The sequence below is a fragment of the Zootoca vivipara genome, chromosome 4 (genome assembly GCF_965207765.1).
Source record: "Zootoca vivipara chromosome 4, rZooViv2.hap1.1, whole genome shotgun sequence".
In the NCBI taxonomy this organism is placed as follows: domain Eukaryota; kingdom Metazoa; phylum Chordata; class Lepidosauria; order Squamata; family Lacertidae; genus Zootoca; species Zootoca vivipara.
Window position 1 is genome coordinate 79541735 of NC_142587.1, and position 144179 is coordinate 79685913.

General features: G+C 43.2%; 3 protein-coding genes and 1 long non-coding RNA gene across 8 annotated transcripts in view; 2 read left to right on the forward strand and 2 right to left on the reverse strand.

Moving 5' to 3' along the window:
* The first annotated feature begins 11546 nt into the window (after window positions 1-11546).
* Window positions 11547-19485, forward strand: LOC148686014 (uncharacterized). Its single transcript, XR_015949682.1, has 2 exons — window positions 11547-11666; window positions 18277-19485. It is a non-coding gene; the product is annotated as an uncharacterized LOC148686014 (long non-coding RNA).
* Window positions 19486-60666: 41181 nt separating this feature from the next.
* On the forward strand, window positions 60667-70040 carry GPR12 (G protein-coupled receptor 12). Its single transcript, XM_088668259.1, has one exon. The coding sequence runs from the start codon at window positions 61875-61877 to the stop codon at window positions 62877-62879; it is 1005 nt and encodes a 334-aa protein (XP_088524385.1). The 5' UTR covers window positions 60667-61874; the 3' UTR covers window positions 62880-70040.
* A 15606-nt stretch (window positions 70041-85646) lies between these two features.
* WASF3 (WASP family member 3) lies at window positions 85647-114909 on the reverse strand. 4 transcript variants are annotated; one of them, XM_088668262.1, is made up of 10 exons: window positions 114726-114894; window positions 101741-101839; window positions 99989-100131; window positions 98952-99086; window positions 96006-96159; window positions 94281-94398; window positions 89921-90087; window positions 89032-89295; window positions 88070-88440; window positions 85647-86970 (listed from the first exon to the last, which is right to left on the reverse strand). In XM_088668262.1, exons 3-10 carry the CDS (start codon window positions 100119-100121, stop codon window positions 86813-86815), a joined length of 1500 nt encoding a protein of 499 aa, XP_088524388.1. In that variant the 5' UTR covers window positions 100122-100131; window positions 101741-101839; window positions 114726-114894; the 3' UTR covers window positions 85647-86812. The 4 variants fall into 4 exon arrangements, with proteins under 4 accessions (XP_088524388.1, XP_088524387.1, XP_034972570.2 ...); XM_088668261.1 differs by lacking the exon at window positions 89921-90087 and adding an exon at window positions 91431-91606; XM_035116679.3 differs by lacking the exons at window positions 89921-90087; window positions 101741-101839 and adding an exon at window positions 91431-91606 and having other exon boundaries at window positions 114726-114909.
* A 22255-nt stretch (window positions 114910-137164) lies between these two features.
* Window positions 137165-144179, reverse strand: part of CDK8 (cyclin dependent kinase 8) — a 43790-nt gene continuing 36775 nt past the window's right edge. The window contains exons 10-13 of one of the 2 annotated variants that reach the window (XM_035115223.3): window positions 143632-143729; window positions 139915-139993; window positions 138952-139104; window positions 137165-138448 (exon numbers count right to left, since the gene is read on the reverse strand). In XM_035115223.3, the coding sequence (XP_034971114.1) occupies window positions 138323-138448; window positions 138952-139104; window positions 139915-139993; window positions 143632-143729 (456 nt within the window). In that variant the 3' untranslated portion in view covers window positions 137165-138322. The remainder of the gene's footprint in view (window positions 138449-138951; window positions 139105-139914; window positions 139994-143631; window positions 143730-144179) is intronic. The other variant, XM_035115224.3, reaches the window with a different exon arrangement.

Here is a 144179-nt window from a genome sequence, read left to right on the forward strand (position 1 = left end):
CAGTTCCTGCCTGTCAGCCGAACCTACCTCGCAGGGTTGTTGTGAGGATTAAGTGTGGAGAGGGAGAATCGTGTACTCTATCTACATTGAGCTCCTTGGCGATATGGTGGGATAGAAATGCAATAAATACAATGCAGCGCCCATCCCCGTTCAGACTCTGAAACAAGCCCTGGAGATTTTAGAAAGTGTTTCTCTATATTATCTCCTGTGAAATGGTCCGCAGGTGTTGCCAAAGCACCTATGAGGCTGGAAAACGAATTGAGGCTGCTAATATTTACCTCTTTCTGCTGACAGTGGAAACCGAAGTCCCAGCGTCTTCGGCTGAGGTCATGTGAACTGAAAGTGGGAGGCACCCCAGAGTACGTGCCACTAAACTCTTGACTAATGTAAACTCCCCTTCATCTGCATGCACAATATAAATATATAAATATGCCATTTTTAAAATTATGGCCTTTTTATTGGCACTTGAAGGCGAGATAGGGAGCCTTTGAGCGCTTACTCATCCCTGTTTATCTCGCCACTGTAATGTTTTCAAACTGCCAAGTGAAGGTACGAGATAAACTTATAGTAAAACTCAGACTGAAAGGCGCCGGGGGTGGAGTTCAAGTTCGCCCTCCCTCTCTCTTTTTTTGAAAATCCCCATTTTAAGAGGAAACATGGTTTGTTGACACCTCCCCCCTTCCCTGCCTTGCCTAAAAAGCACCCTTGGACCATTCAGGATCACTGGGAAATGGTTCAAAGGGAAGCTTGCATGTTTGGGCCACCTGGCTGTGTGGTAAGAAGCTAAGAAGAGCCTGCAGGATCAGGCCAGTGGCCGATCTAGCCAGGCATCCTACTCTCACACACAGTGGCCAGCTAGATGCCTGTGGGAAACCCTCAAGCAGGGCCTGAGCACAAGAGACCTCTCCCTTCATCCCCATGGTCTCCAGAAACTGGCATTCAGAAGCATTATTGTGAAGGCAGAGCACAGCCATCACGGCTAGTAGTAGCCATTGATAGCTTTATCCTCCATGAATTTGGCCAAGCAGATGTCATGAGGGTGCTCACATACAGGGCAGAAGTGCAATACTTCTCTCCCATTCATAATAGTATCAATCGTGTCTCGAATCCAGGAGGCAGCCAATGGTCTTCACGACTCGTAGCCATTGTGAGCCTGATCCTGTGAGAACTTGTCTCATCCTGAAAAGACCTACATTCTGAAAGACCCACATTGGCTCCCAGTACGTTTCTGAGTGTTGGTGCTGACCTTTAAAGGCCTAAACGGCCTCGGCCCAGTATACCTGAAGGAGCGTCTCCACCCCATCATTCTGCCCGGACTCCGAGGTCCAGCGCCAAGGGCCTTCTGGCGGTTCCCTCGTTGCGAGAAGCAAAGCTACAGGGAACCAGGCAAAGGGCCTTCTCGGTAGTGGCACCCGCCCTGTGGAACGCATTCCCAACAGACGTCAAAGAGATAAACAACTACCTGACATTTAGAAAACATCTGAAGGCAGCTCTGTTTAGGGAAGTTTTTAATGTGTGACATTTAAATGTATTTTAATCTTTGTTGGAAGCCGCCCAGAGTGGCTGGGGAAACCCAGCCGGATAGGCAGGGTACAAATAATAAATTATCATCACCATCACCATCCCCTTCACAGCTGGGAGTCTGCAGCACTGAGGTTCCTTCTTGGGCTGTAAAGATCGCATGATAAATCCCATCCCCTATGGAGACTGTGCTGCCGCTCATCCCTCTCCAATACAGGGTACCTTATCATTTCAGTGAGGGAGGGGTTTAAATATAATCAGGGCAGAGGCCTGGGATACAACATGCGTCTCAGGTGTCACGAACCTTTCGCCCTCCAGATGTTGCCATACTGCAACTCCCACCAGCCCTAGCAAGCATGGCTAATGTCCAGGGGTGGTGGGAGTTGTAGTTCAGAGAATCATAGAATTGTAGAATTGGAAGGGACCATGAGGGTCATCTAGTCCAACCCCCTGCAATGCAGGCATATTTTGCCCAATGCGGGGCTCGAACCCACAACCACATGAATATGAGATTCATTTTTTCATCATGGCTCCTTCCTTCCGCCTTTCAGCCTTTCCTCTTCATAACAAGGGCGCTCACAGTATTATATAGATCAACACTTAATCTCCTCTTGAAAGTATTTGTGTTTGTCGCCTGCAACACACACTTTATTTTATGACTTCTTATTATTGTCTAAAGTAGTTTATTATGGATGAAGATACATAATGCAGTACTTTATTGCCCAAATAGCAGCTCCTGAAGCGCTTCAGAGAAGAGCAGTCCAATTAGCCCAATTATTACACTTTATTACTATTTGCATTGTGTGATTAAAACATAATGAAACTAGAAAGAAAGAAAATTATGGATAGGATGGTTCGGATTTTTTGTGAGTATGACCCACGGTGGAATAATAATTTGTATTTCAAGCAGAATACTAGCAAAGGCAAGACTAAGGAGGGAGATAACATGAGTGGCTAAAACTGATTCTGTAGAACTGATAGCTGACTATATATTATATTAAAGAGATGTGTTGACATACTGCAATGTACAAAACAACAGTGGCTTGGGATCCTAGCTTGTGAAGAAACAACGGTTTGCTCCCAAACAACACTAGGAGCTTCTAGTGAACAGTGAATAATAATAATAATAATAATAATAATAATAATAATAATAATAATAATAAATTTTAATTTATACCCCGCCCTCCCCAGTGAGAGCCGGGCTCAGGGCGGCTGACATCAATAAAATTACAATAAAATGTAAAAGAAAGAAAAACAATTGATTAAAATGCAGATTAAAATACAATTTAGATTTAAAAATTGTTTTAAAATGCAGTCTCGTTTTAAAATGGCCCAAATCAAAACCCAAAGGCGAGGCGGAACAGCTCTGTCTTGCAGGCCTTGCGGAAAGATGTCAAATCCCGCAGGGTCCTGGTCTCCTGTGAGAGAGCGTTCCACCAAGTCGGGGCCAATACTGAAAAGGCCCTGGCCCTAGTTGAGGCCAATCTAGCCACCTTATGGCTCAGGATCTCCAAAATATTGTTATTTGTGGACCTTAAGGTCCTCCGCGGGGTATACCAGGACAGGCAGTCCCATAGGTACGAGGCTTCCAAGCCGCATAGGGCTTTAAAGGTCAAAACCAGCACCTTAAATCTGATCCTGTACTCCACCGGGAGCCAGTGCAGCTGGTAAAGCACTGGATGAATGTGATTCCGCGGCCAGGACCCCGTAAGGAGCCTCGCCGCGGCATTCTGCACCCGCTGGAGTTTCTGGGTCAGCTTCAAGGGCAGCCCCGCATAGAGCGAGTTACAATAATCAAGCCTGGAGGTGACAGTCACATGGATCACTGTGGGCAGATCAGGGCGAGAGAGGTAAGTGGTGCTGTTTGGGTAAGACTTTGAGGCAAGCGTTCATGGTCCCACTCAACAGAAAGAGCAGGAAGCCCCCCCCCCAGCGGTGGAGGAAGCTGCTCAGGCACCTGGGGCAGCACGCCCAGGGGCGGGGCAAGCCGCCCATAGGGAAGGGGCGCACGGCGGGGCCTCTGGAGTCTGCCTGCCTCCTCCCACTCAGCCGCCCTACAGCTGGGGGGTTGGGCAGCGCAGAGCCTCTCCCAGGAGAGATGTGTGGCTCAGGCACACTGCAGGCCCCACGGTGAGTGCCGCCCGGCATTTTGTCACCCCCCCTCAGTGGTGACACCCAGGGCATACCGCACCCACCCTTCCTCTGCCCTGCCCTGCCCCCCCAGCAGACTCAGAACCAGAAATGGTTTTCTGCACCCCTCACCAACACTCCAAGACAGGCTTACCATATTTTGAAGTAAGTCAAGTTCTATGTATCATCATCTCAAGGGGGAGGGTTGCAGAAAACCATTTCTGGTTCTGAGTCTGCTGTCCCCGAAACTGCACCACGGTAAATATCCTACCATTGCATGCAGGGGGAAAGACAGTTGAAACAGCTGTTAACTCCGCAGTGAGTTAAGACCTTTCTCTACTGCCTGGTGGACGGTGCCCATAGTAAATACTGGGAGGGTGCAGGGATTATCTCAGACTAGGGGTGGATCTACACACAGGGGGAGGGAGGAAACGCTATAAATATGTCAGAAATCAAATCATTATAACAAAAGAAAAAAAACACTTTGTAAAAATCGCATCGAAAATTATTTGCTCTCCAGTGCCTTCTGGTGTTGCTTGTTCAGAATGCATTCAAAACGTCATTTTTTTCACTAATGTATGGCTTAGACAAGCAAGCTGCTTCTGCAAACCCTCAAAGCATTTAACAGCTCACTCTCCTTCTGTCTTTCTGTGATGGAGAGATATTTGCAGGGGATGGAGGTGGCGGGGAAACTCTCCTTACTATTGATAAAGGTTGGGGGGGGGGTCCAGAGACTTCCTCCACCACTGAGCTGAATAAAGAGCATGAAATTCACTCTCGACTCCGAGTACATTTCACTGGTGACGAAGGTGGGATCCTGCTGAGCTGACCGCCACCACGCACTGCACCGCAGCACCGCCACCTGCTGCACCGCTGCATCGCACCGTGCATCCAGGCTTCAGCTCCAGGACCCAAGGAACCCAGAATGGCAACCGACAGCAGCTTCTCGCCATTCAAACCAGCATCAGGAGACTGGGAAGGGTACGCTGCCCGTTTCAACTTCCTCCTGCAAGCGAAAGAAGTCACCAACGATGCCATGAAGAGGGCGACATTCTTCAGCGTCTGTGGAGAGGAGACGTTTGAAATCGCCCGGGCTCTCCTTGCACCTAGAGATGTCGCTACCGTCTCGTACAAAACAATAATGGAACGGCTGAAGGAGCACTTCTCACCACAGCCCTCGGTGGTAGCTTGCCGAAATGCCTTCTACGCAAAGCGGCAAGCCCCGGGGGAAACCATAACTGGGTTTGTGACCTCCCTCCGCCAAGCCGCCCGGCTATGCAACTTCTCAGAGTTGGAGAACATGCTTCGTGACCGCCTCGTCGGTGGCCTGAGGGACGAGATGTTGCAACGACGCCTCTACGCCAAAAAAGACCTCACGTTCCAGATTGCTCTGGAGGAAGCCCTGGCAACCGAAGCCGCCGAGAGGTCAACGCAAGAGGCACGACCGGCCCCACCATCCCAACCGAGGGTCTACCACGAAGACCTCACCGACGAATCCGAATCTGACAGGGAGGAAGTACACCGAGTACAGCGGCGCACTCAAGCAGCACACACACCAGAGCAGCCTCGACGAGAAGGAGGGAACTGTGCAAGCTGCGGGGAGAACCACGAGAGGAGGACCTGTCGTTTCCGCAACGCAGAGTGCAGGCAGTGCAGAAAATTGGGACACATCGCCCGGGTGTGTCGGGCTCGACTCACCCGTCGACAAGCATCAGATGACCGACCCAGGAGCCCCAGGTCACACGGCACCATGCACCAAGGCAACTCGACGGAGATCACGGACTACCAGGTATTCCAGTTGCCCCATCCCAGCACAGAGAAAATTTATATAGAGGTACAGATAGAGGGAGCCCCATGCCGCATGGAGCTGGACACGGGTTCAACTCTATCCATAATCTCGGCCCGAACATTAAGGGAACTGTGCCCTAATGGGGGTCCCAAACTAAGGCCGGCCCCATTCACCCTCCGGGACTTCCAGAAACGTAAGGTCCCTACAATGGGGGTGGGGACCTTCAGGGTGCAATATCGAGGGCGAAAGCAACAATTGGACTTGCTGGTAGTTAAGGGCCCCTACGTTAGCTTACTGGGACTGGCATGGTTTGGACCTCTGGGGCTAGCCGTTACCGGGGTGAACCACACTAGCTTACAAGTGGACGTGGACGCCATATGCAAAGAGTTTCCAGGGGTTTTCGATGGGGCATTGGGACGATATACAGGACCCCCCATTGCCCTACAGCTAGACCCCGCTGTACGACCCATCAGGCACAAGGCCCGCCGGGTCCCGTTCGCCCTGAAACCCCGCATAGACGAGGAATTGGACCGACTTGTGGAGCAAGGAGTGCTGGAGCCGGTGCCCAACGCCCCCTGGGAAACTCCAATTGTCACACCTGTCAAGCCTAACGGTTCGGTCCGCATCTGTGCAGACTACAAATGCACCATAAACAAGGCTCTCACGGCCCATGCATACCCAGTGCCAGTGGTCAGCCATGTCCTCGCCACCCTGGCTGGGTCAAAAATCTTTGGCAAACTGGACTTGGCCCAAGCGTATCAACAGTTGCCTGTGGACGAAGCCACAGCAGAGGCTCAGACGATTGTGACGCACAGAGGGGCATTCAGAGTAAAGCGGCTGCAATTTGGCGTTAGCGTGGCACCAGGCATATTCCAGAATCTAATGGACTCTCTCCTTAAAGGGATTCCTGGCGTCACCCCCTTCTTCGATGATGTACTGATCGCCGGGCCCACACCAGAGGAATTTGAGGACCGCCTCCGCTCCGTCCTGCACCGTTTCCAGACGGCGGGCCTCAAGGTGAAGCGGGAAAAGTGTTTACTGGGAGTGCCGCAGGTGGACTTTCTGGGATTTAAGGTGGACGCAGAAGGGGTCCATCCAACCGGTGACAAGGTACGGGCCATTTGTGAGGCCCCAGCGCCCAAGAGCAAGCCCGAACTTCAGTCATTCTTGGGACTATTGAACTTTTACCATGCCTTTCTTCCGCATAAGGCAGCGGTAGCGGAGCCCCTACACAGACTCCTAGATAAAAGGGCCCCTTGGGTGTGGGGCCAGCGACAAAGGGCCGCATTCCAGGCAGTCAAGGACTTGCTCGTCTCGAACTCGGTCTTGGCACACTTCGACGAGAGGCTGCCAGTGGTGCTGGCATGCGATGCCTCTCCCTATGGCATCGGCGCTGTCCTGGGACACCAACTCCCGGATGGAAGAGAGGTGCCGGTGGCATACTTCTCCCAGACGCTTGCTGCAGCCGAACGAAACTACTCACAGATTGACAAGGAGGGTCTGGCAATCGTGAAGGGCGTAAAAAAATTCCATGATTTCTTGTACGGGCGGCCCTTTACCATAGTGACTGACCACAAGCCGTTGCTTGGCCTGTTTGCCCCCGAGAAGCAGACCCCCCAAGTGTTGTCTCCACGTGTCCTCAGGTGGTCAATTTTCCTTGCCGGCTACCAGTATGCACTAATCCACCGCCCTGGGAAGGCGATGGGCCACGCAGACGCCCTCAGCAGGCTACCACTACCAGAAACAGGCCCCGACCCAGCGCCTGCGCAAGAGGTTATGACCCTGGAGCTGCTTCCCGACCGACCCATTCAGGCACAAGAAGTTGCGCACCATTCCACAAAAGATAGGGTCATCTCCCGGGTCCTGGACTGGGTGTGGCGAGGATGGCCCAGCAGCAGCCCCGGGCCAGAATTCGCTGGCTACACAAACCGCAAACATGAACTGTCGGCCCACAAGGGGTGCCTGTTATGGGGAAGCAGGGTTGTTGTTCCCCAGCCCCTCCGCAAAAGGGTCCTCACAGCCCTACACGAGACACACCCAGGGGTAGTGAGGATGAAGGCCCTTGCCAGGAGTTATGTGTGGTGGCCGGGGATTGACAGAGAGATAGAGGCCTGGGTCCAACACTGCCAGACCTGCCAAGAATCCCGCCCGGATCCCCCAAGGGCCCCAGTCCAGCCCTGGGAGTCCGCCCGACATCCATGGTCACGCTTGCACGTGGACTTCGCTGGACCCTTCCAGGGAAAAACATTCTTCATAGTGGTGGATTCCTACACCAAATGGCTGGAGGTCGCACTGGTACCGTCCACTTCTACGGCGGCAGCCATCCGGGTACTACGTAAGCTTTTTGCAACCCACGGGCTCCCTGACACCCTCGTCTCGGACAATGGAACCGCATTCACGTCAGAGGAGTTCCAGACCTTCACAGCGCAGAACGCCATCCGCCACATCCGCTCAGCACCATTCCACCCTGCCACCAATGGCCAAGCGGAGCGCATGGTGCGGACCACCAAGGACAGCCTCCGCCGCATGACACAAGGGGACTGGGAATACCGCCTTGCCGCATTTCTTCTAGCACAGCACAGCACCCCAAGCACAACGACGGGCCGGAGCCCAGCTGAACTACTAATGGGCCGGCGCCTTGCAACTAGACTGGACCGACTTCACCCCGACAGAGCTCAGGATGAGGTAGTGGTGGGGAAAGGCAGGAACCCCCGGACATTTGTGGCCCAGGACGCAGTGTACGCAAAGAATTTTGGGGCAGGCCCAGCATGGGTACCCGCCACAGTCACCAAGGTGACCGGTCCCGTGTCGTACGAGGTACTAACGGAAGGGGGGCAATGTTGGCGCCGCCACTGCGACCAGCTACGGCGACGATTCCCAGGAGGAACCCGGGAGGAGAGCGGGACAGAGGGGTCCCAAGGGGACAGCAGGGCAGTGAGGCCTGTAGAACGAGAGGGGTGGGCAGGGGAAGCAGAAGCAGAAGCAGTAGACACAGAGGGGCGCCCCGAGGCTGGAAGGACACCGGAACCAGAGCCACAACCTAGTGGTTCAGTGGCGCCAGACCAGACAGCCCCGGCACAGCCAGCAGCCTCGGAACACGAGCCAGAACCAGAACCCCTGACCAAGGAACACCCCAGGCCACAACGCACACGGAGGCGGCCAGCAGACCTTGGGGACTACGAATGCAACTTCCCGGGCAGGACTGGAACTTAGAGGGGAGGGGTGTTATGTACTGAGCTGAATCCTAGAACAATAGGATTCAGAAACAGCGGGAGCTACCCAATCCAACTCCAGGTGGAAGTGAATCCGCAACCTGATTGGCCTGCTGGAGCAGCCAATCAGGCGGCGGGCAGAAGTGAATCTGCTACCTGATTGGCCTGTAGGAGCAGCCAATCAGGCTGCAGGCAGAAGTCAATCCACAATATAATTGGCCCACAGGTGTAGCCCTGAAGTAGCCAATCACGCAAGGCCCATTGTGTAAATAATGTATATAAGCAGATGGTTTTGGGAAAAGAGCCATTTTCTTCTTCTCCTCTTCTCCTTGATGACTATGAGCTGAATAAAGAGCATGAAATTCACTCTCGACTCCGAGTACATTTCAACCACCCTGTTAATGATTACTGCAGCAGAGCTGAACACGTTGAGCTCTCTGACCTGTGTCTGCAGCCCTTGGAGGGTTTATTGCAGTCAGCACAGCCTTGGGCGGTGTCTGGATTGTGTGCTGAAAGGCAGTCAAATGGGCTGTTGTCCAGAAGTTCTGCGATATGCTCAACCTGCTTCCTTGAAGCTCTTAGGAAGAAGCCCTAGCACAAGCCAAGCTTTTATCTACACCAGGAAGTTGGAAAGGTTGGCAGGGGACAAGGAGGAACCTTGTGAGTTATCCTGTTGTAAAATGATGCCGGGGGTGCTCTGGGGACAGAGGTGGGCTAACAAGCCTAAAGAATAGGGCAAAGGGTTTCCGGTTCACTCACTGGCATCTCTAAGCTAGGGCAAGAGGGGGGCAGAACCCTGGAGAGCTATTGCCATTCAATGTATGCAGTATATAGCTATGTGGACTATACAGTCCTTGTAATAATAATAAAAAATGGTAATGTATAGAGGTCCTGGGCTGCCCATATGACAAGACCGCCATATTAGCCTTGCTAATGTGGTGCAAAGGAAAGCAGAGCAATATGTTTGGCACCATCTTGGCTGCAGGAGTTGCCAGAAGGGAGCACAAGGCACCATCCAATCGTCTTTGGGATTCCACTCCGGATTGGTGTAGGGCTTACTCCATAGCCTTTTCTTCTCCCAAAGCTGTCCTGCAACGCAGTGGAACATTAGGACCAGAGTTTTCCATCTCCTACATGTGCTACCTTCCCAAGTTGATTAGCCCCACCTGCTTCTCATTTTCCTCTACGGCATGTGCAGAAACCACCTTCTTGACCATTGGACCCACAATCGGTCTCATCCACTCAATCCGCTAGAGCCTGTCTTTGCATGCAGAGGAAGTCCCTAAATGAGGGTTTGAGACCCATTGGCTACCTTCACCTGGTTTAGCCGGCCAGTCAAAGCTATTCCCTAGGCATAGCTGCCAAGTACCCCGTTTCCCCCGGGAAACCCCCCATTTTTACTTACCTTTTCCCGGTGGTCCCCCGTATCACTTTGTCTCCCGTTTTCCTCCGTTATTTTCTTCTGCCGGCGGCCATTTTTTTCTTTCCGATTTGCCCTTCTATGGGCACCAAAAATGGCCGCTGCCGGCTTCAAAAGTCGCATCTACGCATGTCCAGAAGTGCATAGCCGCGACTTCTGGTGCTGGCGGCGGCCATTTTGGTGCCCATAGATGGGCGGAGCGACACCGGAAGTTGAGTCGATGCACTTCCTGACATGCGTACAAGCGACTTTTGAAGCCGGCGGCGGCCATTTTTGGTGCCCATGGAAGGGCAAAGCGACACCGGAAGTTACGTCGGCGCAACTTCCGGTGTCACACGGCTGCCGGTCCCGGATTCTGCAGTCCGGGACTTGGAAGGTTAGTCCCCAAGTATGGCCACTGTCATGTGCAGACAGCTTCTAGGAGCCACAGGTGAGAGCTCAGTGCAGGGTGGGGACCAAGGGTGGACAAAATACCCCAGGAGGAGCACAATGTGTTCCCCACCAGAAGTACTACCCCTCCCCATTCACTCCAGTCCATGTCTATTCCTACATTTAATATAGGCAGGCAAAAGACAGGAGAGGAAGGAAGGGCAAGAGTGGCATTATTTTGCTGAGGATGAAAGTATGCAGAGGAAGACACACTGGGATTAAAAATACAGAATTCATAGGAACATAAGAGTATAAGATGAGCCTGGCTGATCAGGACAATGGTCCATCTAGTCCAACATTCTTGATCTCACAATGGCTAACAAGATGCCTGTTGGAAACCTGCAAACAGGACATGAGCACAACAGCACTCTGCCCACCTGGAGATGCCAGTAATTCATATTCAGAGGCATGATGTGCCTGACAGTGGAGGTAGAACTGCACAATTGCAGCTAGGTGACATTGCCAAAGGGACGGCCCCACCCAAAATATAGGATAAGGAGGAAGATGGCAACCTTGAAGGAGACAACAAGAGCCTTGGAATGGAGCCTTGCAATGGATTGGCCTGCTAATGGGGTCTAGGCAATATTGAAAGAAGGGCTGGTTTCTGCCCAGGGTTCCTTCCCAATAATGGATACTCTCTCGGGTATGTCTCACATATTAAAAGAGGGGGCCAATGCATTTCAGCAGTGACCATATTGCCTTTAAAGTCTGTGGCAGAATGCGCCCCCTGCCCATTATTCTGGGTTAGAGCTACAGGGCATCGCTTTGACTTCTGCATCGGTCAAAATCTGCTGATTGTTCATTTATATCCACAGATGCATAGCTGCCAAGTTTTCCCTTTTCTCGCGAGGAAGCCTATTCAGCATAAGGGAAAATCCCTTTTAAAAAGGGATAACTTGGCAGCTATGCAGATGTGAATTCAGTGGGGAAATCACTATAGCTTAAACAGAAATACAAGGCATCTCCCCATAGCGGGGACAACTGTGAGCCAATAGCAGGCACTGTGTACCTGCTTATGGGGTCACTACTGATGGGCAACGTCAAGGCCCCTATTCTCCTTCAAACCAGCCTTGGACTGGACTGCATTTCCCAGAGAGGGCTGTTCTCTCTTCTCTGCAAAGTAAGGATGAATGCTGACCAGGTGGATGCATTCCAAACCAAGCAGGTAATCACAGAGGCTGCTGAAAACACTACGCTCAAAGATTTTATGGCGAGGTGAAGTTGGTGGGGTTATGTTTGCAGTTTAAATAGAGGAACCTTGGAGTGATAGGAAGGTCCTTTTCTGAGAAGCTGCTGACTCCAGAGTCTTGCTTCCTTATCAGCCCTGTTTATGACGGGTTTTGTAAATGTTTTATGAGCTGCCCATGACCGCATGGGGAGAGGGGGTGCTGGGGAAAGGGCGGTGGCTGCTCTTTTTGACTTTCTTTGCACTGTTGACAAAGGATCAAAGGGCAGGTGATCCCCTTGATAGGATGGAGGGGAATGGGGCAGAAGACTCCCAATGTGCCTTTTTGCCCATTTGCAGTGCTGGGGGGTGGGGGTGGAATATCTGCTACAGATCATGTCATAAAGGCAAAGCTTTGAGACTTTAATCTAGTTGTATTGAAGATATTTCTTAAGGTTGGTGTCACTGTTCAACGCAATAATTCTAATGGTTGCAAACTGCTTTGAGGTTGTTGGGGGGGGGGTTACAATCAAGAAGTTAAGTACATTTTATGAAATAAATCATTATTTTTAAGAATTGCCTTGTTTTATTTATTGATCTTGTTGTCAACCTCCCTGTGGTTTGCGCAAAAAGCTGCATATAAAGCAAAGAAAGAAAGAAAGAAAGAAAGAAAGAAAGAAAGAAAGAAAGAAAGAAAGAAAGAAAGAAAGACGTGATTGATTAATACTGAGTATTTAAGCAGCACGGTTTCAAAAGGCTTCGACCACATTATCTCTTTGTAATCTGCACAACAACCTAAGGCAATCTTATTATAGGATTGGAGCACAGGCAGAGAGAGATCGCAGTTTGGCTAGAAGCCAAATCGTGGTTTGAATGGAGGTCATCCCAGCGTGGGGAATGAAGGGGGCACAGTTCCCACCTGTGCAGGAGGGATTCCAGCTAGCTGATTTGCAATTGGCAGGTGTGAACACCTGGACAGGAGAGCCAGGCTGGGTCATGCTGGGGGTGCCAGCATGGGGGGCTCTGCTTCGTGTCCCCTCAAAAAACCCTGCCTGGGGCAACAGCCCCTCTAACACCCCCCATGCTATGCCCCAGCTCCAAATAGAGGATTACTCTAAGGCAACTGACTTTTATTCATATCTACTCAGAAGTAATCCCACTTAGACCAATGGAGTTTACTGTCAGGTGGATATACAGGATGTCAGTCGCAGCAGCCAAGTGGAGCCAATCCAGGCCCTATTCAGTCAGGGGTTGGGTGCTCAGCACACCAGCCCAGCCCTCGTTTCCTTTAGATTCAGTTTCTAAGCATGTGCCATTCAAACTGCACCATTCCGTTCTCGGTCGTCCACGGGAGGATAAGATTTTTATAGGGCAGTAAAGATGCTATGAAATGGTCGTAAGAATGCACAGGCTTCCACTTAAACCTCTCAGTTATCAGTGCTGCTGTTATTTGAGGCTTGAGACTGGGAAGTCAACGATAAAACTCAAGGAGATGCTGTAAAAAGTTATATGCAACCAGTGAATATATCGGAGGCTTCCAGATGGGGACTTGATATCACAAGCAAATCGTTCAGCGAGTGCAAATTGGTTGTTGGCAACAGGCTCTATTTCAGTGGAGGCTGCTCCACTTGGGCAAACTGAGCCTGCCCCCACCTGTCTTAAAACTGCAGTAGCTGTGAATCAGCCTGTCTGGCTCCACCTAGTGTTGACCTCCTGACCTTCTGTCCTACTGGTCACCACTGGTTTATTAACTTACTGTATTTTCTATGAAAAAAATAAACAGAGCAACACAGAACGCTCTCTTATACCAGGTGAGACCAGCTCTCCAGAGTCTCCAAAGACTCAGGCAAAATGAGTCCTTTCCCAGCCCTACCTGCAGATGCTAAAGACTGGACATGGAACCCTTTGCATACAAAGCACATTCTCTGCCATGGAGTCAACACTGTACTGAACAGGCTTCTGTTAATGTGGGGTATGTGTAAGTGTACCCTGATGTAGGGATGGGTGAATCTGTCCATTTCAGTTTCTCTCCACCACCACCCCCAATTTTCCCTCACTTAAGTTCACTTTTTTACATTTTCACATCAGTTTGCCATCATAGCTGCCAAGTCTCCCATTTTTCGCGGGAAACCCCCGTATTTTAAATCGTTTCCCGCTGGCAGCCTGGATTGGGAAAAATCCCGTAAATCCCCCGGATTTCCTACCTGCCAGGGAGGCTCCATTTTGGGTCCTGGCGCCGCCCGATTTCCAGTGCCCATACATGGGTAGCGCGGCACCGGAAGTCGCTTCTACACATCTCCGGACATGCGTAGAAGTGACTTCCAGTGCCGCTCCGCCCATGCCTGGGCACCGGAAATCAGGCAGAGCGGCACCGGAAGTTGCTTCTACCTTCCGGTGCTGCACTACCCATGTATGGGCACTGGAAATCAGGCGGCACCGGAAGTTGCTTCTACGCATGTCCAGACATGAGTAGAAGCGACTTCCGGTGCCCCACCGCTGCTGATCCCGCATTTTTCAGCAGGAGACTTGGCAGCTATGTTTGCCATCCCCCCCCCCAAGAATATTTCCTCATGTAAATCAATAAGCATTTTAGTGTGAATATCTCATATACCTGATCATATGCAGTCTTGCCAAATATTTTTGCAGACAAATTCTCCCTAATATAATGATGCATTTCCGCATGTCATTTTCAGTAACATTTGTTTTTGTGGGCAATTTCCCCCCAGTATATGCCTTTTCGTACCCATTACTTGGCTGAGCAGGTGCACTGTAGAATTAGGAGAAATGCAAATTTCGGAGGATGGTCTGTGCTTTGGTCCACATGTTGTTTTGGAATGCGCAAAATGTGTAGGTTTGCGTTTGAATGCAAACTGAATCAGTTTCTCCCCCATCTGTACCCAGAGCCTGAATTCAGTCACTTGGAAGCAAAGGCTTTGCCTGACATCTTTCCCTGACTCATGAGAACTCTCACTCTCAGCCAAAGGTCTCCCTGCTTAAGGTGCAAGAGTCACCTGCTGAAAGACAGCTGAGTGCACTTAAGAGGGAAAGACATATCTCACAGCATGCAGTTATACCACAGCTTTCCTGTTATATCTGAAGGTGTGGCACATTTTATGCAAACAAGAAGCATGCACCTTAGCAAATTGCAGCTCCCCGAGTGTTTCTCATGTGATCATCTCCATGCACCTCCGCATTAAATGTTATATGGGCTGCCTGGCATTGTTTCTCCTCCCTCTCAAATCCACCCACCCCAGTGTACCTTCTGTTCTGCCTGATAACAGAATGGAGAAACTAAGACAGAGACTGGGTGAGGAAGCCATCTGGCTGCTACAGCAACTCTTTCCAAGGTCACGGTCATTTCCTGTAAAACCTGCTGTGGCCCAGAGACTTAGGCGCAGCAGGAACATCCATTTCTCTCCACATTCCTTATATTTGCATCCAAAGATAGACTCATGATAAAAAGGCACAGAAACACACTTTTTTAAAAAATCAAACTGAAGACACAAGTAAGGATGCTGTTCTGCATCGCTCTAGCAGTGTAGCTAAAAAAAGGCTGCAGTCCTAACCCCATTTACCTAGGAGTAAGTCCCACTTGAATTTAATAGGGCTTACTTCTGAGTAGACCATGGTTAGGATTGCATTGGAAGGTAACTGAATCATAATGCACCAGTCCTGTCTCTTCCCACACCACCCCCTGGGAAAATGTAGGAGGATGGTCCGATATAAAGCTCTCTGACCTCTAGAAGCATCTAGGGGTCATGGGCCCCCAAATTGAGTGACATGCCTAGGCTATCATTATGGTCACACATGTTAGATGTGCCAGAGGACATAGGTTGTGTCCTCTACATGTAAGGTGATACTATAATCCTCTGCTTTGTTGACAAGAGGGATTTTTTAAAGTAGATGGCTTTCAGATAACCAAGTTGACTAACTCACTCAAGGTCATCTGTCGTATCACAGCTTTGGTCACACAGCTTTGCTTGGAATATATTAACTAAACCCAAGTCTGCTAGGTCTGTGTTCTTTCTACAGCATGTTTCAAGATATATCCAGATTTTAAACGATCCTGCAAACAATTCAAGTGTGATGGTACCATCCTCTCACAGGGCTGTTTCACTCTATTCTAAATGGCCACCTAGCAGGGGTGTTGTCAGAGTGAAGGGGCAGGGGGTTGGGCTAGATCAGGCACCCCCAGACTCGGCCCTCCAGATGTTTTGGGACTACAACTCCCATCATCCCTAGCTAGCAGGACCAGTGGTCAGGGATGATGGGAATTGTAGTCCCAAAACATCTGGAGGGCCGAGTTTGGGGATGCCTGATCTAGATGATCCTTGAGGTCCCTTCCAATCTGGCATTTCTACCATAGAAAGCATATAGGGCAGCCTTTGTCAACCTTCCAAGTCCCATCAGCCCCAGCTAGCACAATGGATGGCACCAAGCTGGCAAAGGCTGATACAGAATCTTGCATCTCCCTGCCTCCAGAAGGCTAACAGCAGTCTTCAGGGATGGGGTGGTCATGGTTAACCAAACCTGATCTTGTTAGCTCTCATTCCATGGTCCCCCCATGTATATTCTGCAGTGATTCTTGTCACTTTTGACTTGAATTTCATTTTTAAAACCAATTAGTTTCTGGTTTTGATCTATACAGCCTTACATGGTTCAGGACTCCAGTATCTCAAGGACCACCTCTCCTCACATCAACCAACCAACATGGACATGGCATTCATCATCTGAGGGCCTCCTTCATGTGTCCTCTTTGAGGCAACATAAGAACAGGCCTTTTCAGTGGTGGCTCCATTTGTGGAATGCAGCTCCCAGGGAAGCATGCCTGGCACCATCACTGTCTGTTTTTAGGGTCCAGGTAGAAACATTCTTATTTACCCAGGCTTGTGGTTTAACTTCATATTAGTGGCCTTTGTTGTGCTCATTTTTTCAGAGGGATGGGTAGGTCCAGACCCTCCAAGTGTCCCTATTTTCCAGGGACAGTCTTGGATTTACAGAAGCCACCCCAGTTACTGATTTGTTCCTGGAATTTCCTGATTTTCCTTAGGATGTCCCTATTTTAATAAGAGAAATGTTGGAGGGCATGGTAGGACGTCCCTAATGTCATCGTAGAAATGTTGGAGGATGTGTAGATCTTGATTCTTTTAAATATATAGTTGGGTGAGCATTTTAGTTTTTGTGCTTTGCTGTTTTTATCTGATTTTTAATGTTTGTATTATTTTAATTTACTGTATATGTCATGCTGGGAAAAAATGTGGCTAATATAGTACCAAAAAAAGTATTAGAATGCAGTAAGCCCGCAACTTACTTGGGGGTTACATTCTGGGAATCATGACTAAAGCCAAAATTGCGTATAGGTTCAAAACCCATTGGGTTCAATGGCAAGCAGGGTTGCCAAAGTCATTTTCCCCAGAACCCTGCCTCGTTTTTGCCCCCTTTTATGTTTTGTTTGTTTGTTTTTTGCCATGTGTGTGAAACTGAATGCGCGCATGCTGCAGACTTACTTTCCACAAACATCTAAAGATGAAGATTCATTTCTCTTTTTTGCTGTAACCTCTTTGTTGTTATTAAAATTAAATAAACATACTTTGAAGTGGAAGAATAAGATCAGGGTGTTTTCAGTTGCATTAAAAATGAAAGACACACAAGAACGCAATAGCAGTATCAGTAACTAGGGCCAACTAGTAGGTATTTTAAAGTTTCCAGGCTGTACATTTGTGCAAAGCAAGCCAGAGCTAGGGAAAGGCTAGCTCTCACTGCTTGCCTCTCCTGTTCTGCGAGCACATCCCATCTGCCTTATTTCTTTTCTTCCAATGAGGAACTGGAATAATTTATTCAGTGGCTTTATGCAAATGACTGAATATAGCCTTTTGCAAAAAGCCCCAGGCATCTTAAAACTAATAAGCCATATTATCTGCAAGTGTCTATACGCCAACATGCTTTTGTGACTTTATTTGTTCTTATGATGCTTCAATGAGATGTGTACAGGATTCCCTCAAATTAGGATTGGCTTTAATAGTTTCCTAAAGAGTACAATTTGATGGTGATGTCAACAGTTCTCCCCTCTTTAAATTAAGAGTAATTGGCTTTTATAGCACTGTATAAAGATATCAGCTGTGAAAGACCAGGCCATCAATGGCTCTATTTTCTTCCCCTTTATCTATTGATATAGCCCTAATTTGACACTTCTGTGTAGAACAAGCTTGTAAAGTGGGTAGTCAACCCTGTAAAGTTACTTACATTTAGATTAGCCTTACAGCTAACTTAAGAGGCCCAGTAAAATGACAAATTAACTGATGTGGCTGTAAACCTCCCAGTATATGAAATTAGTTCAACGTCTACTTGTGTCAATACAGCCTCATTAATACTTACTTCTCAGAGCAAACATTTGTGCTATGGATAAAGGCAGCGTCCTCAGCACTAGGAAGGCATGCAAGTTCCAGGCCGGGCACATCTTCAAACTCGCATAACTCAAAAATATTAAGCCCCATTCCAACAAACAATTAACATTGCCACTCTCCACCTTGCACCTGTATATATTTATTGTGGTTGCTCCATTTACAAATGTAAAATGTATTGTCTCCCTGCTTATTTAACTTATATGCAGAATTCATCATGCGAAAGGCTGGACTGGATGAATCCCAAACCGGAATTAAGATTGCCGGAAGAAATATCAACAACCGCAGATATGCTGATGACCTTGATGGCAGAAAGTGAGGAGGAATTAAAGAACCTTTTAATGAGGGTGAAAGAGGAGAGCGCAAAATATGGTCTGAAGCTCAACATCAAAAAAACTAAGATCATGGCCACTGGTCCCATCACCTCCTGGCAAATAGAAGGGGAAGAAATAGAGGCAGTGAGAGATTTTACTTTCTTGGGTTCTGTTCTAAGCAAAAATCTGCTCTTATTCCCTTATATTTTATAACTGGTTCCATGATCACTGCAAATGGTGACAGCAGTCACGAAATTAAAAGACGCCTGCTTCTTGGGAGAAAAGCAATGACAAACCTATACAGCATCTTCAAAAGCAGAGACATCACCTTGCCGACAAAGGTCTGTATAGTTAAAGCTATGGTTTTCCCAGTAGTGATGTATGGAAGTGAGAGCTGGACCATAAAGGAGGCTGATTGCCAAAGAATTGATGCTTTTGAATTATGGTGCTGGAGGAGACTCTTGAGAGTCCTATGGACTGCAAGAAGATCAAACCTATCCATTCTGAAGGAAATCAGCCCTGAGTGCTCACTGGAAGGACAGATCCTGAAGCTGAGGCTCCAATACTTTGGCCATCTCATGAGAAGAGAAGACTCCCTGGAAAAGACCCTGATGTTGGGCACAAGGAGAAGGGGACGACAGAGGACGAGATGGTTGGGCAGTGTTCTCGAAGCTACGAACATGAGTTTGACCAAACTGCGGGAGGCAGTGGAAGACAGGAGTGCCTAGCGTGCTCTGGTCCATGGGGTCACGAAGAGTCGGACACGACTAAACAACAACATTTACAAAATGGCACATGCAGTTGAAGCTGTCTCCAATGTTTTCTCTTTGTATTTTTACTAATTTGTATTGGAAACCTTTGTAAATGCTTTGGGTGGGGAAAAGAGAAATCCTTTAGCTTGTGCTGAAGGGGACACAAACAGGAAGGGGACAGTCAGAGGAGGGGGCTGTCCCTGCATAAAAGGCAGCGTACAAAGGGTCTTCAGGGTGAGAGCCTGGGAGAAGAAGTAGGCTCCCAGGTGGGAGGTGGGAGAGTCCACTTCTATGTATGTGGATAAATGACAGGATATATGTTATATAAATATGGTAAAGGAATTTACATGTATTTTTCTCTCTTTTTCTTTTTTCACTTGCTTTTTGTTTGTTTTTAAATATTCTTGTTCTGTAGATTAGCTTGATTCTCTTTGTATTTTTATCTTGAAAATTGTGTGTGTGTGTGTGTGTGTATGCTGCCTTCTATCCAATCAGGCCACTGACCCACAGTGCACCAGTAGCCTAGAACCATCCATTCTCATTGGCAGATGGCTTCATCGTTTTAGCTGGATGGAGATGCCAAGGACTGAATTTAGAACCTTCTGTATGGAACGTATACATTCTCCTTCCACAGGGCAATGGCCACTGCATCTATTCTGTATGTATACTAAAAACTATGGTGGGCAGGGCTAAAAATGCCAGATGAATTACAACAATGGCAACAGCGATGAATGGCTATGACCAAACCTAAGAAGTAGGGAGAGAGCACCATATAGATTGATAGCGTGTTGCTCAAAAGGCCAGTTGCCACTGCATTTTTCAACAAATGGATTTGAGAATTGTGCGTGCTGTACAGCGCTACGTAAATAGCACCTGGTGATATTTCTAAAAGCAGGACCTGAAGTAATCTAAACATTGCTTTATATTGGACAAATAAGTGTTTGCAATACAGACTTAGGGCTCTGCTTGCGTGGGCAATGGCTGTAGTTCAGTGGCAGACTGCATAGCTCACGCATCCCCAAACTTCGGCCCTCCAGATGTTTTGGACTACAGTTCCCATCTTCCCCGACCACTGGTCCTGTTAGCTAGGGATCATGGGAGTTGTAGGCCAAAACATCTGAAGGGCTGCAGTTTGGGGATGCCTGCCATAGCTTGTATGTGGAAGGTCCCAGGTGAAATCCTTGGCACAGCTGGTAAGAAATCCTGCCTGAAACCCGGCAGAGCCAGTGCTGACAATCCTGAAACATCACTAGGAAACGGAAAATCATCACATAGCAGGCACAAGAATAGGAGGGTAAAGGGAGCACCTCATATTCCTATCTCTATCGTCACCCAGTATAACCCCATCTCCCTTATTTTAGTAGCACTGATCCCTTAAGAATTATGTGTTTCAGATCCTGTACTTTGGACCAAAATGTACTGGGGTGGCAATTTGACATGTACCAATACTGCCATCTTTTGATCAGAGAGGGTCTATGCACTTAAAAACCAGTCACCAAAAGAGTTAGCAATGATCCAGACTGTCAGTATTTTGTGGGAGGAATCAAGCGCACAGCAGAACTGCAGGTTTTGTGCAATTGAAGTCCTTTCCCCTGCTATAAGAGCCGATGGGAGCTTCTTTTCAACTCCTCAGCCTGCACGGCCGGCATACTCCATAACACAATTTGCTACTTCCTGGGAAGTGACTTTTAATGGAGCATCGGATGCATTATCAAGAATATCATCACCACTAGATGTAGCAGCAGTTCTCTTCCTGGCAGAATAGCCTGTGCAGAATTTGGCCTGCTGTGCAGCTGTACTTCTGCTTCTCTGCCTAAAGACTTCCTGACTGCTAGTAGGTCAGGCTGGCTCTGTAATCAACAAGCCAGGGCACATCTTAGTGTATCAACAATATTCATCACACGCAAAAGAGCTGCTAATGGGAGACATTATTCAAGTGACCTATTTCTTCCACTCACCCCATGTAGCATACAGGGCAACCTAGAAAACACAGAGAATGGAAGAAGGTTAAGAAGAAAAAGAGCTGTAGAAGCCTGAACCCAGAACTGTACACTCCAGAAGCAGAAGATCCTGGGCTAGGTGGATGGAGAGTCTGACTGCGACGTACCTCCCTTTCTCTATTACTAGCAGTGTGCAGAAGGAATTCAGTTATTGTTCAAACAACCTACTATTCCTTCTTTCTCCCAGATAAACTCCCTGTTTTTATATGGGTTTGCTAGTACATAGAGTACAGTTCCAGCTTTCCAAATAACGTGGCTCTGTATCCTGAAAAACTCCAGGCAAATGTTACAGGAACAATCTTGTGCCCTCAGTAAGGTTTCCCTCTCAACTCAAGTTCACCTCAGCAGCTGTTTGCCTCAGCACTTTAGCTACTTTCTGGCACTCTTTCCCTCCACTTGCCTCCTCTGTGTGTGACTTTGAGATGCAAACTATCCACCTGCTCCTCAGGCTTAGTTTTATCTCCCCTCTTCAGTCACCACCCTTTTGAGTTTAGATACGTTGCTGGAATAAGGAGGAACATCCAATTTAACACAACATAGATGAAAGCTTTATTTAACTGGAGAACATGTATATTTCTTTATGGTTTCATTTGTTTAAACTCTTAGTTCATCATCTTCTTTTCATATAACACAGACTTGTTAATACAGCTCCTGCATCCCTCTCTAACACTCTATTCTCCACAACTGTCCACACGCTCCCGCTCCCAAAACCCTCTCAACTGAATTAACCACTACCCATCCTCTTTAAACCCGTGGCTGTCCCGCCCGTCATGGAATGGAATGCGTCAATCAACTAAGAGGCTGGGTTTAATACTTAACACCCTGGAGTTCTACTCAAGCCAGCCCAATCCGTCACACTGACCATAGTAGTTTCCTGGTTAAAACTATGGAATTATTAATGGATCTGTGACGTTGTTGTTGTTGTTGTTGTTGTTGTTGTTTTATTTACATTTATATGCCACCCTTCTCAAAAGATCCTAGGATAATGTGCAACACTAAAAACACATTACAGAACATCAATGATAAAAACATAATAAAAAGCATACTGACAGACAGTCCAGTGCTTTTTTTGGGGGGGGGGGAGAATGCAGGGGTACGCATACCCCTAAACATTTTGTGAATCTAAGTTTGGCCTCATTGAGGGGCAGTATCTCAATATGAGTAGGAAAATGAGAGCACATCTCAACATTTTTTTAAGAGAAAAAAAGCACTGAGACAGTCTAATAATAAAATAGTCATCATAATAGCAGTCCCCCCCCCAATTTTTAAAGGCTATAGATTATTTAATAGCCATAGGCCTGGGTAAAGAGGAATGTTTTTGACTAGGGCTTAAAGACATGTAATGATGGCGCCGGGCAGTGCTTTTTTCCTAGAAAAAACGGTGCTGCTGGTGGTATTCACCATGAAGTAGTTACAGTAAGTGCCACATTTTAAAGCAGTGCTTTTCTTCTATAAAAAGGTGCCAGTACCACACACCCTTGAGTACCCCCAGGGGGAAAGAAGCCTCTGGTGCCAGGGAGCATTCGGGAGCCACCACATAAAAGGCCTGTTCTCTTGTTGCCACCCTCTGAACCTCTTTGGGATGGGGGACATAGAGAAGGTGTGGGAATGTTGAGCGTGGCAGGAGAGGGTTTATTGTTTATTAATATCCTTCTTAACTTGCACTAGCAAGTTTCTTCACTTAGCAGAGTTCATTTCCCTTCTTACACAGCAGAAAACTTGTGTGAGTTTCCTAAGTCAATAAGCAATTCAATCTGGCTTGTCCAGTTTGAGATATGTTTTAATATTCCTGGGAAGACCCCTTTCGAATCCCTCCTAAAATAATAAAGACACCACAGTCTCATACCTAAGTAACAAAAAGTAGTTTTACTCATGATCAGGCAGAGCACAGTGTGATCTCTGAAGGCAGGCTTTAGGCTTAAAGTTACAAAGATGTACAAACAGGTTTACCCCATATGAGAGATAACCTGGGGAACAGCTGTGGCAGGCAGCAGTATAGTCCAGGTGATGCAGGAAGCAGGCAGCATGAACAGGAAGGTCAAAAAGAGGAAGGTAGCAGCGTGACTTGGCCTTTTACCAGGTCTGGAAAGGTCACACCCACCTACTAGTCACATGCAAGGAAGGATCCTCCAGGCCAGGAGGAAGAGGAAGTTTCGACTGGCTGGACCAAACATTCACTTGCATGTCCACTCTAGCAAAACAAGGAATGTTGTACTTGACTGCTCCCACTGGATTACATTGGATGCCTCAGATGACACGCGCAGGGTCCCGGCCAGTTCATATGGGAAGAAGCGATTCTTAAAGGATTGAGGTCCTGAGTCATGTAAGGCTTTATAAGTCTACACCAGCACTTTGAATTGGACCCAGAAACTAATTGGAACAAACTATGGAATGATTGATCTATGGAATTAATTCCCACCAGCGGCCATCACAGCCACCAACTTAGATGGCTCAGAAAGAGGAATAGATAAATTCATGGATGTTAAGGCACACAGCAGCTGGTAGCTACAATAGTTATTTTCTGCCTCCACTGGCAGAGGCAATCTGTGTTTGAATACCCGTTGATGGGAATTACTGGTGGGGACTGTGGAAATGTTGAGGATAGTAGGAGAGAATATATCGAATAATATTATCCTTCCTCACTCACACTAGTGAGCTTGTAGCAGAGCACATTCCCATGTACATAGCAGGAAGCTAGTTGATAGGATTCGTGAGAATCACTTGAGTGAAGCAATCCAGTCTGGCTTGTCCAGATTGGATTGTTCCTAGTAAATCCCGTTAGTTCCCTCCTAAAAACAACAATGACACAATAATCCTGGAAAAACTGTCTGCGGACAAATGTCGGCTCCCTCGGCCAGTAAAGCGAGAGTCGTTTGCTACTGGACTTAACTATCAGGGGTCCTTTACCTTTACCTTTTCAAGGTTTACTGACATTCAGTCCACAGTGATCCTGAAGGCAGGCTTTAGCTTGTAGTTACAGAGAAAAGTGTGGGTTCATCCGCTGTGAGGCATGAGTCCATGTGCTGCTGGCTGAGAGCCAGGACACAGCAAAAGCATCAAGATGGGTCAAAAGAAAAAGGGTCAAGAGGAAGATGGCTTCATGACTAGCCCCTTTATAGGGTCAGACAGGGTCACACCCATCTACATGGTCACATGCAGGGGGAGGATGCTCCAGACCAGGTGTGACAGGAAGTCCTCCTGGCTGGAGCATCATTCCCCTGTGTGTCCACTCTGGGCAAGCAGGAAATGTTATATTTGACTGCTATGTTGATGTCACATCTCATAGGGACAACACTGTTGTGCTCAGGTCTCCCTTGTGCCTGGTTGGCTTGAGTGGCTGGCCCCCTGGCCTGATCCACCAGGAGTCTTCCTATGATCCTAAAACCAACCTTATTAAGTTATTGGTGACTCACCAATCCCAGTCCAACATTCTGCTCACTATACTGGAGTAGCTCGTCAAAGCCACCAAGCAACGCAGGAGAGACTCGGGCAGATACGACATTAGGTAGATCTGTGAACTTGTTCCATGTTTCAAAATAAAAATGAGCATCATTATCATGCGCCCTTAAGGTAGGCAGTCACCAAGGACAGATTGCTTTAATAAGGGAAATAAGCTCTTACACCAATAAGAAGGAACATGAAATTCAACTACGTGCAGTTTTGAGTACAACCAACACATGCTTTACGAACCGTACTGCTGGAGCCAGATCTGTTCAAATGACCCATTAGCCACATTACGAAGGCATCTTCCTGGCATGGAAGTTGCCTCAATATAGAAGTCTTTTATCTGTAGTTTGTGTTCTGTGTGTCATTGCTTCCAAATGACTTCCTTGTTCAAATGGAATCAGAAGAGAAGCAGTTGCATCACTCACTCACTTATTGCTAAACAGGATACAGTTCCATGCGTAACTTGTACCAGTAGCTGGAACATAGCACAGCACATACATTTACTAAAGGTGACTACAGCAAATGTATAAGCCAGAGGTGGGCAATCTGTGGCCTGTTGATGGGCTCCCAATTCCCATTAGTCCTAGCCAGCTTGGCCAGTGGCCAGGGGTCATGGGTGGTGGAGTCCAACAACTTGGATTAAATTATATTCAACGTCCCTCCATAAATCTCTGCTCTTCTTTTTAACAGATGAAACCAGCTTAAAAGGGAAGGGCAACTCCACTTTGGGGTGCTGCTCAGGCCATGACAGATGGTGTTGGCTCCAGGCTTTGGAGCACTCTTGAGCACCATAGCTGCCAAGTTATCCCTTTTTTAAGGGATTTTCCATTATGCTGAATAGGCTTCCTCGCGAGAAAAGGGAAAACTTGGCAGCTATGTTGAGCACAGAACTTGAGCTCAGATACTGAGCCAAAAATTTGGGCAGGTTTCTTCCTACTGAGCTGCTTTTAAAGATACAGGAGCTCAGATAAAAACATAAGAAGTCCATCTAGTACAACGTCCTGCTCTCACCATGGCCAACTAGATGCTTATGGAAAGCCCCCAAGCAGTGGCATTTCCAGCAACTGGAAGCATGTTGCCTCCAACAGTGGAGATATAATATAGCCATCAAGTTTAGTAGTCATTGATAGTGTTGTGAGTTTGTGGCTGCTAGATACCCTAAATTCCTAGATTCAGTAAATGTTAGAATTTCATCAATGCTTGGAGTGTTAAAATATAAGCCAGACCAGCTTCCTGCGTCAGGAAATCACCTGCGAGATGAGCCATTGAAAAAGACAAAGAGAAGGTAATGAGCCATTACTGGACCTAACAGTCAGGAGTACCTTTATATTTACCTAACCTTCTGGGGGCCACATGCCAGTGGTGGGAATGGCTAGAAGTACAAATGAGTGGAGCAACAGGTTGCTCATTCATCCCTTTCTATCCTCCATTCAGTCCAGGAAGAAACATCACCAGTGTTCTTCCTGATTTGCTTGCTTAAAACTTATGAAGATGTGAGACTAGGTCAGGTCTTTATCAAGTATTTGTTCTGATTTGCTTGTGGGGGTGTCTACAAAGAATCACAGAATCAGAGTTGGAAGGGTTCACAAGGATCATCTAGCCCACCCCCCTGCAAGGCAGGAATCTTTTCCCCAATGTGGGGCTCGAACCCTGTCAATCATTTGTTCACCCCACACTTTTCAGTGCATTTCCCCACCACCAAAATCTGTTGTGTGGTTGTTTTAAATGAATTTGTTGTGTTAGGGTGACAGTGCTCAAACCGCAATTTCAGGTACCGTGTTTCTCCGAAAATAAGACACCGTCTTATATTTATTTTTCCTATGGCTTATTTTCGGGGTATGGCTTATATTCCCTGAATGTTTAAAAATCCTGCTACGGCTTATTTTATAGCTACGTCTTATTTTCGGAGAAACAGGGTATATGCTTGAATCTTTCCCATAAAATAGTGATAGCCTAGCCCTAGATCAGGCATAGGCAACCTTTGGCTCCCAGATGTTTTGGAACTACGACTCCCATGATCCCTAGCTAACAGGGCCAGTGGTCAGGGATCATGGGAGTTGTAGTTCCCAAACATCTGGGAGCCAAAGGTTGCCTATGCCTGCCCTAGATGCACCTTTACTCCTGTTCATAGGGTTGGAGGACAGCATCACTGATGCAATCAGGTGGATCAATAGCAAAGGAAACCAGAATATGAAATTACAGGCATCATCCCAGTTGCTGAATGAGTCTCTGGAGAACTCCCCATATATTCCATCACAATCTGAACCAGCAGACAGATGGTGTTCCCGTACTGCTTCTAGGTCATAATGAATCACTTCCCTAAGCTAAAATATTGTGCACATTTATGGCTGATTTATGTTGTGGCTTTTGCTGCTGGGTAAGAGTGGCACAAGGCTTGGCATATCAGAGCAAGGCATGGCAAAGCCAAGCAGGAGGTTTGGGCCTAATATGTATATATGAGCAGCAATTACCGTATGTTCCCAGCTGCTGGCATATAGCTGCCAACACTCCATACACTGGGGACAGATCAGAGTTATTACAGAGTGCGCACATTAACCGTATTCTCCAACATAATGTCAATAACTGGCACCAGTTCTTGAAAAGTAGGCAGGCAGATTTTAATATATCTGTTTCCCTGGGGGCTTGCCTGGCACCTGTGGAGTGATTAAGGGCTCATCCACACTTGACGCACATTTTGATCATATTGTGTGCTGTTTAATTCCACCAGGTCTGAAAGATTTACTCGATGTTCCACAGCTGTGTCTTGCAAAAAGTTCACCCACTGAACTGAAGCTCAGTTAAGCAAAATCTCTCTTTGGATTTTCCACACATCCAATAAGATCCTATTCGGAGAGTAAGATCGGATCGAATCTCCAACCATTAGATACCAGGCCCAGGCGCACAGCAAGGGGGTGGCGAAGGGGGTCGGGCCGCCCCTAGCTCCACTCTGGTGGGGGAAGCGCGGGGGCAGTGTGCGGGGGCAGTGCCCCCGGCCCCTGGCCCGCTCCTCGCCTCCTCCTCCCAAGCAGGAAGAAGCAGACCGTGCTTCGTCTGCTTCGTCAGCAGAGCAGAGCAGCAGCACCAACCCGGACAGACTGCGCATGTGCGGACATGCGCAGTCGGTCCTGGCTTGTCCTGGCGCGTGCATTGTGCGTTGTGATGTCAGGACACATGCACACTGCAGAGCAATGCCCCGCCCCCAGGGGGTGCCACCCCAGGCAGCCAAGCGGCACCGTTCGCCACTGACTAGGCCCTTAGTGTGTGTGGCATCTAACTATTGGAACTCCTTCCCATTACATATCAGGCAGGTGCTGCCTCTATCCTCTCTTGGCACCTGTCAAAAGACCTTCTTTTTCCACGATCTTCCATTTCCAACGAGCCTTTTTAATGGATATTTTTATCCCGGCTTGTATCTGCATTGGATTGGAAATTGCATTCAGATAGGTTTTTATTGCAGCCATTTTATCGTTCATCTCTTTGGGATGATTCACGGGAAGGGATTCAGAAGGGAAATAACTAAGCAGAATACATTAAGTGCACTGCAAGCAGCTTCTCCTTTTCCTCTCTAACCTTGAGGTAGGAGCAGATTCTCATGGCTATGGGTGATTAATATTAATTATGGAGATGAGAGAGCATCCAACCTTCACTTCTCCCTCCCTGGAGAGCAGAACAGCAGGCTTTCCTCAAATTCTCCCGAAACCCTGATGGACCACTGAGATCTGAGTGCAGTGGGGAGGCCACTGTTGGCTATGAGCAGTCACAAATGCACAAGTCCACAGCAGTCAGTTTAAAGAGGTCTTGTAAGGATAAGGTTTTGGGGTGTGGGGAAGAAAAGAATAGCTCACTGGAGACATTTCTGATCTATCCACCCTGTGCAGTGGAGCTGATAACACAGGTTGCAGGTTCAATCCCCATATTCAGTGCCAGATTTATGTATAAGCTAAACAAGCTATGGCTTAGGGCCCCACTCTCTTGGGAGGCCCTAAAAAAATGTAAGGAAAAAAATTGGGTGCACATTTCCAAAATATAAGAGCGGGGAAACCAGGAAGTAACCCGTTCTGGTACTTCCGGGTTGTCGTGGGACGCAACATGAAAACATGTAACCTGAAGCGGATGCAATGAGGTATGTGTCACGGTCCGGTTGGCGGGCGGTTGAAGCCCTGACTGAGGACGTCAGGACCAGAGGCAAGATGGTGGTGTAGAAGCAGGAACAGGTGCAGGGCTGAGGGTCCAGAAGCAGGCAGTTACAAGGTCAAGGAGCCAGGCGAAGGTGAAGGTCTGGGGGGGGTCGAGGAGCAAGCGAGGGTCCGAGGAGCAAGGGGCAAGGGGCAACCAGGCAGGGATAGCGTTGCTGTGGCAAAGAGCTGAAGGGAAATGCTGAGCTTTTATCCCTCCCAGCTCTTGCCACCAGGTGCAGTGAGTTATCAAGTGGCTTCACCTGAGTGGCCACTCCTTGCTTCTCCAGCACAAGCTGAGGCAGGCCCTAGTCCTGCAAAGCACTACAGGCCCCAGAGCCTGACTCCTGCCCATACTCCTGACAGTATGACTGTATACAAATTTCGAAGGGGGAAAAAACTGCTATAATTTAAATAGAGGGGGAGACTGTGAGCTGCTCTGTTGGCTGTCTACTTAGGTGCTTACTGTAGATAGGTCACTTCAAGCCCCTTCCTGCTCTCCCTTACGATGGTTGAAACCAGACTTCAGTAGGCAGATTCCACCTAATAGAAAACTATGCTCTGCAAAGGAGTAGCACCCTGGCAGCACAGGGGAAGGGACAGCTAATGTCCTACCAGACATGTAGCTCACCCTCCCCATAATTGAATAATCAGTTGGGAAATGGCGGTCTGAAGAATGAACTCCATCAAATCAATAGACTAAATGAAAGAAAATAGCTTTTTAGGATAGGAGCATTAATGTGAAACAGATTCTTTCTCTTTCAGAAATTCAACATGCCTCTACCTTGCCCAAGAAAAGTGTGCTGTTGATTGGGCAGTAATGGGCATAAAGGGTGCGATTTTTCCTCCAAGAGTGGCCACATCATTGCCTCCCTCTTAATTCTAATTAGAAATTATATGGCCTTAAAATTGGGCTGGGCTGGAGATAATATGGCAGGGAAAAAAACCTTCTGAAATGAAACCGCAGTCACCAGGCCTTGTCTCTTGCAAGGGAGTGCTAAAATATCTCTCTGACTCCAAATGAACATAATTTATGGACATGTTCAGCAGTTTCTCTCTCAGTAGCTGGGTATTTCAGCCAACTGAATGAAAAATTGGTATTGAATATCATTTATTACTTCAGTGGCCTTTGCAAAGTAGTGATTTAGTCTTAAATTGGATGGCTGACTCTGCACAGCAGAATATTTCATTCTTCCGAATGCTGGAAGGGAGCTAAAACATTGCTCTCTCCCTCCTTTCCCCCCACTTTCAGTCAGAGAGAGAGCATTACATTCAGGAATTGCCCCTGCTCCTTCCAGATGTTACATGAATTCATGTTGGGGGAGGGGGGAAGTGAATTGCAACCACCACCACCCTCCATGTGTTTGTTTCTTTATAGCCAACCTTTTCGCTCATAAAAAGTGCCTTACAACTAGGGACAGTTTTTCTTGTGGTTCCCCATTTTTCCTGTCTTCAGTTCACTTCTCCACATTTCGACATCACTTTGTGAAAAAGTTTAAGGCCTCGTGAGAATTCGTCATTTTAATGCAAATTGTGCACATTTCCCTGTGCAACATTGCCTAATATATTGTTACACGCCACCCCAGTTTCAGCAGAAAGACTCCAGAGGTTCCACTGCTTCTTGAGGGTTCAGTGTCCTTGGAATGAAGAACAGCAGAAGTCATGGTGTCTTTAGGATACATGGTTTCAGTTACACATATGTGTAACCTCTGCCTGGGAGGGGTTCCTTGCATTAACACCCCGAAAGACATTGGTTTTCCATTAGTCGAAGCTTTGTATCCAGCACAGAGCAAGCATGTCTCTGTGTCTCCAGTTTCCAGCTGAGCTCACTCCCCAAATTCAGGCTATTGTTCTCCTACCTACCAGTAGCAGCCAGAGGGGAGCACACATTTGTACTATGGCACAGAGAAACTCATTTGGTTATGCTAATGATGGGGTTTAACTGGTCAACCAAAGCCATTACCTACACAAAGGAATGGGTTTGGCAAGCTTGGCCTCAGACAGTTCTACACACCCACACCTACAGACCACTTAAACATCACCAAAAAAAGAGAGTGAAAAGAAAACCATGGACTGAATCCAATGCTGTGCAGCAGGGCATCTCCTCTCCTCTCCATCTCCCAAATCTGCTCCAGAGAGTCATCCAACTCCATGGAGAAGATTTTGAGGGTGCCTGGAGGGCTGCAGGAGATAAGAGAGGAATGGGATGTCCCATGGTGCAAGCAGAACATCTGTCATCTCAACAGAACAGCATCATTGGATACAACCCAGAGATTGGCAAGGAATTTTGCAAATGCAAATTTATAATTTGAGAGTCCCATGGACTGCAAGAAGATCAAACCTATCCATTCTGAAGGAAATCAGCTCTGAGTGCTCACTGGAAGGACAGATCCTGAAGCTGAGGTTCCAAGACTTTGGCCACCTCATGAGAAAAGAAGACTCCCTGGAAAAGACCCTGAAGCTGGGAAAGATTGAGGGCACAAGGATAAGGGGATGACAGAGGACGAGATGGTTGGACAGTGTTCTTGAAGCTACGAACATGAGTCTGACCAAACTGCGAGAGGCAGTGGAAGACAGGAGTGCCTGGCATGCTCTGGTCCATGGGGTCACGAAGAGTCAGACACAACTAAACAAATGAACAACAACAATTTATAGACATTGGTGGAAATTTAGAAAGAATGACTATAATTTAAATAGAAACACAATACCGTACTTCTCACCATATTGGGGGAGACTGTGAGCAGGTGGCTTGTGCACCTGCTCAGTCTGATGTCCAGCTTGTGGGAATGTTAGGGATGTGGATTAGGATATATTATTAGATAGATCCTATCCAAGCTTGTGTTAGCAAGCTTCCAATATCAGCAGTGACATTCCCCTTTTGTGCGCAGCAAAGCGAGTGCGTTCAGGTTTGCTAAAACCTGTACAATAATATTATACTTTATACTTCAATATTATACTTCCTGGCAAAGTCCCCTTTGTCCCTCTTAAAAGAAATACACAACACAGTGTTTATAAAATAAGATAGAGTTTACTTACAGTTTCATCCTGAGTTAACAGCATAATCTCAGAAAGGCAGGCTTACGTAGAAAAGTTACAAATTTTTACATCTGGAGACTACTTAGTAAAGTAAGGCTCCATCTGGTCTCTCTCTTGGCTGCAGACCAAGAGTGAGAACCATCCTAACTGGAGATTCTCTGGAGATGTGTTCCCATCGAAGGAAAAAAGGCTAAGAGAGAGAATGGCTGCTGGCTAGGGGCTTTTGTCCCAGCTAATCCATCTCATCTGCATATCTGGGGGAACAGGAACTTAGTCAGGTGTACCCAGGTGAGTCCTCCAAGTGACACTCTGGGAATTGTTGTGACTTGTCTGCCCCAGTGTTCCATCCCACACAGCTGTGACTCCAAAACTCCTGCTCCTCCTGCTTAGGGACCTCTGTCTTTAAACCAGATTTGGACTAGGCAGCTCCAAGCTACACAAAGCGGGTCAGGGCCTCACACAAAGCAGCTTGCGGAGAGGTGTGTGAGAAGGATACCATGCACCCTTCGATTCCAGCCTCGCCCTCAAGGGGCTGGGATCAAAGGGCACATGGCTGTTATGTCCTTCTCATGCCACCCTTCCCAAACCACTTTGTGAGGCTGGGGATTTGATCAGGAAGGGTGGTCTGAGCAGCGCATCCCCCAGGGAAATGTGCCCGGGGCAATTGCCCTGGCAGCACCCCCAACACACACACACTACGGCCCTGCACAGCACCACCCTAACCGGAAGGGCCTCTCTACACAATTTAATGTGTGGTCAGAGGTGCCATTGTTACCAACTTCCAGCATAATGATTTCTTTGCCTACCTTTTAGAAGGAAGGGTATATTAATCAGATTCCCAGACTCATTACATTTCCCCACAGGCATGCTAAAAGAATAACGGCAGAAATCCTTTCTGGTGCAGGCGAGAGGGGGGGAGGAATCATTTAGTATGCGATAGATTTCTGTGGGTTAGATTATATTAAGCGTCCTCTGTTTATCATCCCAACTGTCTTCTTAATATTGACACTCTGCAAGAGTTATGTCTGTGAAGCTATAAATTGCAGATATCCCGGTAAATTATGTATTGCTGAGCCATATAATTAATTGTCATTCTCAGGGCAGAAGACCACGCTGGCTATTTAAATCCAATTTCACATTAAGGCGAAGAGTGTTAATTGCTGCTCCATAACCCTTGGCAGGGAGTGAAGGGAATAAGATATATGTATTTTGGAAATCAGCCAGTGAGCTTGTGATCAATATAAATCTAATGGGCCTCTCCACGGCTCTGAGAAAATTAATTTTAAGACTTTATGCAGCATTCCAGGATTCCCTTCAAATCTATAGCCAACTTATAATTTATTCTGGCAATGTCACCCAAGATAGAGAACTTCTTGTTAAAAGCTTTGGAAAGGACAAGGCAAGAAAAAAAAGAGAAATTATAGTTCAATGATACAAACTGTCTGGCTCCTGATCCATTATTTATTTTATTTTTATTTAAAGGAACTTGTATACTGCTTAATAGTAAAAACCTCTGAGCAAAATTCATAAAATAAGAGACACATTAAAATTATTGATAAAAGGGAGAGTTAAAAACACACACACACACACATATACACACAAAATATAAATGAACTCATCAGTTAAAATATGCATTATAAAATAATATTACATATTAAAATACAAGTCAGCTTTACATATCAGGGCTGGCTTGTCTAAACAAAAAGGGTTTTAGCAGCCACCAAAAACAGTACAGCAAAGGTGACTGCCTAAATTATTGATTCCTTATGAGTGAATTTAAAATATGTAAAGCTAAGCATGCAAACAAAATGTTGTTTAACTTCTTGATTTTTTTTTAAATGCCATTAAAAAAGTTTTCCTGTTTTTAGGGCTGCATATCTACTCTGAAGCAGGGGCACTTCCAACCATTTAGAGCATATTTGCAGTGTTCCAGGCACTCTTTTGGGGAGGGGTGGGGACAGTGTTGGTGGAATCTGCACAGCATCATGTATGAGTTGTATGCCTTGAAAGCTTCCCAGCTTGTTAATGCAGATTTTCTCTTACCAGGAAAAAGTCTGGTTAGTATTATTAAAGACTAGATGCAACAAACAAACAAACAAACCTCTAAAGGTGTGGCTGTACAAAGTGGTACTATTCAATTTTTGGAGACTGTTTGTTTCTTACGGGTTATATGACATTTCTCGAGGCTGTGGCCAAAGTAAAGAAGGAATCATAAGGGTTGGCTTCACAGGGCTTTCAAAAGGCGAGCCTTCTTGTGTTTATATCCTGCTTGCTGGCTTCCCATAGGGATCTGGTGGGTCGCTTGCAGAGACAGGATGCTGAAGCAGGCATACCCTTGGTCTCACCCAGCAGTGCTTTCTTTATGTTCAAAACAACAAAAAGATGCAAATAGAAAACGCCTTAGTGCTAAGTAAATAATATATTTTTCCACTGTGGCTGCGTAGTGTTTTGTTTTGTTTTAATGTTGTCATAGCAGGTGCTGGTGGGCTCGTTGTCTGTGGATATCACTTACTCTTCATAAAAGGTTGCCCGCCTGTGACAATTTTGCTTGAGCAATGACTGCAAGATTGAATCCCCGGAGTTCTGCCCATCTGTCCAGTTACTATTTTGGACTCTCGTTCTTGGATCAAATGACTGAGGTGCAAATTGGATGTAAAAACATTTTATCCCCACCCCCACCCCAGTCAACCCACCCCCCAGTTAGACATGCAGCCTTGTGCAGATAGTTGTTTATTTTCACAAGAGGGTTTCATCTTACTGTTTCCTTCTTCCCCTCCTCTCTCTCCCCCAAAGAAGCATGTTGAGTCTGGAAATAGAACTTGTCAGCTATGAAAATTTGATGCAGCTTTGACAAGCTGTCTCACTTCCCGAGTGCTTGGTAAAATAGGTTGGTGACTGGAAGAGCAAAGGATGTTTGAATGTGTGCGTCTCTTGGGAGTGAGTCAGGTAACAGCATGTCAATCGAGACTGAAGAACTACTGCCTTCTCAAGATCCTAGTCCAATCTTCTAATCTAGCCCTCCCTAACCTTGGACCTTCCAGACATGTTGGATTAAAACTCCCACCATCCCTGATCACTAGCCATGTTGTCTGCAGGTGATGGGAGTTGTAGTCCGAAATGTTTGGACATCAGGCTGAGGAAGATTGCTCTAACCACAAGCGCACAAACTTATAATACTTAAAATATTATAATACTTATAATACTTATAATACTATCAGTACTAACTTTGGTAAGAAGGTGCACATGGAGCACTTTGGGCCCCTTGTTGCCTTCCTTTCTCATAACACTGGAATGCATGGACATCTGATGAAGATGCATGTTGAAAAATTCAGGACAGATAAAAGAAAATGCTTCTTGATGCAGCGCACAGTTAAACCATGGCACTCGTTCCCAGGGGAGGCAATGATAGCCACTAACTTGGATGGCTTTAAAACAGAATTAGACAAATTCACGGAGGACAAGACTATCATGGCTACTAGCTATGATGATGGTTATGTTCTACCTCCACTGCTTCTGCACACTAGTTGCTGGAATTACAGGTGGGCAAGGTGCTGTTGCACTCATGTCCTGACCATAGAAAGAGCTAAAGAAGCCCCTCCTCCTTGACCTCTTGACATAACAATCAAATACCTATCTAGACCAGCATTCTGTTCCCCACTGTGGCCAACTAACTGTTGGAGGTGAAACAAAATTTTAAAAATCCCTTCCAGTAGCACCTTAGAGACCAACTAAGTTTGTCATTGGTATGAGCTTTCGTGTGTATGCACACTTCTTCAGATACCTCATACCAATGACAAACTTAGTTGGTCTCCAAGGTGCTACTGGAATGATTTTTTAAATATTTTGTTTCACCTATGGCAGGCCAACATGGCTACCTACCTGTAACTATAACTGTGGGAGGGAAAGCCCAGATGCAAGACATGAAGACATGATGCTCTCTCCAGCTGTTGTTCCCCAGAAACTAGAGGCCTCTGATCCTGGAGGTGACATATTGTCATAATGACTAATATTCATTGATAGCCTTATCTTCCGTGAATTTGTCTAATCCCTTTAAAAAGCTTCCCAGGTGGTGACTGTCATCACTTCTTATTCCATCAAATGGCACGGTTTCACTATGGGCTGCATGAAGTAGTCTTTCCTCAGTTCCCAGCAAGTGGCATCCAGAGGATTCTGTCTCTCCTCCTGTGTCTGGGGCTCTCGGACAAGACAGGAGTGCTCACACTGCCTGTTTTCACTGCTCCCCAGTGCTCTGAGCCAAGCTCTTCACCAGAAATGTTACCTTTTAACCAGAGATACTTCTGGGGCTGGAGAAAGTGGGAGCAAATAGCACACTGGCTTCCAGTTCAGGTCTGAGGCAAATCAGGACCCTGGACAGCTCCCATCTGAGTTTGGTTCAGCTGAAGCCTTAAAAAAGGTCTGCCGTGGCTCCATCCTCAGGAGAGAGCTGTAGCCTATTTTGCAGGCTGCAAGGTTGTGGAGCAGAAGAGGTTGCAGTGGAATCAGATTCTGAAGATGAGGGAAGAGCCCCAATTTCAGCCCACAGCAATGCAAAAATGGTGGGTGCTGAGGGCTTCCCCTTGCATGGGACTGACTGGTGCATCGTCTCAATCAGAGCCCACCTCAGGCCAACAGTAGAACTCTGAGGCAGAGGCATGACAGTTCATTGCACCAGAAGCATATTCTCTAGCTGCTGAGCCATGGCCCCTCCCCTAATCATCAAAACAAAAATCAATACTGCAAACAAAAAGTCTCAATGCATAAAATAATAATGGCAGCTTTTCTGAATTAAGAGCACTCTAATTCATGAATAAACATTATTTGGAAAGCCTGTTTATCAACTCCAGTAATCATTCCAAAACCTCCATTATTTTCTTGCCTTATTGACATTTGGCAAAGGATTGCAGCTTTATTCGACCTCTTTTGCCATAATTAATAATCTGAAAAGTCACGAAAAAGCCCTGTGGATCTCCATGAACAAAGGCTACCTGGAGAATACGAGACATTTTTCTAAATGGATCTGTTAGGTTTCAAAGGGGAGGGGGGTCACAGGTCAGAGTAAAGGAATGAATGCGTCATTATAGCTGCTCCTGAATCCATTGGCAATATGCCTAGAGTCAAAGAAATGAGTGCATCTTTAACGTGTCATCCCTCACTAGGCGATAATTCTTTGACAGCTCACTTGACTTTCTAGTTCAATAGGTGGACATTAATTAATGGTCTCATACATATTCATAATTGTTGGGTAAATGCAGGTACCCAGCTGTAGGAGGCTGAAGACAATGGAGCAAATGAGTTTGTCTAAATATGCATTGAGCTGTGTGAGCATGATTGATGGCAAATGAAGAATGGAACACGACTTTATTAAATGATTAATCTGCAGTGAATGGTAAATTAGCATGAAGGCCGTAAGATCCCTACTCCAACATTCATAGCAAGGAGCAGGGAAGGGCTGCTGCTAACTTGATAATGAAGCGTGATCATAGAACACAATGCAAATGGAAGACATAGAAAAATCTCAATGGCTTGTCCTCTGCATACCTGGGAGACTGGCTCCTCCATCACAATTGTGTTAACTGAGAGCATCCTTAATCTTGTCTATATCAGCTTGTGGTGATCCCAGAAACAAGCCTTTTCACTGCTGGCATCAGTGTTACGGAATATATTCCTTACTGAAACATGAGAGATGTCTTCTGTATTGCTATTCTGCCGGCTTTTGAAGGCACACCTTGATCTCTCAACTTGAGGCATCTGTTTTAATTACTGCGTTGTCTTGATGTGAGTACATTATTGCATATTTTAATTATGGACATGCCATGTTTTAATGCTTATGGAATTTGTTATACTTGCAAATGGCTCAAAAGCCTATTTTTGCAGTAAACAGTATAGGCATTTGATGATCACTACCACCACCTCAATGGTTTCCAAAAGAAACCATATAGCTGTATTATTACGCAAGCCCCAATCCTGCAGAAATAACATTATAAGCAGTGCTTTTTTTCTGGGGGGGGGGACACAGGAGGACGCATACTCCTATTTCAATATGAGTAGGATAATGAGAGTACAGTCATACCTCGGTTTGCGACTGCCTCCATTTGCGACCGATCGGTTTGTGACCGCCGCGGACCCGGAAGTGTTTACATCTGGGTTCCGTGGCACGCAAATGTGCAGAAGCGATCTGCGCAGCGCACGCATGCGCAGAAGTGCTCTATCGGTGCTTTGTGCACGCGCAGAAGAGCCCCTCAGTTTACGACAAACTCGGGGAGCAACCGGCTCCCCGGAACGAATTGTGGTCGCAAACCGAGGCATGACTGTACCCCTAATTTTTTTTTAAGAAAAAAAGCACTGATTATAAGTATTCAAATGTAATGGAGAGAAGGAAATGGAGAAAAGCAACAGGAAGGGTGAAGTGTGCTCTGGTTCTGATGTGGGGTGGAGAAGCAGTGCATAATGTTCAAAGAGATTAATAAAACCTAAATGTTCCCAAGTGCTGGAGCACTTGTGGAAGGAGGAGCCTTGCTTCACTTCTCCACTGAAAAGAACAACAAAATGTTACAGGGGAGTTTTATGTCTATCTACTCAGACATGTGTACTATTTTCAGTGGCACTTTCTCCCAGGTAAACATGTATAAGATTGCAACCAAAACTTTCTTCTTAAAAAGGGGAGGTGGAGAAGCCAACATTTTTCCTGGACTTCCAGAAAAACAAAAACAAAAAACAAATTAAAAAACCAGAAACTTTTTTATTAGGAATTATAGGTGCTGATATTCCAAGGGAGCAGAAAATACTTTTTATGTATGCAACGACTGCCACACGGATGCTACTAGCCCAGAGATGGAAAGAGAAGAATGGCAAATTAAACTGTTGGACTATGCTGAAATGGCGAAACTGAACGGAAAGCTCAGGAACCAAGAAGACCAAAACGTCAACAAAAGAATGGGGAAAATTTGTACTTTATCTTGGAGACCACTGTGAGCAGATGAAAACATTAGCAGGATTGCAATAACACTTGTAATGTAGCAAGTACTATGGAGACAATGGAGTTATATAAAATATAGATTATTGGGAAAGATGCAGCAGAAAAGGTTTAAATATAGGACCCATGGAGGGGAGGTGGGAAGTCCAGAGATTCGGAGGAATCTGCAAATGTGGCTGTGATGTATTGTTATAAATATATACCTGTAAAACCAAATAAAAAATATTTTTTAAAAAAATTAAGAAGGTAAAGAAGGTTCATCTTGCTCTAGAATGCTATCCTTTGTATCGGAACTGTCTAAAACAAGAGAAATTTTATTAAGTTTGAATGCTTGTAAGGTAAAGGTAAAGGGGCCCCTGACCATCAGGTCCAGTTGTGTCCGACTCTGGGGTTGCGGTGCTCATCTCGCTCTATAGGCCGAGGGAGCCAGCGTTTGTCCACAGACAGCTTCCGGGTCATGTGGCCAGCATGACAAAGCTGCTTCTGGCAAACCAGAGCAGCGCACAGAAACTCCGTTTACCTTCCCGCCGGAGCGGTCCCTATTTATCTACTTGCACTTTGATGTGCTTTTGAACTGCTAGGTGGGCAGGAGCTGGGACCGAGCAACGGGAGCTCACCCCATTGCAGGGCATCGAACCGCCGACCTTCTGATCAGCAACCCCTAGACTCTGTGGTTTAACCCACAGCGCCACCTGGGTCCCTTGAATGCTTGAGTGACAGATTATTTAGCAGATTGTCTTTCTGAAGCCTGGTTCTCCCCCATCTCTTCCAGTGAATCATCTACTCTACACCATCCATTACTTATCTCTGTATCTGTAACTCTCAGGAGAAGCAGGGGGCGGAGGTGGTGGAGGGGGGATTATTTCCTCCTTTAATTGTTCAGCACTTTTGGCACCATCCCACCTCAAAGGCAAAGTTCCATTGGAGCCAACTGCTTCCATTCTAGCCTAAAACCTGCCATTGATAGAGGGAATTGTTATTTTCTTCTTCCTCAGGACACGGGCCAGCTGCTTCGCAGCAGAACTAGCAGCATACAAAGGAACAAGTTGTAAATGTTGGAGAGGCTCCTCGCCCCACAAGATAGTTTCCTGCAGAAATGCCATCTGTGGTTGTTTTCTAATCCAAAAGCTCTTTCTTGTTCATTGTCTGCATCCACCCAATAAAATAAAGAGGGAAGGGGAAGGGGGGGCGGGTTGTTATTACAACTGAGTTTCCACAGACCACTTAAATTTGCCTAAAAAGGGGAAAGGCATCACCTGAAGAAAGGAGGGTCAGGATTTGCATAAGATTTGCATGTACCAATTTATGCATATAGATGCAAGCAGAGGAATCATCACTACTATATAAATAGAAATAAAAGTCCCAAGTGGCTTCTGAGAGTAACCTGAGTCCAGGCACCCACAAACTGATAACAACATACTATGTGGAATTTTTGCAATGTGATGCTTACAAAGATCCATATTTTTAGATCTCTACAGTTTTCCAGATAAATAGATAGATAGATGATACACAACTAAGTTTTAGTTGGAGGAGACCCATTGAAATTAATAAACAAGATTAAGTTAGGTCCATTCGTATCAATGAGTTTACTCTGAGTAAAACTTAGCTAAATATCACTCATGTTTTTAAATATATATTTCTGTTGTGCACTGCTTGAAAAGCATTGGTGGGGAAGTGGTTTACAAAGCATTAAATAGATAAACAAATAAAGTTGACCCTGCAAGACATAGGAACTTCTCAAAGTTGTGTTAAGAACTAGGCCTCTCCCCCCCCCCCCCACACACACAAACTAGGGAAATAGTGGGCCCAAAATTTTACTCAACCAAGCAATAGACTGGAGCCTCCCAAACTGATGAAACATCATTCCCAGTTTACAGATTTGAGGGGTGCAAGATACTTTAATCACTTTCTCAAGTTGGTCAAAGTCAAGGCCGAGTAATGTCCACTTTGCCTTTACTGTCCCAGGATGGCTGATTTCAAGAATGTGAGGACTAGGTAAATACTGAAGAGCAGGATCAGAAACTTGGTAAGGATTGCCACCGCCTAAGATGTAGATCTGAGGTTCAGAGAGTCTGCCAAACTTCGCAAATTCAACAACCACTCCTTGGATTTACTTTCCGGATTTTGCTGCAAGAGCAAACCAGAAGCGTTAGATTGGGGTTTAATTCAGGGGCAGCGACACATTCCTGAAGGTGCAATGAGGTCAGAGTTACAATCAACAGAGTGAATTACAAATCAGTCCATCTTCACAGGGAACTCTGGGAAATGTAGCTCTGTTAGGGGGCTAGGGGTCTCCTAATGACTCTCGGGATCTTTAATGAACTACAGCTCCCAGGATTCTTTGGAGGAAGCCATGATGACTGTTTAAAGTGGTATCAGAGTGCTTTAAATGTATGGTGTGGCCAGAGAGAGATTGTTGCCTTCCCTCTTCCTACAATAGCAGCCAAGTTCTCCCCTTTTTAAAGGAAAATTCCCTTATGCTGAATAGGCTTCCTCGCGAGAAAAGGGAAAACTTGGCAGCTATGCTTCCTACTACTACTAAAATTAATAACAAATGTCTTGACGTTGAGTTTCATTGGTTTCAAAAAGGGCCTGTTCTGGAACATCTTATAAAACCTTCTCCACTTTCTGCCTGCACAGCTGTCAATGTAACCCTTGTGTCCTAAGGATTTTCCACAAAGATTTGTAAAGTTCTGTGTCTTCTGAGCTCTGGGAAAGCAATGACTGCTCCCCACATCAAATGGGGGGCTGCCTTTTGCGTGATCACACGCAGCCCCCCGGATCCTATGTGGCTCCTGGCAGTATGGGCTGGCTCCTCCCTCCCCAGGCTGGATACCTGGAGGTCTCCATCTACCTCAGCCAATCTTCCAATCCTGCCTGGGGAGGCGTTGCCAGGGGAATAGGCCAGGTAGGGGGAGGGACTGCCCTACCCACACAACAGAGGGTGGATCTTACCTGGGAATCGTCAGTTGGCTCCAGAACTTTTCCCACCCTGCCCTCCCTCAGTTAAGCCTTCTTTTGCAGGTTAACCTCTTCTCCACAGGTACGTGGGTGCTGCTACGTCATGGTGACTGTTGAAGGGCCGGAAAGGAATTTTCCTGCACTGGCATGTTTTGCCTTCCCCATAGCAAAACGTCACACCTTTGGCGGTTTCAGGCCTTGGGCGGAATCCTTTAGTCTACCTTCCCTAAATGGGGGCGTGGGGCGTGAAGTGGTGACCCACGCCCCTTTTGCGGCGGCGATCCCAGGGTTCCCCATTAAAAGGGTCTTGAGGGGAGGCATTCTCCATATGCCGAGAGGTTGTCATTGCTCTCCTCTGCGACGGCGGCGAAATGGGGAGCAGGCTCTCTGCTTGAATATAGGTTCTCCAGAGTCAACCCAATCCCCACACATTCTGGATAACCCTGATGTCCCCCAGATTCCTGGCTGGGGACTGGGAAGGATAAATGCCCAATGCCTGAGCCAAGGTCTCCCTACATCTGAAACTTAATAAAGTTGTGGCCAATTTTAATCCCATAGCACGTTGTCTTGAGTCATTATTCCACTCGGGAGTCGCCAGGGGTTGGGGGGACTCCGCCTGTCCATGCAAATGGGAAGCTCCTTCCTCAGTTTGATTCTTTCCTAAATCTTGGCTCAACAGAGGAGAAAGAGCCAAGAAACTCCCCAAGCAGTTGAACAATGTATGATGTATTGGCGCAGTCTAAACAATTTTTTTTTGGAAGCCGCCCAGAGTGGCTGGGGGAACCCGGCCAGATGGGCGGGGTATAAATAATAAATTATTATTATTATTATTAGGAGCCTTTTGTACAAAAAGTTGGAAATGGACAAGAAAGCCAATGTGGTGTTATGGTTAGAGTGTCAGACAAGGACATGGCAGACCAGGGTTCAAATCCTCACTCAGCCATGAGGCTCACTGGGTGACCTTGGGCCAGTTGCTTCCTCTTGAGCCAGTGTGGTGTAGTGGTTAAGAGCGGTAGACTCATAATCTGGTGAACCAGGTTCGCGTCTCCGCTCCTCCACATGCAGCTGCTGGGCGACCTTGGGCTAGTCACACTTCTTTGAAGTCTCTCAGCCCCACTCACCTCACAGAGTGTTTGTTGTGGGGGAGGAGGGGAAAGGAGATTGTTAGCCGCTTTGAGACTCCTTTGGGTAGTGATAAAGTGGGATATCAAATCCAAACTCCTCTTCTTCTTCTTCTTCTTCTTCTTCTTCTTCTTCTTCTTCTTCTTCTTCTTCTTCTTCTTCTTCGCCCTACCTCACAGGGTTGTTGTGGGGAGTAATTGAGATGGGAGAGAACAAGATATGCCATCCTGAGCTCCTTGGAGAAAAAGGTGTGGTATAAACGCAATAAAGAAATTCAATGAGTGAATGAATTAATGAATGAGGGGGGTTGATAGCAAGGGAAAGCATAACCCCTCAACCTGTCACAGAATGGTAACCAAGAAAAGGATAGGCTTACTGTTTGCTTCTCTGGCTTGTGGCCTTGGCTTGGCTAGAGCAAGTAGCCTCTCTGAGGCTATGGCATTCTTTGCTGCCTGAGTCACCTGAAGACAAGAGAGAAGGATGTTGTATTCCATGGATGCTCTACATCTTTGCACCACGACTGCACACAAGCAAAGAGAGGGTAGCAGGTGGCATGAAGGAGCAGCTAATCAAATTCCCCTTGCAGCAGCTTTCCAAAAATTATGCCCGAGGTTCACTATTTGTTGGCATCCATTTGTCTTAATGGAGTGTGCCTCTGGGGGTGAAGTCAAACCGCTGCATTAGCAGCACCCAAATGACCTCCCTGGGGCGCAAGCCTGGGCCATGTTTATGGAGGTCCTGAGCTGCCCAGATGACAAGACCTGCCCCCTCTCGGCCTTGCTGATGTGGTCCAAAATGAAGTGAAGCAATGGGTTTGGCACCAGCTTGGCTGCAGGAGTTGCTGGAAGGAGGCATACAAGACGTCATCCAACCATCTTAGGGACTCTACTCTGGATTTGTGTAGGGTTGTGTAGGCACATCCACACACCTCCTCCCCCCGCTCTGACTGGCAGCAGCTCGGGGTGTCCTCTTTTTTGCTCTTCAAGATATGGCAACCCTAATACCAGTACTACAGAGAATGATTGCTAAACCCGTTGAACAATCTGCTCTGAAGAAATGCTCTGTCACAGGGATAGAAAACCGATGTCACTCAAATCTTGTTAGAACACAACTCCCATCAGCTTCAGCCTGTGTGGCCAATGGCCAGGGATGATGGGAGTTGTAGTCTGATACCTTCTGTAGTTGTAGCCTGGATGCGGGTAGTGCTGTGGTCTAAACCACTGAGCCTAGGGCTTGCCGATCGGAAGGTCGGCGGTTCGAATCCCCGTGACGGGGTAAGCTCCCGTTGCTTGGTCCCAGCTCCTGCCAACCTAGGAGTTTGAAAGCACGTCAAAGTGCAAGTAGATAAATAGGTATCGCTGTGGCGGGAAGGTAAACGGTGTTTCCGTGCACTGCTCTGGTTTCGCCAGAAGTGGCTTTGTCATTCTGGCCACATGACCCGGAAAAACTGCCTGCAGACAAAGTCAGCTCCCTCGGCCAGTAAAGCGATATGAGTGCCACAACCCCAGAGTCGTTCACGACTGGAGTTTACCATCAGTTTACCTTTACCTTTTTTTTACCTTCTGGAGGGCTACAAGAACCCCATCTCTGTCATATTAGGATTCAGGAATGAAGAAGAGGCTGGATGAGGGAGAGCAGGATCATGATGGGGAGAGACAACGTAATAATATTTACGCAGCAAAGAGTACACAAGCAAGAAACAGGGGAGGCAGAGGTGGTGTGGTGGACCAATTGAATGGATGGAAGGGAAGGAAGTGGCATGACAAAATGAGGGTAGCTTAGCAGGTGGCATGGAGCTGAGAGTGGAAGGAAGGTCAGCAGAAGAGGGGCACAAGTTGGAGCATATAGAGGGCAACCAAAAAGCCAATGATCAGAAGCAAAACTTTGATAATTTCTGCACGTAAAAATGCTTCTGCTCATTGCTCTGTGGATTTCTACTGCATATGTAGCCAACCTGTGGCACAGGAAGTGGACTCATCATGGCGACATCACCTTGTCTCTCTCCCTGATGGCAACAGCTGATGTTGCGTAGTGGAGGCACTTGACCATGCTAGGTGTGGGGCAGGTGGGAGTGGTTTTTGAGGAACAGCATCATGAGCCAAATCTGGTTCACAGTCTGGAGATTACCAATCCCTGCTATAGAGAGGGAAGGGAAGCTTTATTTGAATGTTACAGCAACAGGGGATGTAAAAGGTAAAGGGACCCCTGACCATTAGGTTCAGTCATGGATGACTCTGGGGCTGCGGTGCTCATCTCGCTTTACTGGCCGAGGGAGCCGGCGTACAGCTTCTGGGTCATGTGACCAGCATGACTAAGCTGCTTCTGGCGAACCAGAGCAGCGTACGGAAACACCGTTTACCTTCCCGCCAGAGTGGTACCTATTTATCTACTTGCACTTTTGATGTGCTTTTGAACTGCTAGGTTGGCAGGAGCAGGGACTGAGCAACGGGAGCTCACCCCGTTGCAGGGATTTGAACCGCCAACCTTCTGATCGGCAAGCCCTAGGCTCTGTGGTTTAACCCACAGTGCCACCTACGTCCCAGGGCATGAGGCTGCCACAAATGTCTGAAAGCAGTGAGCCAACATGGAGCAGCTACATCATTGTGCGGAATCTCAACCGCAGTGAAGCATTAGGGGCAAACACGTCAGATGGGCCGAAAAGGAGGAAGGCTAGTGAAGGACTTACATACCACAGAATAAGGGGAACGATGGAATTCCCAGCCAGCTGGGCAAGGCCGAGGCTGTGCCAGCTCCTTCAACCTGGGTGATGCCCGAGCCCTCAGAGCTGCCTCTGTCACGAAACATTCAGCGGTGGTTCTGGGTTTGCCAACAAAAGGAAAACAACAGCAACGCATGAGACAATTTTTTTAAAAAAAAAATCTCTCAGACATCTAATAAAATTGATGGCAGGAAACATAAGGCATATTAAAGGAAATAGTTCACACACAGGCTGTGGACCAGCTTGCCACATGGTTTTGCAATGCTGCAACATAGATGCTCCCCTCCCCCCTTTTAAAAGAACTAGATCAGTGGTGCGGAATCTCCCCAACCTACAGCACAGATAAGGCCCACATCAAGATTTGACCTAGCTCTCTGGGGCTCCTCCTACACACACCAGCTATTTAGCAGGAGGTGGCCAAGGAGGAAATCGTGCAGCTGCGGCTCCTATCTCTGCAAGGAGATCAAAGTCTAGGAGGAAATGTCTCAAGAGACTTGTGTTCCTTGACAATATTCAAACGGTGTCAGTGCATTTTGCAGTTGCGTGCCTGCAATTTTCAGGATGCAATTGCATTTTTGAGGCTGGGGGCTTTGAATAGCTGTAAGGCAGAGCCTGCAGTTCAGTTGTGTACAGATGTTATTTACATGTTATTTGCTTTCTTCGGCTGCGATTACTGAATTCTTGTTGACTTTTGTACAGTCGGTACAGATAAAGGACAGATAACATGGTTTAGTTATTGCATCTTAGGGCCCAGCTCCAGACCCTCCAAGTGTAGGGTTGCAATACTCCCAAAAGTGAAAATTTGGACAAAGTTGTTGACAGAAGCCATCCTGGTTTCTGATTTGATCCCAGAATGTCCCGTTTTCCTTAGGGTGTCCCTATTTTCATTGGAGACATGTTGAAGGGTATGATAGGATGTTCCTATTTTCACTGGAGAAATATTGGAGGGTATGGAGCTATCTGACCCCTGAAGGCAATCCTGTACAGTATAGGGAAGGTGGTTTTTTTTAATGTTTAATGTTCTATTATGTTTTTATATAGGTTGGAAGCTGCCCAGAGTGGCTGAGGCAAGCCAGTAAGATGTGTGGGGTATAAATAGTAAAATGATCATTATGGAATGGGTTGTCCCTATTTTCATCAGAGAAATGTTGGAGGGTATGCATCTAGTCTGAAGCAGCCTTGAAATGATTGTTTGCATCTACTGCACATGCGTTTTATAACACAGGTAACAGGCAATAGGAGCCTCTGGAAGGGCTGATAATTGTAAGATCACTGCAGGCATGGAGGAAGGGGGGGGAATCAACGGTATTCTCCCCTGGTGCAGTCCTGACCAAAATCAATTTTCATCAGAGAAATGTTGGACGGTATGCAGCACCCATCCCTGCTCTAGCCTCCCCCAGCTCCTGCACAAGAACCCTGGACTGTAAAGCACACATTCTAGGTATGGATTTGGATACCGCCAGCTATGGCCTTACAATGGTGAGATCACAGTACTGTTTCGTATTGGGGGGTAACCACAATCACCAGACTTATTGCCCTGCCAGGCTTTGATTCTCCTGAGCTTCTTGGGTGCATTTTCCCTCCTGCTGTATTATGTTGCTTTTTTATAATTTTGTGGTTTTTAGTTTATAGTTAGTATTGCACTTACATTTCAATTCCTTCATTCCTTTTGGTAAACCATCCTGGAGAAATCGTTGAAGGGTGGCATAAAAAAACATAAAGGTCTAAAGGACAGCGAATCTTGCTCTGAAACTGTGTTGCAACATAAGAAAATTGGTTGTCCAGCTTTCCCTTTCTCGTATATGTGCACACTGAGTTAATTCAGTCATTGTAAACAAATCCCTCAATCCAGGGAGGATTTTTATTTCTCTGAAGTCTGGTCACTTTATTCCTCACCTGTCTGCTTTAAAACGTGGATGTACGGTTTTGCATTTAGCCAGCTCTTCCAGCCTAGGAGTTATGACTGAAGAGAAGTATTTAGATATATTTACATGTATTTATGTTAGTGGACCTTTTATACATAAAGTTTTTTAAAGACTTTTCACAATACAATAAAACAACAAACTAATCTAAACAAAAAATAAGAGAGAGAGAGAAAGAGATCCTATCTCACCAGTATATCCTAATTTTTATCTCATGCAGAGAAGGATGCAACCCTCCCATCTCTCGCCTTGGAGCATCTCTTTCCTCCCCCTGCCTCTCACCTTGGGAGACCCTCCCTTCCCTGCCTCTCACACAGGGTCTTTCACCCATCGTCCAACATCTTCATCTGCCTGCAATTTTGCCAAAACACAGTAAGAGAGAATAGTAAAGGCAGAGAGAATATTAAAGGAAATATCTTAGTGCTTTGTCATTCTCAGTGCCTGGGGCAACGTCACCATCTCTCTTCATTGGACAATGTACCCGTTCTTCTTCAAGAGTCAGGGCTTGCCCACATTTGTCCTGCGCCTAGAATACCTGGGTCCAAGTGATTTTCCACTTGACCTCTGCTTTTGAGGCATGGGTCTGAGTGGTTTTCCCCTGGCCCAGTTACTTTCCCAGAGGAAACCCATTCTTTAGTGATATATAGGAGCAAACGTCAATCTGGAGAAAACCGACATTGCTGTTTGGTCCAAATGAGCACTAAAGAGTGGTTTTCCATGGGAGAAAGCAGCAAGACACAAGGAAGCGTGGATAAATAGTGCCCATTTAAATAGTGCCAATCAATCCAAATTTCTATCTCTGCCTCTGCCTTTCTCCTTCTCTTAAAAAACACCCTAGGCAGCAATGGAAAATGGAAATGATGGTGGTGATGCCAACGTGACTTGCCTTAAAGTAGGCTAGGATTCAGTAAACTGAACACCAATGTTCCAAAGCAAGGATGGGGAACCTGTAGAACTCCAGATGTGGTTGGATGACTACTCCCATCTGCCCCTATCAGCATGGCCAATGGTCAGTCATGACGGGAGTTGTCGCCCAAGAACATCTGAAAAACCACAGGTTCTTGACCCCTGTTCTAAAGCATCAGAACCAGAACTAGCCTCAGAGGGTGGCAAGGCTAAGGATTTGCCAAAGCCCCAAGGCCAGCTGAGGATCTACAACACTGCTGTTTCCACTTTACACAGAGTAGCCAAAGAGATCAGGTGCTGCTTACTAGCTCTCCTGGGATAGAGGGTAGCACAGAGGTTGCCATGCCCCAACCCCCCCCCCCAATTCTGTTGTCTGCACTGATCAGAGCACAAATACTTGACAACTTGCCTGGGACTGTGAATTTACGTTCTGATGTACGCCTAGGGAGAGACAGGGGGCGGGGAGAGTGTGTTAAAAGCATTGGCAAAATCACTCCATGCTCTTCTAGGCAGATCTACACTAAAACAGGTATCTGTTTTCTACTGGTTTAAAACGACAGGCTGCTTCTGAGATGAATTGCTGCGTTTCCTCCTCTCCCTCCCCCCCCCAGCAGTGGCAGTGCTTTATGGCGGAAACTTTCATGCTGGCAGCTCTACTAAATCAAATAGTTTTCCGCAGCTTTTCCAGCATATAGAAATAAATAAGCTGGCTAACCAATGCACAGTGAAATCTGAGACCACAAATGACTTATCCACACTTTACTCCAGGCAGAGGTGTGCACTCTGTGTCTGAGCATTTTTATTCTGCCCCCAGATTTCCCTTCAAAAACCCACTCTTGAAAGCTCAATCTGAGCAAACGTCAATTCGAGTTTGATGAGGATTACCATTTGCTCCAGTTGAGCTTTAAAGAGCGGTTTTTTGTGTTTTTTTTTTGTTGTTTTTGCAAGGAAAGCTCTGGAGCAACAAACAAACAAACAAAAGTGGGGGTATGCTCAGACACAGAGCTTTAAATTGCAGACCATGGCTGGAAAGAGCAGAGGAAAGGTAAGTTGTAGATAAGCCCAATGCCATGATTTAATACAAACATGACATTTCACCCCAACACCAATGAGCACTGATACTGGAGCAAAGGACAACAGACCTAGTTCTTACCTCTTAACTTGTTGGTTATCTTGCACCCGGCCAGGCATGTTGATCCAATCCTCCGTCCTCTAATCCCATTTCAAAGGTATGTGTTGCCAGAGCAATCAGCTCTGGAAACAGTGTTCCTTCTAGGAATCACAATTATGTTTCCAGGCAGGTGGTGAATTTTGGGAACTAGATGTCTTGGGGACGTCCAGGATTTTGGCCTGAGACTTTGTTTTCAGAGGGCCATCTTCAGCCCTCAGGGCAAGCGGCCCCAAGATCTCAAGTTTCTGAGGGGCTTCCTTGGGTGAGAGCGAGGAAAGAAAGGGGAGAGTTTATATAAGAAGGGTTTGAAAAAATAATATATAAGACTACTTACTTAAAAAGTATTTCATACTCCAAAACTGTCCTGGGAAAACTGGGCCTGGGAAAACTGGATGCTGCAATCTCACACCCCAAAGTGCTTTTTTTCAAGGCCATGACCTCATACAGCACCCCCAAATGTGTGTTTTTGGGTGCTGTGCTCTCATGGAAGCACAGTCCTGGAAAAAAGCACTTTTTGGGAGGCTGCGATCTCACGCAGGTCATGTGACTTGCTCAGAAGCCATGCGGCCTGGTTTGGGGCATGTTGCAGGGTATGATATTCTGATGTGTCGCCAGGTGCTAGATAATTTTCTTTAGCATAAATTGTTGTTTTTGTTAGTAATAAGAGTCCTGTTGCATCAGACCAAAAGGCTATCTTAGTGCAGCATCCTGTTCTCAAAGTGGCCAACCATATAACAATGAGAAGCCCAAAAGCAGGAGCCGAGTGCTCTCCCCACCTGCAATTCCCATCAACTGGTTTGCAGAAGCATTACTGCCTTCAACAATGGAGGCAAAATATACCCTCCACGGACAGGTACCCACTGATAGCCTAAACCCTTTTCAAAGCCAACCAAGCTGGTGGCCATGACTACACCTTGCGGCAGCAAATTGCAGCATTTACCTGTGTTTTTGTGTGAAGAAGTAGCAGTACTGCCTTTTGTTCATCCTGAAACTCCCACCATTCAAGCTTCATTGGGTGGCCCCAAGTTCAAGTATTATGAAGAATAAAGTCTCTGTCCAATACTCCACATCATGCATAATACCATACAATTCTATCATGCCTCCCTTTGCTTGCTTTTCCCCAAAACTAAAGAGTCACAACCTTTCCTCATAAGAGATTTGTTCCAGTCCCATAATCATTTTGACTGCCCTTCCATGACCATCTTCAATATATTCATACCAAAGTTCTAGTTACAGGTAGGTAGCCATGTTGGTCTGCCGTAGTTGAAACAAAATTTAAAAAATCCTTCCAGTAGCACCTTAGAGACCAACTAAGTTTGTCATTGGTATGAGCTTTCGTGTGCATGTACACTACTTCAGATACCATCTGAAGTATCTGAATAAGTGTGCATGCACACGAAAGTTCATACCAATGACCAACTTAGTTGGTGCTACTGGAAGGAATTCTTTTATATTCATACCAAGAATGGGAAAGACCTACAAGCTTATAGCAAACATAACTGTTAATCATAACAACATATTGTCTGTATTTACAATGAGCTGCTCATCTGATTACTTTGCAAAGGCTATCGGTTGGTTGGTTGGTTGGTTGGTTGGTTGGTTGGTTGGTTGGTTGGTTTTAAAGATGGCTAGCATTGTATTGGCAGGGGGAAATGTCCAAACTTTAAACCTTCATTTTTTCATAGATTTAAAAGTCGGTATTCTCCAAAGTCAATTTGGAGAATACCGACAGGGAAAGGTTCTGGCAAGTCATCCCCACCAACATAGATTTGTGGATTTAGAGGCACATCTCTGCCCTGCTTCCCAGCCTGCAATAGGAGATGCTTTTCCACCTCTCCCTCTCTCTGCCTTTGACTCCTTTTTGCATGCTTTCTGCTGCTTATTACCCACCCCCACCGCTGATACCAACCTGTCCCAAGTCTCCACATGATTCAAGAGAACACAGCGATGCAAACAGCTGTTGCCATGGGGACTGTGACCGCATCTTCCGTTGCTGGGGGAGCTCCTGCAGACCTAATGTCTAGGCTGCACTCTAGGAATAGCCAAAGGGGCATAAGGATGTAGTAAGAGAGACTAAATTAGGGTCATTGAATCAAACACCCTGCTCTCCATAATGGCCAACCAGATGCCTTCTAGGAGAGACCCACATGGTGGACATGGGGACAGAAGCTGGTGTGCCATCAAAATACCTCTGAAAGTAAAAGTAAGAGCTTTTATTGAACTGTATCAAAGGTGAGTGGGTTATGAAGGAAAAGACCCCTCAATGAGGTTGGCCAGCTGTCCAGGTCCAGACTCTGCCTGGGAAAGCTGCATAACAGACAACAGACCAGCGGGTGTTGACACTCTTCCCCCATCCCCATGGCTTCACCTCTTAATAACTGACCTAGTTTCCACATCATGTTAAGCCAAACCATGGTTTATAGTGAACGTGCAAGTACATGGGCTCCAGAAGATGTGATTGTGGCTGCTTTGCTCCTCCCTGGTCATTCACTTGGGGCACCGTGCTGTGTTAAGCCATGGTCTTGCTTAATGTGTCATCTGAACCTGGTTTAGCTCTGCAGGACAAAACCACGAGTCATAAACCACAGGACAATTCTTGAATAAAACTCATGGTTAGTTTTGAGAGAGCAAAACCATGAACTCAGGTTCAGGTGACACCCTAAGTCAGCACTTGCAGAATTAAACATTATTACACCTTGCTTCCCCTTGCTCTCCTAATGTTAGAATGCCGTGGGGGCGGGGAGAATCTCTGAGAATATGTATATTATTGTTTGCAAGTATATTCCTGTTAGGAGAGAATATACTTGAGAACTTTCCTCCAGAATTATTCCAGCTCTGATTTATATAACCAAGGTCTGCGTAATAAAGGTTTGACTGTGATCATGCCCTTCAGGGCTTTCCTTCATGAAGAACATGTCATAAACATTCGTTTTCTTGGAGCAGTAAAACAAAAATAGTCACGGCGACTGACATGCCACGGAACACCCCGCCATGCTCAGAGCAGCACACCCACCCCCTTGCATGCTGCAAGAGCAGGAGCCCACCCTCCTGCCGCCTTCTGTACTCCCCTGAGAGACAAAGATGGAAGAGACAACTGAGGAAATTAAGGTAGACAGCTCAGAGATACACATACACTCTGACATACAATGCAGAAGAAGACAAACTCGCAAGGAAAACTCACGCAGCCCATTAAAGATGGTCTCATCAGTGTGTTTGCACTGTATACTTGTCCCCGCCCCCTCCAAACGACGATTATTCACAGCACTGTTCCTTGTCTTCAGTGTGGGCCATACCAAAGCCAGCTATAGAGCAGTCTAGGAAAGAGTCCTGACATTGTTAAATGGAAAACAAGCGAGGTCCCAAGCAAAGAAGAACAGCAACTTAAATTGACAGGATATGCGCAGCTTGCAGACTTAACAAATAAAATAAGAGAACAAGAAGAACATATGTTTAGAGAAGATTGGAAAACCTTTATTGAATATAACTGTGTACAGCTTGAGGGAGGACGCTGGCAGCATTAAGATAAATTCAACAGTATAAATAAGTTTTGATGGATGTAATAATGGAATACTGAATGGTAGTTTTTGTAAAATATGCCAAATGAAACATGGAAAGAGAATGACATGTAAAATGAACCATGGAAAGAGAAGAAAGGAAGTCATTGATATCTTAAGGATGTAAAAATGAGTATTTTAAATTGAAAAACAGAAAATTTAATTTAAAAAATTATTTAAAAAGAGTACTGACATTGTTCTCATAGCCCTTGGCCAATTGACACCTGCACTGCAACATCCAAGGAGGGAAGCTAAAAATTATTAGGGTGGATTCACAGAATTATTCACCCACCATTTGGAGAACTGTGCCCGTCACACCATATACAAAAGACACACAAATAAAATTATTAAAGAGAAGTGCATTGGAATAAAACGAATAGCAATAATACTAATAATAATCACTAAGCTAGGGTGTATGATATAGACTGGGGATACTGTAGAAGCAGGAAAGGGAAGGAAAAAGAAAGGGGAAAGAAGAGAGAAAAGAAAAAGAGAAGGAAAGAAGAAAAGGAGGGGAAGAGAGAGGGAGAGTCCCCTACACCACTGTATATTTCTTGACCCCATGAGGTGTCTGGTCATCAAATAGCAAAATGCCCAAGAATTCATGGCCAGCTACTCCATGAAGCCCTGAAGGCTGAGCACCAAACTGTAGTGTTATAGTCAGAGTCAAGGAGCACACCACTCATCTTCTCCTTGGAACAGGTGATTACTGTTCCATGCTTTCCTTCCACCTCCCCTATTCTCTAAATCTCCTTATCTTCCTGTCATCGTGTCCATACCTGTGTCCTTTGCACCTAAGCATCCCCCCAGGGCTTGTACAGCTCCATTTCAGCCTGCCAAATGGACAGCCTGCCTCCTCGTGTGACAGTAATATTATTCACCTGTCTCAGTCTCTTTCATCGTTAAGCATAAATCGGCGGTCCAGGAAATGTGGGTTAGGGCAGCTTGCATAAATTTGTACTTGAGCAGCTAACCATCTTATTCTTTGTAAACATTGCATTTGGGGTTTCAAGCCGCAAAGCTATTTTTGCTCTTTGGCCACCATTTCCACTCTGCACACAGATTAAACTTTCCAATCTGAATCTAAATTGGGGATCAATGGCTCTTGCTATAGGAATGTACACAATTATCGTACTCTTCCATGTCATTCTTAAATGCAAAATGGCTCTGGATTAAGGTTCGGCGGGGGGGTGGGGGAATCATGCCTCCAGGGTGACATGTGTAGACATACTGTACATGTGTGTGATCTTCACATGTATTGGATAATTAGGGACACAAAGAGATTTAGTGAGAAATTGTGCTATTAAACATGCTAATATTGCCCAATGTGGGTGTGCAAACTCAGTACAGTGTGCATTCCAACCTCAAATTAGAGGTGCTGGTTGAAAAAAGAGATCATAATATGAATTCTAACCAAAAGTGCTGAGTTCTTAGAATTAGTCTGAAAATAAGGAACGCAAGCATTTAGCGGTGACTTTTCTGCACAATTTTTTGGTGTCAGATTGGTGCAGCGCTCTTACCTTCAGTTTATAGAGAAAATAAAAGGCAGACTGGTGTGTGCTTATGAAACAGGTGTCACAAGCTTCATTGCACTGCGAGGCACAAAATCCATATGTCACTCCTGGGCGTGCGTGCACATTTTAAATTAATGCAGACTGCCGCTTCGCTGAAGATTTCCCATGACTGCCATTTCCGATTGCTTTTGTTCCGCTGAGAGTGGGACTCTGTAGTTCAGCCCTTGCCAGAGAAACGAGTCCTTTTTTAATACAATTTGGAGAATACCGACAGGGAAAGGTTCTGGCAAGTCATCCCCACCAACATAGATTTGTGGATTTAGAGGCACATCTCTGCCCTGCTTCCCAGCCTGCAATAGGAGATGCTTTTCCACCTCTCCCTCTCTCTGCCTTTGACTCCTTTTTGCATGCTTTCTGCTGCTTATTACCCACCCCCACCGCTGATACCAACCTGTCCCAAGTCTCCACATGATTCAAGAGAACACAGCGATGCAAACAGCTGTTGCCATGGGGACTGTGACCGCATCTTCCGTTGCTGGGGGAGCTCCTGCAGACCTAATGTCTAGGCTGCACTCTAGGAATAGCCAAAGGGGCATAAGGATGTAGTAAGAGAGACTAAATTAGGGTCATTGAATCAAACACCCTGCTCTCCATAATGGCCAACCAGATGCCTTCTAGGAGAGACCCACATGGTGGACATGGGGACAGAAGCTGGTGTGCCATCAAAATACCTCTGAAAGTAAAAGTAAGAGCTTTTATTGAACTGTATCAAAGGTGAGTGGGTTATGAAGGAAAAGACCCCTCAATGAGGTTGGCCAGCTGTCCAGGTCCAGACTCTGCCTGGGAAAGCTGCATAACAGACAACAGACCAGCGGGTGTTGACACTCTTCCCCCATCCCCATGGCTTCACCTCTTAATAACTGACCTAGTTTCCACATCATGTTAAGCCAAACCATGGTTTATAGTGAACGTGCAAGTACATGGGCTCCAGAAGATGTGATTGTGGCTGCTTTGCTCCTCCCTGGTCATTCACTTGGGGCACCGTGCTGTGTTAAGCCATGGTCTTGCTTAATGTGTCATCTGAACCTGGTTTAGCTCTGCAGGACAAAACCACGAGTCATAAACCACAGGACAATTCTTGAATAAAACTCATGGTTAGTTTTGAGAGAGCAAAACCATGAACTCAGGTTCAGGTGACACCCTAAGTCAGCACTTGCAGAATTAAACATTATTACACCTTGCTTCCCCTTGCTCTCCTAATGTTAGAATGCCGTGGGGGCGGGGAGAATCTCTGAGAATATGTATATTATTGTTTGCAAGTATATTCCTGTTAGGAGAGAATATACTTGAGAACTTTCCTCCAGAATTATTCCAGCTCTGATTTATATAACCAAGGTCTGCGTAATAAAGGTTTGACTGTGATCATGCCCTTCAGGGCTTTCCTTCATGAAGAACATGTCATAAACATTCGTTTTCTTGGAGCAGTAAAACAAAAATAGTCACGGCGACTGACATGCCACGGAACACCCCGCCATGCTCAGAGCAGCACACCCACCCCCTTGCATGCTGCAAGAGCAGGAGCCCACCCTCCTGCCGCCTTCTGTACTCCCCTGAGAGACAAAGATGGAAGAGACAACTGAGGAAATTAAGGTAGACAGCTCAGAGATACACATACACTCTGACATACAATGCAGAAGAAGACAAACTCGCAAGGAAAACTCACGCAGCCCATTAAAGATGGTCTCATCAGTGTGTTTGCACTGTATACTTGTCCCCGCCCCCTCCAAACGACGATTATTCACAGCACTGTTCCTTGTCTTCAGTGTGGGCCATACCAAAGCCAGCTATAGAGCAGTCTAGGAAAGAGTCCTGACATTGTTAAATGGAAAACAAGCGAGGTCCCAAGCAAAGAAGAACAGCAACTTAAATTGACAGGATATGCGCAGCTTGCAGACTTAACAAATAAAATAAGAGAACAAGAAGAACATATGTTTAGAGAAGATTGGAAAACCTTTATTGAATATAACTGTGTACAGCTTGAGGGAGGACGCTGGCAGCATTAAGATAAATTCAACAGTATAAATAAGTTTTGATGGATGTAATAATGGAATACTGAATGGTAGTTTTTGTAAAATATGCCAAATGAAACATGGAAAGAGAATGACATGTAAAATGAACCATGGAAAGAGAAGAAAGGAAGTCATTGATATCTTAAGGATGTAAAAATGAGTATTTTAAATTGAAAAACAGAAAATTTAATTTAAAAAATTATTTAAAAAGAGTACTGACATTGTTCTCATAGCCCTTGGCCAATTGACACCTGCACTGCAACATCCAAGGAGGGAAGCTAAAAATTATTAGGGTGGATTCACAGAATTATTCACCCACCATTTGGAGAACTGTGCCCGTCACACCATATACAAAAGACACACAAATAAAATTATTAAAGAGAAGTGCATTGGAATAAAACGAATAGCAATAATACTAATAATAATCACTAAGCTAGGGTGTATGATATAGACTGGGGATACTGTAGAAGCAGGAAAGGGAAGGAAAAAGAAAGGGGAAAGAAGAGAGAAAAGAAAAAGAGAAGGAAAGAAGAAAAGGAGGGGAAGAGAGAGGGAGAGTCCCCTACACCACTGTATATTTCTTGACCCCATGAGGTGTCTGGTCATCAAATAGCAAAATGCCCAAGAATTCATGGCCAGCTACTCCATGAAGCCCTGAAGGCTGAGCACCAAACTGTAGTGTTATAGTCAGAGTCAAGGAGCACACCACTCATCTTCTCCTTGGAACAGGTGATTACTGTTCCATGCTTTCCTTCCACCTCCCCTATTCTCTAAATCTCCTTATCTTCCTGTCATCGTGTCCATACCTGTGTCCTTTGCACCTAAGCATCCCCCCAGGGCTTGTACAGCTCCATTTCAGCCTGCCAAATGGACAGCCTGCCTCCTCGTGTGACAGTAATATTATTCACCTGTCTCAGTCTCTTTCATCGTTAAGCATAAATCGGCGGTCCAGGAAATGTGGGTTAGGGCAGCTTGCATAAATTTGTACTTGAGCAGCTAACCATCTTATTCTTTGTAAACATTGCATTTGGGGTTTCAAGCCGCAAAGCTATTTTTGCTCTTTGGCCACCATTTCCACTCTGCACACAGATTAAACTTTCCAATCTGAATCTAAATTGGGGATCAATGGCTCTTGCTATAGGAATGTACACAATTATCGTACTCTTCCATGTCATTCTTAAATGCAAAATGGCTCTGGATTAAGGTTCGGCGGGGGGGTGGGGGAATCATGCCTCCAGGGTGACATGTGTAGACATACTGTACATGTGTGTGATCTTCACATGTATTGGATAATTAGGGACACAAAGAGATTTAGTGAGAAATTGTGCTATTAAACATGCTAATATTGCCCAATGTGGGTGTGCAAACTCAGTACAGTGTGCATTCCAACCTCAAATTAGAGGTGCTGGTTGAAAAAAGAGATCATAATATGAATTCTAACCAAAAGTGCTGAGTTCTTAGAATTAGTCTGAAAATAAGGAACGCAAGCATTTAGCGGTGACTTTTCTGCACAATTTTTTGGTGTCAGATTGGTGCAGCGCTCTTACCTTCAGTTTATAGAGAAAATAAAAGGCAGACTGGTGTGTGCTTATGAAACAGGTGTCACAAGCTTCATTGCACTGCGAGGCACAAAATCCATATGTCACTCCTGGGCGTGCGTGCACATTTTAAATTAATGCAGACTGCCGCTTCGCTGAAGATTTCCCATGACTGCCATTTCCGATTGCTTTTGTTCCGCTGAGAGTGGGACTCTGTAGTTCAGCCCTTGCCAGAGAAACGAGTCCTTTTTTTCCTTCTTTTTTTCTTTACTATATTTAAAATCCTTCAGGCAAGCTTTTTATAGTTGCTTTGATTTCCCCGACGGGCGGTTTTCAGCCAACTAAACAAGTGATATACAACAGCATATAGAACAGATGCATGTAGCCACCAGAATAAAAGGCAGCGGGTTCGTTGCTATGTAATCGGATGAATTCTTGGACTCCCTACCACCACCACCAAAGCAATACATTCACCGTGTTAAAATCACAAGAACTTCACAGGGAAGTTTGATTACAATGGATAGATTTCATGGAAATGTTACCAGGATGCTTGGTTAAATAAATGCATTTGAAATGTCTGGCACAAATGGATTTTACAATAGAGGAATAATCCATTGGTGACATTGTGTATATGTGTGCGCGTAGGGCAACTCCTCTGCCCCCCATATAATATTTGGGGGGGGCTGTCCCCTCCCAAAGTTGATGGGTATTGCCATTCAAATGGTGTGCATGTGCTGCATCATGTGATCAGTTATGCAGGGTGGGCTTACTTGGGTCCCCTCAATATTTTATTCAAGTTGGCACCCCTGTGTGTACACACACACAGAGAGAGTTCCATAGCTGAACAAGAATTTGAACCTTTGAGCTTGCCATGCCTTAACCCAACAGTCTACATCCCTTTGATTGCTCCCAATAGAGCAGAAGTGCCATAGATCTAGGGGGATGTGGGTGGTGCTGTGGGTTAAACCACAGAGCCTAGGGCTTGCCGATTAGAAGGTTGGCGGTTTGAATCCCTGTGACAGGGTGAGCTCCTGTTGCTCGGTCCCAGCTCCTACCAACCTAGCAGTTTGAAAGCACGTCAAAGTGCAAGTAGATAAATAGGTGCCGCTCCAGCGGGATTGTAAACGGCGTTTCCGTGAGCTGCTCTGGTTCTCCAGAAGCGGCTTTGTCATGCTGGCCACATGACCTGGAAGCTGTACGTCGACTCCCTCGGCCAATAACACGAGATGAGCGCTGCAACCCCAGAGTCGGTCACAACTGGACCTAATGGTCAGGGCCGGGGTCCCTTTACCCTTTACCTTTAAGAGGCAAAACACCAATACAGGAGAAGCTTGTGTATCCACCAGTTAAGAGTCAAACAGGAGCATCTTTGCTTGGCACCTAAAAGCTGATAATGATGGTGCAAGGCACATCTCTCTGAAGACAGCATTCTACAGTTGGGGAGCCACCACTGAAAAGTCCTATTCTCATTTTGCCACCCTCCGGACCTCACTGCAAGAAGGAACACGTATGCACACAACGGTGCCTTGCTGCTCTTTAATTCTGCCGGTTTTTCAGAGTCACTGGTTCCAACTGATGGGCCTATGAGTCTTAAGAAACAAAGCAGATCCTGCTCCCCCCTCTGTTGCTCCTGCCTGCCCTAGGCAGGGAAGGATGAAAGGGTGCTGGAAGTGAGGCGCACCTACAAACTACTTTTCCCACGTCTCTTTTTCATTTCAGGCAGGTGGGGGGCGGCTTTAGTTATTCAAAGGGAAAGGAAGGCACTCTGCACATGCCCAAGGTCACCCTCCCAGGAATCACTGCATCACATATGACTGAAGGCGGGTCTACCAGCAGCTGCCTCCTGACCAGTTTGTGGCAGAGGCGATTTCTCCAGACAGAGGAATGAGGGTCTGAAGCAAGAGCAGCAGGGAGGGCTTTTAGAAGCAGCGGTGAGAAGGGAGGCGGCAGGGAAAGCCAGTGTGGTGTACAGTCATACCGTTTCAGTTTAAGTACTCCGCGGACCCGTCTGGAACGGATTAATCCACTTTCCATTACTTTCAATGGGAAAGTTCGCTTCAGGTTACGTACGCTTCAGGTTAAGTACAGACTTCCGGAACCAATTGTGTACTTAAACCGAGGTACCACTGTACTGGTTAGATAGAGCGCTGGACTAAGACCTGGGAGACGCGGGTTCCAATCCCCACTCGGGGACCTAACCCGTTGGAGAAAAAGCGAGATATATACAGTAAAAGCAAAACATAAAAGGTGGCCGGAGCGGACTAGGGAATCGAGGCAGGAACGTCGGCCGGGTCCAAAGCGCCCAAACTTAGGCGGCGCTTGCGCACTAAAGAGCACAGGTGTCTACCAACGCGCTGCCTCTGCGGAGCAGCCGGCTGGCCTTTTCCGCCACGCGGCTCACGTGGTGCCCCGCTCGGCGGGAGAGAAAGAGAGAAAGAGAGAGAGGCGCGCCTTCTCTTTTCCCGCGCGTGCTCGCGCCTCCTCCTCCCTTCTCTCCCTCCTCCTCCTCCGCTCCCCGCCCCTGGATGCGCTAGGCGGCCGCGTGCACGGAGAGGGGGGCGCTTCTTCCCACCTGCGCTCCTTCTCTCTGCAAAGCCCTGAGCCTGGAGCTGGCGCGGCGGCGGCTGCCTACCTTCCTTGCCTGCCTGCCTGCCTTCCACTTGCCTGCGCCGCGCAAACAATGAGCATGCATGAAGCGGCAGCGGCAGCAGCAAGTCTAGCTGCATAGAAAGGAAGCGGGGATCCTCCTCTTCCTCCAGAGGAGAAGCCAAGGTGACCACCGCGCAAGAGGGCTCGTCTCGCTCTCCTGACTGTGTTGTGATCATGTATCTTATCTCTGTGTGTGTGTCTATGTGCCATCCATCTCCTCCATGCGTCTGCCCGGGTGGGGAGGTTATGCCGATAGCCGCCCCCGTCACCCTGCATGACATTTTCCTCCCCCCCTTTTATGTTTACCTGCCCCCCCACTCCGGTTTCCCCCGCTGCCAAGGTTTTGCAGCATCAGTGCCTCCAAGATCTAGTTAAGCCCTGGATGCTGATGGGCTGCCCTCCCCACTGTATGGGGAGTTGCAATACTTCTTTTCTTCAGTTAAATCGATTATATTTCAGGGCTCGCTGGTAATAAGCTCTCATGCCTGTTTGCAAGATTAACTAATTGCTCCGAAATGGTGGATGTGGTTTTTTTTAATGCTTCGAGCACCATGCTGCTTCTCGGTCTTTAAATAAAACTTGGGTGTCGTCTACGTCCGTGTGCTTTTAAAATCCTTACCTCCAACAGTTCTAGCTGTCGTATCGCATTTTATTATCGAGGGCAGGGCCCTATAGCTCTGATACTACATGCAATTGTCCTTTTATTTTGATATGAAGGAGCAGGTGGGGGGCAAGTGTTGCTCTGATCTCGCTTGCCTTCCTTTCATTTTTCTTTGAAGTCCTGTTTCAGATCCATTGTTTCCTCTCACCACCCACATTTTGTACAGTCATGTTTATGTAATGGGTGCCTGCCCCGTAGATTTTAGGCTGTTTTACGGCAGGTGGGGGAGGGGGCTTTTTTTTTTGCATGCTCCTTTAAAAGTGCTGTTTATCTGAGCAATAAAATGAAAAAATTATCTTTTCGTTGAAGAGGACGGGTTTAAATATGAACGAAGACCCAACGGTTAATTTAACGTGGCTGCCTCCGGATCACTTAGAAGCCAGTCCGGCAGAGAATGTCACGGCTGCAATTACCTCCCTGATTCCTGCCAGTGACCCAGAGCCAGAGTTCATAGTAAACCCCTGGGATATTGTCTTGTGTACTTCAGGAACCCTTATCTCCTGCGAAAATGCCGTGGTGGTCCTTATTATCTTCCATAATCCTAGTCTCCGTGCCCCTATGTTCCTCCTGATAGGAAGCCTGGCCTTGGCAGATCTCTTGGCAGGGATCGGACTGATCTTCAATTTTATCTTTGCCTACCTCCTCCAGTCGGAATCTACCAAGCTGGTCACGGTTGGACTGATCGTTGCCTCTTTCTCTGCCTCTGTCTGCAGCTTGCTGGCTATCACGGTTGACCGTTACCTCTCCCTCTATTATGCTTTGACTTACAATTCAGAGAGGACTGTCACTTTCACCTATATCATGCTGGTTCTGCTCTGGGGAGCTTCCATTTGCATCGGGCTGCTGCCTATAATGGGCTGGAACTGCCTGAAAGACGAATCCACCTGCAGCGTGATCCGGCCGCTCACTAAAAATAACGCGGCCATCCTCTCCGTCTCTTTCTTGCTCATGTTTGCTCTCATGCTCCAGCTGTACATTCAGATCTGCAAAATCGTGATGCGCCATGCCCATCAGATTGCCGTGCAGCACCACTTCCTGGCCACTTCCCACTATGTGACGACCCGAAAAGGAGTGTCCACCTTAGCCATTATCCTGGGGACCTTTGCTGCTTGCTGGATGCCTTTCACTCTCTACTCTTTAATAGCCGACTACACCTACCCTTCAATATACACCTACGCGACTCTCCTCCCAGCCACGTACAATTCCATCATCAACCCTGTAATATATGCTTTCCGAAACCAGGAAATCCAAAAGGCACTTTGGCTCATTTGCTGTGGCTGCATTCCTTCCAACCTTTCGGCACGGGCGAGATCTCCGAGTGATGTTTGATTAAGAGAGAGGACAGACATTCATTTAGCGTTGTGTTACATGGCTTTGCTGCTTTCGTTGCATTGTACATAACAGATTCACACTCGAGCCACAGGGAGTATTGACCTTTTTTAAATAAAGGGAGGAAAGGAAAGGAAAAACCCTGTTGACCCAAATAAACCATGTTGTGCAGTTTCAGGATCATGCCTAGAAGCTAAATCAACTCTTTACCAACTTTTGAGTGTTGCTTATATTCTGCTCTTGTTGGGCCTGGGGGTGGGGTGGGGAACTAATCCCCTTAGATCCAACTATTTCTCCCAGGCTTCACTGTATCAGTTGAGAGGGGATGTTCAATGTAGATCTGATTTCTCCCTATGAGAGAAAGTTGCCCATATGCGCTACTTGCAAGAACCCACTTGCACCAAAATGTAGGACGAGGTACACATAGAGTTCCTGTTCAGGAGCAAGCAAGTCCACAACCCAACTTACTTGGGAAACAATTTCATTAACTTTAATAAGACTAATCCAGAGTAAATGGGTTTTGAATTCGTCTCTTTCTCTATCTCGATAGTTTCTGGTGTATTTTAGAAACACAGATCTACAGACTTGCATTTTAGGGCACAAGCAAATGACATTCAAGGAGAGTTACACGCGAGGTAGGCTGTGGTCAAGAGATAGTCATCCGCAACAGGAACTAGTGGCCTGAGATACCAGATTGGGGTGTACACACTGGCCTGCAGTGGTGCTGAGATTTCACCACCACACGGTTTCATGTGGATGCCTACATAGGATGACTTGCTTCCAGATCTTGGTGTTGGAGGAAGGACATGCCAATGTATATCCACATCAGATGCACATGTTTGGTTCCTGTTCTAGCAAAGGAAGCCGTGCAGAGAAGTTTGCCTAAAATGTGACCTCAGAAGTTACATCGTTTCCCATAAATCTCTAAATGAGCAAAAAAAGTAGTCTTTCCCCCAGTTGTTTACACAACTGAGACCAGTTATGTTGCTTTTTTTTTGTATTAAGGAAAACCCCATCCCATTTGATCTTCAACCCAGTTTACAAATAAGAGTAAACCAAACCATGGATTAGTGTAAGTATGCAGGTTCCCAGAAAAGAGATGGTAGCTGTTGTGCTCCTCTTCTGGTCCTCCTGCTGTACTGCCAAGAGCTAAGCCATAGTTTGGCTTAGCATGTCATCCGAACCCTGGAGTTGAGGTTTGTCCTGCTTCAGGCAAACCATTAGTTTTAACCAGTGCTTTTTTTCTAGAAAAATAGGTGCCGGTACTCACCATGAAGTTGTTACAGTAAGTGCCACACTTTTTAACAACAACAGAAGTGCCGGTACTGTGTACCCTTGAGTACCCCCTGGGGAAGCGCTGGTTTTAACTAATATTTCTTTTGGGAAGGTTTACAGCTTGTGGTTTGTCTTGGGAAAGCAAATCATGATCCGATGTGTGGATAACACACCAAGCCAAAGAATAGCTTCGCTCAAAGCAGTGCAGCAGGACGAGAACAAGGGGAAGAATGCAGAGAGTCTCTCAAGAACCTTTGCAGTTGTGCCAACCCATGGTTTGGCTTACCTTGTGTGTGAACTGAAGAGTGGGCAAGAATCATCAACTGACTTTTCCATTAATGTTAACCAGGCTGCAAATCCAACAGGAATCTTCAGTAGCTCCATTAGTGCTTGTGTTTATGATTAGGCACCCTAGACAGCTGATTTGCAATAACTAAGACTGTTATACAGCAATAAAAGACACAATGCTCTGCTTTTACAACAGATTTTTTTTTTCAGCCAGCCTTGCAGTTAGCCACTTGCCCACTCACATTTGGTGAGTAATGATTTCTTCTGATCACATAGTGACACTTAAAATACATGAGGGCAGGAACATAGGCTGGTGAAAAAAAATATTGGTGGGGCTGGTAATTTTTTTTTTAAAAAATATTCATTTTCAAAGCTGCAAGAACAATTCAATGAAACAACATGCTTTAAATTCAGCATTAATCTCAACCCAGAACAGCTTGGTAAGATTTGTCACTGACATTTGTATGTGTTTTACATGACATACTCTTTGTTCTGCTCTGGCCTCCAATTCTGAAATCTGACATTTTCATGTTTGAGTGCATGAGCTCAGACTGTCATTCCGAATAACGAAATACGCACGAAACATTTAAAAAAAAAACTTTTCTAGTGACTCCCCCTGTTTTGAAGCACAATACTGTACTGTATTCCATTTCATTTCAGGATATTAGTTCTAGTGAGAAAGATGGAGGTTATTGTAATGAATAGTTGAGTGATGGGCTGTGATGGAAGACAATGTGTTGTTGTTTTCTGCACTTGGAAACATTTATAGGGCGGGGTGTGCTCATGCCAGAAAGGGTATTGTAAGTTTTGGATTATAAAAAAAATCTATAAAATATTTTAAAAAACAAAAAACCTAAGCAGTATTTTCACATGGACGTAAGAATGCAGTGGTTTGCAGCCTGTGGTCTTCCAGATGGTGGACTTCAACATCCATCAACCCCAACCAGCATGACCAGTGGTTAGCGATGATGGGAGCTGTAGCCCAATAGCTTCTGGAGGGCCATAGGTCGCCCACTACTGCTTTACTGGCAGCTTGGCCTGTTTTAATGAAATGTAGGCATTTGTATTGCTTTCTGAGCCAAGGAGGGGACATTCTTAGGGTATGAATCCATGAGAGGCCCAGCCATAGACATCTCTGCCCTATTTCCCAAGCCATCAGAAGGGAGCAAATCTGGGTTTTCTGGCTAGGAAGGGGAATATATAAGCAGCTCTGCGGAGCTAGAATGGGAGCCTCTTTTCTCTTTTATTCTAATTGAGACTCTGTGCCTTTAATAAAGGGGCAGCCAATGTGGTTCCCTCTGGATGTCCCATCCTCCTTGACCACTGGCCATGTTGATGGTGGCTGAGGGCAGCTGGAGTTCAGAGCATCTGAAGGGCACCATGTTGGCCGCCCCTTCTTTAACAGCTGCACGCAGAAATTAGACAAAATGCAGCTGCTGCTTCCCCCCTTATTGCATCCCTCTGCCAGACAAAGCGGCTCCTGTTGAATGTCTGCCTGTTGCAGAGCAATTCGAAGCACCAAACCTCTGTCAGGGAAAAGCTGGCAAGCATTCTGAGCGGCCAAGGAGAAGAGCTGACTCAAAACCCAGGAATTGTTGGGGAATGGAACTGCTTGTGGGGTTGGGTGCAATATAATGGGGAGCAAAAACCTCTGACCTTGGACCCAGAATGTCTCCCCAAGAGCGTGGTTGCTATGCATTGACAGGAGTTTACACATCTTCTGAATGTCAAAGCGATATACAGTACCTTATTGTTTCAGTGATGTCTCTCTGTATAAATCCATTACATTTCCTTTGTGGGGGGGGGGATATTGAAAGTTATTTTATTGATGGAAGAATATTCCATATTGCTGACACTGTATCTTACTAATCAAAGGGCTGATTCAATCTTATGGGTTTGTTGTAGCACAGACTTCTTGTGCGGTAGGAACTATTGCCTTGTTTCTCGGGTGGGGAGCTTTCTAGCCTAGCCTCCTGTCTGGGGTGCTGAACTTTCTCACTTGTGGCACTGTTCTCGCAGGGAGAACTTTCAACAGAACAACTCAGTGGAAAGTCGAGATGGTACAAACACTTTGTCAGAGCTGTACCTCCTCAGTGAAACATGTTTGAATCGGTCCATGCTCCCTGTCTTATCATGTGGCTATTTTGACGGCTGTGGCTTTTGTGGCAAATTTCTGTGGTTTTTTAACAATTTGTAAGCTAAACACAGAACAGAATTTCATGTGTGTGCATAGGTCTCATTTTGTCTGAGGCCGTAGGGGTTTCAATTGCAATAACTTAGTTTTTATGCCAAATGTAAACTATCTTGTTTAAAGTTTTAATTTGTAAAACTACAGTACAAGGACTTGTCAAGACTGGTGTATTGAACACCGCTGTTTCTTCCAGGCTCATCAGATGGGTAGATCTGAGCAACAATCTACATCTCAAAATACTATAATGCGTTTCTTTGTCTACATTTGTACATTAAGGCAATTCTGATCGTTTCCAGGTTCCCATTATTAATAAGGAAGCATCTCCTAATGTGTTCTAGAATGAATGCTCTTGATTTTTATACAAAGTGTATACAATGTATGACAATTACGTGTTAGGATTGATTGCTAAAATGAAAAAGTCAATTTATTTTGATTGTATTGCCCTAGTAAAACAAAGAAAGAATCTTCTTCAAATGTTGCCAAAACCACTTCTTGTTCTCTCTGTCTTTCTCTAACATGCCCAAGAGTCTGATGTGTTCAGTGTGCAAACTTGTGTAGCTAGCTAGCTACCTGCCTCCTTGCCTATGAGAAGTAAGAATCCCTCTTAGCTGACCAGAGAGGAAAGCTTCTATAAATTGGATAATAATTTTTCTTTTCTTTTACTATCCCTTTCTTTCAAAGCATGACTCTGTTTGAATGTCACACTAAACCATGGTTTGGGTATAATGTGCTCTGATTCCCTCCAGTCCCACCAAATATAACAAACTGGAAAACTGCAGCAATTTATTATTAGTAGTTCTATTAGTATTATTTTACATATGCTACCTAGACACAATTTGTACAAAGAAAGAAAGAAAGAAAGAAAGAAAGAAAGAAAGAAAGAAAGAAAGAAAGAAAGAAAGAAAGTGATTGTCAATGAATTGGTACAACATGCTGTCCTATTAAGACAACCATGAAAGTTTTCACGCATCAGTGTATATCCGTCCATCCCTCCAAGTTACATGAAGATTATCAAGTGTATTTGTAATATATGCAAAGAAGATTGTTTGAATCCTAGAAGAGATTCTGTAAATCTGTGCATTAGGGTTTGTTTTCTGTAGGCCAGTTCTAGTGCCTGTTTGGGTTGTAAACAGCTCCTGGATGTAAGTTAGACACACGAGTACATCCAGCACCATTGCCCACTGCACATAGATCTCTAAATGCAAATCAGAAATGTGCTTCCTGTGAAAAAGAGACGGAGCAATGCCACGAGAAGGGCTTACCGGTACTCACATTCGAATTTTCGCATATCACTCCCAATTTGCATTAAAAGATGCATATGGGAGTCTTGGGGGGGGGGAGATATGAGCCCAAGGATCATGGGCTAGCACGATGTGAGCTGTGCATCCTTAACTCTGCACTGTGTATGTATAGCACTCATTTTAAATAAAAAGTCTCAGTAGGTTAGAAAGGAGAAACTCCTTTTTCTTACCAGCTGAGTCTTTCAGCCTGTTGAGAGTGACTAAGAGCCTTTGCAGCACTGTGTATCCCCAGATGTTCAAAAGCATGAGTCACATCTAGATTTTTAAAGTACTGTATTTATATATGCGAGTTTCTTTTCACTTGACCCTCTTTTCTGAGGCTGTTTTCTTCGGGCTGCTTTCTAAACCCCCTCGTGTTTTAGAGAAGTGGCCAGCAAATAGCTGCCAATGTGCTTGACTGTTGGCACAAACGGTTGACATAAGGTTGACAGAACATATCTCTGCCCTGCAGAGAAGAGAGCCCTCGCAAGGTGGCTTACTGCAAAAATGTTAAAAAGCATTCTGCAAGCGAAAGAAACGCCGTCAGGTTTACAAGAGGGATTGATTTCTTGAAATATTTATAGCTTGCTTTCTGATTAAAAGTCTCCGAGGCAGCTAATAAAACGTATCAAAAAGCAACATGGAAACGTTTCTAAAAGCATACCACTTCTTTCAAATACTCAATAAAAGCTAGTCAATGCATCAGAACTACAGGGTGAGGTAGTGGGAGGAAATTGGGGCAGTCCAAAAGCCCTCTGGAAGAGAGGAACCTTGACCATCCAGACACCTTTACTAAAAACCAATGAGAAAGGAGCGAAGCAAGCATCTCTAGGGAGGGAGTTCTGGAACTTTGGGGCCACCATAGAGAAAGCCCTGTTCAGGGCCAGATTTAGGTTTGATGAGGCTCTAAGCTACTGAAGGTAATGGGGCCCTTTATATGTCCAGCTGTCCTTTGTCAACAACAAATTGTGACTGTTTTTTGTGTGTGTTGAATATATGCTATATGGTAATTTATGGACCTAATAGGTATCTAAAGCCATAATGGGATCAAAATAAATAAATTATGTATTACATGGAATCAATCAGTAGGCATAAGACTCATACCCTTAGACTGTGCTGCCTGATCATTAGTCTACAAACACTCTTTAATATTAGATAACAGGTACAACAGCTTGACCTACATTCAACTGTGCTGCATTGCAGTCTGCAGCTGCATGCTGCCATGCAACCTGTCCATGCAGAATGTAGGCACCCTATATATAGAAATGAGCAAACCAGTGATATTTTAGGGAGCAGGCTAGCAGGCGAGGTCCATGACTTACATCATAGGAGCCTACACAACACAAAACACTGTTGCTGTATACAGGTTTTATTTTATTTGCTTTTTATCTTATATTTTGGAAATGTACATCCAGGTTTTTTCCTTTATTTTTTTTTGGGGGGGGACCCAAGAGAGTGGGGCCCTAAGCTATAGCTTGTTTAGATTATACGTAAATCTGGCACTGGCCCTGTCCTATGTCATCATCACGCAACATACATCATGTACTGGGGGCACACAAGGCAGAATGAATGCAAGTAACAGGCCAGTGTCTCAGAATTTGCATTAAATGCATATTGAATATACATGTTGAAGCATTCACATTGTACAAAGAGGTGCCATGGCCTCAGCCTGTACCTTGAGGAAAGATCGTAGCTCAGTGGTATCTATCCCTGGTATATGAGGGATAGCTGCTGCTAGTCAGTGTTGACAATACTGAGCTGGATGGACCAGTAGTCTGAAACATTTGAAAGAAAGAAAAATGGGTCTGATCGGCACTTGAATACCAAGTACTCTGACCTACAAAGGTGTGGGGGAAAATGACGGTACGTTATGAACAAGAAGTAGAGCAGTAATGGAGGAGCAAAACAACACCTCAGGCAGCCCAAGCAGGCAGTGTATGGAATTCCATTGTTTCTGCCTGCTTGTAGGAGTTGTGGGAATTCAGGGCATGAAAACAAATCCCGAATGAAACAGCTCGTATACGTTTAAGTGTTTATTACATATTTAAAGTTGTTACTTTGCATTCCACCCTTCATAAAGGGTTCACAATAAGAGTTTACAATAAAGAGCGATTATGTCATTAACTGGCCTGTGATGGTTGAAGCATTTAGTTTTGTGGGATTCACCCCTCGTGTTGACTTTATTCTGTTCTGATATGTCTGGAACTATTTTACCTGTTTTGCAGCTGTAACGGTTCGATCTTTTTTTAAATCATTGTATGTATAATATATTGCTCCAACCAGCCCTGGGAACTTCCAGTGCAAGGCAGGTAAGAAATCAAATGAATAAATAAAATATTAGCAACCAAGAGAGCGACACAGTCAAGAGGCAGTCAACACAGCCAAGCGTGTGATGTGCTATAAACAGCCCAGGTGAATTCTGATTATTAAAAGCAGCTGATGACATGAAAACTGGTCAAGGTCACAACCACAGACATGCATTCTCAGCAGTATTGAATTGCTCTTGAATCTCAATTTCTCCCCCCCTCTCCCACACACATTTTTTATGAAACTATGTTGAGATTTTTAAATGAATTTTTACAGAGGAAAAGGCAACGGTACTTAAAAAAATAAATAAGAGAAACAAGGCACTGTCCTCATTATTCTTTTCCCATAATAGATGCAGGAAGCCCCCACATATTCAGGTCTTTGGATCCTGGCCACCCCAATTCTTAGGATATTGTGCTCCAGGTCATTTTCACGCAATCTGCCACTGCCCCCAGGAGCTGGATCCTTGCATCCATTTCCTCAATTAGCACCCCACTTCCTGGTGTCTGCAAATAAAAGTGCTTGTTAAATCAATGCTGCATCCTTTAACTTGTGTTGTCTAAAATATTGCAGTGCTCCCTGACCATTCTCTCTTCTGTACTGTACTGTGCTGTGCTCTCTGTCCTGACATGAGCAGGAGTCCAGGGAGCACGATAGATCATCAGCACCTTGGACAGCTCCTAGACGTCATCTTGTACTGGCAAGAATTCCTCTTGGCCAAACCTTCCAGGTTCTGCCCACTTCCTGAAGAGTGGAGAGTCAGACCAGGGTAGTTTTTCAGCCTGGAGTTTAGCATTCAGTTGCTTCCTGGCCATCTCCTGCCATGAGCATGGTCTGTGTCAATCAGCAGCCGCTTGATAATGTGAGGTCCCTGGTGTAAAAGGGGTCAGTTTCTTAGGGTGTGCTGTTGCTGGGGATCCCAGGGGCCATGGACTTAAGAATACCAAGGCTGAGAAGCTCCTAACCAGGCTTGGTGTTGTGTCCTGGGTCTGAGTTCAACTTCTGCTCAGCTGGTACCACTGTCCCTTCTGATTCAGCTGTTTCTTCCTCTGTGTCTAGAAACTGGCTGCTCCTTGGGGTTGGCAACTCAGCTGATTTTTTGTATTAAAAAACATTTGCATCAGTCTGTTAGTTCACTATGAACACCTTACTAATCTCTTCTACTATTACTGCTTTTTTTTTTTGAGGGGGCGTTTCTGAGCTTGCACAATCTTGATTTAATGGAATCCTGTCAAGGTTGCCACCTCACTTTTCACACTAGTGTGTGCCTGAGTTCAGCAGCAGACAGAATTGCAAGCAGCCCATAATTCTGAGAAGAGGTGGTGCAGATATGTGTATAGATCAGCAGCACAAAGATTAGTATTTGGACAAGAAGGATTGAGTTGAAATGAGAGTGTGGGTGGTATTACCAAGATTGCTTGTAGCACCCCAGGGAAATCAATTATGCAGTTGCATTCCTCTACACAGCTAGAGAAAGTTCCATTGAATAGAAAATGTACAGGATCACACTTTGATGCTTTTTATTTACTGTACACATCTCTTTCATTGCACAGGGCTGCAGTGAAATTTTCATTTTAGTCTCAAGCTTACGTTTTTTCTGAGGTAGGAAGTTATTTTTATGGCTTTCAAAGAAAAAGGTATGAATAGCATTAATATGTAACTAGATGCTTACCCTTAAAAGGACTACATGTGTTTTAGAACTGTCACTGTGCTACTTCTTACAGGAGGCTTATATAAGATGTTTGTGTTTTCATAATAAAATTCATATTGGATTATATAAACAAAGCACAGTGAGGAATTTGTCTTAAGGTGTTTTGCAAAACAAGGTGAAATGCAAGCTCCAACCTTATGTACACTTATTTGGAAGTAAGACCAAATGTACCTAAGTAAATGTGCTTAGGGTTGGATTGGAAGCCTACCAGCCTATATCATTCCTCATTTTGCAACAGAAAACTGGTTTTCGCATAATTGGGAGGACAAGTTAACTTTTCAGTGCTGTGGAACTATTCATTCTACTGAGTAGAATTTACTTCTTTTTTATTATTTTTTAATATTGTTTTTATTTATTTTCATGGTACGGAAGATAAATTTTGAGAAACCAACTTTTACAACAGTAAGAGACAAATAACCTGTCCTGATAAAACACATGTGATGTGTTAAAGTTTCGTTTGAAGAGATCACGCCACATGAGCGCTGGTTGGATTCCTTCCTGCATTCAATAAACATTTGCCATGTGTTATACAGTAAAAGGAATATGGATTGTGTTTGCCCTTTGCCACTCTCACCTGGCATGTTAGTTTCTCAGCCAAAGCTATTGACAATGCTCTGTTATACCAAGGATCAATGTTCAGCCCAACACCAGTTTTCCAACATCTGGCTATCTCCATAAGGACAGCAGTCAATAGAAAGGCTAAGAGGTCATCTTTAGGATAATCATGAGCAGACGGAATCTTAAGCCCAAGTAGTGCTAATGCAGGGGGACATTTCAATTGTTTTGCTGTATATCAAGATTATTTCTTTGAAGCCAGTACTCCAGAAGGGTTTGGTGATGTTACAGCACCACCTCATATGGAAATATGTACCTTTGACTGTGCATCCCCTCTAACAATTGGGATTGACTTCTGTACCGTACATATTTGGGATAGCTTCACTGGTGTGTAATGCCACCTATTTAATGAGAAGAAGTTTTAATGAGGCTTCCCTTATTTTTGCAGAAACTGATTTCAACAGTCTCCCAGACCACAAAGCCACCTATTTTTCATTTGGTATTTGCACATTTATTACCATGGCATTTTTGTGTACAATAGATTGCCATATTCTAGTGTTATTAGAACTTTATAAATTGAGGAAGTTATGCCCTTAGAGAGAGTATAATTTACTTCTGAGCAAGCACATAGGGTTTCACAGTGAACCTCTTGTAAAGGATTTCAGTAGTTCATAACAGATGCTTCTTAATTATGCTTTAGTTATAATAAGGGCAAGGCTGTATTTTTCATAAAAGAAATAATTGGAGAGTCTAAAAAATTAGGGCAGGATGGGATGGAAGTGGGAAGCTGTCTTTGTGTAATTCTCTTGGCTGAAGGGCTTTAACTTTTAACAATAGGACATGATTATCTAATAACATCATCATCATCATTTATCCATACTGTGCCTTTTCCCCTGTTGGGATTCAAGGCGGCTTACAGATAAAAACAAGAACCACTAAAAACATTAAAAGCCCATTTGTTTAAATTGTGGGAATGAGAACTTAGGAAATTCTGCAAGTCACTGTATGGTTACAAAACCCAGTAGGTACACTTATCCTAACCTAGCCCCTTTATAAAAAAAAAACATAGGGTGAGATCCATTTGTGACAGTCTGCTTGCACAATGGGGCTTCCTCCCCCTGCAGCCCTCTGTGCCCATACATCTACTCCAGAGTGTCATCTAAGGGAAAGTCCTAAACCTTCAGAGTAGATTGGGAGTGCAGGGGAAACAGAGGAAGGAAGAGGCTTGTTCAGCCTTAGTTTTATTAACTTTTTCATTTTAAAGTGATGGGCCCCTTTAGACTTGGCATGGTGGTGGTTACGGTGCATATTGCAACTTGTCATTGACAAGAGTGCATTAGTGGTAGATTTATACCAGGCAATCCACACATCATTCCACGTTCTTAATTGTTCTTCGATGCTTCCCTAATGTTACCATATTATCGCCATTTGGAGGGGCACTCTTGTGGTAAAGCACAACAAAAGTGGGACAACAACAACGAAACACCCCAGAAGGTTTGTGGTATGAAAAGTTACAGGATTTTAGGAAACTCCGTGGCATGCATCCGCTGCAAGTGAAAGTAGCACAACTGCCCTGCATTGTTTGCAGTTCAAATGGTAGTGAAAACACAATTGTGTATAACTGCCCCAATGGCATAATGAGCACAAATCAGGATGAATGTGCAATAAAAAGGACACAAATACATGCGAGGTCATTCAGCCATCCCCTACTAAGCAAGAGTTGTGACCTTGCAACTTTGTCCAGGGCGTGAGTTAGGGAGAGAAGAGGGAACTGCCAATCCAACTCACAATTCCCTTCCTTATCAATGGACATGTATTCATATGCACTAACTCCTTCCTACAAGTCGCAACATAACTGAGAGCATCAGTCGCAGGCTCATAATAAAATTGCATGTTAGATTTGCCTGCCTGATTAGGTGGCTTGCTAAATAAATTTTTATTTATACCCCGCCCTCCCCAGTCAAAACTGGGCTCAGGGCAGCTAACACCAATAAAATTACAATAAGACATAAAAGAAAAGAAAACAATTCAAATACAGTGGTACCTCGACATCCGAATGCCTCGACTTACGAAGGTTTCGACTTACGAAGTCAGCAAGCCCGGAAGTTTTTTCACCGTGTGCAAGGTCTGCGCCTGCGCAGAGGCAGCGTGTGTGGTCTGCACATGCGCAAAGTGCAAAATCAACGCTTCAACATCCAAAGAGCACCTCAGAACGGATCACCTTCATAAGTCGAGGTACCACTGTACAGATTAAAATACAATATTAAAATTTAAAATGCAGCCTCATTTTAAGTAGTCCATAAATCAAAACCATGAGGGAGGAAAACCCAAGGGTCAGACTCAATCCAACCCAAAGGCCAGGTGGAACAACTCTGTCTTGCAGGCCCTGCGGAAAGATGACAAATTCCGCAGGGCCCTGGTCTCCTGTGAAAGAGCGTTCCACCAAGTCGGGGCCAGTACTGAAAAGGCCCTGGCCCTAGTTGAGACCAATCTAACCACTTTATGGCTCGGAATCTCCAAAATGTTATTTGTGGACCTTAAGGTCCTCCGCGGGGCATACCAGGAGAGGCGGTCCCATAGGTACGAGGGTCCTAAGTTGCATAGGGCTTTAAAGGTAAAAGCCAGCACCTTAAACCTGATCCTGTACTCCACCAGGAGCCAGTGCAGCTGGTAAAGCACTGGATGAATGTGGTCCCGCGGCAAGGACCCCATGAGGAGCCTCGCTGTGGCATTCTGCACCCAATGGAGTTTCTGGGTCAGCTTCAAGGGCAGCCCCGCGTACAGCAAGTTACAATAATCAAGCCTGGAGGTGACCATCACATGGATCACTGTGGCCAGATCAGGGTGAGACAGGTAAGGGACCAACTGCTTAATACGGCGGAGATCGAAAAATGCCACCTTAGCTGTGGCTGCAACCTGCGCCTCCATGGAAAGGGAGGCGTTGAAGGTTACACCCAAACTCTTGACAGAAGGCACTGGCACTAATTGAGCCCCTGCAAGAGATGGGAGTTGGGGGCCCCCAACCCTATGTCATCTCTCGACCCAGCCAGAGGACCTCTGTCTTCGAAGGATTTAGCTTCAACCAACTCCCACGTAGCCATCTAGCCACAGCTTCCAAGCACTTGGTCAGTGTATCCGGGGCCGAGGCAGGGCGGCTGTCCATCAACAGATAAATCTGGGTGTCATCAGCATACTGATGACAACCCAGCCCAAAACTCTGGACAATCTGGGCAAGGGGGTTTTAGCAGGTGCTGAAAGCACTACAGTGAAAACGTCTGCCTTAATATCAATGGGCAGGGAGTTCCAACAAGTAGTGCTGCCACACAGAAATTCAGATTCCTAGTCAATATAGAATGAACGTTATCTGGTACTTGTGAGTCTCATTGGAATCTTCCTTTGGCTGGGTGTTAAAGAAGAAGGGGGAATGGGATGGGGAAGGTAGATGTTCAAACAAGAGATGCCTTGTACTCTCTTGCTTTCTTATACTCAGTGTGTAGAGCTCTGCTGTTTGTATCCCATGTGAGTCACTGTAGCTGACATTCAGCGAGTTAGATTCAGAGGCGATGTGTCAGCAGAAGCTGCAAAGATATATCTTTAGATAGATCCCTTACTGTTGATACTTTGTTAAGCAGTAATCGTCTTGAGAATCACAGCACTGCATCTTGCTTCTTCATACGGTGTTCCTTCTGCAAGAAATTAGCAAGACCCCTTTCTTTTTTAAAATGTCTTGTTGATCCATATATCACAGGGAGTTATGTTCTGTCAAAATTCTTCCGGGCAGCAAACAAGCAGCAGCAGATGGCAGTAATAAAGGCAGTAAGGAGGTGGAGTCACTAGGAGGGAAGCTCATTGGGAGTGCCTTGCTCAATGCCTCCTCCCCTCCCCCCAAAAAATCCCTGTAGCTGACACTAAGATAGTAGGCACACGTTCATCCAGCAAATGCAGCCAGACAAAAAGGAGCTTCTTCCTGTTCTCCTAAGAGTCACAATTTAGAGTAGCATAAATCAGCTGGGTACCCGCTGATGTCCTCTTAAGAAAAATAGTACCCAAAGGCCAAGTCAAAGATGGTATACACTCAGTGCAAGCCACCTAGCCACTCCCTTGATGTTACCAGTCCTCTACTACAGAAATGGGGGACTCCAGGTGGTGTTAGACTACAACTCCCATCCTTCCTAACCATTGGCCATGTTGGCTGGGTCTGGCAGGAGTTGAAGTCCAGCAACTTCTGGAGGGCCACAAATTCCCCATGCCTCTTAGAACAGATGTTTTCAACACACCATCCTTCAGCCACATTATTCTGTTAGGAATGCTGTTTGCAACCATTGCGGCTGCATTCCTTTATGGTATTCCATGATGCTGCGCAGACTGTTGCAAGATGGGAATGAGTAGCACACACAAAAGCTGAGTACGTTTTGAATGATTGCAGTGTTTCCACCCAGCCGACTGTTTTGCCCCACACCTTTGAGATGCATCATTGGCACCTTTCCGTCATTTCTTCCCTGTTGCAAGTTCACTCTCTCATCATCTACCCAGGTACAGATGGTCAAGTATAGCATGGTCAAAAATGTAATTGCTGAACCATCACTGGGAATGCTTAGCTGTTTTATTTCTATGGAGGGTGCTGGGCTATAAGGTGTCAAAAGCTGGAGACAGGCATAGGTCTGCAATAAAATAGAGCACCACATGTCTGTGAAGTTAACTCTTTATTCAAAGAAACAAAACAGCTCAATCCTAGTGGTCACAGCGACTCTTCCCAGTAGGTCTTGCCCCAATGAGGCAATTGCCAGGACTGAATGTCCTGACCTTCCTACCACTCTCTAAAGGCTCCCTATCTGGTTTCTTCCCCAGAAACTAAGGTGTTGTTGTCTTGCCTCTTATTGTTCCACTCTCTTCATTTCTCTGCGTATTCTGGAAAACCTGGGGGAGGGGAGCTGATCACAGCAGGAAGGAGAGACCCCCTGGCTTCTTCAGCAGCCTGCCCCATCTTGTCTCGTGGGCCCCCTCCTCTCCTGCCTCTGAGTCTGCACTGCTCTCTGCCGGAGCCTCTTCCTGCTCACTAAACCCTGTTGCCTCTTCAGCTTCCGACGCCTCCTCCCCCCAGTCGCCTCCCTCTGACCACTGATCGTCATCCCACCACCAATCCCCTGGCTCTGAGCCTTCTTCCCCTGGGGGTTCCCCAGCTGATGAATCCCACTATTCCTTTGCATCCAGCCAGTCCATGACATAAGGTTGATGGCGTATGTAGTGTAGTGGTTAGAGTGCTGGGCTAGGACCTGGGAGTCTCCGCAGAAAGGAACAAAATCCCTACTAGTGCTTGAATTACAGAGGGGGTGGGCCTGCCTTACTGCTGGCTGTGTCTGCTGTTTGAAAAAGGCAACACAGGACAGAAGGAGGGGGGGAGGAGAAGGAGAGGAGAGGAGGAGGAGGAGGAGGAGATACAAAGGGGCTCACAGATTTTGATTAAGAGTGCCTCTACCTTTCCTACCCTCACTATTGCACTGCTTAGGAACATAGGAAGCTACACTATACTGTGTCCCATCTCAGCATTGTCTACACTGACTGGCAGCAGCTCTCCAGGACCTTCTGCTTGCAAGGCAGAGGCTCTACTACTGAGCTATGGTTCTTCCACTTCCTGTGATGTTTTATTGCAAATGAAATTTTTTAAAAGTTCTTTCAAAAGTCCTTGTACGCCATCCCATTGTATGAAGCCTTCCACGTTTAGTATCATCAGATAAATTCTGTTCCATCACAAGCTCATCCTTCTAAAAGCACATCATCAGTTCCATTCTTCCAGCTGTGAATCAGTGTAAAATGGGAAGGAATACCGTGGGTGGCCGACTCAGTTTTAACTGTGTTTCATGTTGCAACAGGGCCTTGTGGGATGGCGCTTACTATGATGGAAGTGTTTTGTTTCAGCAGCAAATCACCACCTCCACCCCTGCATCAAAGCAAATTGCTATAAAAAGACAGCTAAAGTGGAGGTGGGGCTTTGCTACTATTGGAACAGTTTTCACAGAGGGAAAGATGTCCCTGATAGAATGTACGACTGCAGATGCACAGCTAGAGGCAAATGGAAATGAAAAGAAGCATCATTCTGCACATTATGACTCCGGCTGAAGGGTACTCTATAAGGGGCCATAGTGTACAAAGCCGTTTATAGAAAGAGCAACTTGCACACAGGATCAGGTCTACCTTTGTGTATTTGCTCCACTGCGGTGCAACAGGCTACAGTGGGCCAAAACTAGATGAAACTCAGCATCCCAGCATCCAGCTGCCCAATTGTTTTGCAGATCAAAGGAACCCAATTTATTTCTATAAAGGATATTTCTGGAGGTTGGCAGAATGCGCAATGGGGTTGAACAGTTGTCATGACCACCAGCAATAGCTTATGGCTCAGTAGAAGAGCACATAATTTGCACATCAAAAGGTCCCTGGGTTCAACCAGGGGCTGCTGCCAGTTGATACAGGCAATACTGAGCAAGATGGGCCAATGGTCTAATTCAGTATAATGCATGTTCCTAGTGTCCTTTGATGAGAAACTGACTCCCATGCAGGCAGTACTTTATATATCATCAGGGATGGGGAACCTCTGGTCTAAATGTGCCCATCCCGGTCTTTCTATTGGATTTGTGACATTCTCCCTAGCCCTGTTTTGCACCATCCTTGAATGTGTTTGCCTGTAAAGGTAAAGGGACCGCTGACCATCAGGTCCAGTCGTGACCGACTCTCGGGTTGCGCCGTTCATCTCGCTTTATTGGCCGAGGGAGGCGGCGTACAGCTTCCGGGTTATGTGGCCAGCATGGCAAAGCTGCTTCTGGCAAACCAGAGCAGCGCACGGAAACACTAGGTCGGCAGGAGCAGGGACCGAGCAACAGGAGCTCACCCCGTCGTGGGGATTCGAACCACCGACCTTCTGATCAGCAAGCCCTAGGCTCTGTGGTTTAGCCCACAGCGCCACCCGCGTCCCGTTTGCCTGGCTGTTCAGTTTTCAAGTGAACAGCACAAAAACTCACCTCCTTTTAAAATTGTCCCCCACCCCACCCCAGCACTCCTTGCAATGTTAATTTACTCATTTAAGCAGCTAGCATTCACCTTTACTCTCAGTTGTGCTCAGTTACATCATCTTGACGGTGAATTGGATTGGTTGGGATTATGATAATTTGTAAATATTTGGTGATGTCTTTACATCAGAAGAAGGAGCAACCGTCAGTTAAAGATCACTGATTGGGTGGTCACCCATGTGAATAATTCAGGAATAATGATTCTTGTATCACATTTACTTTCTGTTCTATATGTATTATGAATAGTTATTATTTTTAAATTAATTTGGCGAGAAGTGGCAACCAGGGGAAACAGGATTTTTAAAGGGTGACATTTGGGAAGAAATTTTTATCATGCCAGTCTCACCAGATTGAATCCAGAATTCTGAACTCAGGTTTAGGGCCTAAGATTTAGGAACAGCCCTAATTTATCAGGCTAAGTGGCACCCAAATTGGCATTCTGTTTCAGCAGCCAGAAAACAGGATAGATGAACTATTTTTGTTCCTCCAATACGCCAAGCGTAAATAAGTTATTTTCACTCAGAAATGAAAGGCAGCTCTGAGAACAAAGACAGGCCGATGTTGTCCTTTTGCTTCACAGATCAGCATTAATAGCCAATAAACTGTAGGCTTGAATGAGAACAAAGACATGAATCTGGGCTAGGAGAGTACAAAGCTGGTGAAGGCTGGGCAAGAAAATTGCAATTTCGATCTTTTCCCCATAGGGAACAAATTATCTAGATGTGTTTCTCCCTTTGCCAAATACATTTTCAACTGTCATTAATTAGGGCTTAGCTGTAGGCATTATATAATGTGATTGCTTTTCCTTTCCTTGTTGTGGGAGGAGGTGCAAGATATAGGGAGGAAAGCACTTTAATAATTTTCAAAGTCTCAATTACCACAAGTGACCACCAGAGGTCAATATCTTTCCACAGGAATTCCTAATGCCTCCTGTACACAAGGAGCCTATTTAAAGTTTAAACACTGTAATCCCTATGTAGACGCCATTGTAAAACAAGTTTTTAGTGCCGCGTTTAAAGCACTCTTATCAACGAGTGATTGACACAACATTACTTAAACAAAGAGCTACCCAAAGAAAAGGAAAATGTTTGGTGTACACTGATGGATGTTGTGCAGTTCTTTCCTATAGACTGGAGTGGTCAAGTTGTTCAAGCAATGTATCACAGTATAATTAATTTACTATTAACTTCCTGTGTTTGGACCATTGATGGTATCCCAAACATACTGACTGTTTTCCTTCTGACATTTGTAACTGGACTACACAAGGAATGGGCAGAATTCAGCTGAAGCTAAGCGCCTGCATACCACATTTATTTCAGAAGAAGAATTAGGCAATGTGGCTAAACTACTGCCCACTGGAATAAGGCATTAACTACGACTGTATCATGCTGTTTGGGTTACAAATTTGAAGTGCAAAGTCAGGCAGACATAGTAATTATGAAGTGTTGTCTACACGAGAATGTCTAGAGAAATGAAGAATAAACAGTGAAATTGGCCAGTATTAATAATATCTTAATAATTACATAATAGACCAGTACTACATAATAGTGCTCCTGTTAACTAGAATCTATTGAAATTGAAGAAAAACTTTTAGAATGTGAAGACAAAAGTTGAAATGTGAGCTTTATTTATAACTATTACTTTTACATAACCCAGAATAAAATAAACAAACAAAATTACCTAAAGTATAAATTTAGTTCAGTAATCTTAATTTACATTTTTATTGATAAAATACTGAAAGCAGATGAGAAAATACTTCAAGTTTAGAAGAAAAAAGGTGGTCATCTAACTATGAAATCTTATTGACTACAACTTATTTAGTAGCTTAGAATAAATTCAAAAATACAAATATTCTGTGATTCAGTTTTTGTGCTTCTAAAATATATTCATTTCTTACAATGGAAGAAACTGATGTTTTACTTCCAACATTAAAAAAAAAAATTCCAGAAAGCCATTTAAACATCCTGACATTTATTCAGGGTGGGGTGTAGAGAAAACATGAAGTATGACTTGCCTTGCAACTCTACATTTGTTCAACCAAATGAACATATAGAACCATATTCTCACATCATGCATGATGAAGGACGACACGATCATGCAATAAATGCATCACATGACAACTTCACTAATATCTCCAGAAGCAGAAGCAACCACTAGCAAGGCCAAGTTGTTCTCAGTACTGTACACCGACCAGGAACACAGATCAGATGAACCCCTTTGGTTTCCTAGGTTAGTTCTATAGCATTCAGAGAATATAGCAGAATTTATTACTATGCAGATGTGGGACCACCCTCAACAGTAATGAAGGTTCAGATCCTTTTCTGTATAGTCCATGATGTCTCAATTCCACATGCAAAGTCAAATGCAGCTTTCCTCACATTTTAAGGCAAAGTCTAGAAGGTGTTGAGTGACCTTGTGGTCTTCATAAAGGAGTTGGAGATTGTGCTTTGTTAGGTGCTACTCGACATATCTTCAGGCTCTTAGTGGGAATCTATTAAGGAAAAAAAGTCTTTGCCATTATGCTGTCCCTTACTATTAAAGGTACAAAATGCACAAGGTGGTACTTTTATTTGGTCAAATTGTTTCAGAAATAATATGCTCGTTTCAAACATAAAAACAACTTGTTGGGGGGGAAAGGTAGATAGATCTCGGCTTTGTGAACTTTGGAGCCAAGAGCAGTTATTGTAACTTCAAAGCTTGGATGATGTGCAACAAACAATGACCCCCATTTAGAGGTAAGAGAAGTAGGGCTAGCCGAAGAGACTACGCAGTTTTTTGGACTGGAGGAGGCACAGTCACTGGACTTTAAATCCAGTGCTCATGAGCTCTTTAGCAGTGCCTCTGGAAGGAGAGAAGACAGAAAAATGAGGTGCTGCTCTCCCTTTCCGGTATTTTGCTTTGTACAGCATGCAGGGTTAAGGTGCCTTTTCACTCGTCTGAGCACTGCAGTTAAGATGAAAAAAGTTACTTTTGCATGCTCTTTGTCATCATCTCCTACCCACAGCTGAGTGCCTGCTTGGCAAGTAAACACCAGTGTAATCAGCTTTTTAAGAGAGTTGTTCTAGAGCAGGCACCCCCAAACTGTGGCCCTCCAGATGTTTTGGCCTATAACTCCCATGATCCCTAGCTAACAGGACCAGTGGTCGGGGAAGATGGGAATTGTAGTCCAAAACATCTGGAGGGCCGAAGTTTGGGGATGCCTGTTCTAGAGCAGTAGCTTGTTATTCTGTTGCAGCAAGCCCACAGAGCCCAAGAGTCCTGTGGCACCTTATCAGAACTTTAAAGATGGCATAAGCTTTAACAGACAAGAACCTCCATGTCATGAGTGCATGAAGTACAAAGAGGTCTTTTACTGAACATTTGTTGTGCCTTTTTGCATTGCAAATAACAGTGTGGCAAGGAGTGGCATAGTATTGTACTGACTTGTGAATGTACTGTATTTTAAAAGCACCAACACAAATAACTCATTTTAATGTTTTGGTTTGCCCTAAAGAAATTCATTAACTACAGGCAGATCCACACCATACACTTAAAGCACACACCTTCCCCAAAGAATCCAAAATTACCCCTCGCATAGCTACAATTCCCAACACCCTTAAACTACAGTTCCCAGGTTTCTTTGGTGGAAGCCATGTACAGTAGTTAAATTGTGCATTAGATATGCGTAAGTGTATGCTGTGGGTCTGCCCCAAATGCATAATTTTGGGGTGTATATTAATTTTCTAGATCAAGAAACTATATTTTTAAGTATTTTAGGTTTTCCTTGAGTGTTTTGTTAAAAATCTTGCAACTGGACATGTGGAATTGATTTTCAAGCTCCCCCAATGAGCTTAATGGACAAATAGACTTAATTGCAGGACTCCTTGCTCCAAAACCAGCACTGACACTACCCTGACATTCTACAGTATCAGTGAATTTGTCCCATCCATTATTCATTATATGAGTATATTTCAATATATGCACACATAATATCTTCTCATATCAGAGATTAGTTTTACCACAATTTGATTTCAGGATGTATCTTTCTGTCTTTTGCTGTAAAATTGGTTCAGGAGGATTTCTTTTTACTTCAGAATTAAGGTTGAAAAATATATTTTGCATTAGGAAGGAAATTCTTCTAGGATAAAGGTAAAGGTAAAGGACCCCTGACAGTTAAGTCCAGTCGCAAACGACTCTGGGGTTGCGGCGCTCATAAGCAACTTTTCTCTGCTCCATGTGGCTTGCTTACTTATATAATAATCCAGAGCTACCTTTTAAAACACCCTCCTATGCTAACTTGCATATTTTGTCCAATTTGCCTGGATTGCTGTATGGTGAGTGAATGGCCCTCCCTCAATGTGTGAGATGGGAAGTCATGTATGACTTCAGTCCATCAGTCTCCATTGTTCATGTTTCCCAATTATGTTATCCCTCTGCAGTCAATGTACACATTTGCATGTGTATTAAATGCAAAATACGGTAATACCTCTGCGAATGTCCGCCTCGTCTAGCGTCCGTTCCGGAGAATGTCCGCGTCAAACCCGGAAGTAGCGGAATGGGTTACTTCCAGGTTTGCTGCTCGCGCATGTGCAGAAGCACAAACCACTCTGCGCTCGTGCACAGACGCAGCGCTTTTCTCTGCGTCCTTTTCGGCTAGCAGCCAGGGCTCCGGAAAGGATCCTGGTTGCAAAACAAGGTACGACTGTACTGTTATTGTGATAGCCATGAGTAAAGGAAATGAAAAACCAATGCACAAAGAGTAGGTTCTGTGCATTTTAACTGAAAACATGTTTTCTGCTTTTAAAAACCATGTAAATGTTTCTTGTAGGTATAAGTTCAATGCCAGACTGAATATTTTGAAGAGAGTCAGATCAGCTTAAGGATCCCTGGCCCTTCATGAATCATGCTAGTGCTCAAGTCTCTCTGGAAACCCTTCAAAGACCTGATTGTGGTGATTCTCTATATTTATTTAGTACTAAGGGAAAGGCACTCTGTCCCTGCTCATGGTCACTTTATTCTTTACAAATTTCAGGAATCAGTCTTGGTACTGATATAAAGTCCATCACTGTTAACAATGAATGCTGTGCTCTCAATAGGGACACTTAATACAGATACATTTTTATAGGATGCGACTTCCACTTTTACAATGGGGTTCTCCCCCTTCCTCTCTCCACATGCACCTGAAATTGACGTGGGTCAGGAGCAGCACATAGGGAAGGAAAAGGGGGATCATTCCACCTGGCAAGACAAAATGCTTGCCCTGGTGGATCTGGAGGAGTGCTATAGTGAAATATTACCATAGTTCTTATTTTGAAAACACAAAAATAACTTATATTCTGTGTTCCTACTGAGTGGTTGCTGTACAGAAAAGAGATTTTATGTCATATATAAAAGTTTAGCAACAGCTACTTTAGAATGTTATTACAATTTGTAAGACTGTTTTTTAAGTCAAGGTAGAATAGGTGGGGAAAGAAGAGAATAAAATAAGCTTGATTGGGCCAAGATTACATTTTCTTGGACTGGTGGTGACAACTCTCTATTCCAGAGTCCTATTTAACAACAGCCACCACGCAGCAGTTCTCTTCATCTCAGAGACTATTTGTCTTCTCTTTCATTTGATAGGGCTAAGGAATGGAAGAAGCCGGAGTTGAAAGGGATTGTGGATGAAGGACACTGCTTCATGTCCCAAAGCAAAACTACTTAAGCTTATTGGATGTGAATTACTCCATTTTTCTCACTTATTTAGAAGTGATCTATCAACCCCCACTCACCAAGCTTAACACAAATCTAATTGTGCAGCAACAGCTTTCAATGGATTGTTTCTAGGGGTGGAATCAGGGACTAGCACTGCTGAAGCCCACACTCCAACAGAGGGGTGGCAACCCCAGACCTCCACTACTCCTACACTTTGCTATTGCTACCTAGTCATCTGTCTCCTCCTAAGCAAGCATATAGTGACAGGAGCAAAGAGGAAGAGGAGCAACCTCTGCTCACCTTGCTTTCCCCCTCTAGGCAACTGCAGGCACATTTAAATACATGGACCATTCAGGGCAACTTGCCTGGTCTCACCCCACCCCCACCCTCGAAAGATCCCCACAAACAAAAGCCAAAGCCAGTACTGACTGCTTCCAAACTTCAATTCTATGAAACATAATCAAGCATAACAAGATCCTGAATCATAGCCAAAAAAGGAAATTAGTTTCAATACAGTACTGAATTGTGAATAGCTAAGAGCAACTGAAAGAAAATATGAAAACAGCCTTTAAAAATGAAATATTATATAAGATTGAAAATGTAGATTATAACTGCCACTTTTTTAAAATGTGGCATACAAAAATAAATATGACACAACTGCACTCTTAAGCTGACAAAGGCATTACATGTCTATCCACATGTAATACATGCAGCACTGTAAACCATATGAGAGGTAACAAAATTATTTATATCAACTTGAGTTGAAATTTATTTAGGTGCTGTAACTATAAAGAATTTGTCGTCACCCATGAGCCAGACACAGCTTGAACATGGTTCTCAACAAACCTTACCTTTTGAGCTCAACGACTCCTAAGAGAAGTATGATTTCCATTTTAGGATCCATTTAACCATATGCTTGAATTTGCCTGTTGCAAACTATATTATTTTCTAAAGCTGATTATGAAAACTAAACAAACAAACAAACAGATACTGTAAATAAAGGGAGGGAATTCAGCACTTTATCTAATGTCACCCAATTATTCACTAACAGTGCCAGTATGGCTCCAACCCGATTATTTTAAAGTGTAGCTATGTTGCTAAAAATAAACTCACAATATATGGGACAGACAGAGTAAGACTTAAAAATAAACAAGAAACATTTAACTGCTACCAGTTTTATACGTGTTATCCAAGAAGCTAGACCAAAAATGCAAATTAGTGACATTTTATGGTGGAGGACATTGTTCTGCCATGTTGTGCTCCAAGGTCAAGCACCTGCTTTGAAAGATTTCCAAGTACCTGGGGAAATTGGTGTTAATATTCAAACAATCTAAATAACTTACATATACTCCTGACCAAAAACAAACACTGCCTTTTCTTGGGGCAGAACATGATTTGCTACATTCAGTGGCACTTGTATACAGTATTATGCAGTAAATACTGAAAATAAAAGAGTTCTAGATTATAACCAAACTTACTGACAGCATCCTGAATACCATCAATTTAATTAACCTGTTTCAACATATATCAGTGCCTACACAACATGAACGATTTCCTTAAGAAATTAATAGAATGCTTTGGTTCTCCAGTTTTCAGTCTGACCAGTCATTTTCCTCACATTCCGAATCATCTTCTGAATCGCTGTACTCCACAGCAATGCGTCTGGAAAGAATTGTGGCCACATCATTTCCAACAGGTTCACGCTTAGCTTCTTGTTCACGTTGTTCTTGTACTTTTTTCAACTGGATTCCTGAAAAAAGCAATGAGACAAATTATCACACTGTTATTTTCATGGGTAAAGTTTTTCTTTTCTTTTCTTATCTCCCGCTTGGACTACTGCAATGCGCTCTACGTGGGGCTACCTTTGAAGGTGACCCAGAAACTGCAATTAATGCAGAATGTGGCAGCTAGACTGGTGACTGGGAGTGGCCACCGGGACCACATAACACTGGTCCTGAGAGATCTACATTAGCTCCCAGTACATTTCTGAGCACAATTCAAAGTGTTGGTGCTGACCTTTAAAGCCCTAAACGGCCTCGGTCCTGTATACCTGAAGGAGTGTCACCACCCCATCATTCTGCCCAGACACTGAGATCCAGCGGCGAGGGCCTTCTGGCGGTTCCCTCATTGCGAGAAGTGAGGTTATAGGGAACCAGACAGAGGGCCTTCTCGGTAGTGGCGCCCGCTCTGTGGAACACCCTCCCATCAGATGTCAAGGAAATAAGCAGCTATCCTATTGTTAAAAGACATCTGAAGGCAGCCCTGTTTAGGAAAGTTTTTAATATTTAATGCTGTATCATTTTTAACACTCGATTGGGAGCCACCCAGAATAGCTGGGGAAACTCAGCCAGATGGGCAGTGTATAAATAATAAATTATGATGATGATGATTTTAGTTGTTTACAACGGCTTTTTAAGGTAAATTATGTATTTTCCTCATTCCTTATTGAAATTTTGGTCTTGCTGGTTTCGGATTCTTCCGGTCATTTTTGCCAATTTGGCATAGTCTATCAACTTAATCTGCCATTCTTCTCTGGTAGGGAGCCAACTAGTTTTTCCCCCCCTATAGGTATGCATATACACATGAACACACACCTATATTGTATAGATGCATGTAAGTGTGTGTCTCCATCTGTTTGCCCAAAAACAAAATCAAATACTTCATTGTGGCGGATTACTGTATATCAGGAGAATAGAAAGCATTGGACCCAACAGCAATAACTTGAATGCCATTACTTAGCTTTCAAGATGTGACACTGTACTTACAAATTAACAGCATGCCTTATGCAAAGTTATGGGAAACCCAAACACTGGCCTGTTTAAGCCTGACCATTCTTAATGTGCCCTTACCCATCCGAATAGCAGCCAGAAGATCACTTCGAGCATCACTGATGGGTGATTGTGTGGGCTCATGCCGCTTTGCTTCAGCCAGTGCAGGCGCATGCATCGGAGAGGATGAGAGAGAGGATCCTGCAGCAGGAGGGCCTGGAGGGGGAGGAGGCGGGCCTGGAGGAGGGGGAGCTGTAACAACAAGCCCAGTAGAAGGAGGATGAAGAGCAGCAGAATATATAGATCCAGTCACTAGTCCAGGATGGGAAGGTAGCACAGGGATTTGGAGAGGACTAACAAAAGCGGTCTGTGCAGAAGGAATCATGGGTGGAGGGGGAGGCGGCGGGGGTCCTGAAGGATTGTAATAATCCACCATCTGAGCTGCAAGCATCCTATATATAAAATAGAACACAATATTTGTTAACTGGTATATGAGCTAGCAGATTTGCAGTGTGCACCCAGTAGCATATGCTTCATTTGGTAATGAATTTGATTTCATAAAAAATACTGGGTTACATTGCATTGATTTTCTTCACTTTTTCTGGCAACTCAAACTTTTCCAGTTGCCTCTTACTGAACACACAACACATAGCACACATCTCTCTGTTTCAATATCAACACCAAGTTTCCCCACATCCATTTTTACCTTGGTTTAAATACAGCACTGGGAAGCAGTAAAGGGTCCTTACCTAGTTTGCTGGAGTATTTTCTCTAAGCATGTGAGCCTCAAGTACTGTAGCAACCTAATCATACAACAATACAGCTTAAGTATATCCCCCACTGAATATTAACCATAGTTAAAACCTCTTATTTCTACTCTTTTTGTCTATGTGTCCCATCCCTTCCACTCACGTCATTGCTTATTGTAAGCCTGAGGACAGGGACTGTCTTCTTAATTGATCACATGTAAGCTGCTTTGGGATCCTTTTAGCTGAAAAGCAAGGTAAACACATTTAAAATAAATAACAAAAGGAATTTTTTACCCATAATCAGCTGGTACCAATGACACAGTCCCTAGGGATCCATCCACGGCTTGGGGTGGGGGTGGAGGTGGTTGTTGAGGTCTGTTTAAGGTAGCATGCCGCACTGTTGTAGAAGGTGGCCTAAATTCATGTTCAAGACCCTGGTTTGCAAGCATGTACTGAGCTCCATCTCCTGCTCCATATGAAGGCATCATTGGCTGCTGATGGAGGGAATGATTTGGAGTAGCAGGATATGAATAGCTGGTAACATCTGAGGCATGAGATCTAAAATACAAGTGGCGATAATACAGAAATTAGGAGGAAATGCATTAGTTTCGCTGTCTTTGCAAAGAACTTTCTACAGCCACGAAGTGCAGCTTATATTCACAGAATCTGAATTTTCAAATTCATCAATTTTCCTAATACCAGAAATCGTAAACTTGCAGGGTATGCAATCTCTCACATACAAGGCGATATTAGTTTTATGAGAAAAGTGATAGAGAAGTACTATTACCAAGAAGAGCAAAAGATGAAAGCAAAACTAGAAGCTGAGACCAAGAGAATATTTTCATTTATCAAAAACAACCCAACTCCAAGACCTTAATATTTTGTAAGTTGCTTTTTTTTTGCAAATAATTACAACTGGATTAAAGAGGCAGAGAAAAAAGAACTATTAGTAGAACACAGAACTTATAAATATACTAACTCTGTAGAGCTTATCAGTTAAGGCCAACAGACAATTTATTTGCATGCCTGAGCTGCAAAAAGCTGCATTAGTAAAGACAAATTGTGTCATATAGTAATTTGGTTTTAAAAGGTATCAGTAAAATAGATGTTCATCATCTTTTTCAGACAGGAAGCTAGGCAAGCAACAAAGCACCAGAGGTTTGAGTAAAACAAAATGACAAACCCTTTGGGCATCTTGGCCTCTTTTGTGCTTCCTGCCTGCTCTTGTTTCTTTGTATCACTTATGAACTCAATGCCCATTTTCCTTCTCTCCCACTCTTCTCTTCTTGTCCTTACTTTCCTCACATTAATTTGCTGGTGCCGGCTTGGATTCAGCTTGTGTCTCTCTTTCTGAATCACAATGGGCATAGCATAAATGCATTGTAAATAGGACTCCCCAATTCGGAAACATCAGAATTTCAAGTTCCAATAGTTACGTAAAATTGCTATGTTTGCTTATCATTTTTTACGCATATATAAGCAGTGCATCAAAATTTTAACAAGAAGCGCATTCGTGTAGGCTTGTTTAGAATGTAACACTTGCGTTTACAATACTCCTATTACAATTCATTCACAAGGCAATTTTTCATGCTACAAAAAAGGAGTAAAAAAAAAAGTACATGTCAGTCAAGGAAACAAAATGGCTGGAGTAAGTGAATTAATCCAGTTGACAGAGTTGACAGAATATGATTCCCATGGTTCAAGAGGAGTAGAATTTCAACAAGTGACTGGGAATCACAGAAATGCTTTCCTCTCTATTAAGTTGGAGAACAGTTTTCCTCAGGAAAGAAGTTATGCAGCATGAAAGAATAATATTTTCCTAGTGCAGACAAAACATCATGAATAGGATTATAGAAATATTATACAGAAGTAATTCTCTTTAAAACATGGCTTTCTATGGAAGTCAGCTTTTGGACTCTTCTTGCAATCCTCTTTTGCTTTAACAGCCTGGACTTTAAAAATAACTACAAGATGACATAAACAAGCCATAATAGATGTTAGTGGAGTTGTGAAATGTTGTTAGGCAGTCTGCATTAATGCTGTGGGTTGTTCCTTCCTTCCAATTAAATTAATGTGGAGAACAAATATGAAAACAAAAATGTCTCTAGAGACCGCTTGGCCAATCAACTTGATTGTTCCACTTTCCTTGGACACAGACCTCCCACTTAGCACAAAGAGAGAGAATACCAGTGGTAAATACTGTTGTGCACACTAGGAATATGTTTCTCTTCAAAACAATTTTTTAAAATATTGCTTCTGGTTCTGCAGCTCCTCTCTGAATACCAACTGCATGAACAGTGAACTTTATTCAATTAGCAAAATTTAATATGAAGCCGGTATGTTGCCTTGCATGTGAAGAACCATTGCTTCCTAAGTACTACACAAAAGTTTAGAATATGTTTTTCTTAAAATCAGTAAAATCATTAAATTGAAAAAAAATCCATGTACTAAGTTGCCTATAGAGCAGTACAATATGCCAATCTAGAACAGAAACACAAACATACGTGCAATGCAGTTGTATAGTAACAAGTAACAGATTTAAGTCACACTGGCCTTTCAAATAATTTTGAAAATCATGTTGTAACATTAATTGAATGTTTCATTGCAATTCTACAGTTAAGCTTATTAAGAATATAAGGATACTAAGCATATCTGAATGTATAATACAACAAAAAGGATTGTTGTAAACAGACCTAGTATCAGGGGACAGAGATCCCTCGGATGATGCTCCATGGTATATATTTTGAGACAACCTGTTGTCTGGTCTAAGCTCTTTGTCATATGCCATCATATTCCATTCCTGGCGCCTGTTCCTTGCTTTTCTAACCTTTTTCACCTCACGAGTTGTGCCATCTATACGCTTTTGCTCCTAATGTTACAGAACAAGAAAGCAAGGCATGCAAAAGGAAGAGACAAGGAAGGAAAGAGCAAGTTAAATGCTTTTAAGAGAATGGAAATAAGTAGCTATATAGGTGAGCCAAGCAAATTATAGTGAAGCCATATTCTAAAGATCTGTCCTTGCTGTCGGCGGCAGGGGGAGAGGAACGAAGGAACAGAAAGGGCAGCTTTCTATTCCTTCGTTCCTCTCCCCCAGCCCGACAGAGCCGGCATCTGACGGGGGTTCGGAAGCCCCGTCAAATGCCACTCTGTCGGGCGAGGCGGCAGGGGGAAAAGCGGAGGAACAGATCCTTCCTCCGCTTCTCCCCCCCTTCTTCACGTGCTAGTTCCCCTTTGTGTTCCGCTGGTCTCTGCTGGTTGCCTCTCACTGTTTGTGGCAACCGGCAGAGACTAGCGGAACACAAAGGGGAACCAACTGCAGCGCGGGAAGAAGGCAAAGGAAGACAGGCGCTGACAGCTCATCTTCCGTTGCCTTCTTCCCACGCTACAGCTGGTTCCCCTTTCGCTAGAGGAATACCCTGTAGGTTTTGTGATCAGAGGTTTTTATGGCCACGCTTCGCAAGACGAAGCGGCGGCCATAGAAAACCTCGTCGTCTTGCGAGGCAACCTACAATCGCAAAACCCATTTGTCTAGCGAAAAATTCGTCTAGCGAGGCACCACTGTAAATGGAAAAAGCTCAGTACTTATACTGTCCTGCTAAACAAATACCAAATCAGGTTTAATGCACATGGAAGGATAACGGATCACAACACAAATGACTCATTAGAGTAAATTAAAATCACTGATAAAAATACAGTCATACCTTGGATTTCAAACACCTTGGCTCCCAAATAGATCGGCTCCCGAATGATCAAAACCCAGAAGTGAGTGTTCCGGTTTTTGAATGTTCTTTTGGAAGCCGAATGTCTGATAGGGCTTCCATGGCTTCCAATTGGCTGCAGGAGCTTCCTGCAGCCAATCAGAAGCCGTGTTTTGGTTTCCAAATGTTTTGGAAGTCAACTGGACTTCCAGAACGGATTCCGTTCGACTTCCAGGGTGCGACTGTAAATGCATTTCGGAAGAATGGTTAGATTAATTGATTTTCAATTATGAAAGAAAAATTGCAATGAAATCATAAAAAACATATTAATTAGTCACATAGTTACTACGAAGCATAAAGCATGTCTCTTCACCTTTTCTTTTCCTGTATAGTTGTAGGCACCTAGGACAGCAAAGGCTATCTATTCCTGATATACTCATTTTATAGGCTGATTTCAGATCCAAAACTGCCTTGGTCACCTTGTCAATGACCTAAGCTAGATGAAGACTGATGAAGGATGATTTAATTGTCCTGGGTCTCCTAGCAATCTTTGATACCAGTGACCAATACATTTTGCCTGGTTTTTTTAGTGTTTGGAGGGAGCTTTTTGCAGTGCTTTTGCTCATAACTCAAACATTTATTCTGTTGCAAACTCTTAAATTACAGTCATCATAGTTTATGCAGATGGGAAGACAGCCGAGGTTATTGATAACAGCAACAGGCAAGCCCATTTAAGACCATCTGTTCACAGAGGGAGGATAAAGTATGCCATAGTAACCATTTCATTGGAATTAAAACCTCAACATTCTTAGGCAAAGTCAAACTAAAAATGGGCATTTTACATACTTAAGAAAAACTCAACCTTGTTAGCACACATGTTATATTGCCCCCCCCATTCCCACTTCACATATCCTCACCAAATCAGTCTTGCCAACAAATACACCGAATAAATAAATAAATAAATAAATTATACCCTGCCCATCTGGCTGGGTTTCCCCAGCCACTCTGGGCGGCTTCCAACAGAAGTATTAAAGTACTATTAAACATTTAAGCTTCCCTAAACGCCTAGTATCTCCCTTACCATATAAATCTCTGGCTGTCCTCACCACCATATCAAGCTTTCCCACACCAAGCAAATAATCATCCAAGTCTCCTGGTCACAGAATGTGGTGCTTTGCTTTATTTCAGAAGGAGTAGTAAACAAAAAAGCCTTCTTCTCTTAGTGATGTTCTTATTTACTTTTGTACATTGCCTAGGTCAGATAGGTGGTTTGGGAGTTCCAGTATGACCATAGCCACACAGAAATGCCAGTACACCTTCTATTAAAAAATAGCTGATTTATTGCTTAGTGACATTCTTCAGGGATTTAATTTGTATGTACTCACATTGACAGCAATGAACATCATTCCTAAAACTGCTCCATTATATACTCTTTCATGACATACCTTAGGTGATTCTTCATTCAGACTCACCCATAAAAAGCAGATGGACATATTCTCAGAATAAGAAGAATAAAGTCAATTTGCATTTTAGAGTGGAAGCAATCTAATGAAAACCATCAAAAGTTCAAAGAACTTTATGAAACAAGTTTACAATCATATAATCTATTTTTTCAAAAATATGTTTTCTGAAACTAACAGGCTATTTTACCAATGTCTTCATAGGGATTTTTTAAGAGAAGAAATTAAGACACACATTTAAGATTGAAATATGAAAGTATGGAATAATCTTGCTAGCTTTCCAGTCATTTGTATGTCAAGAAAAACATTTAAACAATGAAAAAAAAATTATTCCAAAATGTGGCTGGTAAACCACGTGCATACATTTTAAAATGTGCCTGTTTACCTTTTGGCGTCTCTTCTCTTTTCGTTTGTCTTCTGTATCTTGTAACATTTTTTCTTTCCATAGGTCAAAGAAATAAGAGGGATCAGTATAGAATTTCAGCCCATCCTTTTTATCATCTCTGTGAACAAAATGAACAGATATTGAGAAAACAGAAGGATTATTGTTTAAGCATACTTAGAGACCCAAGCAAGTATTCTAGCGTACTTATGACTGTGCAGATAACCTAGCAGGAAAGGCTCCAATGGTGCCAATGTACTGCATAGGATGCCATTTCCAGACAGAAGACCTCCCAAGGAAATGGAACAGTTCTGTCTGTTTCAAGTAGCAATCCAGCTACTTTGCCATCTGAACTGTCATGAATAAGCACCTAGTATCTGCTGGCTCAAATGATACAATGAGGTGCTTACTTAAGAATAGGTCCAATACTTATTACATTTGTTTGGATAAAAGAGTTTATCACAGGGAGTAGACCTACACTTTAATGAGAAGCTGGCTTTCCTGCAACCAAACCCATAAGGGCAGCACCCATTGGCCACTTCACTCAGGGCCTGGTGCAAACCGCATCTGGCTGTGCCAAGGTATCAATTGGGAAAGCCCAGTATGAATGAGTGTTTGAGGTAAGTTGAAAATGACAAGAAGCAATGTTCAAACAATTATTTAAAATTTAGAAATATATTGTGTTCAAATCAGCAAGCTAAAATCAGCAAGCTAAAAAAACCAAACCCATGTAGATAGATTTTTAGATTCTAGCATATTCTAGCATATTTACTCTGAGAGGGGCCTTAGCTCAGCATCTTTGCACGTAAAACTATTTTTTTTAAAAACAACCTCTCAAGCACTAGAGAGATACTTTAACTTGAAGATATGATGCCTGTCAGCATACTGTGGACTAAACTGACTCATTCTGACTTTCTTAGGCAGCCTTTGTTGTTGTTGTTGTTGTTTAGTCGTTGTTGTTGTTTGTTGTTTAGTCGTTTAGTCGTGTCCGACTCTTCGTGACCCCATGGACCATGGCACGCCAGGCACTCCTGTCTTGCACTGCCTCCCGCAGTTTGGTCAAACTCATGTTCGTAGCTTCGAGAACACTGTCCAACCATCTTGTCCTCTGTCGTCCCCTTCTCCTAGTGCCCTCAATCTTTCCCAACATCAGGGTCTTTTCCAAGGATTCTTCTCTTCTCATGAGGTGGCCAAAGTATTGGAGCCTCAGCTTCACGATCTGTCCTTCCAGGGAGCACTCAGGGCTGATTTCCTTAAGAATGGATAGGTTTGATCTTCTAGCAGTCCATGGGACTCTCAAGAGTCTCCTCCAGCACCATAATTCAAAAGCATCAATTCTTCGACGATCAGCCTTCTTTATGGTCCAGCTCTCACTTCCATACATCACTACTGGGAAAACCATAGCTTTAACTATGCAGCCTTATAGAAGTCAATTGAATTATCTTTGGGTTACTGATATGGAGCCTTAGAATCATAGAAGAGTTGAAAGGGACCAGAAGGATCATCTAGTCCAACCCTCTGCACTGCAGGAATCTATCGCCCATGTGGGGCTGAACCCAGGACCCTGAGTTTAAGCGTCTCATGCTTACCAACTGAGCTATCCCTCAGGGCTGTTGTTTATATCAGACTCCAAAGAAAAGCTAACTGAGCAATATTCCGAAGCTTGAATCTAGTATTGATCACATCATTACTAGTGCGGGCCTATTTATTTAGTTCTAGTTACTGTACCTATATGAAGTAAGGATATTCAAAGGAGGTGGTTTGTCACTCCGATTATAAATATCAGATACAGGATTGGGGATGCTGTTCTTTGAAACCACCTGCTGGTCCTGTATTGTAGAACTTTTGAATGCTTTTTTCATGTTGATATCCTGTAATGACACTGTTGATAAAAAGAACAAAATTAGTAGACAGAATTAAATTGAGAAAAAGCTAACCACAACATCCAGGAGTAAGGCAAATCAAAATATTGAACACATTTGATAAGAGGAAGAAGTGAGGAGCAAAACTGATTAAATTCTTGTTCCTATATAGAATACAAAACATGCCCTTCACACAATTTGTGGGTGCAAGATTCTTAACAAGTCAGACATGGTAATATTTCCCTAACAAGATTGTGTAAGTAAAAATATTTGTCTCCCAAAGCCACAAGATTATGTATGACATAACAGGTTGTATATAGAGTAACTTAGTATGCACATTATGCACTATGTTAAACAGCATAAACATGTGCATTGTATATCATGAAGAAAAACTGATCTGCCCAGTGACAACCTGCTCTTGTTTTCGAAATAGGTTCTGAAAAAATTAGTCTTCAGGTAAGTGACCTTTCCCTAGCATCCATACATGTGAGGAGAAAGCCAAGCAGAAACCCTTAATTTCACAGTTGCTTCCCTAACAGATATAAATACATACTGCAAAATGCATGTGAGCTGCACAACTAGTGTTTTGGAATATTTGGTTGCAAACAGTTGTATTTTATTTATCATAGAAACCAGTTCAAATTGTGTATCCATAGGGCATAAGTACCTTTGACCTCAACTGTAAGTTGTTGTTATAACACCAACCTGAAATCAAACTTTTGGAGCAGATTTGAAAATACGGTATAAAATCTGTTTGGGGCAACAAAATACCCTTTTCATAGAAGAAAAACTGGTCTTGTTCAGAACAGCTCCTACCCCAGCTGAAAATTAAGCAGGCAACATGCCTATGCCACTCCAAAAAAGAGACAAAAAAGCAGTGCAACCCTGTCCACAAAATAGACAACCAAAAAAACCCTTAATTCTTTTACAAATTTGGGAGGGGCAGAAACCCTGGAAGGTGTCACATTAGGGACCCCATGGACACTACATTTGGGGACCTATATTGTAACATAATACGCTACCTGGCTTAAAATGCAACACACACCTGCTTTTAATTACAAAGTATAATCAATCAATGAAACCGGCTTTAAATAAATGCATTATACTTCTGCATATTTTATTAGAATGTGTATTCAACACTAGATTTACAAATTATGCAATCTATTATTTAAGCTTTTTAAAGGGTTATATTGCCTATGAATCAATTTTCAGAAGCAGAATGTGAAAGTGAGGCTTCTAAATTTCATTTCTATGCAGCTTCTGCCAACAATCCAAAGAGCATATGTAGCTTCTGTAACTGCCGTCCTAGACAAATGACAAAACGTCTGCTGCTGTAAATGTCTTCCGTTGTCTAGAATGGCATCCTCAATGAACACAACTAGGCATTCCTTTGTAAGTATACACAAGCAAGCAAAGATATAAGCAGTCATTCTGTATTCAGTGAAGTATTAGAACTTTAGCTGTTGCATTAAGACTGAAAACACTGATGCAAACAGAAACATAGGAAGTTGCCTTATACCAAGTTCGGACCATTGGTCCTCAAGCTTAGTATTTTCTATACTGACTGGCAGCAGTTCTCCAGGAATTTAGCCAGGTGTCACTTTCAGACCTACCTAGAAATGCTGAGGATTGAACTTGAGACCTGCATGCAAAGCTGATGCTATACCACTGAGCTACAGTCCTTCTCAAAATATAATGTAGTCATAAACTAGCTACAATTATGGTCATAAATTAGTGCTCTGTTACATAGGTAGTAGTGCTGCTACTCTAACCCCTTTCATATCTCATCCTCAACACATTCATTTTATGTGAGGAGGAAGTAGTATTATGCTGGTGGCCCCACACTCATCAATCACTACCATGCCCCATTGGCCTTGGCTCCAACCTCCATGTGTAAGCCCTCCTTGAGCTCTTTGTGTGGAAGTTGTAGGCACAGTCAGTGGGGGAATCCCATTCCCTCCAACATACAGAGAGCGAACACATAGAAATAAGTTATGAAAGGGGTTACCAAAGATACCTGAAATTGCAATTGTGAGGCAGTGGCTCTACATGACAAGCTGAAGAAGAGTCTGCTGGATCAGGCCAATGGCCCATCTTGTCCAGCATCCTGTTCTCACAGCAGCCAACCAAATGCTTGTATGAAACCCACAAGCAGGACCTGAGCACGAGAGTACTCTCCCCTTCTGCGGTTTCCAGGAACTGGTATTCAGAGGCATGCTGCCTCTGACCGTGGAGACTCTAGCAATTGATACTGATACACAATTTATCTCCATGACACAGCCACTGAATCTTGAGAAGTAACCTAGGCCCAATAAAATCAACGGGCTGTATCAGCCCACAACAGTGTAGACTGCATCCAGTGTTCTAACAATCTGGTTATAAAATACCAAAAGATCAGTTTTCTTGGACAACAGTTTATCCTACAGTGGTGATATGTATCTATTACTCTTCTGGGATAAGAGGTTTGAGATGGGCATTGCTCATGTTCATCTATCTACTGCAAATTAATAATACATGAAATATACCCAAGCAATAGATCCAATTAAAAGCAGGACTCCTGCAAAGAGAGATAAGGACATGGACTTCTAGTGGCAAATATTAAGTGGTTCTAAAATATTTCCTCTTCCTCCCCTTTTCCCCCTGCAAACTGCCACAGATTCCCCCCTCCCAAAGCTGTTACCTTAAAAAAAAAACCAAGATGAAATATCACTCAATACCAACTCCAAAGGAAAAAGTAGTGATTGCTGTGCAATTAATTACTGTGTTCTTGTCAATATCACTTCTGGCTCAATGCTCAAATACAATTACCTACCTTCTTCCACAGTTGAATCCAGCTGGGTGACTTTGACAGCAAGGCGGTCAATTCTGTCTTGAAGGGAATTTGCCCTGATGTAGAAGTTGTTGGCCTCATTAAACAACTCACCGAATATGTCTTCAGCATGTTTGCCTATAGAGAAAGAAGACAACATCTCCCCAGGTGTTTTAATCACCATGACACACACACTATGCACATGTATTTGCACACAGAAACAGTATAAAGTTAGTTTCTTCAGAGAGTTTTCATTCTGCTTCTGGTGCTTTATGCAAGTTGACAAGCACAGAATTTCCCCATTTATCCAATGTGACTGAAAACTGCTCTTTTCAGACACAATCATATACACAGGAATGCTACACAATGTCAGAACAGGTATAAGCAGGGCCAGCCCAACAACTTTTGCTGCCTGTGGTAAAGGACAAGTTAGCATTCCCCCATTGAATCTTACTTCAGCACTGGCAACAGGATGGTGTCCTCCCCTTGCAGTGACCCTGAAAGCAGCAGACTAGTTTAGGGGGTATATTACAAGTCTGTGATATCCCACAGAGAGGAATGGCCCAGGAGGAACAGGCAGCTGCTACCCTCAGTAAATGCATATTATAAACGTAATTCCATATACTACATATGACATGTAGTATATGAATTAATGGCTTCTCTTTGCCTAATGGTTGGGCCAGTGCTGGTTCCAAATTTTTAGATACCCAAAGGGAAACAAGCATTTGGGAAGAGGGGGTGGATCCACATGGCCAAAGCTTCAAAAATCCATAAAAGACTGCTCTACACGCCCTAGCCTTAGAACAGGTACAAAGGAAGGTAAAAGAAAGAGGGAAACACTGGACACAAGACCATACAGGATATGAAGTCAAGGTGGCAGGGCATTGATTTTACTTATTTTGATTATTCACATGCAAAGGTGCTGAGACTGCTAAACCCAAAGCCATCATGCCATTTAAACCAGCTTCAAAATTGTGTATACTCTTCAAGTTTCCCTTAAAAAGAAAAAAACATATTTTAAAAACCATCCAGTTACTTACTTAGGCTGCTTAGCTGGCGTATGATAGCAGCAAGAGTACTATTGGTTACACATTCTAATTCACTAGTAATTCCCTCAGGCAGAGCTCCTCTGCAGAGGTGTCGAGGTTCAATGTTCCTTTTGACTAACGGCATGATTCAGTGTCTGCCAAAACAAAAGAATAAAACATTAGTCTCACCCCACCACCATACTCCCCAAAACATTTTTATAAAGGGCAGCAGCTGTCGTTGCAGTATGAGAATAATACAGCATGGCTTGAATACTCATGGTGTTTGAATACTATTAACAGGCAGGGAAGAAAAAGGGCTGGCTCAGTCCTGCCCCACAAGGCCTTGTTTCGGGGTCTTTCACTGAGTTCTGCTGGTGTCCAGCCCATTTGACAGGCGGAATGGATGTCTCTGCTCAGTCTAACATAACTACCACCTAGGTGTTTGGGATTGCTGCCTATCACTAAGTTCTCAGGAGAAAGCCCAATACAAATATAAACCACTATCATTCCTCTGAAGACAAATTATTAGACTAGAAACAAAGATACTCATAGCAAATAAGTCCCTAAATATTTTTAAATATGTTTTGTAAATCAAGTACTGGATAGGACATGTTCAGAATTTGTAATACTTCCTTTTCAATGTATTATCTACCTTTCATTTATTAAGAAAGCAACAGCAGAAAGTGTTAGAACAAAAGCCAATGGATTTTGTCATACCTAAACAGAACCTCCAAGTTTAGAGTCAGCTGCTGGGAAGTAGTAACAAGGCAGAACTATTGCTTTTATAAGCCCTGCTAGTGGGCTTCCCAGAAGCATCTGGCTGGTCACTGTGGAAAAAAGATGTGGGACTAGACTGAATGCTTTGAAGTTCTCTTCTGTTTGATATTAGACAGCTTTTGTCTATTTACTTTTTGGTGCCTACAGAAGACCTTCCTTTTCCAACAAGACTTTTAAAGAAAGATCTTTTAAATCTGTATCTGTATTGGAATTGTTTAAGATGTTTTTAATTGTTTTATCTCCTTATGTAGGAAAGTTGGGATATGAATAAATAGTGAACCTTTGGTCGGATCCAGTAGTGCTGTTCTTAAATGAATTCCTTAGGTAGACTATAACGTACACATTATCCAGATATAATGTACCCACATTCCCAGCATGTTCGCCCTCCTGTCCCAGCAACATCTACGCTGGCTTGGTCATGTCCACAGAATGGAAGATGGCAGAATCACCAAGGATATACTCTACAGGGAGCTTGTCACAGGTACTAGGCCAGTGCAGACCAACTCTGCATTAGAATGACATCTGCAAACATGACATGAAGGCTGACATTAACCCTGCCATGTAGAAATCCCTTGCAAGACCACCACAACACCTGGAGACAATCAGTCAGCTCATGTATCCACAACAGTGACCAGAGAAGGAATGACTGCTGGAAGGAGTGCAGAAAGAAGAAACACTATGGTACACTTGCATCACACAACCAGACACCTTCATCTGCTCCAGCTGTAACAAATCATGTCTCTACAGCCACAGCAGGCACTGTAACTCTCCAATGGTTTGAATTTACCCCTGAAGGCACACTCTTCCATTATCTCCTGAAATCGACAGGTGCCAACCAGATACATTACAAAGTTCCTTTGATTTCAAGTAGAATTTATCTTTGTAACAAGCATAGGATCAAGATGAGCATCTGCTAGTGTCAGATTCAGCCAGGATTTGAACAACGGTTCTTAAATACCTAGTCCCTATTTAATGAACCAATCTTACCAGTCAGCTTTGCATATAAAGCTAGTTCACACAGTCACTGGGGCAGGTCCTCTCTACAGCCTGCGAACATTAGAAAAGGTTTCTGTGCCTCCAGCACGCCTGCAAGATAATGTGCAACAAATGTGAACACAACCTTTCTGTGTTATCCTCTCCCCTTCAAAGGAAGAATGTACAAATAATTCACATATATAGTTCATCTCACACTTTCAGTTGTAGAGCTAAACACTGAATAAGGGCATGTGTGTTTATTTTCACAGAGAACCAGTAGCGTTACCTATCCTAGCTTTCCCCAACCTAATGCCCTCCATATGTTTTGAACTACAACTCCCATTAGCCCCAAATGGCTACCTGGATGAAATAAAATAATACCAAAGTAGCTTTAACAAAACTAGCTATAAATTGAGGGGGGAAATCCTCTCTATTGAATCATCTGGACATAGCCTGACTGCAAAGGAAAGCTAGTAGAGAAAATAAAACAGTATTTTATCATTTTAAATTTCCCTCCCCTCATATATGGAATCTTGAATATGCAGGTAGCTAACTATTCAACTGCCCAGCCTCAATATACATAGTTTTGTATTGTTGTTCTGTTACATGATCAGATTACAGAATTAACAAAAGGTGCTAACAAGTTAATCCAGTTCTTAACTGTAAGGGCTGCTCATCTGCATGTATTTATCTTCCATATGGCTCTCAATGCATATGAGGGAGAAGGCAGAAGGCAGAATATATCCTATGCCACTTGAAACTCTTAAATGATCTTTGGAATAAAGGCTAGCAACCCAGAGTGCATAAATAACACCTTCACAAGCTGTTGTGAATAAATTGGGACAATCCTGTCAATCACTTTTATGTACCATTGGTTTCAACAAGAAACAGTTCTCCAATTGAAAACATTAGGATTTTAAAGTGCCTTACTTTGGCTGGAAAAGACCCACTATAATGCATAATCATGTATATCTCTGCAAAAGCCCATTTAGGAATTCACATGATATGATTCTATGAGAAGCTGGTACATGTTTTTCCTAGAAATAACTGAAAGTTATTTCTTCTAGTGTTGGTTTAAAGGGGGGAAAGGGCATTAGTCTAACTCAAAGCAGTGCATTTCTGATAGAGATGCCAAGCTAAGTGTACCAATCTTACTCATTTCAAGGTCATCAATATGAAATACTGGGGTGTAGCCAAAATAATAATGAGTTCTATTCATGGATTAAGGCTTTCCCATCCCCATCCCACTACAACCTCACCAACCCAAAATTCATCTGTGGAATGAGGGAGCCTTGGAAACATTATGAGATGTGGCACAAGTGGCTGTCGATGAAAATTACTAGGGTCTTGTTCAATACAGCCTATGTGTAGTCCATTTTGTTGCTCTCATTCCTGGTTTGCTTAGGTTCCTTTATAATGGTGTGTGAATCTATGGTGGTGTACGTGGGGCTTCCAAACAGGCTCCCAGCCAGCACAAAGCTTAGTGTGTCACATACTTTTGGACCATGAGTGGGGACCAGGTATACAGATCTTCAGACTGCAACAAAATGTTGTATAGACTTCTTTTTCACAAATGATGGTACAAAAGTCAAACATTTCAAATCAAACTGTAGTTCACTCTGCTACTTTGGCAGGAGTGGGATGGAAAAGAGATACTGGGGTGACAGAGAAGTTGCACTTTTCAAGTCAAAAACGCTCAGAATAGTTTGTCATCCTGACAAAACCATAAATCTTGTTGATATTCAGCATTTGTTAAGGTTCACTAACTGTTCTAGAAAATAACAGACCTCTCAATGCTATTTTCTCTTCAGTTCTGAAAGACTACTACACCAATTTTTCCATTATGTACAACTAATCTAAATAATAAGATACGAAAACTGTAATTGGTCTAACTGAAAAAGAATGAGTACCCCCTCTTCCCAGAAAAACCACTTGGAATAGCAAATAATCACTGCTCTTGCCCAAGCTTGACAGGCAACAGAGGAAATAAGTAACAGACCCTTAAAAACATGGAGGAGGAATGGGAAACAAAACATTCCTTTCTCTTTTCCCCCTGATGAAAATAATGACAAACTGTAAACAAGAGCTGTACAACTGTAATCAATGTTTCATTATGGTACTCATGTTGCTTAATAGAAATGAGAATATGTGTGTGTCCACATCAGCAGCCAAGCAAATGAAACAAATGCGCTATACCCCTGCACCTACCCCTTTCCTTAGAACTTGAATACAACAGCTTTTGTAGCAATATTGAACAGAACTAATAAAACTAAAGATAACTAAGACAATACCTGATAAGAAAACTATAGAAGTAAAAAGGACCAGAAAGGAGCAAAGTGACTATGACCTTCATTCTTATCTCCACAAAATTGTCCAGGAAGACCTCCAGGAACCCACACATTCACGTACTGTTGTCAAGCCAAGGTTTGGCTTAGCAAGTCATGTGAACTGAGCCATTATTAAAGAACTTCAGCCTGAGTACATAAATCTAGACCAGGCATCCCCAAGCTTCGGCCCTCCAGATGTTTTGGACTACAATTCCCATTTTCCCGACCACTGGTTCTGTTAGCTGGGGATCATGGGAGTTGTAGGCCAAAACATCTGGAGGGCCGCAGTTTGGGGATGCCTGATCTAGATCTTTCCTCACACATTCTGTATCATGAAGAGTTTCCTGTAGGTATGAAACTCAGATACTATACCATCCATGAACTCTGTCCTAAGACAGAATGGACTACCAACCAGATTAAAACATACCTCGACTTGCCCATATTTTACCTTCTGAGTCACTTATGCAAACGGCAAAGTACTGCAAATCATATTTATAATGTTAAACAGGTTTCCCCTGAACATTCAAACTTTATGCCACTATTAAAAGCCCTGAAAAACAAAACAGATAGTTATGACTCCTGCAGTGCACTTACTACATCATATTTGGTGCCTAAAGGGAGTTTGAAAATGTTGTTCAAATACAAATAGTCATGTTAAACCTGATAACCTTTTAAGACAAAGTTCTATTAACAGTAGGATACTGCTGCTGACGATGCAAGTAAGAAGACATATGCTGTCCCATATGAAGAACAACTCATCACCAGTGGAATTCTGTCACCCACTAACTTACCATTCAACTCAACCCTGGCCCTGACACATTTTGACAGTGGCAGGGTCCAGATGCTGCCTTTGAATGGGAGTCAAGCCTTTTTTAAAAAATAAACCAAAAATAATCAACAATAACCTCCTAAAATGTTTTAAACCTCATTAAGGGGAATCAAAAGCTAACTGCAGTTAAAGTCAGCACAAACGTTTCCCTTGATCACAAGTTAGGACAGAAGTGGGAGCATACAGCACAGAGATCCTAGGCTGGTTCCTATATTCCTAACAAGATGGAGCAATGCTGTATCTCCAGTGGCTGCACACAGGGATGGAGAAGAAATTCTATTCAGTTCATATTTAAAGGCAAACTACAGCCATCCTTCAAATTTTGCAATGCTGGTCTCCAACAAAGTAATGTATGCAAAAATGCATATATTACGGTAAAGCATGCATATAAATGCATATATTGGTGAAAAGAACACAAAAATGCGTATCATGGCAAACTGATTCACAAAAACATGTTTACTCTGCAAAAATACATACAAAATTGAATATATTAGGCATATTTTGCCCTAAAATGCTAATTTTCATGAAAACTTTCCCTCCCACAATTCAAAAACTGATGTGAAAAAGTGGATAACCAAACTTAAGATTGGAAAAATGAAACACAAACTGAAAGACTCTGAAACTGACATATTCATCTATCCTAGTTGCATAAGCATGAAATAATTAAAGAAAATATGCACAATTTTAACTAAATCCACTAATGCTCTAGTGAAAATAGCCTATTTCAGGGGTTCTCAACTTTAGCCACAGACCACCCTGCAAGTTTCATTCAGGTGGTCCACAGTGTGTTTCATCACATTTAATGTTTGTATTGATTTTTATTTTTATTTGATTGGGCATTTCAATAGCATAAAACTATTTTGATAGTGATTTTGTTGATACTTAAACCTTAAACATCCCGGCTTCCCATAGGCATCCGTTTGGACAGTGTGGAAAACAGGATGTTAAACAAGATGGATGTTCAGCCTGATCCAGAAGGGTTCTTCATATATACTGTATATGAAATGTAAATGTTCAGAAAGATAATCAACTTAGAGGCCAAGTGGATAAAAAATGCCAGAGATTAAGAAGAAAGCAACAAAAGCAGAAATGTAGTTGCTTAATCATCAAGGGATGTGGTTCTCAGCTAGCATGAAACAATAAATATTGCAGCAGGTGCAGAGACAATAAAAAAACCACGGGGCAACAAATACTGAAAGGACAGCTTGGTAGTGATTGTGGTGAAAGGCTACAAAAAGTTGGTTTGGAGAGGTCATTACATAAGCACAGCATGTCCTCTGGAGGTTTTAGTTATTAACAAAAAATAAAATAATCAACACAGTATTATAACTGATTATTAACAACAGGCAATAACTGTCTGGCAGCATTTGCTTACAACTATAAAGAACAGAGGGCACAATACATTCCATCCTTCTATGTATGGAAGGAAGACAGATAACATTGCATCCCTGCATCCCTGCATCCATCACAGCCAGTGGCAGAGACATGTCAGAGTAGGGAGTTCTTAACTGCAATCCTTATGATATGGTCTGAGCAAGAAGGTGCTGGCTTAATTCACGGAATTAGCAACAAAGTTCACCAACGTGGAGAGGAAATCAGCTAAGTTCTAGAATTATTCAGAAAGGCTAGCCTTTGGTCAACAAAGGCTCAAATCCATATGTGCAACTGCAAAGAACCCCAAATAACAGAGTGTTGCTGGTCCATTGGCAAAGTATGGACAGAAGTTCAGTCTTCTGGTATTTATATTCTATTTGGATATCATAAGCCTTTTATTGCTTTCCAGTCAATATGCTGACAATGGGAATTCTGAGCATCTACAGCTCCAAATACAAAGGTCACTGTTCCTGGATCCCCTGACACAGCAACAAAATGCTTCATGGTTTGATTTATTCTCTCTAGAAGATAGACAAGGGCCATATTCAGTTTCTAAATTCAAGTTGTGCTTGCAAAACACTTAACACTTGGCTGCAACATGTTTTGAAGAGAAAATTTGCCACATGACAAAAATGCAATGGTTGTGGCAGACAATATAGATGTTCCCAACAACCACTGCTTTTAAAAGAAAATGCAAACTGAACTTTGCTCCAAGAACAATAATTTGCGGTTGCATAAAGTATGTACCGGTATATTGCTGGCTGATGTTAAATGGAATGCATACATGTAACAGTAATGTTTTGAATTCAGTTCAAGACCACATAACTTCATGCAAAGAAGAAACAATTATTATTTTTTTAAAAAAACACAACTTAAGAAACTAAAGATCTTTCAAACTGTCCATAACGTAAGGGAGATCCTGTTGGTGCATAACTGCTTCTTGCGTGGGAGGTGGCTTGAAAGGGCAAAATAAATGGGGTGGGGGAGAAAACCACAATCAAAAAGAAAACAGACAACTCAGCCACTAATGCATTGAAACTACACATCCTGATGCAGAATCAATACAATCTACTCTCAGAGGAGAAAGAAGGTACATTTTGGTTCCTGAAAGAAAGTAGCAGGTCTGCATAGTAAACCCGCTCATATTTCCCTCTCCCCCACTACCAAGGAACAATTGGAAACAAAGCTCTCTTTTTTAACAGAGGTGCCTCACTTTGTTACTTACATGCTACCATAAACCACTGTAAAACTGAAGAGTAGAAACTATGCACATGACTCAACAAGGAAATTGAACATTATTGAACATATTATTTGTATTCTGTGTCCTCCTTACTCAACTGGATCCAAAGAAACTGGATACAGTATATCTTTTTTTTTTAAAGCATCAAATATTAATTCTACTTTGCAACTTAAAACTTTTTAAAGAGCTTTTTAAAAAAAGAAGAATTATTTGCTAGCTTATTAATAGAAGTCACAATCTTTTATTTACTAAATATTAGATAGCATTCATTCATTTATTTGGTCTTCACCGCTAGTATTCGTATTAACCTAACTCCTAAGACCACGTTTCAAAGCTAATGCATAAGCATTTTTCAGGGCCAAATGTTTTGCAACTCAATCTTTTCAAAGATTTCCATTATGGATGAAGGTCCATAAGTGTTAACTCAGTTAAGAGCAATATAAGGATGCAAGATTAATCAATATTATCAAGGTTACAGAGAAATGTTAGCCATGATTCCCACCTCAGCTCAAGACACAAATCAGTGGGGAGAGAGTTACAAAAATTAGTAAAGTGTAGTACTGTAAAGTACTTTTACATACACATTTTTCATTTTCATTGCTATAGCACAGTATTTAATATTGGATGTTAATCAACAATATACCCTGATTTCCTTCAGAATGGATAGGTTTGATCTTCTTGCAGTCCATGGGACTCTCAAGAGTCTCCTCCAGCACCATAATTCAAAAGCATCAATTCTTCGGCGATCAGCCTTCTTTATGGTAGAGGTTGGCAACTGGCATCCGGCGGCCAAATTGGCCCCATCAGCTGGAGGAACCATGTGGAAGGTAAAATTAAATGATTGTCAGTTCTAGATTGATAAGAAGCAACAACCATGCACATATCATAAGTCATTATTAATGAGGTATCAGACCATTGTGTAGATATTTACAGGTTTTATTCATCAGTTTTAAAGAAAAACTGCCAGTTTAAGGGAAGCAACACTTTGAGCACTGTAGCACTATGTTTTTATATTAGAGTACATTTGTTAAGTCTGTGGGTTCCTAAAGTCAGTGATATTTTCTACTGTTATTGGTAGAGTATTTCAAAAGTGTAGTGTCACTTCACACTTCCGCAAAGCAGAACTTCCCAATAAATACAGAAGGCAGTATTCAGATGGATCTATTTGTATGCAGGCCATGCTTAAGACAAATTGTGAAGCTAACATGTAGCCAGATATGCACAAAGGCTATTCAGCAGTATGGGCATTTTGTCCAAGTTCTTTCAGTTAATTATGGAAAAGAACCAAGCACGAGAACCATAAGGAATTTGAATAGAGACTGTCCCACAAATGAATAGAAGCTGTATGATTATTTATCTACTACCAACAATGCACACGGAACTTTAGGGTTGCAATACCGAAAAAGAAAGGGGAAAAAGACACAAAGAATACTCTGTCTCACATTCCCATCATACTTCATGACTATAGAAACAATATGATGTTATACTGGACATATATTAAAGGGTGAGAAGAGACTGAATGAAAACTGTGTCTCTCTTTCTACAAGAATAAATGGGGAACAATCAATTTAACATAACAAATAATTTATTATTATTAAGAGCTCCATTATTTTAATTCATATCCACTGAGATATGAAATCTATAAAGGCTTCAAAAAGTATTCCAACACCTGTTTAATTAGCACTCACTGCAACAGATGTTGCCAAAATCCTAAAAACATAAGCAAAGACAGGTAAGGCAAATCAATTTTCAGTGGAGGTACCTATGTATGTTTGCTTTTGTTGCAACAAAGCACCATAAGACTTAAAAAAATTCTTATGACACAATGTTTTGTGGATTATAATCCAGAGAAACAGTGTAATATATTCAGAAGTAATTTCACTAAATCCAATGGGACTTAATCCCAGGCAAGCATGTGCAGAAGTGGTGGGAACCTCAAGCCTGGGGGCCAAATGTGGTGATACTAAGCTCACCATACATCAGGAAAATTCCTGACATGTCCTGGTTTTCGGATGTAAAAATGTAAAAAAAGGTCAACAATTTTGGGGTCTTCCTAAAAAATAAAAAAAGCAACCTTAAGCGATACAGTCCTCATTATCTGGCCCACTGGATTCTCCTCAGGCCCCACCCTCTCCTCAGTCACATCCTCGTCCAAGGCCCCACCCCTGCTTCATACACTCCTTAAGTATTTCTGCCTGGCTGGAATGTGCACTTAACAAAGCACTGATAAGGACCAAAACTGTTTTCCTTTAGTACTGTTATTGCTTTGCATGCATTCTGACCATGCCCTGAAACTTATTCCTTTTGCTATTTCATATTCCACTTCACGCTATCAGTGTTGCTGAACCTGCCATCCAAATCTATTCCCAAGCAGGTCTGGGTGTCTAAGCAGAATATTACATTTCATCCACACTCTTTTCCCTAACTTTCTCCCTAACCAGATATTTCTGTTGTTGTTTTTTGCAGTAACAAAAACTTTTCAGATAAACACAAGATTAACAAAACATACTTTTTAGTTTTGTTGACTACATATTCCGATTCAAACTTTTCCATATAGCCTGTGTCACTGACCTTAAGACAAGTGATGCACATTTATTATACTGCATGCCTATATATATCTACTCAGAAGTAAAACCTATTCAGTTCAATGGGAATTACTCCCTTATAAATGAGTTTAGAAATGCAGCCTTAGACATAAGCTGGTTTACTTAGCATAAGGAAACAGTCCAACAAAGCTGACATCACAGTATAGAAACTAGTTTCTATGATATTCTGCATATTTTACCTTCTTACTACCACAGCCAAAGAATTAAGATCTCTTGAATCAGGGTTTGTTAAACAAAGAACATATAGCACCAATAACAGCCTTTATGATTCCCTACCTTTGTTCAAATAATTTGAAAAATAAATGTAGTACAGGCGACTCTCAACTTAGGCGGTGGTTATGTTCCGGAATAGAGTGTAAAACCAAACTTGTGTACAGTCAAAATATATTGCATTCAGTGGCAGATGTAATTGCCAAAGTATTTTTTTCTGAAACAAAAAAATTCCTTCCAGAGGAGGGCAACCAAAATGGTCAAAGGCCTGGAAATGATGCCTTATGAGGAACGGCTCAGGGAGCTGGGTATGTTTAGCCTGGAGAAAAGAAGGTTAAGGGGTGATATGATGGCCATGTTCAAATATATAAAAGGATGCCATATAGAGGAGGGAGAAAGGTTGTTTTCTACTGCTCCAGAGAAGCGGACACAGGGCAATGGATTCAAACTACAAGAAGATTCTACCTAAACATTAGGAAGAACTTCCTGACAGTAAGAGCTGTTTGGCAGTGGAATTTGCTGCCAAGGAGTGTGGTGGAGTCTCCTTCTTTGGAGGTCTTTAAGCAGAGGCTTGACAGGCATATGTCAAGAATGCTTTGATGGTGTTTCCTGCTTGGCAGGGGGTTGGACTGGATGGCCCTTGTGGTCTCTTCCAACTCTATGATTCTATGAGTAGTTTGTTGTTGGTATGAGCTTTTGTGTGCATGCACACTTCTTAAGATACTTCAGATGGTATCTGAAGAAGTGTGCATGCACACAAACGTTCATACCAATAACAAACTTAGTTGGACTCTAAGGTGCTACTGGAAAGAATTATTTTGTTTTGACTACAGCAGACCAACACGGCTACCTACCTGTAACTATTTTTTCTGAGGCAGGAGACAGCCAAGAATGCATAATGATTAACAAAGGATTATTCCTAATCATAGCAAGTAAAAAATAACTTTTACTATTTGCTCCCCAACTTTACTACAGTGGTACCTCTAGTTATGAACTTGATTCGTTCCAGAGGTCCGGTCTTAACCTGACACTGTTTTTAACTAGAGGCGTGCTTTCGCTAATGGGGCTTCTTGCTGCCACTACGCTGCTAGCACACCATTTCCGTTCTCATCCTGGGGCAAAGTTCTCAACTCGAGGTAACTCTTCCAGGTTAGCGGAGTTTGTAACCTGAAGCATTTGTAACCTGAGGTGTTTGTAACTCAAAGTACCACTGTATTTAGAATTACCGTATTTTTTGCTCCATAAGACACACCTGACCATAAGACACACTTAGTTTTCAGAGGAGGAAAGGGGGAAAGCCCCGTTTTTTGGGGGGGGGTCAGCTCACAGTTGTGCAGCTTCTTTTGAAAGGGGAAAAGGCCCATTTTTTAAAGGATCAGCTCAAAGTTGTTGAGTTTACTTTGCAAAGGGAAAAAATCCTGTTCAACCCACAGTTCTGCAGCTTCTGATAATCTAATCAGCCAGTCACATGTTGCAGCCTCCCTCTGCAGAACATTCAACAATGGAGGCCTGGGTAAGGGGGCTGGCCGGGAAGGGAACTAGCTTCCCTTATCTCTCTCCCCTACCCCTTGCAATCACCTGCTGAGCGGCTTCTTTTCAACACTCCTCTTTCCTTCTTGTTAGCCTTTAGCTCTTTCTTTAAAAAAAGCACGATCTGCTTTTTGCCCCTGAGCAATTCGGCTCCAGGGACCACACATTCACTCCATAAGACGCACAGACATTTCCCCTAACTTTTTAGGAGGAAAAAAGTGCTGGAGCGAAAAATGAAAAATATGGTAATGCTCTGGGTTCTACTTGAGAGTAGGTCACAGTGTTCCCCAAAACAAGGACTCCACCTAAGTAGCCAAGGCATTTAATCACATACCTCTATTAATCAAATGGAAGGCAGCATCTCTATGACATTTTCCAGACTTGGGGAAAAAATCAGAAGTATCAATACCTTCCTTACTCCATAGCTTTGTGTATGGTTTTCCTCAAGCTTCCTAAAATGCTGACTAACCAATTTCAAACTACTTTTCCTTGAGCGCACATGAGGAGGACAGTAAAATCTGCTGAAAGGAAATGTCTCACTATGTCAAAGCAGCCACAGATCATGTTGGCATATCTGTTACAGTGCCTTGGGAGATGCACTCATCCATCTACAGTGCTCATGCATTAGCTCTACCATCAATCTGTGCTGTCTGCTATTGATGTCACCAACAGCTACAACATACTGTTTTGATACTAATGGGCAAGCACATACACTTAGCATTTATTTTTCTTATGTTTCTGAGTACTTCAGCCTCAAATGTACACATCCCATTGGGAGTCTAAATGCAACAGATGAGCACAGGAGAGAGCATAAAAGGTATTAATATGTTAGCTATTAAAAATGTTTAAAGTTGTTTGCCATTTTTTAATTGTAGAAGGGTGCATCTACTTTTGGTAGATTTACACATATCCCATAGTAAATCATTCCCTTGGCTTTGGGTGTTTGAAATGACTGTAGCGAAGGCAATACAGATGTCGAGTGTTAAAGTCCCAGTGATCCAACACTGCCAAAATAATAATAATCCACTGGTTCAGTTCAAACATGATGACCAAACATGTTTTGCACCACGCAGTTTAGAATGCAAACCATGGCTGAAAGCTACTGTCTTACTTCCACTGTCCATCTACCCAGCACTCACCATCATAGCTTCATAAACTCACTACCATCTCTATGGTTCAGCAGCCTTAGGAAATAGAGCAATCTTCATAACAATGGTTTGTGAATTCAGACATTGCATCAAACATACGTTACAACAGATCTTGGATGCTGAACCACTCCAAACCATGGTTTCTGAAGGTGGCTGGCAATTAGCTGACAAACCATGATTGTATTCAGACATCATGCTTAACAAATTAAGTTTAATTAACCATAGTTTGGCATCATGTCTGAATTGACCCAGAATGCTTTGTGCCTGCTAAATAGGTCTGTTTTTAATAGTGCCTCCAAAAAAAAGTGAACTACGGTTGTCCAGTCACACACTCAGATACCTGGATATCATGAACAAATTTGTTCTCTAGTGAATCAGGATTTTATCCTGATATAGCAAGGTATCTTAACATTCTGCATACTTTGACAGTTTTAGAGAACACTTTTCTTCACTTTTTGCTTCACCACTAGCTAACCTTCACTTGTTCAGCACAAAGACAGAAAAGGCAACTAAAAACACCAACCCCTCACTCACCCAGCAAAAGGAAGAACAGAGTAGTTTTAAAAACATTAACAAAATTATGTGTAGTCTTCTTAGGGAGCTAAAGGGGGACCTAGATTTCAAAGCTTAGGGGATTTCTCTCTCTCACTCACTCACACACACCCCGAGCCAATAAACACAGACAATAAACTATTTCTTTCAAAATTAAAAACGTTATGTAGGATGCTAATCTCACACAAACCAAAACCCTAAGTAAATTTCTTTAGCGGTTGGTTGTATTAAAAGAAGAAAAGACAAACCCACAGAAAGCAACACTAAATATCTTAACGATTGTGGGTTTACCTGCTTTCAGAGCTAGAGCTTTGCACACAAGCCAGATGGAGCGGTCGAGCACTTTGCCCGGTTTATAGCAAAATAAAGGAACTTCGATCTGAAGTGGGAGGAAGACAGCCTGAAGAATGCTGCAAATCTCTCCCTTTAAACAACCGCCTGTTCCAGAACGAAGAAATCAGCCAGCAAAGCGGGTCACGAATTCCCCAGGGGCGACTTAATGTATGTGTATATGGGGTGAGGCGAGGGGGGTGGGGCACAGCCTCTCCCTCTCTCCCCTCCCAGCACTTTGTCTGGGAAGGAGGGGAGCGAGAGAAGGAGAGTCTCAACTCTTTCTGAGAGTTACGCCGTATGTATCAAGCGGGCAGCCATCCCGAAAGACAAGGCGACACAACTCGCCGGCCGCGCGAAACAGATACAGTACCGCTCATGTCTGACCCCGGCCGGCCGGCCAGCCAGCCTCGTCACCCTCACGCCGCATGAAGAGGCTCCCAGTAGCGCTAAACCCACGCGAGGCGGGGTGTGTGGGTGTGTGTGTGTGTAGGGGGCCTCGGGGGATTATGAAGGCGCTCTCTCGCTCACTTTCTGGGCGGGAAGCATCGAGTGACCATTTCGCTTTAAACCTCTCCAGTCGCAAAACTCTTCGGGATTATGAGATGGATTGGATAATGAAGGTGGGCGGGGGAAGACACCGGGCCGCCTTCGCTTCCAAACCAAGGAACGACACGCTTCGAATTAAAACCATCTCTCCCCCCCCCCAACCGCCTTTTCTCGGTTCTCTAAGGTTTCCCTCGACTGCGTCGCGAACGGGCGCTTCTTCTCAAAATAACGGCTTTTGGATGGGCGCGCGCTCCACCCCACCCCCCCGCGTTGTAATCCTCGTCCCCGCCCCCACGACATACCTCGCGCGCGCTACATTCCATCTGGCTCGACTACAGCAAGCGGGCGCGGGGCTGCCAGTCCACTCCCCACAGGCGGCAACGGCGGCAGGCAGCGGCTCAGCTCGGGAGCCATTCAATCCCCTCCCCCTCGGCGCCCTCGAGCGTGCGGAGGGCTAGTCCCCGCCCACCCAGTCCTATCTAGGCTAGGGATGGAGGCGGGCAGAAAGCGAGGGAGGGACGGAGGGAGGATTTGTATCCGAGCAACAGAACTGATCGGCATTCTCAGTAGCCAGTGAGGGGGGCAGAAAAGAGAAGGGCTGCTTTCTGCCCCTCAGGGATTACTTTAAAACACACACATACAAACGGCGTTTGCATTATCCCTTTCCTCTTCGCTTTACGGTTCTGTGGCAGCTGATCCGAATGGGTTCCCCCTGGGCCCTCGCCCATCCCGGCTTCTCATAAGCTTCGTTTCCTTTCCTTCCGCACATTAGTCGCTTCCCGCCGACCGCTAGAGTTTTGTCTTCCTCACACACAACCTGTAGGATTTTCCTCACGCTTTTTTCACTCAGGACCGTCAGGAGCGCCCTCATGGCAGGACCTCGGGAGAGAGAGAGGTCAGTCGAAATAAGCCACGAGGGCCTCAAATGCAGCAGCCCTTTAGAATTAGGTGAAGTGTCAAATACAGTACCTGTGTCTAAAAGGGGTCTCGGGATTAGACCATGAAGGCCAGCATCTCAAACTGGGCTGAGGGATGTTTGCAGGAAAGGTTCTCCTACTGGGTGGGGAGCCACAGTAGTAGCCTCCCTCCTGGGGTGTGGTTTATTTGTTTAATTTTAAAGCGTCTATATGTCATGTAATATTTCAAAAATCACTTCAGTAACCGCAGAATTGTAGTAGTAATAATAATAATAAATAATAATAATTTATTATACCCCATCCATCTGGCTGGGTTTCCCCAGCCACTCTGGGCAGCTCCCAACAGAATATTAATAATTAAAAAGCGATCAAACATTAAAAACTTCCCTAAACAGGGCTGCCTTCAGATATCTTCTAAAAGTCAAATAGTTGTTTATTTCCTTGTCATCTGATGGGAGGGTGTTCCACAGGGCGGGCGCCACTACCGAGAAGGCCCTCTGCCTGGTTCCCTGTAGTTTCACTTCATTGCTGCAATTAACAGACTAAAAATCCCCAATATATCATCGAAACAAAAACACAACCTAAGAACTGTAAAACGGCAGCTTACCGTGCACGTAGCTGGCAAAATCAATTTTAAAAATCCAAAGAATATGCAGTACCATTTATAGAACCTTAGACAGAATGAAGCACCTCACTTAAGGAAACACATTTTTTTCCTGGATACAGTGAAAAGTCAAGGTAAATATATAATTGATTTGTTTTTATTGCTATGAGGGGCACCAGTTGAAATATCTGCCTCCAGCATTATGAATGCTTTAGGCCAGGCATTCCCAAACTTGGCCATCCAGATGTTTTTTGCCTACAACTCCCATCATCCCTAGCTAACAGGACCAGTGGTCAGGGATGATGGGAATTGTAGTCCCAAAACATCTGGAGGGCCGAGTTTGGGGATGCCTGCTTTAGGCTGCCTCCTCGAAGTTTAAGGCATCTTCTCTGCTCATCTACCATTACATTCATTGCAGTCAACAGAGAATCCAACCCTCTAGTTCAACATCCTGTTCTTAGAGTGGCCAAACAGATGCTTCTGGGAAGCCCAAAAGCAGGACCCAAGCACAAGAGCACCCTCCCCTTCTACAGTTTCCAACAACTGTTATTCAGAAGCATACAGCCTCTGATAGCCATCATGGCTAGTATCCACTGATAGCCTTTACCTCATAATCCCCTTTTAAAGCCATCCAAGGTAGTAACCAACACTGCTTCCTGTGGGAGCAAATTCCACAGTTTAACTGTGCACTGTGTGAATAAGCATTTTCTTTCATCTGTCCTGAATCCTTCAACATTCAGTTTAATTATATGTTCACGAGTTCTAGTATTATGAGGGAGAAAAACTTTTCTCTATACACTTTCTCCATGTCATGCATAATTGTATACATTTCTACCATGTCACCTCTTACCCACCATTCCTAAGCTAAACACCCCAGCTCCTCATAGGGGAGTTGCTTCATCCCTATGATCATTCTGGTTGCCCTTTTTTGAACCTTTTCCAACTCCTCAGTATCCTCACTGAGGTAAGGCGACCTGAAGTGATTCTCCTTCAAATCATTTGTATTTGTTTCCCAGTGAACCATATTCAGGATCAGAATGTTCCTGTTTCTCCACATCTATCGCCCTCTCCAGCACCATACTGGAGCACCAGAGGGTTTAGCGAGGATTTTAATTTTGCACTGCTGTCATGGGTGCTTGCATTGTTGCAGTTAGCAGGACCCCTGGCTTTGAGTATCTGAGGGGGTGAGATGTTGGTTAGAGAAGCAGAGAATAGTGGAGGGAGGCCCCTATGGTGCATGCATTGTGAAAGCTAACAGTGCCTGAATAATGTGGTCCGAGCTCTCCTTCCTTGGTTGCTTTCTTCTTTTTTTGTCCTTTGCAGCCAACCCTGTTAACAGAGGCTTTTGTTTAGTACTTTTAAGGCTCCTTTACAAAGAAAGGAAGTCAGACATCTTGTGAGTAAGATTTGGGCAGGTGTGGAAATCAACATTCAGCTAACTTTAATAGTTGAGAGCGTTTAAATAAACATACCAAATAATAAAAATAATAGTAGTGGTGATTTAAGTCATCTTAAAATAAATGATAACCCACAAATTGCCACAAACGGATAAATGTTGTGGATGGCAGTATGCACGGCTCATCAGTTAATAACTGTAAACCTTAGTAAAAGGGCAAAGGACTGGGGATTTGTGTGAGAGAAGGCAGGTGGGAAGGGTATAGAGATGGAGATGGAGAGGTAGCAGAATGACTACAATAAAAGGTATTAAGGCCCTGTCATGCCTGATTAAAAGTAAGCAGCTTGGCAGATTTATTGGCTATCAAAGCCTGAAGTCCGTACTTATTTGTGCCCCAGTTCTTTATATGCTTAATAATGCATACGCCTCTGATTTAAGCAGAGCTTGGTTACTTTATCTCATATATATATATATATATATATATATATATATATATATATATATTCTGCATATACAGGTTTATAAATTAACAATAACAACAAAAAATATTTCTTCTGGATCATCAGAACAGTTACACTGTTACCTGGTGTTAAAATAGATTAAATTACCGTATTTACCGTATTTATCTTAGGGTAAATACTAATGCGCCATCAAATCTAATGTGCAGTGTGCGCCCTAATTTTCATGATGTAATTTGGCCAAAAAAGGTGCATGTTACATTTGAGTGAATAATGTATGTTATTTACAGCTCCCATCAAAATCAGTGTATCATAATGATTATTAAGGGAACATTGATGTGGATAAGGTGAGATTAGTGCTGAATCAGCATGTAAAAAAATACTTTTCCTTCTAGACTCTTCAAAAATGTTTACATGCCTTGAATGAGATGATTGATGGGGGCATGATATAAAATACATAATATCAAATGATATGTAACTGATGTGTTACTTCCAGTAACATTCATGTAATGGTATCATTACTAAGGTAGGCACTGTGGTATTATTCTAGTTTGCTGTGTGCATTTCATTGTCATATTGGGGAGGAGTTGTATGTGAGACATTCCAGTTCAATATTTTTTCTAGGTATGTTTTTTTTTTAAAAAAAGAAGAAGAATCAATACAAAGGTCCTAAGAAAGAATCAATAGAATCTGTCAACAATGACAGGGTGAACACACGAAACATCACAATGCTTAAAATGTTCGGTTTGTTTAGCACAGTGCTCAGTTATTGATAATTTGTCCCTTGACAGAGTAAGGCAGCTGCCCAAGCATATAATTGTCAGCCATGTCTTTTGCAGGGAAAAAAAACAGAGAAATAAAATATATTTTAAATATGGCAGGTACTTGCTTGACATTGTAGCAATTCTGTTTTTCCCCAGGATGCAGAAAGTAACTGGTCAAAGTAATTTTATAATCACAATTGAAATATATGTTTTATTTAATCTTTTTAGATAGTAAGAGATTACTATGTAGTTGGCAGTATCTTGCCTAACCTAGCTTAACGAAATAAATGTTTTCCAATTATGCTATTCCATGTCTGTTCTTAACCTGAAGCACCACTTTAGCTAATGGGGCTTCCTGCCACCACCGCACCGCCAGAGCACGATTTCTGTTCTCATCCTGAAGCAAAGTTCTTAACCTGAGGTACTATTTCTGGGTTAGTGGAGTTTGTACCCTGAAGCGTTTGTAACCTGAGTTACCACTGTATATATTACAATAATTTATATTCTGCCTTTCAGAATACAAAATCCCCCCCAAAGTAGCTTATAAGTAGCATCAATGTACATTCACAGAGAGAGAGTGCAAGTCATAATACTTCCCACAGATCAGCTGGTGAGAGACAGCTGGAACAGGAGCAGGGTCCCAATATCTTATTCAGGATTAATTAGACTTGGTTTGGTTTGGTTTTACATGCAGGCAGTTTGGGAAAGCAGAACCATTCAAAATGGAACCCACAGCAGGATATTCCAGTAAAGGCCATTCTGCCAGATACCTATATGAACTGGCCATGTGTTGATACAAATATTAGGGTATGTTCCCTTTATTAAAATACATATCCTTAGGCTAGTACTGTATAGTCAATACTCTGGGGCAATCATGTCTGCATGAGGATGAATAATTATTTTTGTAACATTTCAGTATACAAAAAACATACATTTATTTAAGGGCAAACTCTTCAATCAGCTAAGGGAAATGCTGTAATAGTTCCAGTGATGCATATTCTCTGTCCTGAGCAGAGCTTGTCCAAGGCATGGAGCAGGAGTCCTGTTATTGGCATGGCAGTGTAAGTCCAGTAGGCCCCTGGCCAGCTTAACTCTCTGAGGCCCGCAGCAAGTGTACCCGGCTGCTCCTTCTGCACAGGCCTGCATATTATTCATTTTTTTTCTGTTCAGCTATTTGAAAGGCAACATCTAAGATGAAGCAAATCAATATACAATGCAATTTGAAAAATTACTCAAAGATGTCTATATCTATTCAAGTTATGTCACATATGGAGCCAGACATGAATCCAGAGCTTGCAAGAATTCTAATGAAAATGTGGACGTAATTAGTGCTGATGGTCTACGTAACAACCTGTCATGTTTGTTTTTTCTAGAGTGCTCCAGAAACACAACACAGTCATACAAAGTTATGACCAGCTGGCACATATAGACAAACCTCTCTACATGTTTGCAGAATAGAAAACGGAATAACTGTGGAAAATAAGCTATAGAAATGTAAGTCAAGTCTTGGGTAGCAGATCTTTTCTTTAGCTGATAAAATAATTGCAATTGTGCTAAACTGGTAAAGGTAGACATTTTTGGCAAAGAAAGCCCCTTATTTGAGAAAAAATAGGACAATGTAGCTGTTAAAACTGAAAAGGAAAGTACGGTAACTGCAACACACATAGCAGGCAGAGAGTCAAGCTTTAAAGGGGTAAAGGCACATTGTTTAATTTTAACTTTTAAACCGGATTATCATTATTATCATCATCAACATCATCTGTACATCAGGCAATTTCCTAGAAAACAAAAGAATTCTGTTTCAATTTGCTTTATGTTATATAGTTTTGGAACATAGATTTGGTGTCCCATGAAGTGAATAAAAACATTCTAGAAGGACTGGGTCTGCTTAGAACTTGGAGGAGACAAGTAACAGAAAAATACCTGGCTTACTAAAAACATTTTCTTCCCTTTCAGTAATTTCAGAAGATTATCTTTAGCCATCAAACATGGCTGCATGCTACTCATTTATTCTTACCTTACAATGTTTACTTTGTCTATTGTGATGGGAACTTACACTCTTGCATGTTGTATAGTTCTTAGTGGGATGACTAAAAGCATTTCATCATTGTTTATTTATATCCTCTTCACTAGGCTCCCAAAGCTGCTAACAATAATAAAAAGATAATGAAATACAATATACAGTATAGATATGTATAACCAAATATATAGCTATCAACATGGGTTCCCCCCCCCATAGTGTACTGAATTTTTATATACCTAATGTCTCATTCTTCAACATATTTAATGGGCATCATGCCCCACTTACGTAAATAGAAATGCAGGAGTAGAATTCAGTGTCACACTACAGTGTAAGTCCTGTCAGTACAAGCATTGAAGCTTGACAGACAGAATGAGCCCCCCAGCACAATGTTCTGGGGGTTCCCCCAACCCATACAAAGCAAATTTTAGGGGGACCCAGGGGTGGGGTGAGAAAAACCCATTGCATAAGTGAAAGCTCTCATGCAGAACTTGTGCTGACAGGATTCATTAGGTGAATTCCTCTTGTGTGTTTAGGTTCATAGCCTAATGCCCTGACAACACACATCTAGAAAATAGTAGTTAGAATAGGGCAAAACAATAACTGTTGTATCAAGAACTGGATATCTGGTGCACTGTCATTGGTTGGTACTATTAAGCTGACAACAACCAACATTACTGGATGTGGCATGGCACAAAGGCATTTCATAGTACAGGGATGTGGTAGAAGCACGACTAGAGACTAATCATGTAGAGGGCACCAATAGGCAGCATGTTAGGATGGACTTACACCACTTACACACTTTGCACAATGTTGTAGCTGTAAGACTGGTATTCAAGACTTTGGTGGAATTTGTTGTTGTGCTTTGATGAGTTTACACAGTATTGGGCGAAGAGATATTCCCTAGGCACTCTTGGAATCTTGTTAAATAAACATGAATCAATGGCCAATGTTAACTGAAGGCAAACTGTGTGGGTACAGCTCTGCATGATATGCAGGGGCACCCTTCTGGTTCACATCAGAGACCTATCCAATTTTCCAGGAATTCCTTGTGTTCAGTTAGAAATGACCCAAACCATATAAGTAGCTAACAATTCAGAGCATGCACGTGCAGTTTGCCTGGTCAGAGGCAGCCATGCTGTTGGAATACGGTTTGAATTCAGACCAAATGAAAACTGTTGGCATTGCAAGTACACAATGTAGCAGGTGTTTGCAAGAAAACATATACTGTAACACATTTTGCCACTGTGGACACATCATGTTACTATCTGCATTCTCTTAGTGCCCAATGTGCACACATTTAACAGATTAAGCAACAAATCTCCATCTAGACTGGTACTGTATTTTACAAAAGGCTTGGCTAACTGAGTTGCTGAAAGAGCACCAAACCAATAGCAACATCCAGTTCCTTGTCATTCACATCCATTTTCCTATACTCAGAGATTGAGAAAATATGCAATAAATCAGAGCTTTCCAAACTCTGTGTGTTGTGACATGTTAGTGTGTCGACTGCTGTAGGTGTGTTGCACAAATGCTCCCTGTGTTCCTCCTGGGGCTGGAAAGGGGTTAGTTTAACCCCCAGTTTGCTAGTAAAACTGAATTATGGTGTTGTCAAACACTGCGTGTCTAAAAATTGTCACCCACATTAAAAGTTTGGAAAGCTTTGCAGTAAATGATCATTACAATACAAATAAGCTTAAAGTATTATGTGATATTACTACATCCACCAGGTAAATCTCATATTTTCTTTTTCTTTTTAGTGGAAATATGCAAATTGCTTCAGCATTTTAATGGGTGTGTGATAAAAGATTATTGGAGTAGCATCAGGAATACTGATAATGAGCACTGTGGAGCATTACTAAATCAAGGCATTTCTTGTACCAACTTTTCTGGATCAGATAAATTACTTGAAATTACTGCCCTCCAGTCAATTTATTTCAGCAAGGCTTCAGAGGCTAGCCATTAGTATAAAATAACCCCATTGAAGTCAGCAGCAGAATTACCACTGGTAATTAATGGTTTTAATGGTGATCACCCCCAAATTGTGTTTTGTTACTATGGTGAACACCTATGGTCAATAAAATATAGCATTTTGTCTAAGCTTTGTTGCAAATTCTGTGTGATTAACCCATTAGTAGATATCCTTATTTACATATAACCAAGAGAGAACAACAATATTATATGTATCCCTTTAATTTGTGGTGACCTTTGAGAAATCAATACTTCAATGGCAGTAAGGCTAATTACTTATGGGGCTTGAAAACAGCACCAAGGCTTTACTATGTAATTGTGTGTTTGATTAAAGCGCATTCCATTCATTTATCAAGTAAGTGATCATTCAATAGTAGTGCAAGCATCTATTCAGCACCATGGAGAGTACCACCTTCCATTACCTATGTGGCATAGAGCAGACAACAGAAATAGTGGCATTGTTTCTTTGCCGTCTTCTAAAATTTGGAGGAACAATTGTTCTCTTGTGAGTGGCTCACCTAATGCAGCAAACTAATCACAAGCTTCCCTGCTTAAGCATAAGCCCTAAAATCAGACATGCTCATTATCCATCCCCTGGTTAAAAGAAATGCTTTTTCAACACCACTTGGATCTATTATAAATGAACAACTCTCCAGAAAAATAGCTATTGAATGTATATCATTCTTCCACAAATTCTGTAACAAAAACTGTAAATATAAATGCATCCCCATCATTGTGTTTATTGAATGCAGACAGGCACCTCAAATCCACATATTTTATTATCAAGCAAATTTTTAAAGAATTACTTTGATTCAGTTTTGGTCATTTGTTCTCTATTCTATTTTTAAGATTTTAAAGTTTGATGATGCTGTAATTATTTTGCCCTGATACTTTTTTACGAATTGATGGTTTATAAAGATTCTTGTAAATAAATAAATCACACTATTACAGCAGAGGGAGTTAAGGTGAAATGGTAGATTCATCACATTTTGCCATTCTTCTGAGTTTCTTAGGTGCTGCTTGCTACTTAACATAAGGGTTGGTTTAGTCATTATTCAATAAGCTCCTTAAGCCAGGCAGGAACCTGCTATAAAATACCATGTAAATGACAACACTTGCCTAATAATTATTTCCTCTCATAGTAAACTCAGCTGGTGGGTGCTGATAGAATTGTAGCCCAAACAGAACCACTGAAAAACAAGATACACCAGCATGCTTGGGGGGAATCTTAAAGTTTGCAGAAGAGATGTATATTTAGGAAGAATATTAAAGGACCCCACCCCCAACCAACCCATTGGTGACTGAGGATGCTCTGTGGCCCCAGAATGTTGAGTGTCTGTTGGGCAGGGGACAGAGAATGGCAGTTGTGGATGGACTGTGTACTGGAAGACTGGCTGGTTCAAATACTGAGTGGCATGTATCAGTTCCAAATGAAGGTACAGTGAAGACAAGAAAATGTTTTGAAAAATAAACTAACTGAATTGTTTTTTTCAAACCATTCCACATTCACCTGACCATCTGCATTTCTAATAAATATTGTTTTATCAGCCACATACTTCCTTAACCCAGCCCTTGGAAACACATGCTCTCTTGCGTGACATGAGGGTCAGATTTTATAGCATGCATCATTATTTACGGCGGAGGTTTAGCAGCCAAAGCTCATTATATTGTACATAGTTGTCATGCCCTTTGAAAAGGCTATTGTGAAAAGATGTAGTTAAAAGGAGCTTATCTTGCAGCTTGGGGGGGGGGGAACCTTGAGAGTGATATATGAGCACTGAATGAATGAAACTAAATATTTTGCACAGAGCTCAGCCTTTTTGAAAGCAAAATCTTCCTGACATGGATTGAGGCTTTGATGTAACTTGAAGTATGTGAACAAGCATTTTTCACTGTTTAAAGACTGACTGTGCAGGCCAGTGCTCTTCTATTCAAAAGTAAGTCCCTCTGAGCTCACTGGGGCTTGCTTGCTTGCTTGCAGATAAGTGGGTACAGGATTGCAATCACCCCTCCCTACGTTTGGTGCTCTGACAACACATAGGAGGAAAAAGGAGCATGCCAGGAAAAGATCAAGGGAAGACTTGGATAAATCCACAGGATCCAAAGCTCCCTTCTTCCCCCAGCATGCCACTAGGATGGAAATTGGAAAAGAAAGAAACACAAGGACACCAGAATTATCAAAGTAGATTCTGTCTTCCTCCAGCTTCTGGCTGGCCAGTACAAGCCAAGCAGAGCTTGGATATGACAGTTCTTTCACTATGGATATGCCCCTCCTCACTACAGTTGGACTGATCTGTAGCTTGCTAATACTGTATGTTATCAAGACAACCAGTCTTTGTTGTCACTAAACAAAGGAACACACACACACAAAACCCCAAACACCACACTTTACATATTACCCTTAATTCAGATTTTCTCCATGGAAATTGCTATGCCTTAAGATAATAATAATAATGTTTAAAGCATCACTGAAAGGAGCATAATCAGGAATCACTTATGTCTGAGGAATATTCCTATTATGGGAGTTGGACTTGATTATCTTTTAAGTACCTTCTTCCTTTGATTATCCTAAGACCTATTATTCTAAGTGCCATTATTACTTTGTAATATATAGTCTATTAATTATGAAGTAGCTCTCTAGCTGAAGAGCTACACAAGTAGTTCTGTACATGCCAGTGATATTTCTCAAATGTGAGCCTCTCATGCTAAATTCCCTAAGCATTTTTTGATGTGTTTATGGATATGGATCTATCATTCAAAGAGGAAATGTCAAAAATCCCACCGCACTTATAGCCACTTGCTGGATCTTGTTCACCATCTGCAATTGCATAGGTACAATTTGTATTATATGAAGAGAGACAAGCGGTACAGCATACACACAACCCAACCTTTGTACCTTCTTGCAATTACCTGCTTGTATTTCTCATCCTTTCTCTGGCCGTGTACATTTAAATAGTGAATGGCTCACAGCTGCAGAAGGGAAGTGGTAGACAATCTGCAATTTTACTGTCATGCACAGTCTTTTAGAACTCTGCAATTTGTGCAAATGGCATTGTAGCTCCGCTTGTTTCCTGGCAGCTCATTCTTTAGAGAACTTTCCAAGATTAAAAGTATTAATGCTTTAGACAAGAAGGTTAAGGGAGGAATTTTATGAATTGTTCTGTCAGCCACTTTGTCTTAAATTGCAAGCCACAGTTGCCTCAAAATGGCCAAATAAGTTGTTGTTGTTGTTTAGTCGTTTAGTCGTGTCCGACTCTTCGTGACCCCATGGACCATAGCACGCCAGGCACTCCTGTCTTGCACTGCCTCCCGTAGTTTGGTCAAACTCATGTTCGTAGCTTCGAGAACACTGTCCAACCATCTTGTCCTCTGTCGTCCCCTTCTCCTTGTGCCCTCCATCTTTCCCAACATCAGGGTCTTTTCCAAGGATTCTTCTCTTCTCATGAGGTGGCCAAAGTATTGGAGCCTCAGCTTCACGATCTGTCCTTCCAGGGAGCACTCAGGGCTGATTTCCTTAAGAATGGATAGGTTTGATCTTCTAGCAGTCCATGGGACTCTCAAGAGTCTCCTCCAGCACCATAATTCAAAAGCATCAATTCTTCGACGATCAGCCTTCTTTATGGTCCAGCTCTCACTTCCATACATCACTACTGGGAAAACCATAGCTTTAACTATACGGACCTTTGTCGGCAAGGTGATGTCTCTGCTTTTTAAGATGCTGTCTAGGTTTGTCATTGCTTTTCTCCCAAGAAGCAGGCGTCTTTTAATTTCGTGACTGCTGTCACCATCTGCAGTGATCAAGGAGCCCAAGAAAATAAAATCTCTCACTGCCTCCATTTCTTCCCCTTCTATTTGCCAGGAGGTGATGGGACCAGTGGCCATGATCTTGGTTTTTAAATAAGTAGTGTCAAGCAAAATCAACTTTGTGCATTTGAGGTCATCACCTGCTACAAAATTTGAAGGAGGTAGGGGTGATGCTCATCCAGTAGAGTGCTGCAGAACTACAACTGGCTGCATGCAACCTTTGATTTGACCGTTCATTGAACTCTGTGGCTGTACACAAAAGCCAGTAAGAGCAGTTGCATGCTGGACCTAAGGGTTGTGACTGGGTTCTGGACCAGATATGGCAAAGCCAAATTTATTGGGCCCAAGAAAAAGGCACCAGTCCAAAGGTGTGCCTAGATGTTGTTTAGCCCCACCTCTACATAGTCATTAATGACCTGGGACATCTCTCTCTTTTGGGATGTAATATCCATCAGAGTTTGGGAAGCTGACACCCTTCAGAGCTAAGGGGACGGGCAGGTAAATAGCTTAATGCTTGTTTTGCCATTTCACCTTGGAGGAAAAGATGTGGGGAATAGAAAGCTGTGAGTTGATTGAAGATTACACTCTGGGAATCTGATGTCCACTTAGCAGATCTCCTGCCTACTTTTTAGGAGCCTGCTTGTTTCCCACAAGTCCTGTTTCTATATCTGTAAATAAAATAAAAATATTACAAAGAAACTATGCATCTCCACTTTGTCATACAAAATCTCGTAGCATTCTACGAGAAGTGGAACCCTACAATAACATGCCAGGGATCTCTAGGGCAGTTATCGAGAGGGGGGGGGAGGGAGATGCTAAGAAGCAGCTGTGCAAAGGGTTGTAACATTTCAAATTCCTAGGCATTAAACATGAAGATTGTGGGCATGTGAGGGATTTCAACTTACACATTTTTCATTCTTTTTTTGCCACCATTTAAAAATAATATTTAGCATTGGTTTCCATCAAAGTGCAAACTACCAGTATGTAAACATGCATAATATTTCTTCTTCAGGTTCTAGCCCTACAACTGCCTGCTTGTCACTCGGATTAATTGAGTGTTCTTTAGAGACATTAATCTCTGGCTCAGCTAATAGTGTCTAATCTACAGAGCAGTGAGTGAAACTGGAGAACAGGCCAGCCATACCATTAGGCAGAGTGAGACAGCTGCCTGAGGCACCTGACTTTGGGTGTCATGAAATGGCAGCAAATTGTCAATTATTTAATTTATGCTGGGGAAGGGGAGAAGTGCTTAAGGGATTGTCGGTCTCAGGTGCTAAATAACCCAATTGGCTCTACTGTGTTCTCTGCTTCTTGGTTTGAAGGAGAGCCAGGGGGACCTTTGCTGCTCTGCCTCAAGCATCCAGATATAGGAATGTTAGAGGAAAGCTGCCTTACACTGAGTCGGACACTTGATCAATCTAGCTCAGTATTGGCAACACTAACTGTCATAGGCAGGATTTTAGACAGGACTCTCTCCCAGCCTTACCTGGATATGCTCCAATTGGTTTAATAAGGCCACTGAGCCACTTTCGGGTGCACACAGAAAGACATAACTCCTAAGGATGCAGGATGCTTGATAAACTTCCATCCTACACCTAGGGGACTTATACGTAAGAAGTGGGCTTTTGCTGAATGGACAGTATACAACTGAATGCATAACACTTAATAAATTGGAGGGGGGATTTGTAGAATGATCACTGCTGAAATTGAGGGCCAAAGGTTCCCCACATCACATGATACACCTGTCTCTCTGTGGTCATCTCATGTATGTGCTTTTCTTTTCATGGAAGAGATATTTGTGTGGGGAAATTGTTGAGAATGAAGTAGCCTTCGTTGTTTTTTCTTCTTGTTTTGCATTATCTTATATATACAGTAATCAGAGACTTTTGGCCTAACAAGATGGAGATCCTGTTTTCTTCTTTTGGAAGCAGCTGCCCCTTTAAGGAAAGGGCTGCCAATTTGGGCTGGGGGTACAGCAATGGAGGGTGGTCAAGCCCTTTCTCCAGTGATCCATATATACCATGAGCTGCTTGTTAGTTATGAATTTATGTACAGGCACAATATGGCCTCAGATTAACTGCTTTCTGTGTGAAGTATTTCCTGACACTAAGCAAGCAATGATTGGGTCCTAAAGTCTAAATTTCTGCTACTTTCTCACAAAGAGAGAAAGAGAGTGTGTGTATATGTGAATGTACAGCCAGAGCTCTTGGATTCAGTGAAGGATCAGCTGTTAATTCCCTGAAGCTAAATCAGGACACACACAGACTGCTTTTGTTTCCATCTCTTCAGCTTCTTAGCAGTTTCCTCACTCCTCAGATCTCTTTACTCTTTCGACAGCCTCCATCTGTCAGTGTTTATGTAGTGCTCAAAATGAAGCAAGAAGGGAACAGAAAGTTCACTGAAACATCAAGTAGGATAAGACCAAAATTTCAGTTTAATAATCAATCTTAATAACAACTGCACAGTACAGCTTCCTGCCTGGCTATTTTCTTCCCTCAAAGGGGCCAATGACATTTCAGTGTACTTTGGTTCTTAAATCCATTGACTTTCTTTCCATTCTTCTCCATGAATGTTGCGAGAAAATTGGAAATGCAGTTGTGTTTTATGTAGGCAGAATGTAGGGAAAATAATGTGGGAAGTCATCATATGGTAGGTATAAAGCAAAACTGATGGCTTTCCTGCACCAGGTTATGTTTCAGTTCTTGAGCATTGGTTGGGGCAAGTCCATGCAACAAGGTCAACTGCAGGTCAACTCCAAAACGCAATAACACAGGCATCCCCAAACTGCGGCCCTCCAGATGTTTTGGCCTTCAACTCCCATGATTCCCAACTAAGAGGACCAGTGGTCAGGGATGATGGGAATTGTAGCCCAAAACATCTGGAGGGCCGAAGTCTGGGGATGTCTGCAATAACACAAATCAGGAGCAAGGGGAATCCAAAAAGCAGAATCTAGGTGACACTGTGTTCAAAATTGAGCATAGTCCAAAGGGAAAGTTGTGGAGTAGAGATATAGGTCAGCAGCACAGGCCAGTCAAGAGATAGATGGATACAGCAAAGCCACTAAGTCAGGTTGCCATGGCCTGGGAGGTGAAAGCCCAGTGTTGTTCCAGCACCTACCAGACCTCAATGAGGGGTTGAATGGTCTGGTGTCTCAGGCTCCACCCAGGACCAGCAGTAAGCACTCAGTGCTGCTATTGAAGGATCCCTTACACCCAAGGGGCCATTTACTTGTGAGCCTCTTGATCCCTTTGACTTTCAGGTACTCACTCCTTTGCCAAGTGTTCTCACTCCTTTGCCAAGTGTTCACTCAGCCTGGTCTAAGGCATCATAGAATTGTAGAGTTAAAAGGGACCCTGAGGATCATCTAGTCTAACCCCTTGCCACTCAGGAATATGCAGCTGTCCCATATGGGGATTGAACCTGCAACCTAGGCATTCTAAGCACCACGCTCTAACCAACTGATTTATGTACTAGACTTGGCCAGTAACTGAGCTGCAGTACCTATGCCATCTTCAAACATCCTGTATAGAGCATATTTTGGTATTCAATGTACACAGTGATTTAAAGAAGCAGCCCCAAAAATCTGTTTGCTTTGCAAGGTTTGTTTCAAATGATTATTTATTTAGCAACATTTATATACCACTTAATCACTTAAACAAACAAACCTCTAAGCGGTGGTCATAAAATGGTATAAAATGTTCACTTCAAAGTATTAATAGAAACAGCAGTTCTTAATATAAAACAGTTGATTATATTAGGCCCCTTACCTAAGGAGCTTACAACCTAAGGGCCAATCTAGACAGGAGTAGCAGCTGTTGGGTGTTTGTGATCATAATCAGGATTGCAGCAGGCCTCGAGGGTGGATTTAATACCTTCCCTGCCCTGTTGCAGTCCTAACCAAAAATTTTTCCTTTGAAGCTACTGTATTATTCGCATTTGGGAGGAAATCTCCTATTATCCCCCTTCCCCCGTGACTGCTATTTCCATTTTAAAAGCCCTAAAGGTTAAGTAGGAAGATGCACTCCTGTCTAGTTTAGCCCTCCTTTTTCAGCAGACAAAAAATAATGGGGGAAAGGATGATACCAGAGAGAGAGGAAAGTGCATTACCTTCCTCCAATAAAAAACGCAAAGGAGAGTGCGGCTTTGCACAAACTTTGCATAAGCTTATTTGTATGCATGCATGCAAGTTTAGAAACATGGAGGAATTCAGTGTTGCATTAAACCAGGCTTTCATTCAGTGTAAGCATTTCTCCTTGACCAATAAAGCAACCCCCCCCCCCGCGTGCTGTTATGGAGGTTCTCCCTGACACCCAAAGAGCCAATATGGGGCATGTACACAGAGAGAGGGTGGGGAAGTCCTGCTGTACTAGCAGAAGCCCTTTTATAGGGTCCTGTTAGTAGAACAACTTAATCGAATCCATGCCAATTGTTACAATTTCAACAGAAATGCAGTCTTACCATAGTGGGGAAAACAGTGACCAGGTGATGTATGTGCTGCTCAGTTGGCTTTCCAGATGCTCACTGCTGATGGGCAACTCCAAGGCCCCTCCTGTTGTCTCCCTTCTTAGATCTTTGTCTTTAAACTGGGCTTGGATAAGACTTCTGTTCAAGTAGAGGACTGTGCTCTGTAAAGTAGGATGCATGGCCACCCCAGAAAAAGGTTGGAATGGAAGTAATAATAATAATAATAATAATAATAATAATAATAATAATATGAGATACATATGGCAAATGGAGTTGTGTTGACTTAGGGTGTGTTCTGGAGGATGTGGGAACTAAGGGCTTTGCTTTATAAAGTGGGGCCTGGCTGGCGAGGATGCACCTCCACAGACACATACCTCCACATGTGGTGGGAATGTCCCAAAATCCAACTCTTCTGGACAGCAATCATATAAGAAATATACAAAATAACTAAGCAAGTATTAGAAGTCACTCCAGAACTGGCCCTACTAATCTTCTTCCAAGATAATGCACACTCACATCATCAAAAGCTCATAACCCACCTACCCTCAGCAGCCAGAAACACCATAGCCAGGAGAGGCCTGTCAGGAGTAAGCATGGAGCAATGGTATCAAATAGTATGGCAAACAGCCTTATTAGAAAAACTAACCAATAAACTGAAGGAAGAAAGGAACAGGTGGTGATCCAGGGTATAAATATAGGGATTTATACAGGTCTGACCCTGGGCAACTCATCTTCTGATGAAGACTTAGGTCTCCAGGAACCTACATATGGCGTTGCCCTGCCCCTCAAAAAAAAAACACACACACCTCTTGACAGTGTTTTAGAAGAGCACATCATCCAGGGAGAGACCTCACCAGGTTTGCCTCCAGAGGTAGGGAAGGTGATTCAGATTGTAGGGGACTGGAACGATTTAAAAGCTTGCTCTTTAATCAATTCTTTTTTAACATACCCCCACAAAAGTAGTAATATTTAATATAGAGCAGCTGATTAAAATAGTTATTGCTTTCATAAAGAAAAAACAAATCTGTAAGTTGTATCCAATTATCTTCCTCAGGAGTATCCAATATCTTCCTCAGAGTAGATCCATTGAACTTAATAGACCTAATTTAATCAGTCATTATTTTTAATGGGTCTACTACTACTACTACTACGACCCAGGTGGTGCTGTGGGTTAAACCACAGAGTCTAGGGCTTGCTGATCAGAAGGTCAGCAGTACGAATCCCTGCAATGGGGTGAGCTCCCGTTGCTTGGTCCCAGCTCCTGCCCACCTAGCAGTTCGAAAGCACATCAAAGTGCAAGTAGATAAATAGGGACCGCTCCGGCGGGAAGGTAAACGCCGTTTCCGTGCGCTGCTCTGGTTTGCCAGAAGCAGCTTTGTCATGCTGGCCACATGACCCGGAAGCTGTCTGCGGACAAATGCCGGCTCCCTTGGCCTATAGAGCGAGATGAGCGCCGCAACCCCAGAGTCGGACACGACTGGACCTGGTGGTCGGGGCCCCTTTACCTTTTACCCTGACCAGGACTGACATTAGAGACCATCCCGTATACATACTATTTGGCTTAACTGATATTTCTGCAGAAAACCACTGTACAGTATATAATGTACTGCTGTTCTTAAAGTACTGTACAGTACCATTGATATTTGCCCTCTAGTGGATTTAGGAAAGAAATGCACCTTGTGAACTTGAACTTGAAACATGAGGCAATGTATTCAAATGTTTTGCACTCCTGGTTCAGAGTTGTAGGGCTACTCTGGAAATGTGAGAGGAGGACCTGGATTGGGCGATTCTTTCTTTCTAATTTCCTCCCTACACATGGCTGAGGATTATGCCTTTGCACCCCACCTACTGGATGCACCTGCCCTGCCAGATACCTTTGTTGGGTGTAATGTTTGCATTTGCCATACTGTATATGTATGAAATCCAATGTGCTTAGGCTTGAGAAGCATGACTCTGTTCCCACCTACAATCTTTTATTTCTTTAAATAATTTTCACCCTGTCCTTCAGTCAAAGAGTTCTCAGAGTGACTTGTAGTTCACTAAAACAAGATACTCCCTGCCCTCCAGCTTACGATAAGACACAACAGAAAAGGAAAATGGACTGGGGGAGCCGAGAAAATAAGCAAACTCAGGAACAAGTTATTCATTATCAGTTCTTCCACTGGCCAGTTGGGGTGGACCCTCAGATGAACTGGCCCTGCATCCCTTCTTTTCCCTCCTTTGCTGTAGCTTGATGTGATGCAGGGTGAGGAATGTCGGGTCTATGGGCCAAACTTGGCTCACTAGGTCATTTTGAGGGAGCCACACCCACCTACCCTACACCTGTTGGCATGCATGATGTTAGTGTGAGGCAGATTAAAGACTCCTTGCTGTTCCCTTCTTGCGCAAGGTGTGCTCCTACTGCCCATTGATGTGGCGTCTTTGTAACCCCGCTCCCCACATCAATGGGCAGTAGGAGCACACCTTGCGCAAGAAGGGAACAGCAAGGAGAAGTGTGAGGAGGCTTGCCGAATGGTTTGAGAAATCCCCTCTCCCCTTTTGACATCTGATATTACAGAGAGAAAGAAATGGTGGGGAGGCTTGCAATGCCCTTTGCACTGTGGTTCACAAGGTTGGGAGCCCCATGCAAGAGATTTTGACTGGTGGGGCAATCTACCTGTAAATCATGTAACATCAAAGTTAGTGCTGGGTAAAGATTTTATTATTATTATTATTATTATTATTATTATTATTACTATTATTATTACTATTATTATTATTATGTATACTGCCCTTCATCCATAGATCTTAGGGCAGTTCACAACATAAAATTGCAATAGAAAAAACACAAAATACATTAATAAAAATAAGAACAAAAACAAACCAGTTATCCCCCCTCCTGTGGACTCAAAAAGGTTGCCCCGCCTGATGTAATGGCTAAGAGTATGCATCAGTTCTGGATGTGCCGTGTGGATTACAAGATAAATCAAGGTGATTCAGAGATCTTCACATTTCCAAGTAGAATCTGGGACTCCTGAAGGTCCCAAGTTGTCCTATGGTCTCACTTGTCCAAAAACTGCACAACCATTTCTCTACCACCCTGCAAATTAAAACCAAGCAGACTTGAGAAACGCCCAGAGCTGGAGAGAAAAGAGGCTGGAGAAGTGGGGAATCTTTTGTTTCAACAGAGGTCTAGCTTTTAATCACAGTGAATTATTTTCATTAGCACTTCAATCACATTTATTTATTTATTAAACGACTAAACAACAACAACAACATATAATCCTTCTCTCAAGTATTTTATCATCTCATCTTTAAACATGAAAAGAGGCAAGGGGATGTAAATCCCATACTAAATGAAGCCCTGTAGGAATATTTTGTATGATTTATTCAGAAAGCTCAGGTGTTTTAATGCATTTTGATGTGATCAGGGGAAGTTTTGCGCCACAAAAGCTAAGCCTAAGGAGCCTCAGAATTCTCTTGTTGGATCAGATGAGGGTCCATTTAACCCGATATTATATTTTCAACAGCAGCCAGACCACATGCCTCCTGGAAGTTCACAAGCAGGCTGTGTGGTGGCTTTCCTAGTTGTGTCTAGCATTCGGCATCCCAAGAAATACAGCCTCTGAACAGGGATGTTTCTAGGTCAGCTTTAGCCATTGGCCTCAAAAGCCAGTGTAAGTAACTCATAACCTATTGATATTCTGTCTTAACAGCTGCCCTACTAAAACTGTAGAGGCCAATAGGCTTTCCATAGGAAAAGACTCCTGACTCTTTTATTGGCCTATCGTTTCCTTTTATATAAATATTGCTGCCTCTAAAATCCTTGAACCCTTCACTAGCGCTAGCAGCTCTATTAAATCTTCTTTATTGAATGCTTTTAAATGTAGCTCCTGGGATTACCGACTTCCAAGCATGATCTTACCACAATGAGATAAATCACCAACATATTAACCTCTCTCTATTAAATGCATATCACCCAAAGGCATTTTGCTTATGACAGAAACCATACATCAGGAGCCTGGATTTCTAAAGCAGCAATTTACCCATTTCTGTTAGAGGGGAACACAATGGCCCACCCTCAGCAGCAACCATCTCTGGAGTGCAGTTATGTCAAATATTTATTAGTGGCAGAAATATTCGACATGATATTTCAGAGTTAAAAGCCCAAGCTGAGTTTTATAGCATCCCTTCATATGCAAGTAAAAAGAGTATTAGAGTAAATGCACAACCTTTTAAAGACTGAGAGGCCCAAGGGCAGAGTCCCCTTCTTTCTCATTGCATTTCTTCCTACAGCTGGTGGGGAGAAAATACCTAAATATGCATATGTATTTTCAAAAGCATTATTTTTAATATATATATTTTTTAAATCAGAAGCATTACATTCTGATTTTTGTCTATTCAAATCCAAAGGGAAAAATTAGATCTCTCTCTCTCTCTCTCTCTCTCTCTCTCTCTCTCTGTGTGTGTGTGTGTGTGTGTGTATCTAGCTGTGTGAAAATCTTTGGGTATATCTATATATAATCTGCACCCATTCCATCACACTTACAAGCTTAGAGTGGCAGGAAATCTTCACAACTGTGAATCTGACAGCACTAATGCAGGTGGGTGTTCTATTCAAGCTTCAAACAAGAGATATCATGAACTCCAATGAAATGTTATTTGGATATTAAAAAATGAACAACATAGGAAGCTGCCATATACAGTCTGACCATTGGGTCCATCGAGCTCAATGCCGTCTACCCTGACCAGCAGCAGTCCTCCAGGGTCTCAGGCAGGGGCATTCCCAATCTTATCTTGAGATATCAGGGATTGAACCTGAGACCTTGTATGTGAAAGACAGGTGCTCTACCACGGAAACATCCCTTATGAAGAACAAAGGGGAGGGGAAGCCCAGATGCTCAAATACAGTTCAGCAATCCCTGTTAAGAATGCCATATTAGGTATTTCCTGGCATTACCACCCTTGCCATAACACTGACATTGTTGCTTCCTGATTTGTCAGGAAAGGAGCCCCCATGATCTCAGAAACATTGATGAACGTTCCATGGAGTGTAGCAGTGGTGTCTGTGCAGAATGTCTTTGGCCGGGGGTTAGAAAAATGGATAACTTTGAAGATGGCTTGGCTACTCACTTTACTTCTCATGCTGTCACCTGTCGCTTTCCACATCAGCTAATTTTTTTATTATTTGAAATTTGAACTGCACAAATGTTTTGGGAACTGCACATTCCCCACCCCCAAAGCTTTCACTTGCACATTATTTTTACAAAAGACCTGCTACACATAGCCCAGTTAATGCCTTCCACAGTTGAAATGTTGACTGGTAGAAACAGTGCCCAATGCATTTTGTTCTTTACACAGTTCCTGGATGGGGCTTTCAGTAAATGTAGACAAGTAGGAAACAGTAGCCAACTCACTCCTCTTCCCACACAGAATATGGATAAGGGTTGGTAACAAAGGTAATGGAGGCCCACACAATTGTAACCTCCTTTTACACGTCTAACCGCTTTTTAAACCCATCTTATTTCATGGCCATCACTTCTGTTGACAATAATCCATGACTAGTTCAGAAAGGATGAGAAATGCATTTTGACTGGAGCAAGAAGATAATCTCTGTAAGAAGTGCTGAGGTAGGAAAGCAGTGGTCACAAATATGAGATTGGGCTGTTCTGGTATGCACTACTGCATATGTACTACGGTATATTAAACCATACTTACCTTAGATATGCAGCCAAGGAACCAGTGGCAAAAGATCAGTCGAAGGAAAGGTTGAAACTCTTTAGATTAGCAATAGGAATTATTTCCCCTCGAGACAATGGGTTCTGCAGCATATACAGTGGTGCCTCGCTAGACGAATTTAATTCGTTCCATGGGTCTTTTCTTATAACGAAAAATTTGTCTAGCAAATCCCATAGGAATGCATTGAATTTTATTTTTAAAAAAATTGCCCATAGGAACGCATTAATTGAATTTCAATGCATTCCTATGGGAAACCGCAATTCGCAAGACAAATTTTTCATAAAACGAATTCATCTAGCGAGGCAACCTCCGCTCGAAAAATCCTTTCGTTAAGCGGAAATTTCGTTAAGCAGGGCATTCATTAAGCGAGGCACCACTGTAATTACAGGTGAAGGGTTACAGGTAGCACTGCTGTGGAAGAGCTTTGCTGGAGACCTTGGAGAGCTCTTGATTTTCAGGGTAGACAACACTGGACTAAATGGCCACTGGTCTGACCCTGTACAAAACAGCTTCTTGTGTTATGTTAAATGAGGTGCTCTTTCCTTCAACTGCTTTCATTATACTGTATAGGCCAAGTGCATATTTTCTTAGCATCAACCAACAAAAGCACAAGCAAAATCATATGCAGATTTATGAAAAATAATTTTATTATGTAACACCTTGTTTTTAACAATGTTGATTTCTTTTAAAATTCAGAATACCTGCGTCATTCATGTAAAATAGTTTGATACAGTACATTGTATGGTATAGTTTTTCCTCAAATTCTAAGGTTCTCCTAACACCTTAATCCTTTGCTTTAATAAGGGAGACCCTAAAACAACGTGCGAACATATTTAAAAATAATTAAAATTTAAAATCCACTACATCAAGCCAGCTCTCAAAAAATCATGACAAAAGTATCTGAATGAATGCTGCACTGCTTGTTTGTTTGCAGGGAACGTCACTCATGCTCTTTTTTAAATTCCAAGCATGCTCACAAATCAGTTAACACCAACAGGAAAAATAAAACACTGTCTATGACAATCATTTTAGTTGGTTGCTGAACCAAACAGGTTTATCTCAGTAACACACTCATTTACGATCAAATAGCAGCTTTAATACCAGTCAAGTCATAGATTTGAGAACAAAATAAACATATGCTGAAAATTAATCTTTGGGAGGCTTGTAAATCTGCTGGAAAAATGCTCTCATTTTTTGTGTCCTTAAAAAAATCTCTAGCAAATTTGTTGGTCATAAAACATTGATCAATGTGGAAAATGAATCAACCCACAAAAAAGTCACTAAAAGTCAATGTATATAAAAAAAATTCTCAATTGGAGCCACGGTTAGTTTGCGTTCATCTCATTAACACATACTGTATGCTTCAAATACCAGTTAAGAGATTTTGCGTACTATTGGTCAGATAACGTTGTTAACATCAATAGAATTCACAACAACAAAAATGCTTGCCCCTAGCACATTTCACAGCTTCAACTGCTACAGACTGTCACTGAAAACAATGCATTGGTCAGTCTGAACCATGTCAAGTAAACTATGGAAGTAGCATATCCACAACACAAACTGTGCTAGTACTTTCTTTTCAAGTCTAATTCCATAATGGGTACAATCTGAGGGAGCCACTACTCCCAGCCTGTGAAAAGTAGTGGAACTTGGCTATCAGACATTTTGAAAATGTGATAGTTTACAGTACATTCTTGCAGCCCAACACCAGGTTCCAGGCAGGCAGCAGCACGGCCAGTCCTGCAGCCTTAGCAACAGTGCATTGACTTTATTTAGGTGCAGCTCAGTACCGGTGCGTCTGGTGAGAGTACTGTGGAGGCTGCTGGGAGGTAGTTGAATATCCCATGCTGCTCTGTGGCTGTGATGTGCTTGGTCCAGGGTTTGGATAGGCAGCATGGGGATTGGAACGCTGAGCAACACATTGGAGACACGAGAGAGAGAGAGAGAGAGAGAGAGAGAGAGAGAGAGAGAGAGAGAGAGAGAGAGAGAGAGAGAGAGAGAGTGTATTACATATGTGGCTGGTCAAATGCTGCCAGGTTTAACACAACGGAAATGACAACTATGACTGCTATTTCTACAGCTCTAGAGGTTGTTGCAGCATGGATTCAACTTATGAAGCTAATTGTTAAGAGGGTGGGAAATGAAACCAGACGAACAGCTCTAAACCATGGGTTGTCCATTATCTGTTTTGAAGCTCAAACCACAGTTCAAGTTCTTCATCAGTGTGGCATGATGTATGAACTGGTTAGCAATGACACACTGTGCAGGTCTCCACTGGTGCCTTTTGACTTGGATCAGTTGTGTTTAACAATTAAAACATATATTCAAATAGATTTTAAAAATAGAACTTTTAGTAGGTATGGACATAACAGCTAATACCATAACAAAACTGAAAGCTGAAAACAGAAATACCTGATAATCTGAGGTCATGATAAGTCCACCTGAGGTAGTGGTAGGAGGAACAACTCTCACTTTTTTCAAGGGAGGCCCTTGCGTATGACTGTTGTCTTGGTTCCCTGGATGACCAGTTCCATTTGTGTGGTTATTGCCCTGCTGCTGGTTCTTCTCAATTTGTTAAAGAAAAAAATGTAAGAGACAGCTCAGAGGGAGTTCATGGGTAGGAAGCATCCAGTCTTATGTAAGGCTAAGTCAGGCACAAAGCCACTAATTACTTAATAATAATTACTTTACTATTTCCACGTAAGTATGCACACAAATTAAATTTAAATCTAAACATACTATACAGCCCTATCATAACTATTTACTCAGAGATAAGCCTAATTTATTTGCCATATTTTCAACTATGCATTTTAGGATTACAGCCTTATTCAAAATAAGTTAATATGAAAGGAACTTGGAATCATCACTACTCTAGAGTTGCAGATAATAAAAAGACTTCAAATTAGGTACCATGAAAATGCTCTAAACCTTATTATTCTACAAGTCTTGGATCAAATCTGATTACTGATATTAATTTTTTTCCTGTATTAATTATGTAAACTGAAATGTTGCAGAAGTTCTCAACTTCTTGCTATGTCTGATGTATAGAGTTGGAATGACCCATAATTAATGTTAACTTCTATCCATATTAATCTTCATCTCATCATATTATTAATTTATTTTATGCTATCATTCTTATCTTGGCAGGAAATGGTTCATTAAAAGTAGTAGCAACAATCAGGGACATATATGTAAAAGTATGGAATAATAAATCATGTACTCTCAGTAACTTACATGCTTGAAATCAGATCCATTAACCCTATCATAAATACGATTGCCCTAACAACTTGGTAATTATAAAATTCTCCAACCTGATTAACAAAATACACCTCCTAAATGTATTTCTCTCATCTTAACCTTCAAATGAATACCTACTTTGTCTCCTTTATCATCAGGCTCTTCTTCAGTTAGAAATTCTCGTTTTGGGTATGGGATTTGACAACCTGCAAACACACTGCAAACACAAAAAAGAGTATAAATCCCTACTAGAAAAAAGTGTGTCCCATAATTAATAAAATGGTTTTCATCCTGGTTCAAGCTGCTTTAAGGTGTCACTTGCCATTTGTGATTTTAGTCTTTTAGGAAGTGACTTTAGTCTTTGAAGTGTTCAAAATATGACACAGTTTCTTCTGAAAGGCTATCAGTTTCTTCAGTAAAAAAAGGAGAGAGAATATCACCAGCTATTAACTAAATACACTGCTTATAATGCAGAGTTTAGTAATGGACTATATGACAGCCCGAGCACAAGTTTGCCTGTGCGTAGACTTGTAAGCCTCCATTTTACTAAGAAGCGAAGTGACACAGTTTCCTAGCTGTTGTTACCATATACCAGCAAGTCATCCCAAACACGTTTTTCTGGCTAAGACAAGCTGAAAAATGCTATGCCCCATTTCTATACAAGACTGGAAACACTAAATTCTACAATGATTCATCTCTTCTTGCTCATATGTCTTGCCCCCTAACCTATTACTTGCATAATTTTGTACCATAGTCTTATTTCCAAGTAATATTTTCCATAAAAATGAAGCTAAAGTTATTGCAAGCTGTCTTCAGTTCCATGTTTCCCAATTCCATGTTGAACTTTTGCTAAGGAATCGGTGAAGAGATTGGATTTCTAACGTAAGGACAACTGCTATGGATCACCTACCTGTGACCATGTAAGCCATTATCATTTGATTTATACTCTATCTGTAGGTCTATTTAAAATTAACAGTAGCAACATCTGCAACATTAAAAAAGAACAGCAAATAAAAGCCAATCAGAAACCAGTAGCCCATTTCACCCCACACACATTTGCATATAATCTTTGTAGAGGGGTTGTGCCAATATTCTTTGAATGTTCAAATTTTAATTCTCATGCTTTTCTTTTTTTTACTGTATCAGCCTACTATTGAGACCAATGGACCACTTTAAAAGTCCTAGCTGGAAATAATGATTAATTTCATCTTGTGAACTGCCCCTGAGATCTGTTGATGAAGGGTGGTATAAATCTTATTGGTATCACATTCCAAAAACATATTCTAACTGAAAAGCTATTGGACCACATATTAACTTAAATTCCTCAGTGGGCTATCAAGGAAGCCCTATAGGAGAAATGCACAAGTGAAAAAGTGGGCTCATTAACAGAAGAGAAAAACAAAATCCAAAAAATGTCTAAGTGAATACTGGTGCCGATAGCTATTTTAAAAAATGAGTATTATAAATAAGAGAGTCAGGGTTGTACGTTTGCCCTATCAATGTTAACTCAGGCATTTGATAAGTTTTCACTTTCTTATTCATTTCAACAGGGAAAATCAGACTCCTGGTAGCTTAGAAAGTTAAATGCAAGTTAAAGGTACATTTAAAAAAACCACCCAGAAAATGTAGGGGAAAGATGAAACAACTGATCCCATAATTGTTGAGGAATAAAGGAAGTATAAAGGGGCTCAGGTTTGCTAAAAAAAACAACACCACAAAACTTTTAACAAATGTTTCAAATAGCTACTAGGGACCCCATTAATTTGGGTGGGATAACCCTTTTGGGGACTTGTATAGTGATGATAAGAGATACGAAGATGGCAGAGTAAGAATCCAGAAAAATATATGTATCAGAAGTAATTGATACTGCAGAGTTCTACAGTGGCTGATAGAAGAAGCAATAGTTTATACCAGTATGTGTTAGGGTGGATATACTCCCAGCAGTGAAACTGAATTCACTAAACACCCATTCAAATCCAGTTTACTAGTAATCTCTCTCATAGAGTGTTGAGGTAAAGAGAGATAAAACATTCCTCAAAAAGGCCCAGGGACACCACGGTATTATGTTGCACATTTATGTTATTACACTAATACTCCACTCTTCCTCTGAGGAGCTCAAAACAGCTTAGAAATGGTCCTAGGCGATCTCCCATGAAGTTTACAAGGCCAGCAATAAGCTCCTTAGCTTCTGATGCAGAATACATCATACAGCTTCAGACCACTGTGCTTGTTTACTTGGTATTGTGTAGAGAGTTTATTGGGTATACTGACTTACACACAATACATTCTGCACCCTATTTATACCTTTCAAGTAGGTCAAGTACTTCTGCTAGCCTCTTTAAAGCTCTTTGGTTAAGTATTCATATTCTGCTATGGGACTGGAATGAAAAACCCCTCTAGCTGTGTTTTGCCTCGCCTAACAGGTTGGGGCAATGTGACCCAAATATGTAATCAGTACACACTTTGAACTGGAACAAATAGAGGAAATAGTCATGGAAGATTTTATAAAAATCTGTGCATTTTAAACAATATCAGGTCATTAGTGACGTAGAAGCCCACCAAGATCGCAGAAGACATTGGAATTGCAGTTATTTGAAGTTTCTGCATATATTATTCTGCTCCTACACATAAAAAACTGGCTACCTTTAGTCTTCACAACCAAAGACTGAATGCTGTGCATATTCATCCTGTTGTTTTAAAAATGTGAGATCAGGGGTCATGGATGTGTCTTCCATACTCTTACCTCAGGCATCCCCAAACTTCAGCCCTCCAGATGTTTTGGACTACAATTCCCATCATCCCTGACCACTGGTCCTGTTAGCTAGGGATCATGGGAGCTGTAGGCCAAAACATTTGGAGGGCCGCAGTTTGGGGATGCCTGCTCTACCTCCTTTCCTGTCCATAATTAGTAGGGACATAATAATTTTTGCAAAATGCAAAACGTTATGTTTTTGGCAGTGCTTGCACAGTTTAAATTATGGGCAATTGTACCTATTGTTTTCATCCAGATCTCTGCAGTTATTAGTATCTAAAGATTTTCCTAATAAGCTGAGATACCAATTTATGATTTAAAGAAGAAAGGGATAGTTCCCAAGGGCAGTTTAGGCTACACCAAACAAATCACATGATGGAAGAAAACCAAGTTTGTTCCCAAGTCAATATGCTCCTGTGAATTTCATTTTCAGAAACTCTGCACCCATTGCACATACCATACATATGTGTAAAACATCAGAAAGCAAACTGGGTTCATAAATCATCAAATTAAGGTTCAAATAGTTTACCGACTTGCCAGTGAAATATTCTTTGACACAAAATAAATAGACATGTCTTTCAAATACTAACTTTAAAGTCTTGCCTACATATTTAGAATACGGATGTTTAAAAAGCAAACCATGTTATTTAAAAACAAAGAAAGTGCATGAATATGCCCTACCATCCAGACTTTGGTTGTGAAGTTGGAAGGCGGTCCCCATCCTCACCATAGTCCACCCATCAAGTTTACAAATAAATATAAACTAATTATAGAATGTCATCTGGCATTTCAAGTGGACCTGCAGGCAGTTAGCAGTTGACTATGAAGATATATAGCATGCATAATCAACCTGTCAGTGAATAACAGGATTATTGCTATGACTAATGGGATCAAAGGCTCAGGGAAAGATTAATAGGAATATTACTTCAAAATGGCAAATGGCACAGTAAAGCCATTTCTTATAACTTATCAAGAGGGAGCATCTCACATGTCATTTTCAGAACATTCCTCCATTCCACACCCACCCAGTCACACCTTGACACTGAAAGCAATAAAGCATTTAAAGAGCTGCACAGACAGTATCTAGTAAACTGACCACTTACTCAGATGTAGGAAGAGGATCTTCTAAGAAATAAGGATCCTGCATAGCCTGTTCTGAGGTAATTCTCTTTATTGGGTCCATAGTAAGCAATTTCTGTAGCTATGCATAGTTAAAAACACAAGACATTCAGTGCTGTCAAATCAATCAAGAAAATATTTCACCACAGTGTGAATATACAAAGCCTCCTTATATGCTTATAAAGTCTAGTTAGCTCAGTGGCAGAGCTTATACTCTGCATACAGAAGGTACCAGGTTCAAGCTCCAGAATCTCAAGGCACGACTGAAGAGACCCCCTTCTGAAAACTTGAAGAGCTGCTGACAGAATATTGAGCTAGATGGACCAATGATATGATTCATAACCTGGTCCCTAATAATCTAGGCTTCCATAATCTGAGAATTAGGTTTATATCTATCTATCTATCTATCTATCTATCTATCTATCTATCTATCTATATAAATGTAAAAATCGTGAAAGTGTGTGTTCCACTTTTCTCCGTAACCGCTTGACCGATCGTCCTGAAATTTTGACACAACAATCCAGGCCACTCC

Excerpts from the sequence above, each read along its gene's own strand:
- WASF3 (XM_088668260.1), bottom strand. The coding sequence starts at position 99,384 with ATGCTAACTTGTCCTTTACCACAGGCAGCAAAAGTTGTTGGGCTGGCC. Across the intron at positions 94,399-96,005 it reads AATATCCTTACTTCATATAG|AGATGATAAAAAGGATGGGC; the intron begins GTACAGTAACTA and ends TTTTGTTCACAG. Across the intron at positions 89,296-91,430 it reads TCTCTGTCCCCTGATACTAG|ATCTCATGCCTCAGATGTTA; the intron begins GTCTGTTTACAA and ends CTTGTATTTTAG.
- GPR12 (XM_088668259.1), top strand. The coding sequence starts at position 61,875 with ATGAACGAAGACCCAACGGTTAATTTAACGTGGCTGCCTCCGGATCAC.